Source organism: Furipterus horrens, unplaced genomic scaffold (genome assembly GCF_987537825.1).
Source record: "Furipterus horrens unplaced genomic scaffold, mFurHor1.1.pri manual_scaffold_3, whole genome shotgun sequence".
NCBI classification, from domain to species: Eukaryota; Metazoa; Chordata; class Mammalia; order Chiroptera; family Furipteridae; genus Furipterus; species Furipterus horrens.
The window spans coordinates 18,197,551-18,339,861 of record NW_028327173.1 but is presented as its reverse complement, the minus strand read 5'-3'; the positions used below and the strand labels follow the sequence as shown (position 1 = coordinate 18,339,861).

The window sequence follows — 142,311 nt, the reverse complement described above, 5'->3', positions numbered from 1 at the left end:
GGAGGCCCATACCTTTGAAACTCAGATGTTCTCTAAGTGCAAATGTCAAAATGGGGGGAGGAAAGGGTTTAAAACTTAGAGAAAACTGTATGCACTTACGGACTTTAAAATCCGAAAAACATAGTAAAAAGACAAAAAAAACCCAAAGCATTATGCTCTGAAATCACAACCAAAGCCAAAATAAAAGGGACATTTTTCACCTAAACTACCTAGAGGAATTTTTTTAGTATTTTTTTCCTTTTTTTTTTTTCCATTTTCCAGTTAAGTCCTATGTCTTTTGTGAAATTCCAATACTTAAACTGCAAGTCTGCAATCGTCTCTGAAGTCAATGAAATTAAGAAAAAAAGTCCTAATTCTCTTGAAGGTCATTTTTTTTTCCTCTTAGGATATGCAGATGCAACCGTTGCTGTAGTCTGTGCAGAACTGCCTTTTATTTTCCACGACCTTGACGTTCCTAAAGGTTAAAAATAAATTGAAATGGTTAGTTAAAACTTATCTGAATATGCTTAAGAATTAAAACTTCACAGAATAACTCAATTAAAACTTCGTTACTTGCGCTAGACAGAATATTCCCCACCAATAAAAATTGACTTTTACCTCTTTCCCAAAAAATATGAGCCTAAGAGAAGCAGCATATATAAGTATAGTATACTAAAAAAAGAAAGAAAAAAAAAAGGTTCTTAGAGTCATACCATTCTAGTTCCAGAACCTTAGACATATTTATAAGCCTAATTTCCTTTTTTTTTGTAAAGTGTGGATATGCATCTCTCAGAGCTGTGGGGGAATTAATGAGCTGGCATACAGAAAGCTTAGTCCGCATGAGGCAAGAAAACTATCCTCTTCCCCTAGACAGTGTAAAGTTCACTTTAGAGATGAATTTTGAAAACTGATTGCAATACTGAAGTTTTCCCTGAAAGAAATCTAACTGCTCATTTCTTTCTTTCTTTATAAAGATTTCATTTTTTTATTTTTAGAGAGAAAGGAAGAGAGGGAGAAAGAGAGAAACATTGATGTGTGAGAGAAACATCAATTCACTGCCTCTCGCACACCCCCAACTGGGGACCTGGACCACAACCCAGGCATGTGCCCTGGCTGGGAATCAAACTGGTGACCTTTTGATTTGCAGGCTGATGCTCCATCCACTGAGACATCAGCCAGGGCTTAACGCTCATTTCTTAAGAATCATTCTTATAAGCCTTTAATAAATCTATTCTAAACTGCTTTCCATGTCACACACTACTCATGTGTTAAAATTTTTAAAAATATGACTCAATCCACCTGCCTTTTAAAAGCAAAAGCCTTGATTGGTTAGGAGCACAGACCTGAACTTACACTTGATTCATAAATCTTACTTGGGTAGGGTCACTGGCTCCCTTTACACTATGCTAACTACGGTTCTAAAGTTAAATATAATTCCTACTAAAAAAAACAGCAACTAGCACTTCTGGGCTACCATGTTCTAGGCACTGTAGATAATAATGATCATCGTAACCACCCCCATGAAGACTATGTTATTCCTGCTTTAGAGGTAAGAAAACAAAAGCTCAGAAAAAGATACTTAACCAAGGTTACCTAAGAACTAAGATTCAAATCTAGGGCTTTACGGCTTTTTCTACACCATGTTATTACAAATATTTATGTTAAAGTCAAAGTCAACGAAGATAAGTGAGGCTTTGTGATGAATTGACTTCCCTAAACGAAACTGTTTCATAGATATAAAAACAGTAAATTATTCAGAAAGAGACATTCTCTTTCTTTGATGTCCCACTTCACAGGGATAAACTCACCAACACACCATGATCTGGAATATTGTTTTTTAAATAAATCATTTTGAAACTTCAAACTTAATAAAATATTTCAATAACTCATTCATACACTATCTCTGGAAATCAACCTCAATTCAAGAATTAGAAAAAATGTTCATTCATACATGAGAGAGAGCTCAATTTTTCAATTTACTGATTTTTAGAGAGTAAAGTGGTGGTAAATGGAAGGGGTTAGGGGAAGGGTAGAGACAGAGAGAGACAGAGGCAGAGAGTCGTTGCTCCACCTACCCATGCATTCACTGGATGATTCCTTTATGTGCCCCAACTGGGAATCAAATCTGCAAACCTTGTTGCATCAGGACAACGCTCCAACCAACCTGGCCAGGGCTCAAAAGTAATAACTTTCCTGGGCTACAGTACCACCCTTTTTTCCCCTGTTCTATGTGTTTGTCCAAAGTTTTGATAATATATTGTTAACAGAAAAATAACAATTTACAAAGATCTCTAGAGATGACCAAAGTCAAACTTTCAATAACACCTTTCTTCTCATATCAATTTTAAACTCATATACTTGGTTTTGTTGTTCACAGCTTGGAAGGACATCATTTATCTCACCTCTCTTCTATTAATGATCAAAATCTACCTATGGCTTCAAGAAATCTGGACTCTGGTGTGTTTCTTGATTAAATTTCATTCTTATGCTTTATTACTCTTCAAGCCAAGAACATCTGACCTTCTGTCCTTTTAGTGAAGTTCAAAACCCCTTCCCCTTCTTTGAGATTTTCTGAACCCCTGCAGCTTTCAATGTACTTCCAAATCTGCATCCACAATTAAAACTTAAATTGCATTGTCTTATTTCATGTAAAATTAGTCCCAGTTCAATCAAAAGCCTTTTGAAAGCAAAGAACAGGTCAACTAACTTCACTCACAAACTACTTATGAGATTAGCAATAAATAATAGGCTACAATCAACTTTTAAATAAAATTCTGGTTCTAATCACGCACACAAAAAAGGATGTTAACTAAACAATGTGGTAATAATTTCTCTCTCTATATATATACACACATATATATCAAATCATTATGCTGTATTCCTTAAATTAATACAATGTTATATATGTCAATTATATTTCAATAAAACTGGAAAAAAAATAGTTTGCCTAGTATCTCATATTTTAATGTACTATAACCCAGGAGTACAAATAAACTTATGTGCCCCGAATTGTACTGATAAAAAAGAAAACCTAGACTTTGCCAAATCTGTTTTTGCCTAAGAAACATGCTTATATTTTAAGTTCATTGGCTTGCTTAATAGCAGCCATTTAAAATACTTAAAAAGAAATTCAAAACAGCACTGTGTAATTGCACATACTACATCAACTCCTTTTTAAACAAAAATTTGTTCCTCTTTATGTGCTGCCAAGTCCACAACTATGTGTTCAATTTTGCCTCAAACATAAAACTACTTCTGAATTTTAACTATAGAATGATATAAAAAGGCAAGTATAACCTGTGCCCTAAGATAAACCTGTATGACAGAAGGTTCATTTTAAATTATGCAAGTTACATACAAATGGCATTAGCCGCCTTAATCTCGCTCAACATCAAGAAAACATCACATTGATACAATTCAGCGAGCTGACTAAACTGCTCTTCAAACCCTATATAGACTCAATATTCTCCTATACATTGGTACCTTCCACCCAGAGGAAGCACTTACGGCTTCTCTTTCGCATATCAGAATTGCCAGCATCACTGTTCTTGTACTTTCGGGCCACTATTAAGTAAGGATGATTTGAACACAAGCACCATGACAGCTGATCCTTTTTTTTTTTCAATTAAAGCTAACATTCAGTATCATTTTGTATTAGTTGCAGGTGTATAACATAGTGGTTATATAACCATATATTTTACAAAGTGTTCCCCCCTAATTATTCCCAGTTCCCACCTGGCACCATAAGGTTATTCCCTATGCTATACTTCCCATGACTACTTTGTAATTATCAATCTGTTCTACTTAATTCCTTTACCTTTTTCACCCGGTCTCCCAACCCCTTCTCCTCTCTGGCAATCATCAGTCTGTTCAATTTTGTTTTCATTTTATTTTGTTCTTTAGATTCCACATATAAGTGAAATCATATGCTAGTCTTTCTCTAACTTATTTCAGTTAGCATAGTTTCCTCTAGGATCATCCATGCTGGGACAGTCAATCCTATAACCAAGTCAGCTACTAAGTGGCTAATGTGTATGTGTTAGGTGTTAGCATACAGAGTGTGGATACCCTGCACAAAGGGATGATTTATTTGTCCTCCAGGACAGAGTGGGACAGCATGAGATTTCATCACACTACTCAGAACACGGGCATGCAATTTGAAACATGAATTTTTGTTTCTGGAATTTTTCATGTAATATTTTTGAACTGTAGCTGACTGCAGATAACTGAAACCGTGGAAAGCAAAACCACAGATGGGGGGACTACTGTACAGCTTTGATGTATACACAAAAGAATAAGTTTCTTTATTTAGAAATAATAAAGATAACATTCACCTTAGAGTATAAAGATATTTAAGCATTCACATATTATCTTGAAGTAAAATTTAGCACCAATTAAAAAACTATAAATGATTCATAAGATTTTAAACACTAGATTCATTTGTAAACATTATTTTCATTAAAAAAAAGCAAAGACTGGAAACAGGAATCAGTAGGACCTGCTTGAAGGGCCTCGCACTGCCCAAATCTGTGACAATATGAGCATTATATAACCTTAATGATAAATATACAACTATCACAGTAATATATGAAATAGGTAAGAATTAGCAAAGGATGCTAAAACTAAAGGGTGAAAATGTGATGAGGAATAAAGGATTTATATAATCTCAAACTATTTTCCTACTTGTTAAAAAAAATAGTAGTTTCACAGTGAAGAACCTGGTGAACCCCTTAACCAGGTGATCAAAGCTAACATTACCAGTAATGGCATAAACACATCTTATACCTCCCTAGTGTGATGCACTGAGCACAAGTCACTTATGTGTAGTATTCCTGCCAGATAAGCATATTCTGAATATACCAATGAGAAAATCTTAGACAAACTGAAGGACATTATGCAAAAATAAATAGCATACTCTTCAGAAATGTTAATGTCAAAAACAAAACAAAACAGGGCAGGGTGTGCGTATGTGTATAACCACTAAAAATTGAGAAACTAAAAAGACATGAAAAGATCCTGTACTGGAACCTGGACCACAAAAATAACTACTATAAAAAACATTATGTCTACCGGTAAAATATGAATAAGAGCTGTTGGTTCATCTTGTGTCAGTGCTACATTTCCTGACTTTGATAACTGCACTGTGGTTATTAAGTGCTATGTTCTTAGAAAGAACACAGCAAAATATTTAGGAGAAAAGGGCATAGTGTCTGGAACTTACTTTCAAATGGTTCAGAAAAAATTACACACACACCTCCAAAAAGCAAAAGTGGAAAACACTACTAAATCTGGATGAAGAGTATATGGGAATTCTTTGTACTATTCTTGAAATTTCTCTAAGTTTAAAGTTATTTCAAAATAAAGTTAATGAAATGGGGATAAAACAGTTTTCAATTAATTCTGCAAAAATTGGATGTATTAAAGTTACCTTAAAAAAAAAAAGGTTATCAACCCTGGCTGGGTAGCTCAGTTGGTTACAGCATCATCCCCAGAGGCCAAGGTTGACGGTTTGGTCCCCCAGTCAGGGCAAATACAAGAATCAACCAATGACTGCATAGCTGAGTGAAACAACAAATCAATATCAATGTTTCTCTCTCTCTCTCTTTAAAAATCAAAAAAATTTTAAAGACATAAAAGTTACCTTAAACAATTCATAAAACCTTGAAATTTGTTAATTCCTCAGACCTACACTAGAAGTCATAAAACAAGGATATTTTAGCAAAAAAATTAAAATCTGCCTAGTAATTATTCTTTACACATCTTTTAGAATGAGAAAAGAATACACAGAAGGTTCTAACACAAGGATCATTATTTTTAACCACTTTGGATATTAAAACCTCGTAGTTCCTATGAAAGGCTTCCCTTAGAGTAGATTTTCTTTCACAAAATTCCTATTACCACTGGGAACAATTCTACTAAATACTTTGACAATTTATGGTCAAAAGGCTTTATCTATAAGTCAGCTGTATTTATTGATGTTTCTAATCACCCAGTCCTACCATGGTAATATTTAATAAACAAAAAGCAGGAGGGTGGAGGAGGGGGTGAAGGGATGAACATGACGACGGATAGACAGTAAAGGGAAAAGAGCAGAACAACACATAAAAGCAAACTTGGATCATCAATGGGTCCAAGTCCCAGCCCGAACTGCCATAAGCACAACATAATCTGTGTCTGTCGGACACTCCAGCTTTTATACCTGAATGTGCTACTGACTCATCATTGTAGCAGGGGAAGCAGCATGGCAAGCTAGTCTCCCCCCAGTGTTGTCAATGTGGAGCCTGCATACCACTTTTTTAACCTCGTACTCCTAGAGCCATGTGCAAGACAGCTACAGTGAGATCCATAGTAGGAACAGGCCACAGTGGCCAGTCCAGGTTAAGCTTCTGCCACAGATTGGCTACTCACAGGTACAAAAAGGTAAGCATAAGATCTCCAAGCACAAACACAGAAATTAATTATAAAGTCCTAGTTAACCAAAAAAGAGCCCAAATGCTAATAAGAAGAGAAGATGTGTATGTTCCTAGGGCTTGAGGATACTGTGATGGCAATAAACAAAGAGGGGGAAATAGCAGAGCAAGATTTTACTGAATTCACACCCCATTCTAAAATTTCTAGGACACACAATCTGATCTTTAAATCAGTCCACAGTCTCAAAAAGAACAGTAGAGACTAAAGAGACAATCTTAAAAAATAAAGATGAATTTAAAGATACGAGAAACTATAAACAGAGGAAGAAGTTTCTAGCCCTCAATATCTGGTCCTTAGAGGTTAATACCCATACTATCCACTCATCCCACCTCCCCATTTTATATCTGTAATTATAAAATACAAAACTTCTATCTATAGAGGAAATACCCTACAAGCCACAAGGTGGCAATGTTACTCAAAAGTTTGTACATTTGAAATCTCCTAATACATACACAGTTGACCCTTGAACAGAGGGTTAGGAGAACCAACACCCGCCCCCATACAGTCTGTTGAAAATCAACACATAACTTATTAAAACATATTTATTTTTTTTTATTGATTTGAGAGAGAGAAACATTAGTTTGTTATTCCATTTATTTATACATTCACTGGTTGCTTCTTATGTGTCCTGACTGGGGATCAAACCCACAACCCTTGGCATATTCAATGTATAACTTTTGACTCCCCCAAAACTTTATAGCCTAGAGTCCACACATTTTTATATGTATTTTTCCTCTAGTTTAATAGCCTTTCTCATTTCTACTACCACTCCTCTTCCCTCCATTTTTAAGTGGGTCATGAAACACAACTAAGGCATATTTATATTTATTTTTGGGATATAATTTTATTAATTTTAAAATCTGCTGTTTATCCCCCTACCCCCAAATTAAACTTACTTATATGGCCCTCAGCTAATTTCTCCTATGTCCTCATGAACCCTGACAGAAAAGAATACAAATTTCAGTACCCCTAGCTAAAAAAATGAGAATGCTTAGATAGGCTAACATGAAAAAATGTGATTATATTAAAATCACTTTCAGAGCTTTATTTGCTTTCAATGGTCTATGGAATCAATATTTATAGTCTCTGATGCTGTAAACAAAAGTTAAATGAGTCAAATGGTATTAACGATTACTTATATATGGAACAAAAATATTTTCTATCAGTTCTCCAATTTAAAGCAGGGCTGTAAGTTTATTAAACGTATCTTCTTCTCATCCCCCTTTTGAATTTTTCTAGGTGCAGAAATGGACAACTAGTTGGAATGAAGTTCTGGGAACTGAAGCAGGCGCATCGATTTGAAGTAAATGCATTAACTAATAACCTTTCCTACAGTCAAATTTTTTCAAAACTGTTAATTAATAGTTGAACTCCTATATACATTTCATTCAAAGGGTCAGAAGTAAAAAGCCTGGATAATCCACTGTTTTCAGTACACCTGAATAATAAATCTGACTAGTAACAGAACAAAGGATAAGATAGATACAGATCCCTGACCAGTGTGGCTCACTTGGTTGGGCATCCTCCCGCAAATCAAAAGGTCACTAATTAGATTCCCAGTCAGGGCACATGCCTGGGTTGCAGGTTTGGCCCCGGGTTGGAGGCAACAGATAGATGTTTCTCTATCACATCAATGTTCCTCTCCCTCTCTTTCTCCCTTCCTTCCCTTCTCTCTAAAAACAAATAAAAAATGTTTTTAAAAAGATACGTTAACATTTTTCAGCTTAACTAAAAATCAGACACTAGTCCCAAGCCAACTAAAATGGTTTGACAGGTTTGACTATTCTCTGAATCACTCCTTTACTCTCCAGTAAGAACTACATTTAAACTAAAACTAATTTCACAATAAAACCAATTTCTTAAAACATTCCAGAATAAAATTAAACAAATAAAATTTTTAATAGCTTGTCAAATCCCCCCTACTCCCAGCATGAATATATTCTGCATTTGTGCCCGGTTAAGTTTATTCTAAGGGCTGGACCCAAAAATGAAAAACCAGTAGCACAATTAAGTGCCAGGCCAAAAGTTATCGAAGAATTTGATGACTGATGACATACAAAATCTAGAAGTTCTCAAACTTTAAACACAAATGGATCACCTATAAGCCAACAGAATGTGAATTCCAAGACCTCACCTCCAAAGATGCTCATTCATTCAACAGGTGAGAGAGGACAAGCATCTGCAGAGTAAGTACACCCCGATGATATTGTACAAACTGAGTAACTTCTCTTCAGTCACTTCTAATCATGTAAGAAATACTTAGGGAACTTACTAAATAAAATTTCTAGTGTAGTACGTCTGGGGGCAGAGCCCAGTTATCAGTATTTTTATAAATACTTTTCAGATGACTCAAAGTTTTAAATCATTACCATTTTTTTAAGTATATACTCTGAAGTGGTCCTGGCTGGTTTGGCTCAGTGGATTGAGCGTCGGCCTGCGAGCTAAGTGTCGCTGGTTCGATCGTCCAGTCAGGGCACATCAGAGAAGGAAAACTCTGACTCCAAAAAACCTCCGCTGCCTTGTGGCATACCTCTTCAGGGGAAAGGCTAAGGGAGTAAACCCCGACAGAAAATCCGGAGCCGGAGTCCCTAAGGCGGTTTGACGTTGTAGTCAACACCGGCAACTCCTGCGGCGCACCTGAAGCCAAGCTGTATTGACTCCGTCTTTCCCTTGGACCCTTCAGCTGCCAAGAGAGGGGGGGTCTGCTGCATGGGCAACAGCAGACCCTCCATATCACCCTGCCCAGGCTCTGCAGCTTCAGCTTCACTGGAGAGGACACTCCAGCGTCATCGCAAGATGTCGATTCAACATGGGAGGAGACAGATACCGTGTCACTCCTGAGTCGGACTGCACAACCATTCTCGGCGGTGCAGATAGACTCTTAAGAAGCTACACCATCGTCTCTCGAGATGGACGGCTGCCGATACGATACGATACTCTGAAGCACTCCACCTGTTCCCCTCCCCATCCTTTTGCAGGCTTATGGACTACAAGTAAAGTAACATGCCAAAAATGACTGAATTACTCAAGACCTTGTCTGGGTTCCAGTTCTAGCTCTGCCACTGAAGTGAGACAATCTTGTCGTTTGTGTAAAAATGAAAGTGGGGTAGACTAAATCCTTCCCACTCAGTTTGATAACATTATCCATAACCATTTGAGCTCTTACTTATTCCTGCTGCCTTAACAGCAACTTTCATAAGCTTAGGTAGAGTAGATCCAATTCACTCCATTTTGATGCTCATGATGAGGGACTTGGATTAACCCCGAGTGCTCAATTAATTATGCTCTCCTCATATATCCACAAATAGGTGACTGGCTACTGGCATCAGCAGGTAATAGAACATTGTTAACTACTGTAAATAATAAATGTGAAGATGCAGCAAGTTTTAAGAACAAAAAAAAAGTTTTGAGACAAAACAAATTCCAGCTCTTCTACAACCAATGTCTTGAAAAAGTTATTCCTTTTTGAATATCTTTATATTATATTCCTTTCTGAATAACCCTAATCTGTTATTCATACCATAGTTCTTATTCCTCAGTCCCTACCTACAAAATGAAAATAATCTGAACTATTCTACAGAATTGATAAGGGATTAACGATATGAAAAATGCCTAATATACAGATATCAAAAATAGCTAAATATGGGTAAATACCTGAATAAGGAGAAAAAGCAGTGCTCCCTTCGGCAGCCCATATACTAAAATTGGAACGATACAGAGAAGATTAGCATGGCTCCTGCGCAAGGATGACACGCAAATTCGTGAAGCGTTCCATATTTAAAAAAAAAAAAGAAAAAGCAGGATAAAATATCTATACAATATAACTGTATAAACCACTTGCGTAGGTAAAGATAAAAAAATGCGAAAATTTGCAGAGAAATTATGATTTTTCTTTCATTTTCTACACTTTAAAAAATGTGGTTATATTTTACAATGAATAACAAGTGCAAGGATAAAATTTGGAAATACAGAATTTATAGAGTGCAAATAAATTTTTTACATGGAAACACTTTAAAAGTTTTATGTGCTATCCATACCTATTACCAAAGTTCAAACAAAACCAAAAGCTTATGTAAGTCTACCTTTTCTAAATGGCTTCATGATTACACAAGTGATACAGCCAAATGTTTATTTTACCTCGACATATGTAGAGGAGTGCTAATTACCTTATAAGAACCACCAGATATTACAATTGCAGTTAAGTGCAGATGCAGTAGAAAGAAGAGCAACTACCTGCCTCTTCCTTTTCCCCTCCATATCCAATAGCTCAAACTTGAGTTAGCCATTTTCTTCATCTTTTCACTATCTTTTCTTATCCATCCTTCCAGACTCAACTCAAACTTAAACCCAGTCTTTCATAAAAATGTTTTGATTCAATCCTAACTGGTTTTGCTATTCTTCCCCTGCACTTAGGTCTCATACTGTAAAATTAGCACGATATAATCTCACAATTTGGTATCTTCTCCCTATGACTAACTGGACTTAAAGCAGTTCAATGAAGAATGGTTTATTCATCAAGGGACAAAAACCATCAGGGCACTATTTATTAAGCTTGTTGTTATACCTAGAAGAATTTGGTCCAGGGGAGGTGGCAGCAACATGCAAATTCAAACTGTATTACCTGCATCTGTGGAGCAAGGCAGATGAAATAATCTGAGCTAACTACCATACTCAAGAGCCTTTCTCCTTGCTCACATAAAGACTTGCAGGATTTAATGGTTAAGAGATCATTTCTGTTCTTAATTAAGGGAACAACTTTTTCTCCTCTACGTGAAACTCTGAGCAGCTACAGGTAAGAAGAGTCCTTTGTCATACTGTTCCTTAAACTAGAGCAAAGCCAATGTTATAGCCTCCCCATCTCCTATAAGATCTGTTTTCCTCACCCCTCCTTCCTCCAGACTAAGTAAACCAACACACTTACATGAGATGCTGAAGCTGCAGAATCCTTACATTTTTTTCAACTTCAAAACAGATTTCCCACCCCTACTTCCATCCACCATTCCTGTATTTTAAAAAACTTATGTCATCCAAAAAGTTCCAAATTATTCTTCATAGGGAGATGCTTGGGGGAATCTTCCAGGGGGAAAAGGAGGCTAAGCATATACAGTCAACCATTCACTGGATTCTGAGTAAGGTTTTGTGTGGGTGGGGTGGGGAGAGGGGGAATTCCACTGCTGAAGTTTGAAGACTGTTAGAGAACTAATCTTTACTTCTGGTATGTAAGCAGAATGCCTAGCATCTGAATAACTTTTGGTTTAAACTATTCAGAGTAGATACTAAATAATTCTAGAGTTACTAACTAACCCCCATCTCGAAATATTTAAGTGTGGAAAAACAGCAGTCCCCTCTGGATCAATCTTTAACCATTATCAAAAACAAAATACTGCCATTTTTAATACCTAATTGTATTTCAGACATTTTTATATGGTCTAATTTACCAAAATAGCCCATACTAACTAAATAAAAGTTGGTCTTCCTAAATCTCTTTAAGGCTTGGAACAGACAGCTTGAAAGACTATGGGTAGGGATAGGCTTTAAAACAATAATAGAAACAACAAATGCTGAGGCGAGTGAAGACTAAAATCTTCAAACACCTAAAAACAAAGTCCTCTCATGTTACTTTTATTCAACAGATAGCCACTGGCATTTGCAGTCATCATCTGCTGGCTCTCCAGTCTGAATCAATTGATTATACCGCACCACTGCTTGAACTTCTATTCAAAATACAACCTTTTCATTATTCTTTCTTGTTTTATTTTGGTTTTTTAAATTGAATTTATTGGGGTGACATTGGTTAATAAAATTATATAGGTTTCAGGTATACAATTCTATACTACATCTGTGTATTGTATTGTGTGTTCACCACCCAAGTCTCCTTCCATCACCATTTATCCCTTCTTTACCCTCTTCTACCTCTTTCTCTCTGAAGCTCAGACTACTCCATCTTAAACTCTTTCACTTGCTCCCTCCTAAACCCCCCTTTAAATTTTGTGATTCCTAGGAGCTCTTTCCTTGGCCCTCTTCTCTCACGACATGTTGGCTCTATAACCACACTGCAGAAGTAGGAACACCAGCTCTGCTTTCTTAGTTCGTGTGACTTTGCAAAGTTATTTACTCTTTTCTGTGTTTCAGAGTCTTTATCTGTAAAGCTGAGATAGTTGCATCTACCTACCAATGATATGAGAAGTGAAAAGTTACATATGTAAAGTATTCAGGATAGCTGTATGCTAAAAGATGTACAAAGTGCTCAATAATTATAGCCATTATTTTTATTACCGATATTCTTGAATAATCTTAAACTCTTCCATGTCTTTTCCTATATACTGAGGGCTGAAAACTCCCAAAATTCTATCAACAATCATTCCTGAGCCCAGATCTTAATATCACCATACTGCCCGCAGGCACCTCAAACATTATTTCCAAAAGCAAACAAATTTCCAATCCTAACCTGATGGCTCATCCCGTATTATTTAATATTTTTAAAATAAGATTCGGGAACTAGATCTACCACAGTTCTTCAAATCCAACTCCCCCATCTTCATTACCTTGGTTCAGGCCCTCATTGTCTTTCTCCCAGACTATTAAAAAAGCTTCTCATTCGAACTTCAGGCCACTTAACACCTATATCTCTTCATTTAATATGTAGATGAATTCAGGTAAATTGCTAACCTGAATTTCCATTCCCCTACCTGTAAATACGGGATATCACCTCCCAGAATTGGTGTGAGGATTGAAGTAAGACTATGCAAGGACCTAACAAAGACAATGCCAGGTTAATTATTTCATCCCTCTTATCCTCCAAACTGTCACTCCACGTTAACTACCTTCCCTCTACAATCCAACTAACACAAAAAGTCTAGGATAAAATCCAAAGTCCTTTATATACTGGGCCCAACCAACCTGGTTCAGCTTTATGACTTACCATTCTTTTCCACATTAAACTTCTCATTATTCTGAAAACATAACCTAACCATTCACAAGACCATGTTTTTGAACACGCTGTCTCCTCTTCCTAGAATGCCCTTCTCACTTTTCTATCTTGCACAGTCCATATATCACACAGTGGTCCATGCCTTTGGGGCTAGATAAGACTCTGGCACTCCAGGTGTGGTTCTAGCACATTTCTTTTTTTCTTTTTTTTAAAGACAACAGTGAAAAAACGAAGATGTGTCAGAACTTCGCTGGTTCATCAATGATGTGAGCAACTTCTTTGCTAAGCTGGATGCTTTCCAATTTCCTTAAATTTTCGTTTTTCAAAAAATATCAGATCTAGTCAAGGAACTGATATAAATGACCCATGGACATGGACGATAGGGTGGGGATTGACTTGGGGGTGGGGTGCAGGGGAGAGCAATGGGGAAAAGATGGGACAACTGTAATAGAAAACCAATTAAAAAAAAGATGGGACAACTGTAATAGAAAACCAATTAAAAAAATGGAAGAAAAAAAATTAAAAAGAAAAAATATATATCAGAGCTAAAGACACGGCATACTTTAATCTGCATCAATATTTTCTCCATCACTGTAAGTCTAGATAATCAACAAAAATCAAGTCCTGATTTGCATATAGCATTTGACAATTTCCATGGTGTAAATAACATGGCTGATTTCAAATACCAATGTGGTTATCACTGAATGTGGGGCTGAGAAAATATGTGCAACAGCAGTTTTATATATTGTATTGAATATATGTAAATTACCTCAAGAGTAATAAATCTGAGTATTTATTATGGTTTAATGGTAATAATAATAGTATTTTAAGTTTATGTAGTTTAATTGTAATTTATATTGCAAATAACTTATAATGTAATTTAATGTAACATCTTTTAATACAATGTACTTAATGTTAAGTTTATGTAATTTGTTTCATAATGACCATGTTTAACAACTAGCTTGCTAATTTTTAAAAAATTATTATTTGTTAATTGATTCCAGAGAGCAGGGAAGGGACGAAGAAAGAGGAGAGAAACATCAATATGAGAGAGACCTATCTGTTGCCTCTTGCACATGCCCCAACTGGGGACCGAACCTGAAACCCAAGCATGTGCCCTGACTGAGAATCAGACCCACAAGTGACCTTTCAGTTTGCAGGACAATGCCCAACCGAGACACACTGACCAGGGCAGAAAGAAACATCAATGTGAGAGAGAAACAGGTTGCCTCCCTTTCGTGACTCAACCAGAGATCAAACCTGCAACCTAGGCATATGCCCTGACTGCAGATGGAACCCACAACCTTTCTGGTGTCCGGGATGATGTTCCAACCAAGCCTAAAATTCTTAAAAGCTAAACAGCTAGCCCACAATTAGCCAGCTTCAGCACATCATCTGACTTCCACTGAAATTCCAACTCCATCACTTATTAGCTCTGAGACCTTGTATAATAGATAACTCTTTGAGCCTGCTTCCTCATCTGAAATATAAGAATGATATATTAGATGAGATAGCTAAACTTTAATGTGCACTATGTGCAAAGCACTTATTACATCCAAGCACTGTGCTATCATTTGAAGGATCATTCTATTTTTTTTTTTTTAATTTTTTAATTTTGGTTTTTCAATTACAGTTGTCCCCTTTTCCCCCAATTTCTCTCCCCCACCCAACCCACCCGATCATTCTATTTTGACATGATTCAAATGTTATTTCCTCCACAAAGCCTTTCTTAATTTCCCAAAATTTATCACTCTTCTCCAGAAAGCCAAAACATTTCTTCATTCTCTAGTATAGCTCTTATCCTGTATTTTATTCATTCTGTTGTCCTAACAAGACTGTCTGGTCCTAAAGCAAAGACAGTGCCTTGTTTATTTGTTCTAATCCAGCAATTAACAAAAAACTTGTTGAAGGATACAAAAAAGAGACATGGAAGGTGGAAGAGGGCAAAGGGGGAAAAATTGGGACAACTGTAAAAGAATAACAATAAAAAATTTTAAAAATTAAAATTAAAATAAAAAGGACATGGTTCATAAAGATCCAAATTGAGTGTCATCTATTCTCTAGACCTCCTTTAAGGAGGCTGAAGGCATTTTATCAGCCACAAAGCAAGGAAAGTGATGAGTAATACAAATAGAATTCCCTCAACCCTTCTGGCAGAGAGACAAGTAAATTTATCTGTGACAGAAGTAGACAGAGACAGCCCTAGAATTTTACAAAAAGTTCAGGTTTGTCATCCCAATTTAAACAAGATGTCCACTAACTAGTTGTGAAGAGGTGATTTAAAACAACAGTGGAGTAGGGAAATGCTAAATGGAAGGAAACAATACCCATGGTTATTTATTTCCTAAGAACTTAATAAGAAAACAATATAATTGCCAAAAGTGATGTTTTCTTCCTCTCTGACTTTTGTATCACTAAAACTTGGCTATTTTTAAATATTTTCTAAAAGTAAAAAATTGAGCCAGGGTGATTACTTCAAATGTTTCTCAGCAAGGAGCAAAACAACCAAATTAAAGGGTTAGGAAGGGGGAAATGGCTGTGAGAAAAAGAAAAATATACTTCCTTATAAAGAAAGACATTACTTGTGCTAACACTATAGAAAACTGGCTTTTTAAAAAAGAAAACATTTCTCTTCAATAATCACATTTAAGTTCCTTTAATAGGTCTTTAGTACATTCTAAGTAACAATTTTTTTCAATAATACACAGTAAATATATTTAAAAAAATAACTACCCACATACCTAATCAGAGCTAAGATTCACTGGGAATCCACCAGTGCTTTCTGTGATCCATACCCTCTAGCCCTCAGTCCTTTTTTTAAAAAATATATAATTAGTATTTGGTCAGAAATTATAGAACAGAAACAATGACTTTCCCAAAGACCCATTTAGTGGCATCAACTCCTTCTCTATGAAATCTCAAATGTTATCTTGGGCCAGCCAACCCTCTCTCTATCCTTGGTTTCTCTGACCTAGATTAACCCACGTATGAATCTTCCCTACAAGATATCTAATAAAAGATCTTTTAGTCTCTTCTTGAAACCCTCCTGTGACCAAGAACTCCGTTTTTAGAAAGTTCTCCCTTTTATTTACAAAAATCTTCCCTATAACCTCTATTCATTGGTTCTAGTGCCATCTTTGGTATAGAGGAAGCTATCAGTTTTAAAATCATTTGATAACAGCTATTATGTTCCCCTCTAAATTACCTCTTGTAAGCTAAACATTCTGCCAAACAAATAAGGGACATTATGATGAGAAATGACATATAGGAAACATATTATGGGAAGAAGTGAGATGTATTCAGTAATGATATCTACTATTACCATACACTGACTGGTACTCCTTTACTTCTAATAAGCTTCCCCATCACCTTCCATGCAAGGTTCTCATCAAGAAGCTCCTCCATACTGATTAAAGTTAGACTTTACTCCTCGTTCTTTTAAGCTCTAATAATTTTTTATATTATTATTTATTTTCAGAGAGAAGGGAAGAGAGACAGAGAGAGAGGGAGAAAAACATGATTAGGTTGCCTTTTGCACATGCCCAGACCTGGGACTGACCCCACAACCCAGGCATATGCCCTGCATGTGCCCTGCATGTGCCCTGACCGGGAATCGAATCAGCGACCTTTGGCTTTGTGGGACAACGCCCAACCAACTGAACAACACCCGTCAGGGCTAAGCTCTAATCTTTTTGAAAACCAACTTTGTATCTGTTGAAGTAGATTCCCTCTGTATCAAACTAATTGCATACACAATTCATTCAACTCCCTTTTACTAATCTAATCTTCCAACTTCCTTCTTGGGAAACTCATTCCACAAATACCAATTAACTTTTCTTGAACTATACAGAAATGCCTATAGTTATTATATATACAGTGTCACAGAATGTGTTCTGATCCTATATTCACTCTTTCCAAAACACCCGTCTTAATTTCTATACATCTTCTAAGGTTCAACTCAGAGATCACTTCTTCTAGGATTCTTCTATGACCAATCTACCCACATCCCAGGCTGGGTTAGGCAATCTTTAAGCTTCCAAACTGGCACCCTGTGCATACCTTGAGAAAATATTTTATTTTATTCTATCACTAATGTAAGGCTCCTTCATAGACACTAGAGAAACTCATCGTCTGGCACACAGTAAAATTGTTCAAAGAAAAAATGAGGCCCTGGCCGAGTAGCTCAGTTGGTTAGAGCATCATCATCCTGATACGCCAAGGGTGCAGGTTCGGTTCCCGGTCATACAAGAAACTAATGAATGCCTCAGTGAATGGAACAAATTGATGTCTCGCTCTCCTCCACTTCCTCTCTAAAAATCAATCAATAAATAAAATAAAAATAAAATTATAATAAAAAAAAGATGTAAAGCTTCATCTCAATTCTTAAACATCATAATAAAATATAAGCATATTCGAACACACTCCAAATCACCATTTTTAGGTATTCTGCTTGAAAACTTTAGAGCAGTGGTTCTCAACCTTCCTAATGCTGCGATTCTTTAATACAGTTCCTCATGTTTTGGTTACCCCCAACCATAAAATTATTTTTGTTGCTACTTCATAACTGTAATTTTGTTACTGTTACGAATCATAATGTAAATATCTGATATGCAGGATGTATTTTCATTGTTACAAATTGAACATAATTAAAGCATAGTGATTAATCACAAAAACAATATGTAATTATATATGTGTTTTCTGATGGTCTTAGGCGACCCCTGTGAAAGGGTCGTTCGACCCCCAAAGGGGTTGCGACCTACAGGCTGAGAATTGCTGCTTTAGAGGTTTTTATGAAATCCTGCTGTTCTCACCAAATAGCAAGGAATTACTTTTTAGAATACACACCTTAAGCCCTGGTCAGTGTGGCTCAGTGGGTTGGAATGTCCTTCTGTACACCAAAAGGTTGTGGGTTTGAACCCCCATCAGGGCACATACCTAAATTGCAGGTTCAACCCCTGGTCGGGGTGCATATGGGAGGCAACCAATCGATGTTTCTCTCTCTCCCCTCCCCCTTCCTCTCTAAATCAATAAACGTTTTACACACACACACACACACACACACACACACACACACCCTTGAGCTATTGTCACTAATCACAGCTCTAGATCTGTCTTTCTAGCTTTCCAGTTATTCAAAACAATTATGTACCTAAGTGCCTAACTAATATTGAGCTAGGCTTTAAGAGAATTATGCAGTTCCTAGTCCCCTCTACTATTATTTCTACCGATAGGTAAAAGGCTAGAAATTTAAGACAAAAACTAAACCAGCTATTACAAGGTTTATAAAAAGCTTTATCACTAATGCAGAACTATTCCAAACAATGCCAGAATATTCCAAAGTTGAGACAAAGGGAGTTAACTCATTGTTGTCTTCATCACAGAAAGAAAAAGGCTCATACGGCAATATATAGCACAGCCAAACTTTCAAAAAGCATACATCTTTTGACTCAGTAGTAACACTAAAGGACAGATGTGAATCGATATTTGTATCAAAGAATGTTCACGGCAATGTTATTTTAGCTGGAAAAAAAATTTAGGCTGACATATTCAACAATTAGGCATTGATAAATTACAATGTATCTATGATAGAATACTATGAAGCCATCAAAAGTGATGTCAGTGAAAATATTTAACAATTAGGGAATGGTTCTAAGCAAATGCAGGTTACAAATTGTATGTGAAGTATACCACAAATCTATGTTTCCATAAGTTTCAAGCCAGATAGCTCCAATGCTTGAAGGTTCTATAATACTGAATTATATCATGTGATAGAACATGTCAGTAATAATGCTAGGCGAAAATAGTTGTAATTCTGCTTCAGTGTGTTCTGCCAAGATACATGCCGGATCTCAAAACTTTGGAACAGCTCTGACATCATTTTCAGGGTGAAGTTTAAGTATTTCCGTATGTACTGAGTTACCATGCCCAACTGGCATGAAGATTTTTTTTGCAATCTTATAAATACAAAGGCACACACACAAACACGCAACCTAAGGACGTCTATCTACTGCCTCAATAAGCTATCAGTCCCATTCTTATAAAACTTGTTTTCTCTTGGAAGCCTAATAAACAGTGGAAGGAGTTTACAGTCACTTATGTAAGGATATTAAGGATAACACTGGGCAACAGAGGAGTAAGGTAATACTGACTGAAATGGTAACTGAGTTTAGAAGTAATCACAGAGACCTTCGTGAAAGCCCAGCAAGCTCTTCTTACAGAAGGCAAACTGAAAAGTAATCTGACAAAAGTATAACTGACAGGTTTTTTTTCCTTTGGTAGTTTGTTCACCCGCCTGAGAACAATTAAAATACTCAAAGGTCTTTATGGAATTGTTTTAAGAAAGATCCATCAGTTAATAAAGACTATAAATATTATTACACCCACCTTATGAAAACATAAGCCTGATCAATTCCAAAATATGAATCTTACACCTACTTAATGAAGTTTAATTATCATGAACTAAACCATTCAAGTGATTTTAATAGATACTTGATTAAAACTTTACACAAACAGTACTCAAATTTGCTACTTCATTTTTAAACGCTTCCCCACAATTCTAACACATAATACCGGTTTATCTTAGCATCTACAATGTGCATTCCTAAAAACATTCCCACCTCTTCCTTTCTGCTCTTAATCACAAGATGTAAGACAGACTTTGCAGATGAAAGAATGCATATTGATAACATGACAGATTATCTAGCACCTGGACGCCCCTCATACACATTAAAAATCTGCCATGCCACTACATGGTACCTAAAAATGTCATGTCCTCCTTCCGTGTACCTCCAGTAACAGGAGCCTGTAAAGACATCTTTAGTCTTTCAGATGTCTGGCAAAAATAACCAGTAAACTATCTTTTTCTACAAGATTATGGAAGATTTTTAAGTTAAACTGTTAAACTTTAGGGAAGAAAGGAATTTAAGGGATTAAAAAGGAGAGTTTTTGATGGCCAACTTTTCTGTAATCTGGCTCTCTATTCCCAATACTTTTAGCATCATTGACAAGTCTATCTCCATTTATTTGTCTGTACACACTCGAATATAAGACTGCAACCATCCTACTTTAGTTGAACAACTATGCACCTCTGGTCCTGCGTTATGGAGGTGAAAAATCTACCGAAGACTCTCCTCCCACTGCTCAAAGGAGTAAGTTTTTACAGAGACGTAACATATGTCTCAGATCCTAGATCAAATATATTAATCCCTATGAATTTATAACAAATTTAACGCAAATATATTTACATTGTTAGGTTGTTTTTGCTTTTTACTTATTGGGGTGACATTGGTTAATAAAATTATACAGGTTTTAGGCGTACAATTCTATAAAGCATCTTCTGTATCTTGTATTGTGTTTATCGCCCCAAGTCAAGTCTCCTCACACTGCAATTTAACCCCCCATACCCTCTTGTACCGCCCACCCCATTTTTTTTTAATATTCTGATTTATTTATTGTCTTTTCTATTAGTTGTCCCACTTTTTCCCTCATTGCTCCCCCCAGCACCCAGCCCACACCCAGTTTTGATTTTTACTTTACATTTGAGGCAAACCACTCAGGATTCTCTCAACAATTTACTTTTTTTTTTGTAACTTCCTCCTTGCCCATAATCCTTCTACCTACTTCCTACATTTAAATATGTCTAAGTCCTAGATAAATTATGATCTGCCCCAACCAGTATTTTGTCATTCTCCTATAGTCCTAAAGTTTACATTCACTCAATACACAAGGATAAAGCATCACTAACTCTCAAATAAATTCAAGTCTACTCAAGATTCCCACTCGTTACAAAGGAAACAAGAGACTCTTCAGGAATACAACAAAATATTAAGAGCAAGAAGTCAGCCTTTTCTAATGATCCATTTTTCAAGTTCTTTTTTAATAATTTATTTATTTTTATTTTTAGAGAGAGGGGAAAGGAGACATAGAGAGGGAGAGAAACATCACTGTGGTTGCCTCTTACTCGCACCCCCAGCTGGAGACCTGGCGTGCAACCTAGTCATGTGTCCTGACTGGGAATCGAACCAGCGACACTTGGCTCACAGGCCGATGCTCAATCCACTGAGCCACAGCAGCCAGAGCCATTTTTCAAGTTTTATATACTAAAGATTTTACTTTTCCAATGGGAAAAAGGTTTTGAAAAAAAGCAAATATAGTAAGGATAGGAGTAAGAAAGTAAGTTCTTAAAAACAGCCTCTTAATGTTGCCAGTTGTCAGAAGGCAGGCTAAAAGATGATGTCAGGGCTTGGAGACACACCAACTCTTGGAAAAAAACCACAGTACCCATTAGGCCAAAAGTTAATTCCAAGAGAACGTGTATCTTTTTCTCTGCCTTATTACAACCTCAGTCTTTTCCTCCTTTAATTTCCATGGTTTTATCACTTCAATCAATCCCTTTCCATTTCTTTCACTCATTCTTCACCTCTTTTTGCATCATGCAAATTCATTTTCTCTACATTGTTTTCCTTTAAGCCTACATTTGTGTCCTCCAGTAATGTTCCACACTCCTTCACACTAAGATTCATAAAGTAAGGTCAATCACAGTCCCATAAAGGACTGAACTATTATGTGATACTTGTGTTATTTACAGAGCTTTCATTATTCAATATAATACCTCTCCTGTACTCCCTAGTGCCTTCCCCCATCCCTAAGAATCTTAAGAACGGTTGGCTGGTTACCTTTTTAACACTTTCTTCTTCCTCTTGGCGTTTCTCATAGTGTGAGAAATCATCAAAAATGGAAGTGGTGTGCTTGTAGCTGGCTATGATTTTCAACACCTGCTTAGCCTTTTCCAGAGGCACTTCCTGAGTGTCCCTGGAGTTGGTCACTGGTTTATTCTCGTTGTTCTCTAGGCGAATGTGTCGCAGCTGGCTATTGGGAACGTCCTTCACAAAAATCCACCTGACATCAAAACGACCCTTCCATTTGTCCTGGGACCATACACCTGCACATGTGTTGTAGTCCACAGCAGATTTCATTTCTGCAACGCCACAGAAGTGTCCACTGCCGTTGACACTGAATAGTAAGTAAACGGGGCCTTTCCCGTTCATGGAGCGATAAGCAGCATCCAGTCTCTTGTTACCATGCTCTGTGCTGCACCAGATATTATACTTAATGGAACGGTGGATATCGTCCTCAGAGTAGCTCTTAATGATGAAAACCCGGCCATGTTTCAGATTCCAGTCAAAATCCTTGGGGTTATAGTTATTTATGGACCGTAGCTTCTCCAACACTGGGTGAGGTTCTGAAGGAGCAGATCCAGATCCAGCCTGAGACTGTCCTACTCCATTGCCATCCACCCCATTATGACCAAACCCACTGCCACGGTTCCGAGGTGCTACCCAGCGGGTTGGCTGAGCTGCCTGCTGCTGGACTGAGAGCTGGGCAGGCTGTGGTGGAGGTGGAGGCAATGGCTGTGTCTGTTGCCCTACTGATGCCTGAGCCACTGGTGGGCTGGTGTTAGCCTGCTGACCTACAGGCTGAGGCGACCCCTGGGTTGGCTGCTGACCTATATTCTGAACCAAAGCCTGTGAGGGGGCTTTTGCCACAGGACCCTTGTTATCCCAAGTTCCAATATCCATGTTATGCTTTATTGGAGGTGGTGGAAGACTTGACCCTGCAATGCCATTCTTGGTCTTCAACTTAGGTTGCTGTTTAGCAGGCTTGCTAGCTATATCAGCCCAAGATGCTGGTTTTGGAGGAGCAATGGTAGCTGGAGGCAAACTGTTAGAAGCCACGATGTTACTAGTAATGGACCCACTACCAACAGCAGAGCCTACAACTTTTGGAACACTGCTTGCAACTTCTGTGCTACCCAACTTCAGTGCTGCCATCCCTTGGTCTATAGTATTCATGCCTGGAGCTTTATTGAGGGTCTCACTGGCAAAAGCTGACTGTCCATCAATCATGGCTCCACCTAAGGAGCTAGGTGCATAAGCATAATTGCTACTGTATCCAGAGCTCTGAGTAGACTGTCCCTGAGAACTGTTATTTCCCCAAGCTGAGAAGTCAATACCACTGGGAAAGAAATTAAAACCATGCTGACCAAGAAATGGAGTGCTACCAAGGGCTCCTGGTTGTCCAAACATTGCATCTGGTAGGAAGTGAGGCTCTCCGTTGCTCAGTTGTCCATAAGATGTTAGATAGGGCATCGCTGTGTCACCCCCTGTAGACCAAGCAGCTTCACCCAAAGAATAGGAGAAGCCAATGGAGGGACTGTAGTAACTGGGTAAGTAGGAATCTGACATGGCAGTATATGCATTATTCTGTGGAATAAAAAAAAAGGGCAAATCAAAACGACACACAAAAATAAATAAAACAATCAGGACATTTCTTCTCCCAATTATTCAAACAATTCAAATATTTCATCCATTACCATAAAAAGGAGAGTGACCATTTCAAATGGTCTTGTCCCATAAACTTGCTTATATTTTAAGAAATTTCTGTTTAATAATTGTAATGTTTAAACATTTTGTTTAACTTACACATAATTAATATGGGTCCTAACTTTAGCACAATTCAGACAATGGAAAAATCCAGTATCTCAACAACAGTTAAGTCTTGCTTTGTAAGTGTTGAGATGATGCTTTTATTAAAACCATTACCTTTGGATTTGAGAGGGAATTTTGGCAAAACAAAGGAGTGTTCACAAGTTTACTATCAAAACCACACTATAACAGATACAACGATAAAACAACACAAAAGAAACTGGTAATTTCAAATTCTATCCCAAAACTCTGTGCAGCCATTTCTTAACCATAAACTAAAAAGCAAAGTTCTACCACTATATTTAAAGAGCATAGTGTCTGTGTGCAAAGAAAAGCTTAGCCGTGGCTGGTGTGGTTCAGTAGATTGAGCACCATCCTGTGAACCAAAAGGTCCCTGGTTCGATTCCCAGTCAAGGCACATGCCTGGGTTGTGGGCCAGGTCCCTGGTTGGGGGTATGTGAGAGAGAGAGATAGCCAACTGATATTTTTCTCTCACATCAATGTTTCTCTCCCTCTCTTTCTGCCTCCCTTCCCCTCTCTCTGAAAATACTTAAAAAATCTTTTAAAAAAATATGGTATAGTTTTATGTATGTTCATAAATCTTTGCTATGTTAAAACATCAGTGCATGAATTTATTTTCAATTATCAAAGTATAAAAATACGTAATTTAAAGACATTTTGGTATGTGTCAAATAAATTTGATTACGCAAAAAAACAAAAACAAAAAGCAAGGCTCACTACATCTAGTTTACAGTGGTAGCCTCTTGGCAAACCATCTGGGAACATCAACAGATGTCACTATTTAATTATAACCTGGAAAGAAAATATACAGTAGCTTCCAGAGGATTTAAAACTGAAACAAATGTTGCTACCTGTTCTGCTTCTCCTATAAAACAAATGGCTGTAAGCTAAAATGCACAACTAACTTTTCCATTAAAAACAGGAGTATAATTCTAAAGACACCACAAAGTACACTACTTTTAAAAAAGGAATTGTTGTAAAAAGTAACAACCAGAAATATAAACTCATATGCAACTAGTCTTCACGTAAGAAAGGAGATTACACAGCAAAAACCTCAATCATTCCTGATGTTACTTTAGTTTGTGCTGATTTTTAAATAAATCCTACAGCACACTGAATACTCCTTTAAGTGAGAAGCTAAAGATATATAAAATTGGTCTCTATAGATGTAAATACAGCTCAACTGAAAAGAGTACTTTACCCTAACTTTAACTTCAGAATAGCTCTGGTATATTAATTAACTAATCAAAATATAGTTTCATTCTCAAGAGACTTAGATAACCACCATTATCTCAGGCCTTAAGTTTGTATTATCAAAGCTAAGAGTACTCCCTACTTCTCCCTAGTCACTAAAACACATCTTTTTAAGATTAATGTTTCAATAAATAATAATAATTATTACAGTAGTCCCTCTATATCACGGTTCAATTATCACGGCCTCACTGGATCACGGGATTTTAAAAAATATTATATTTAATTATTTATTGTGGATTTTTCGCTATATTGTGGGATTTTGCGGTAGGTACTGTATACGTATGTCGTTCAAGTTATGTAGGTTTAAGAGTGTAGAATATGTTTAAGAACATAAGTAGTGTTTATAAAAGTGTGGAAAAGGTTAATAAAGGAGTGGGAAAGGTTAATAAGGGACTGGGAACGGTTTATAAGTGTGTGGGAAGGGGTTATAAAGCCTTAAAATATATATATAATAAAATAAATGTAAGGTTCCTACTTTGCACATTTTCACCTATTGCGGGGGAGGGGGAGTCTAGAATGTAATATCTGCCATAAGTGAGGGAATACTGTAAATGTTTCCACTAATGTGATTTGATAAAACGGTTGTGCTTTTCTCTGCCTATTTGAATTTTCCTTTAAAAAAACTGTCTTTCCACACATAGACTTCTCTTAAAGTTAAGGGTATTTCTTGAAGATAGTATTAATACTTTCACAAACCCAAATCCATTATGTATAAAAACTTCAATCTATAATGACTGCATTAAGCCTGAAGGATTACTCAAGTGTAAGATGATGCAAAACTGATTAAAAAGCAGATGAATTACTGTGGAAGTTAAAACTGCAATGGACAAAGATTCTCAGGTTGTCTATTCAATCAGATTTCTATTTTCCCCAATATTTTTAAAACAGACAATTAAGCTTTAGCTTACTTAAGAAAAAAACAAATGCACATAATATATCACAGGTTATGCCATTATACAGCTAAATGCTACACCTGAACTGGGGCAGGTTCCCACATGCCCCTGAGCTCAAAAATGTCAATTACACAATGATTCACAAGAACTACCTAGAATTATATTTCCAAATGCTCCAACTATCCCTTTTATAATGATTATGTAAGCAAACTACTTCAATAGCAGGAACCTATGAATAGTCCGTTCCTCTACTTCCTTCCCTACTTTTCCTGATGAACTGGTTGTTTTTTGCAAAAACATTTTCCCAATCATGAACTGGTTGTTTTCTGCAAAAACATTTTCCCAATCACTTGCTTAAGTGATTTCTATATATTCAATGCAGAAAATTTTACATAAAAGAACTTAAAAGTTTTATATAAGAATTACATCCCATGGACATATGCTAATGTATCAGGGTATTCTAGCCTATTATACCTATCATTCGGCATCTACTCAGAATTTATATAAATGTTGCATAAGCTTCTTCTTTTAGGATATTTTGGTTGAGCTACTGCCTATTTTCCTTTTGGTTTATTAGTCTGGGAGTTATATTTACTACAGCTTTGTTACTATAGCTTTGTGACCATGTCTTTGGGACAGAAGATATTTATATGAAAGATCTGCCACATGAAAGAAGTTTCTATATGCACAAGTCATTGACCTGTCAACAACTATCTTCACATTAGAAGATAATTACATTGCAAAAACCTCAATCATTCTTGACCTTAATTTGTGCTAAACAGTATTTTATCCTCTTTCAACTCCATTTTGTAAGTCCTATAGCTCCCTTACATGAGAATCCAAAAGTATATACAAAGTTGGTTTCTCTAAATGTAGAAACACTACATTTATCTAACTCCAAAATAGTTCTACTCTAACACCCTACTAACTTTAGTGACCAGAGAAGAGGAAGAATACCTAGTTCCACAGCACCGAATGAAGTTAAAATGACTGTTTAATTAGTTTTTTTCCCTCACATATGAATCCAATTTTCAGGAAAGAAAATGGTTTTGGGGATGAAAATTCAGAATATTTTAACACTGGAAAGGATTAAGTTTTGCACTGTATATTCTTGGTAAGTAGGAAGAATTACTCAAACAGGTGTTAACATTAGTACACTGTAAAATGTCATCAGAACTACTCCCGGAGTACAATATGTTTGCTGACAGATGGGAGTCTTAAGAGCCTACAACATTTGCAACAACTTTTTGTAACACACTGACTACTAGTAAAAAAGTCACCCCTGAAAATGACTTTTTCATAATGAAGAGAAAGAACTGCATACACCCTTTGATCAAGCATATAAATGGTTAACTACTCACGGGTCTCGCCTGTGGACTCAAATAAGGTTCAAAATCATCATCGTTTAATCCATCCTTTTGATGTACAGATCCATTTTGTACTAAAGGAAAAAATTAACGTTAGGAGTGTCTCAATCATACACTCTCCCTCCCCAATTAATCAAATATATCCTAACCAGAGCAATTAAGTTTGAATTTCAAAAGGATAAGGATAGGAGTGAATGTTGAGCAGTATTTGTCAGTAAAAATGTCTCCCTCCACCCAGGGCAAATTGATCTCAAAAGGTCATTTCATTGGCTCCTCTAGATTTCAATGCCCTCCCGCTCTCGCCACCAACCCCGGTCACATGTGAGTACTTCCAGAGTGTGATCCACGAGGATGAAAAACAAAGGCCTTCTAAGACCTACAGGAAACTAAGGACCTGAGACATTTCAAAACCGAATCCACCCCCACCCTTAATGAATTACTCCTTGTTCGCGAAAAAGCTGACCGCCAGCTGCAAGAGCGCCGAAAGGGTCAAATACTTAAGTGCGAGGCACCTGCGAACCAAGGGCTTCCCAAAGATCCGCGCCTTTGGGCGCTTCCCGGAGACCCCGCCCCCACTACTCGGCGCCCCCCCCCCTCCCGGGCCAGCGCCACCGGCGGAGCTGGGCTCACCTTTGTTTCCTTGACCTTTTGGTCTCTGCGGGCGCAGGGAACGTCGCCGAGCAGCAAGTTGTCCGAGAAGAAATGGGAAAGGGAAGACAAATTAAAGCCGGGCCCGAGAAGGGAATAAAGGAGCAGGCCCGAGGTAGGCGTCAGGAACGGGAGTGAGAGGGGGAGGCTGTGAACGGGAGGCGGGGAGAAGCGCTAGGCCGGCGCGGCTCGCGGAGAAAACGCGGGGGACGCGCCAGGAGCAACGCGAGGGGACCAAGGCTACAAGGAAGGGGAAGGGAACAAGTGAAACAAACGAGGCCCGCTGAGGAGGAGAGCCAGAGCGGGCGTTGGGCGCCGAGGACCGGGGAAAAGCGGGAAGAGCGGGCTGAGGGCGAGGCGCAGGGCGCGGCCGGCCTGAGAGGCCCGAAACCCGGCCCGCCAGAGGCGCCGCCTCAGCTCGGCCCGACCGGGGGCGGCGGGCCCGGGCCTAGTCGGGCAGCCTCTCTCCTCACACAATGGCCGAGGCATGCGGGCCGGGCCTGTACCTGCTCCAAGAGGCTGCTGGCCGACATGGCTCTTGGATCCTCACAGGTAGCGACGGCGGCGGACTCTCTTCAGAGTGTCGGCGGCGACGGATGAGCTCCGGCGGCGGGAGCAGGCGGCGCGACGGCGGCTTTTGTCCCTGACACTCGGGGGCCTCGGCGGACGCAGCGGAGACACAGCGCGCGGCTCGGGCTCCGGCTCCGACTCAGCGACGCTCTAGCCCGAAAGCTCAACGCCCGTCTCTATGCCTTTACGCGCGCGCCCACCCCTAGCAGCTGAAATAAGAGCGCCGAGCGGCGGAGGCGGACGGCGAGCGCGGCGCGACGCTGACTCTCACATTCACTCGCCCACGCGGAAGGGGCCCGGCGCAAAGCACCTAGAAAAGGACGAGGCGGGGCCGCGGCGCCCTCTGGCGGGCTGGAGGAGCGGAAGCGCCTCGCACGCTCCCCGCCCCCACCGCCCCGGGGTTGGGGCCTAGGAAGGTGGGAACGGCTGGGTCTCGCCACGAGGTTTTTAACTAACACCTGGAGAGAGTAATTGTAGCTTGAGAAAATCCACAAAAACCAGTTTTTCAGTGAGGAAGAGACTCCCGAAGCCTGAGAGACGTCTCCTTAAAATAAACCTGCTTCCCAGATGCAGGTGGCAGCCTACCCCCATCTGGGGAGGAACTCGAAAAGGGTCACAGAGCCCCCAGGGAAACTTTCTGGGGGCCCTGCCTCAGAAAGACACCCCTTCCCCAGGTGCCCGGTTATCCTCCTCTGTTGGCAGACTGCAAAAACAAAAAACAAAAAAAGTGCCCAGGGAACAAAAACATCCACAAAAATTTGGTCCTTTGCAAAAGATAGTCACCCTTTGGCATTGCAGGGAGGAGAATCTACAATTTTTTAGGTTAATCACTGGCCCCCGTAATAATGTTAAACTATGACCTTTATATCCAAGAAAGACACACTCACATGTCTACACAAAAATTTTCATGTACTTTCAACGAGTCCAAAGAATATAAGTCTATGGACTTCAAAAGGAAATGTCCTTATCTGAAGAAGAAAGGAAATTAATGCTACTTGAATACCTGCTCTATGTTAGATTTTGTTAGGTGCTTTCAAAGCCTTATTAAAGACCTTCAGCATCTTCAAAATAGCTATTGGTCTCTACATTTTACAACTGGGGAAACAATTTAAGTACTGTGTCCAAGGTCACAAAGCTATTAAATAGATGAATCTGACACACGCACACGCATGCACTCACACAACATAATAGTGTCCCTCTGCCCCCAAGAGAAAACCTGTTTTCAACAACCAGAATCCAGAGGCAATCAAAGGATGGGCAAAAGCGTTTTTAATCAGAGGCAAACCTAATTCATGCAGGGATATTTGATCCTAAGACAGCTCATCTCCTAATAGCTTTTGGTATTGCAAATAGTAAACAGATAAATAATGCACTATTAAGTGTCAACCTGATACCATCCACTCCCTGGATACAGGAGACTTTGGTGGACTCAGTAGTAAAATAAATGGTAACACAACTTACTGGATTTGGCATCATAATTATGTGTCGAGTGCTCAATTCATTTTTTTCTTCCCATAATCGCATTTATGGTTGTAATGAATAAGGTCAGTCAGCAAATGTGGTTGACTTCTGGAAAAGACAGTAAAATGTCAAGTAACAGACCATAGATCCCACCAAAGGAATAAAAGAAACCTAGTAAGCCTTCTTTAGAGATAGTCAGCCAGGCCCTGGCCAGGTGTCTCTTTTGATTACAGCGTTGTCCCATGCACCAAAAAGGTGCAGGTTCGATTCCCAGTCAGAGCACATATCTACATTGTAGGTTCGATCCCCAGCCAGTACGGGAGGCAACTGATCAATGTTTCTTTCTCCCCTCCTCTCGCTCTAAAAATCAATAAATATATCCTTAGGTGAGAATTAATAATAATCTTAAAAGATATTCAGCCAGTTAATCTCATGCCCCAGATTTATGTACAAACTATAAACAGTTGCCTGCACTTACCCTAGAAAGCAGCATGGTATGGTAAAAGAAGGATTGACCAGGAGTTATAACCTGGGAGGGGGAGGGACTAAATGCTGGCCTTTCCACCAGATTTGCAATATTAAGTAAATTACAAAACCTGTTATTTGATAAAAGGGAAAGGGGGTTAATAATATATTCTTAAAAGGCTTGTTGTGAAGATAAAGTTTGTTTTTATTGTTGTTTTTTTTAAGACATTAAATAGCCCCAGATGGCTAGCTTGGTTGAAGTGTTGTCCCAATACATAAAGTTTCTAGGGTTTCATCCCTGGTCAGGCCAAATACAAGAAGCAACCAAGGAATGCATAAATAAATGGAACAACAAATTAATACCTCTCTCTCTCTCTCTCAAATCAATAAATAAATATTTAAAATAAATAATAAAAAAGAAAGACATTAAAGCAAGTCCAGTACATTGTAGATTCCTTCCCTATACTTCCATTAAGGCATGATAGTGAAAATTACTTCCCTACAATGATGAAATTTTGATTAGTTCCTCTGGGATTACTTTCTGTCATCTGGGAGTTGCTGCTATTCTTGGAGGGAAGGGTAATCTCTAAACCTGAATTTTAGTTCACCAGATTGGCTTTAATAGGCCCCTGAACAGAACACAAAAGACAGTGACTAAATAGTCACTGGAAAGAGGGAGAGGAAGTCTAGAGTGTGGAGTATCATATGACAGACCCTTCAAAGTCTGAGAAAACAAAACTGTACTAGTAATAGGTCTGTGTTCTAGTTTCAGCTCTGCAACTGGGTAGATAAAGCATTCAATCCCTCTTTTAACTAGTATTTGTTGAGGGATAGGCAATGTGCTGGACAAACGTTCTGAAGAGTTTACCTTCCCTTGAAGCTTAGAAACTTGTCAGGGAAACCAACTGTAAGCAAATAGTTATTTAATTACAGTGTGCAAAGCCCAATTAAAAAGCGCAGAGGGACCTGGCCTGGGGCATGTGGGCAGAAAACAAATTTTTCCCTGAGGTAGTGACCTTCAGCTAAAGCCTGAAGAATAGGAAGAGGGATGAGGGAAGGGAGAGACAGAACAATAGGTGCAAAGGCCCCAAGCAGGGAAAGAGCTTGGCACTGGTGAGGAGGTAAAAGAAAGCCAGCATGATTGGCACGTACTGAGAGAGAGCATGGCACCAGATAAGACTGGAGAATTGGGCAGAAAGGAGAAAAATAGGAACCTCAGATGTTAGTTACAAACAATGATCAGCTAGTAAAGGGTTAATAGGAGCATAGCATTCTCAGATTTATGACTTAAGATGTTCTTAATTCGTTAACTCAGTAGTGTGGAAAATAGATTTAGGGAGAAAAGAGAAAATTAGGGATTAGAAAAGTATTGCAGTAAGTCAAGGCAAAAGGTAATGGTCTAATGTAGCGGCAATGACAACAGTGAGAAATTGACATTTCAGGAGGTAAAATGAGAGGTTGTAGTGATTCATTGATTGATTGGTAAGGGGGAGGGCACTAAAAAAGAAGCAGTATCAAGGATGATGCCTGGTTTGATTTCAGCAATTAAGTGGATGAGGTGCCATTTTCTAATATGGGGAAAACTGGAGGAGATTTGTAGGGGTGGAGAAAAAGTATGAATTTATCTTTGGCCCTGACTGGTGTGGCTCAGTGGTTTGGGCATTGTGGTTCCTGGTCAGGATACATGCGGGGGTTGCAGGCCAGGTCCTCAGATGGGGGACATGCATACAAGAGACAATGGATCAATGTGTCTCTCACATATTAATGTTTCTCTCCCTCTCGGTCTCCCTCCTTTCTCTCTCACTCTAAAAATATATAAATAATGGCACTGGCGGGTGTGGCTCAGTGGATTGAGTGCTGGCCTGTGAACTGAAAGGTCGCTGGTTTGATTCCTAGTCAGGGCACATGCTTGGGTTGTAGGCCAGGTCCTCAGTTGGGGGCATGCAAGAGGCAACCAATCGATATTACTCTCCCATGTAGATTTTTCTCTCCCTCTCTTTCTCCCTCTCTTCCTCTCTCTTTAAAAATAAATAAATAAATAAAATTTTCAAGTTAAATGTGTGGATTTAACTAGCTTTATTGAATGTTAAAAGGCAATGTGGAAATCCCGAGATAAGTTAATGATAGGCTTTTTTTAAAGTGCAGATGTATGGCCAGGTAATTCAGTTGGTTAGAGCATCACCTCACTACACCAAGGTTGTAGGTTTGATCCCCAGTCAGGGCACATACAGGGAGCAATCAATGAATGCATAAATAAGTGAAACAACAAATCAATATTTCTTTCTCTATCTCTCCCTCCCTCCTTTCCTCTCTCTAAAATAAATAAATAAAAATTTAAATATATAACATGCAGATGTGTTTTATGAATCACTGAATGGAGGTGTGAAAAGAGAAACATGAGAACAAGCTAAAGGAAGAAAAGACAGCTGGGCTAGGTGGCCTAGGAATGCACAGCTGTGTATATCCAAGAGCAGCTGTTACAGACATCAATGGCAGAAAAGAATAAGGACCAAGAAAGAGCCAGCACTAAAGGGAACTTGAAGATTCAACTCAGAGTCTAAGAGGTGAGAGCAGAATTTTTTAGCAGTCCTTCAGGAAATGAAAAAGGTAATGATAATGTAATGACTTTCTCATAAAGCTAAACTTATTAAATGTAGAGGACTGTTCTTTATTCTGAGATTATTTCTCTCCTACCTTTTTCATGTAAAAATGCCCTTTCTTACCCTGGCCAGGAAGTTCATTTGGTTAGAGCATTGTCCTGATATGCCAAGGTTGCGAGTCTGATCTCCAGTGAGGTCACATACAAGAATCAATCAATGAATGCATAAGTAATGCAACAACAAATCAACATTTCTCTCTCTCGCTCTCTCTCTCTTGCTCTCTCTCTCAAATCAATATATTTTTTTTAAATGCCCTTTTTCAAATGATGCTAATAAGAGTTGGCCATTAAAAATATATATATCCTTACCCTGGCAGGTGTGGCTCAGTGGATTGATCACCAGCCTGCAAACCAAAGGGTCGCTGGTTTGATTCCCAGTCAGGGCACATGCCTGGGTTGTGGGCCAGGTTTTAGGTGGGGGCACACAAGAGGCAACCACATATTCATGTTTCTCTCCCTCTCTTTCTCCATTTCTTCCCCTCTCTCTAAAATAAATAAAATATTTTTTAAAAGAAAAAATATATCCTTATTTGCTAAAATATAATGTTGGGAACCTCATGTTGGTTACTAAAACTTGAGGGGGGCATCTCTTTTATTAATACATGGAGTCTAAAAGTCCAAGTAGCATTGTGCTAAGGAACAATTCACATTATAGTCTCAATCTATGAAAATAGGCTGGAGAGCTCTTGCTGGTGTGGCTCAGTGGGTAGAGCATCAGCCTGCAAACCAAAAGGTCGCTGTTTTGATTCCCAGTCAAGGCGCATGCCTGGGTTGTGGGCCAGGTCCCCATTTGGGGGCATGCGAGAGGCAACCAATTGATGTATCTCTCACATACATGGATGTTTCTCTCATTCCCTTTCTCCCTCCCTTCCCCTCTCTCTAAAAATAAATTTAAAAAACATTTTTAAAAAGAGAGAAAATAGGCGAGAGAGAAAAATGAAGCATAAACAAGATTTCTGGAAATAGTGCCAAGGGGAAGTGCAGTTAGGGAGTCCTGGAAAGACTGGTGCAATTTTAATCTGTGCTAAGAAAAAATAGTTAAACCAATGAATGTGTCTAAACTATTTGTGACAATTTATACAGATAAATTCTTCCCTTTTGGTCATGCGGTAGTAGCTACAGAGAATATAAGTAAAGCAAGAATATGAGAGGTCATGTCCAATTTTCTCAGAATGTCTCAGTCAATGAGAGTGTTAACATAGCGGCTCTAAGGCATAGCTGTTCCATTTTTGTTCCTGGAGCTGGAGAATGTTTGCTTTTTGCTCAGTTGGCAAAGGCTTTATAATACTATCAATGTTCTATGGAGTGGGTTCCCTATGTAACAACTGGCACATGGGGTTGGGCTTAGCAAAGAAATTAAGGAGTTCTGCTCTTCCAGAAAGTAGCCAGAAGTGACTTCTGAAAAAGCGTTGCTATTCAATTGACCCAGAAAACCTCACAAAATCATGCAAATCAAGAGGTTCAAATCTCTGTGTTCATTTTAAGAACACTTGTGAAACTGCCCAAGTGATCAAGGGTATGCATATTCAAAAAGCCACCAAGTAGAAGGCTGTCACTTTACAGAAGAAATGTGTGCCGTTCTGTTGTTACAGTAGTGGAGTTAGTAGGTGTACCCAGGCCACATAGTGGGACTGGACACAGGGTAGGTTGCCCAAGGAGAGTGCTGAATTTTTGAATTTTTGCTGCACATGCTTAAATGTGCAGAGAGTAAGGCCCTGTTCGGGTAGCTCCATTTGTTAGCATGTCGTCCCAAACACACCAAGATCACGTCAATCCCCAGTCAGGGCACATATAAGAATCAACTAATGAGCATGTGGAACAACAAATCAGTCTCTCTCTCTCTCTCTCTCTCTCATTAATAATTTTTTTTTTAATGCCGAGAGTAACGCTGAACTTAAGGATTAAGATGTAAATTCTCTGATCATTGAGCACACCCAGGTGAACAAAGCTCCCAAGATGCAGCACAGAAGTTACAGAGCTCATGGGAGGATTAACCCACACATGAGCTCTCCCTGCCACACTGAGATGATCCTTACTAAAAAAAGAGATTGTTCCTAAACCAAAAGAGGAAGTTGCATAGAAGAAAAAGTTATCCCAGAAGAAACTGAAGAAACAAAAACTTAAAATAAATTTAGCATAAAATAAATACACTTATTTAACATAAAATAAATACTAGTAAAAGTAAAAGCAGGAAAAAAGAAAAGAAATGAAGGGGTTCTAATCAGGGACACTGACATCAGCATTATCTCAAAAAGGGCCATTAACAAAGTGATAAATCAGTACTTCCTGTGACAGGTAGACAGATGATCTAGGTTCTCAAATCCTTCATCAGGTAAGTGGGCTTTCCCAAGCTCCAGTACTCCCTCCCCAGTACTCCTGCAAGATGGTGAACAGGACTTCCTGCCCATCAGATAGCAAAATCTGATCAGCTTCCACTGCCCCTGATCTCCAAAATTCCAACTAATTGTATCGTGATCTAAGCCCAGTCCTAAAACTAAAAATTTTAAGATGCTAGAAGTTGAATGTAAAGAAAACAACTAAACATGTTATCAAATAAAACATCATCATTATAAAATGATTTTTTGAAGGGTTCCTTTTAGATATTAAGCTTCTCTCGTACATTAAAGACTAATTTGTTGGGTACACTGTGCTTCAAATGTTTCTATTATGTAGAGTAGAAGATAAATATATTAGTTTCCTCATTGTAAAATGAAGTAAATAATGCTCCCCACCACACAGAATTGTTGTGAGGATCAAATGGATTAATATATGTAAAGTGCTTAGAACAGTGCTTGTTTGGTACATAGTTTCCCTTCAATAAGTATTGGTTGTTGTCATTGTTATTTTATTATTATTATTACTATTACATTAAACATCTATGAAGCTCTACCACATGCCAGACTCTGTTCTAGGGACTCTAGAAAAAGCAGTGACTAAGAAATAAGAAAGGTCCCTGTTCTCATGGCACTTCCATTCTAGTTGGGGGAGAAAAAATAAATGTGTGTCAAGTGATAAGTAAAATGGAGAAAAGTAAAGCAGGGTAAAGGAAAATAGGAAGCGTGGTGCAGGGGACAGTGGTCATTTTTTTATAGTGTGGGTGGTCAGGAAAGTTCTCTCTGACGAAGTAACATGTGAACAGAGACTTGAAGGAAGTGAGGAAATAAGCTTTGCAGTTATCTTGCGAAAGAGCGTCTAAATTTTTAAAAATTTAGAGATTACTAAAATTTTTTTTTTAAAGCTACTAAAATAAGTAGGCCTAGGTTTGTAATACATAATACAGAGGGACAGGGTCTGTAGAGAAGCTATACCCCACCTAAGATAGGCCTGATTCCAGTCAAGTGTTGCAATGAGGAAATGTGAACCCAGTGTTATCAGATCTTGCTTTTTTTTCTTTTCTCTCTTTTTCTGTTTTTTAAATCCTCACCCAAAGATATGTGTATTGATTTTTAAAAAGAGAGAGAAAGAGAGAGAGAGAAACATAGACGTGAGAGAGATAGATGTGAAAGAGAAACATCAATTGGTTGCCTCCCATACCTGCCCTGACCAAGGATCAAACCCACACCTCTTTGGTATATGGGACAACACTCCAATCAACTGAGCCACCTAGCCAGGATTTAATTTCTATTTATTGATTTTACAGGGAGAGGAAGTGAGTGGGAGAGAAATATTGATTTGCTGTTTCCTTAGTTCCGTATTTATTTTCTTGTATGCACCCTGACTGGGTATTGAACCTACAACCCTGGCATATTGGGACGACCCTCTAACCAACTGAGCTACCTGTCCAGGGCCTCTGTGTGTGTGTTTAAACTGTAGCTTGTGTTTTTCATGTGAATTGTCCTAATGTTTGAAACTCGATGTAGGCATAAATGCATATATATATATATGTTAATCAAAAGACATGTGCAAGAGCCCTGGCAAGGGTCACTCAATTGGTTGGAGCATCGTTCCATACACCAAAGGGTTGTGGGTTCGATTCCTGGTTAGGCCACACACTTAGGTTCAATCTCCAGTCAGGGTACAAGGCAACAGATAGGTGTTTCTCTCTCACATTGATGTTTCTCTTCCTCTCTCTCTAAAATCTCTAAACATATCCTTGGATGAGGATTAAAAAAAAAAAAGACATGTGTAAGAATGTTTTATAGCAGCCCCGAACAGGAAACTACCACCCAAGTGTCCATCATTAGAATAGACCAGCTGTCCCTGGCTGGGTAGCTCAGTTGGTTAGAGCTTCATCTGGATGCGCCAAGGTTTTAGGTTGAATCCTGGATCAGGGCACATACAAGAATTAACCAATGAATGCATCAATTGGTAGAACAAACTGATGTTTCTCTCTCCCCCCCCCCCATCCCCTCTAAAATAAAAAAATAAAAGAATGAATCAGTTGTGGCATAGTAACAGTTTGTATGCAGTAATGAGAAGGAACCAATGACAATTTCATATTATGGGTGAATCTCATAATATAATGTTGAGTGAAAAAAAGGAAGTCACAAAAGAGTTCAAAAACAGGTAAAACTAATTGATGGTGTTAGAGAACTAGATAGTTGTTACCCTGGCTGGGTGAGGTGCTGGTAATTTTTTTTTTCTTGAGCTAGAAGTGATTTTATGGGTGTGTTCAGTTTATTAAATTTATCAAATTGTACAGTGACTTGTGACTTTCCTGTATGCAGTTATACTTCAATAAAAAGTTAAACGAACAAAAATATAAGCCAAAGTAAGTCTTCAGGATGAGTCAGGACAGTGGAATTCTAGTTTGTTCTATAATACATAAATTTCTTTAGAGAAAACATGAGAGAAGTTTACAAAAAAAACTTATACTTTGAAATGCAGATAACCTGCCCCTCCCTCCCCATGTATGCTTTCCTTAGAGAGAAGCTCCTACAAAGCCTAACAAGAAACTTTGTCTTCTGGGTCATTACCCAACCTCACACTTACTTGTATATGTAATTCAATACAATTGTTCATTCTTGTCCTCAAACTAGAAAAATAAATCCATATATACCACATTACAAGTCATAACTATCAGTGAAGGTACCGAATTGGAAACCATACAGGCAGGAGGAGAACCTCAAATCAATTTCAAAGTAGGGTCTGGTCTACTTTAGGTTGAGAGCACACCAGATGTCTTTAGGCTGAAAGGTTCATAAGTCATAGCAGAAATTTATAGTAGTTGTGAAGAGGTAGAAATATACTGGGCTTAAAAAATTTATCCAGGCCCTGGTCGGGTAGCTCAGTTGGTTAGAGTGCCATCCTGATATGCCTAGGTTGTGGGTTTGATCTCTGGTCAGGGCATATACAATACAAGAAGCAACAAATGAATGCATAAATAAATGGAACAACAGGACCTGCTTGGAGGAATGGCACTGCTGGATGAGGATTAGACTTCCAGTCAAGATGAAGGCATAGGTAATCATGCCTCGCCTTCTTGCACAACTACAGCAAAAATTACAACTAGACAACAAAACAAGTATCACCCAGAAACATCAGAAAATCAAGTGTATGGAAGTCTGACAACCAAGGATTTAGAGAAGCCACATTCATCCAGATGAGTGTACTATTCTACAATAGGCCACACTACTAAGACAGGGATTTGAAGCAGCTCTATCTAATACACAGAAACAAACACAGGAGGCTGCCAAAATGAGGAGACAAAGAAATATGGCCCAAATGAAAGAACAGAACAAAACTCCAGAAATAGAACTAAACAAAATAGAGATAAGCAACCTATCAGATGCAGAGTTCAAAACACTGGTTATCAGGATGCTCAACGAACTCATGGGGTATTTCAACAGCATAAAAAAGACCCATGCAGAAATGAAGGTTACGTTAAGTGAAATAAAGAAAAATCCAACTATTGTAACAATATAATCAATAAAGAAAAGCTGGGGAAAAAAGAAAAACATTTATCAGGTTAACATTCTAAAAAAAAAAATACAATGAAATTAAGTTTATTTACAGTTTACATTTTACTATCTTTCAGTCCAATAAAAATGACATTTTAATATAAAAAAAAAAGAAAGAAAAAGAAAAATCCACAGGGAACCAACAGTGGAAGGGATAAAGCCAAGGATCAAATCAATGATTTGGAACACACAAGGAAGAAATAAACATTCAATCAGAACAGCAAGAAGAAAAAAAGAATTAAAAAAAAAAAGAGGATAGGCTAAGGAGCCTCTTTGACATCTTCAAATGTACCAACATCTGAATCCTAGGAGTGCCAAAAGGAGAAGAGGAAGAGCAAGAAATTGAAAATTTATTTGAAAAAAAAATGAGAAAACTTCCCTAATTTGGTGAAGGAAATAGACATACAAGTCCAGGAAGCACAGAGTCCCAAACAAGTTGGACCCAGAGAGGACCACACCAAGACACATCATAATTAAAGTGCCAAAGATTAAAGATAGAGAATCTTCTTTCTTTTTTAGAAATATGGTTTTACTGAATTGAGTCTTTCCTCTTTTTATTTCTGAGTTTAAAATTTTTTTTATTTATTTACTTTTAGAGAGAGGGGAAAGGCGGGAGAAAGAAAGGGAGAGAAATATTGATGCGTGAGAGAAACATCAGTTGGTTGCCTCTCACAAGCTCCCAACCAGAGATCTGGCCCACAACCCAGGCATGTGCCCTGACTGGGAAAAAAACCAGTGACATTTAGGCTCGCAGGCCAGTGCTCAATCCACTGAGCCACACCAACCAAGGCTAAAGAGAAAATCTTAAAAGCAGCAAGAGAAAAGTGGATAGCTACCTGCAAAGGAGTTCCCATAAGACTATTAGCTGATTTCTCAAAAGAAACTTTGCAGTCTAGAAGGGAATGGTAAGAAGTATTCGAAGTGATGAAAAGCAAGGACCTACAACCTAGATTACTCCATCCAGCAAAGCTATCATTTAGAATTGAAGAGCAGATAAAGTGCTTCCCAAGCAAGGCAGAACTAAAGGTGTACATCATCACCAAGCAATTATTATATGAAATATTAAAGGGAATTATATAAGAAAAACAAGATCAAAACTGTGCACATTAAATGGCAAAAAATTCACATCAACAATTGGATCTAAAATCAAACTAAGCAAACAAGCAAAACAGAAGCAGAATCATAAATACGGAGATCATTTGGAGGGTTATCATTTGGGAAGAGGAAGAGGAAGGACGGGGGAAAAGGTGCAGTGACTAAGAAGTAAAAAATGGGCCCTAGCTAGTGTGGGTAAGTGGGTTGAGTGCCAGCCTGTGAACCTAACAGTCACTGATTCGATTCTTGATCAGGGCACATGCCTGGGTTGTTGGCCAGGTCTCCAATCAGGGGAGTGCAAGAGGCAACAGATCAATGTTCCTCTTGCATGTCAATGTTTCTCTTCTTCTCTTTCTCCTTTCCTTCCTCTCTCTCTAATAAATAAGTCTTAAAAAAAAGAAGAAAAAAAAAGCAGTAAAAAATGGTAAGCACAGAAATAGGCAGGGGAAGTTAAAAACAGTATATGAAATGCAGTAGCCAAAGAACTTATATACATGACCCATGGACATGAACTAAGGGGAGGGATTGCTGGAGTGAATGGGGGTACCGGGGGGAGGGGGGCAAAGGGGGAAAAATTGGGACATCTATAATAGCATAATCAATAAAATATATTTGTAGCCCTGGCTGGTATGGCTCAGTGGATTAAGCACCAGCCTGCCAACCAAATGGTCACCGGTTCGATTGCCAGTCAGGGCACATGCCTGGGTTACAGGCCAGATCTTCAGTTGGGGGCATGCGAGAGGCAACCACACATTGATGTTTCTCTCCCTTTCTCCTCTCTAAAAATTAAAAATTAAAAAAAATATATATTTTTTAAATGTAAAAAAGTGTAACAACAAATTGATGTTTCTCTCTCTGCAAAATCAAGGAAGAAAGGAAGGAAGGGAGAGAAGGAGGGAGAGAGGGAGGAAGGAAGAAAGGAAATTTAACCAGGAAATAGACATGTCTCAGCCTGGGTCACCAACCATAGGTAGAAAATCAATCAGGTATAAAAGACAAGTTTTAGAATCTATAAACCTTCAGTCACAGCACATAAACATCCCAAAGGTGCTTCAACTCAGCTGATTGATAAGTTAAGAAGGCTGTTTTAGGCAGTAAAGGCAACTGTCTCTGGATATATGCTGAGTTTGTGTCCTTGGGGTGCCATGAGAAATGATTATCTTGAGTTGAAAAGAGTTATTGTGACATGGAAGAATTTGGGAGCCAAATGTGATTTGGTTAGGGAAATAGGAGTATAGATAAGGAAGTTGGAGGAAAGTAGAGTCTTCAAGAGGAAGTCAAATTGCATAGCTCAGGACAAGAAAAGATGTTCCGGGATTGAGCAGGAAACCTGGAAAGGTGTCAGTTAGGGCTGTCTAAGAAGAGAAATTCCAGGGGCAAAGACAGTCCAAATCTAGCAGAACTGATCCTGTGCAGTCCCTTGCCTAGTGCAACAAACTCAGTGGTTATTGTAGTCCATTGCAGACTGCACAAGAATTTCCCAGGGAGGAGATACCCTAAGTGTGAGGGAACTGTACTAGGTAAGTTATTTGAAAATGCAGGGGCAGGCCTAGCATCTGAGTTTTTTCTCAGAAAGGACTATTTCTTCAGGAGTATGGCCCAAAGTGAATCACAACCTCATGCCTATTTTCAGAATTCAACTTTTCCTTTATCCTTCCTACTTCCTTGACCTGGACCAGTTATAACTCAATGGACTACTAATCCCATAGTTCATGCTTGATTTTGCCATTTTATAATCAAATGTAACCAATACCAATACTTCCTACCATACAAACTTACCTTTAGTGCCTTTTATGAAAATGGGATAAAATGCCACCACTAGAGTATCATATCAACTGAACAGAATATTAATTTCCAAGGGAATTGATTCTCTTTCCCTAATGTGGACAAACGTGTAAAAAAAAAAAGAAAAAACTGCAGTGAAGTAGCTTTGAACCCTAAAGTATTATCCATATTTTACTTCAGGAAAACTGGGAGTGTTTTGTTTTGTAGGGGTGGAGGGCAGGGAAGGACCCTGAAATGGAGAAAAGAACGAAGTACAGGCTGAACATGGACTTGGCCAAGATGAGACAGTTGTACAGCTAACTCTGAGGTCTTTGTAGATTCCACGTGACAGGAAGGTTTTGGGCATTTACCTTCCACCAGCTAAACTCCAGTCCTGCACTGGATTCATTTGATTGAAATTCAGAGAAGCTGACTCATGACTTGGCTTTCTGCAGTAGGGTACTCTTAGGAGAAACTGCCCGCGCTGCTGACGCTGCCTGGCTCTGGAGGCAAAAGCAGCAAGATTAAGGATTTTTTTCCTCTTGTATAAATAAACCCAACTACTTGAAAATGTAATACAAAAAAAAAAACCCAAAAGCCTAACCAAAAATGGTCTCTCCTAAATCAGCTTAAGGTCACAGCTCCAGGAGGTACTCCCGTATTTGCTGAACCCTGCCCCCAAACTGGGTTAGGTGCTAGATCCTTTGTCTCCCCCCACCCCCAATTTATTGAGTTGTTGATTTTAGAGAAACATTTTTGTTTTTCTACTTATTTATGCATTCATTGTTTGATTCTTATATGTGCCCTGACCAGGGCTGAAACCACAACCGTGGCATATCAGGACGATGTTCTAACCAGTTGAGCAACCCGACCAGGGCCCTTTGTTTTCTTAGCTCCCAGCCAAGAGCTCTGTCACTGTATTTATTCCAATATGATGATCTGTTTCAGTATCTCACTAGAAGAGGGCTTAATCTTTTTGTGCCTTCAGTAGTCTACTGAAACCTATGGACCAATTCTCAGAATAAGGCTTTCCAGTGCATAGAATAAAATACATAGGATTACAAAGGAAACCACTTATATTGAAATATAAATTCCAGACAGCCTCTAGAGTAAGAACTTTTTGAGTGCAGGGATTGTGTTTTCACCTCTGTACTGCCAGTGCCTAGCACAAAGCCTGGCACATAGATCATACTTAGAAATGTTTATTGAATAAATGAACAGAAAGATAGGTGGCTACTGCCAAGTCAGCCTGAAGAATGATTCACTGCAAATGCTTGTGCACAGACGAATGGCTTGCATATGTCTCACCCCATCTGAGATCATCTAGACCACACATGTAAGGGAACCACCCCCCCAACTCAACAATGGGTGCCACAGCATCTAGCAATAATGACAGGCTATTGGAAAACCAGGAAAACAATGAAGCTTGTGTATTTCCACCAGCTGGAATATCCAGAAAGTAAAAGTAAACAGCCTCTGTCCTTAGGAGGAGATCTCTTGACTTTGGAAGCATGATGCTCATACTACATTAAAACAACAGCTCTGGTGGAGGGAAGAAAGGAACCTGAGCTAGCATGTAGGTACTCTCCTCCTCTGTTCTGAATTGGGCCTCTTGTCTCTGGGAAAGAGAAAAGTGTCCCTAAACACCACATTAGGAATGATATGCCTTTCTAGCTTCAAGTAACTATTTTATTCTTAGACAGAAATATTGGCTTTGTTTATGTACCAACAGGAAACCTAAAGTAACAAGAAATAAAAGCCACTTTCCTCACTAAAGATATATAAAGGGCCAAAGGTTTGTTCTAAGCTGATCACTACATCTATTAAATATTTTGAAAAGAAAAATAAAACCCCAGACGATTTTAAAACAGAAAACCACAACTGTATGGGGTTCAGAAATCTCACCCTTAAGGCTTTTATGATCGACCCTCCTGAATTAGAGGGCTTCTCCAGCTATATACAGCCATCTGAGGGAAAGCAGAACTGTTTTCACTTGCTTGACAACAGGGTTTCCAACATCTGTTGGAAGAAACATGGCTTCAGGTGGGTGACTTCTTTAAAAAAAAAAAGGAAACTACAGGTCAAAGTTTTGCTTTTAATTTAAAAACAAAAAACAAAAAAACTCCCACTCCTAAGGTGTGTGCTTTCTTTTTGACCTATTCTTCCTTTAAACTGTCTGCAGTTTCCCTATGTTTTCCTAGTGCAGTAAACAATGAAACCAAAAGAAATAAAAACCAGGGTCCACTCTTGCCCCAAACACTGAAGATGGTCAAAGAGAAGGAATCACAGCACAGAAAATGGCCCAGCTCTAAATATATAAACAACATAAAGAAAGAAAATAAGATACACCCCACCCCACCCCAAAGACATTATTGTTGACATTCCTGGTATATTTCCTATAATATAATGTTTCAGACAATGCTTCTTTTCCAGGGAGTCCAGCTCGCTCAGGAGGAGACATCCACTTGGTGCCTCAGGACAGGCAGGGGGTATTGAGTCTTCCTGCCAGGCTATGGTTTTTTTGAGCTCAATCTCACAGAAACATCTGTGGTATAAATGAGTCTAAAAGGGGATGAAGCCAGGCACCTGTCACTGTTCTCCAAATCAGCCAAAAAGCTGAAAAGCATGGGATCCAGGAGAGAGATGCCATTAACAGTTGAGGGATGGAGGGTAGAACAAGAGGAAGCACCAAATGAGTGGCTGCTTTTGGTTCCAAAGCCAAATAAGGGCCCCACCAAAAAGGGCAGCTGGTCTGGATGAGGAACTCCCCTACTCCTGGAGTCATGCAATAAAAATGATGGCCTTGGAGGCCCAACTGCCAAAACACCCACAGTCCAAGAGCAATTTACACCACATCACACAGTTCGCAAACGAACGGACTGATCCTAGTTTAGAAAGGTAAGTGCTTTGACAAAGTTGGGGGCAAGGTGTGCTTGAATCCCAAAGCACAGCTGTGACACCTCTGGATTTGTATTTATCCTGATGCTACTTGCTCCATGGCAATGTACCCTTCCACTTATCGGTGGCCTCTCCTCAAAATAGCACCCATAGTGGTAACCCTCAGAGATATCAAGAGATAGCAGTTGCACTTCGGGAAATACGATAATTTCTTTGCCCCATCCTGGCCAAAGCACTTCCCTTTTTAAGCTGCTGCTCCAAGCAACAGAGTTCCCCTTCAAGCAGAGTTCAACTTCCTTTTGTTTCAGAGTTTTTCACTGGCCTCTGAAGGCCCATTCCAGGATACAAAATAAACTATCCTTCTGTATCCATGTGTGAGTGGGTTGCCTTCCAGTATCAGGTCTGTGTTCCAGAGTTTGGTCAATGCATCTTTACAAGAATAAAACCACACGCATACACAGGTAGACTAGCCTGGAAAGGGCTTTCAGGGTAGGGTTTCTGGTTATCTTGATGCCTCCCCCAAAAGAAGTAACTTTCTTGGTGTAAGAGGATGAGGACACTGAGTGACCTACTCTCAACTTCTGGAAGGCAGCTTGTTTTTGTCCATTTTTTCAATGAGAGGGTGGGAGGTACTCAACATTTTCAGTTACAGCAACAAGATTTTGTTTTTTTAAAAAAAGGACCCTATGTGGAAATGAGTGGGACAATGATAAAAGTAAACAAATACTTAAAATTTAAAACCAAAATGTTATCTCCTGGCCCCGATATCCCCAGTTAATCCTCTAAGACCACAATTTCCACATTGTGAACTTGATGCTGATGTTCTTCCATCTCAGCCACAACTTTCTCCTCAGTCCTCAGCTCTGTCTCCAAAATGACTGCTTTGCCTTCAGTATCCTCAGCCTCTGGGTCTGGGGCTGGGTCAATCTCAATGATGGTCTGCCCATCCTCTGAGGTGCTCTCAACAGCCTGGATTGCAGAGGTCAGGCCAGACTCCATGGCCACCAACTCCACAGGGCTCACCATGGTGGTCATATTGCCCAGGGTACTCCCATCCTGCATGGCAGTAGAGCTTAGCAGTGCCAAGCTAGATGAAGGGTGGATGGTCACTGTGTCTGGTGAGCTGCTCTTGGCAGAGGAGACCACTGTGGCATAGCGGAAGAGCTGAGGGCCAGAAGGCAGTGTGTGGACAGTCACAGGACTGGAGCCCTGGCTGAGGGTGGCCACTGGAATATTGCCCATGGAAAATGACTGACCCACTGGGGTGATGGTGATAGGTGAGATGACTGTGAACTGAGGCTGCTGGACAGGAGGAGAAGGGCTCAGGACGGTGGTGGAGGCCGGCCGCTGGAGCCGGGGCCTTTTTGGAGGCTTAGGAGTGCTCACAGGCATCAATACCACATTTTGAACAGTCTGGGATTTCAGCCTTTGATCCTGAGCTTGCTTCTTCTGCTCTTCCAATTGGCGTTCTAAGTCTATGGGAAAAAAAAAGAAAAGAAAGACTGTGTGGAGGGAACTATAATCTTGGGAACAGTAAAACAGGAAGGAGGAGACCTGGGGCCTTGTTCCAGTCTTGCCACGATATAGTCTCAGGAAAGTCACTTCATTGTTTTTCAGAAGAAACTAGACCAAATGATTTTTTTTTAAGTCCTCACCTGAGGACATGCTCACTGATCTTAGAGAGAGGGGAACAGAGGGAGAGAAAGAGAAAGAGAGGGAGAGAAATATCTATGTGTGAGAGAAACATTTATCTCATATGCGCCCCAACCAAGACCGAATCTGCAACCTAGGCATATGCCCTGACCAGGAATCAAACCTGCAGCCCTTTGATTTATGGGACCAACCAACTGAGTCACACCAGCCAGGAATTTTTGAAAAGTTAAATCAGGGACTATTATAAATGCCCAATGTTGGTGAGTTCAAACTGGTGAGATAGTTCGGTATAATCTTCTTGGAAATTTGAAAATAACTCATAGAAATCCATTTAAAAAATTATCAATACTATTTAACGTCAAGCTTAGTCCTGGGAAGTAGTTTAAAAAGACATAAGAGAAAAAGTTAGACCCTGGCTGGTAGCTCAGTTGATTAGAGCATTGTCCCCATATGCCAGTCAGGGTACATATAAGAATCAACCAATGAATACATACATAAGTGGAACAACAAATTGATGTTTCTCTCTCCCTCTCCCCTTCCTCTTCCTCTGTTTCTCTCTCTCTCTCAATCTCTCTCAAATCAATTTTAAAAAAGGTATCAACCAATGAATGCACAAATAAGTGGAATAATAAACCGTTTTCTTTCTCTCTCATCTACTGCCCCGTCTCCCTCCCTCTCTCTCTCCCCCCTTTCTCTCTTTCTAAAATAAATAAATAAATAATTTAAAAAATTATATTCATAGAAGTCCAATGCCACAAAATAAGCTACTAAAGTTTGAAATTTTAAATGTTTAACCCTGGCTGGTGTGGCTTGGTGGGTTGAGTATTGGTCTGTGAACTGAGAGGTTGCTGGTTCGGTTCCCAGTCAGGGCACATGCCTGGGTTGTAGACCAGGTCCCCAGCTGGAGACATGTGAGAGGCAACCAACTGATGTGTCTCTCACAAACTGATGCTCCTCTCCTTCCCTCTTCCTCTTTCTAAAAATAAATAAATAAATAAACTAAAAAAAAAAAAGAAAAGTTAAATGTCTAGGTAGGAGAATGTCTAGATGAAGTACTATCTAGAAACTTAGAAAAATATTATGTCATAGTAAAAAATCAGAAAAACAAAACTTTATGTATACTATGATTAAAACTATCTAAAAAATAACATGAACAAGGAACCAGAAGCCTACCATCCTAACAAAAACTATTTATCAGATGGTGTAAAGTTTCAAGGTAAAAGATAGTACTGGATTAGGAATAAGAAGACAGAGTTCTACTTTGGGCTTCACCTTTGTGGCCCTAGGCAAATAATTTATTCTCTCTGTCCCTCTACTGGGTTATCAATAAAATAGGTATAATAGCCTATAACAATATTCTTAGGAGGATCAAATGGCAAAGGCTATCTCTGATAGTACTTAGTAAACTGAGTTTAAAATATAAACTGGGTATAAAAAATAAATAAATAAATAAAATATAAACTGGGTATAAAAATAACTTTAAAACAACTTAAACTGTTCTTCTCTTACCAAATATCTTTCTTTCCTTTGGGCTTTATGACTGACTATAAAACGTTCTATTGGGATGGCCAAAAAGTTCATTTGTTTTTTTCCATAAGATGGCTCTAGTAGCACTTAGTTGTCTTTAACTTCATTCAAAACAATTTTGTTAGACTATTGTAAACAGCTGTCATATCGGTATGTATGAAAAAAAACTTATCAAAATTAGTGAATTTTTGTGTAGCCATTTTAATACTGAAGATGGAAGAAAATACACAACATTTTCGGCATATTAGGCTTTATTATTTCAAGAAAAGTGAAAACACAACTGAAACACACAAAAAGATTTGTGCAGTGTATGGAGAAGGTGCTGTGACTGATTAAACGTGTCAAAAGTGGTTTGTGAAGTTTCGTACTGGAGACAATGCTCTTTGGACAATGCTCCATGGTGCGGTAGACCAGTTGAAGTTGATAGTCATCTAATTGAAACATTAATTGCTGGCATACTCACACTATCCAAATCAATACAGTTATCAGTGAAAATGAAAAACATGTCTTTTATTTTATGGAAAAAATCATACGGACTTTTTGGCCAACCCAATACATCATTCATATGCTGATGACCATCCATACCTCTGACCTGTTTTGAATCCTTTGCCTGCTTTACCTCCTTCAAAAGCCTCTCCTGATTCTTTACAGATATAAGTGATAACTCCCTTTGTTCTTCCATCATACCTGCTATGTGCCTGTCACAAAACTGATCACTTTTTGCACTTACTGTATTTCTATGTTTGCCTGCCCTTGAGTTCCTTGAAGGCCCTCAATATTCAACACCGTAATTCTAAAACCTAGTTTGGAGACCAGCACCAAGTAGTTGATGAAAAGAGTTCAATTATCCCTGTGCTCATAATTTATTACCACAAATAATGGAGAATATGCTAAATGCATATCTGTCAAAAGATTCAGTAGTCGTCGTCGGCAGCCGTCCGTCTCGAGAGACGATGGTGTAGCTTCTTAAGAGTATCTGCACCGCCGAGAATGGCTGTGCAGTCTGACTCGGGAGTGACACGGTATCTGTCTCCTCCCGTGTTGAATCGACATCTTGCGATGACGCTGGAGTGTCCTCTCCAGTGAAGCTGAAGCTACAGAGCCTGGGCAGGGTGATATGGAGGGTCTGCTGTTGCCCATGCAGCAGACCCCCCCTCTCTTCGCAGCTGAAGGGTCCAAGGGAAAGACGGAGTCAATACAGCTTGGTTTCAGGTGCGCCGCAGGAGTTGCCGGTGTTGACTACAACGTCAAACCGCCTTAGGGACTCCGGCTCCGGATTTTCTGTCGGGGTTTACTCCCTTAGCCTTTCCCCTGAAGAGGTATGCCACAAGGCAGCGGAGGTTTTTTGGAGTCAGAGTTTTCCTTCTCTGATGTGCCCTGGCTGGAAGATCGAACCAGCGACACTTAGCTCGCAGGCCGACGCTCAATCCACTGAGCCAAACCAGCCAGGACTCAAAGATTCAGTAGTAATAATGTGAAAAAGACAAAGGCCAATTTGTTTTTTCAGCCGTCAGTATTTCTGGATTAATGGAGCATTCTAGCAGACATCCTAATTCTCCAAAAGATATAGAAGGACTACTGTGATAATGGCTTCTTTCTATTTTCCCTGGTGCCTCATCTGTTTCCCACCTGGGGCTTTGTATAAGGAAAAAGCCAAATATGATACTATGTGAATTGAAAGAAAGAAAAAGAAAGAGAAAGAGAGGGAATTGGGGTGTGGGGGGGAAAGAAGAAAAGAAAGAAGCGAGCCAGTTCCAACAGAATTCAACAAAGAAATGGCAAGACTTGATAATATTAGTACATCATCTAAGAAGAGGCATAAATTATACACACCTGTCAGAGTATAGAGAAACTGCTCTTCTCCCTGCTCTATTTGGCTCCTTCTGTTGTCCAAAACCTTCTTAACTGTGTCCATCAGGCCAAATGTATGTGCCACATTGTTGAGAACAGCAGCATCTATTTAAAACAAAAGACATGTCTGTCGAGTTAAAACATAAAGGTTCCATCAACTCCTTGTTGTGCTACATATAAATATGGAACAATTAGAAAGTGATGGGACTATTCTAACTGCACTTAAAAATGATTTTAACAAAGATTGATCACATGTATAACTAATTTTGATTTAATTATTATAACTATATTAATATATTTTTTAAAATATATACTCATTCATATATGAGTGAGAGAGAATTACTTTCCTGGCACATTGATAAAGTCAAAAATTACCTGTAGAAAAATCATGACCAGACCTGAGTTGAAAACCCAGTTATAAACTTTGGACAAGTAACTTAACTTTTATGAGCCCTAGTTTACTAATCTGGAAAATGGGGATAATAATATATATCCCTCAGTGTTTTCATGAGGGTAACAGGATCTGCCTACCTACAGTTGCTAGTGTTTTATAAATGACTTGATATTGTTAGATTAATGCACTTACCTGTCACCTGGAAGGGAGCCTGGACGAGCCGCTGCTGAACCCCCCTGAGTAGCTCCTCTATTTCCTTCTGTATATTGCATACAACCTCTTCCATCAGCCCTACATCAGCTATTCCTTTCCAGAACATCAAAGTGTCCTCTGGTATAAGAGATAAGAGAAGGTAAACAAGGGGTGCTACATATACTTAGGCACATCAGTAAGTTCAAAATTATTTCAACTCAAAAGGATTCTTTGTTGGGCCATTTCTGGGAAGAGGGAAGAAGCTTTTGGAATATTAGCTGCCTCCCTAAGTTGGCAACTAATTATTTGGCCTCTTTAGCAAACCAGGGACTTGGAATAATTGCCTCAATTTGTCATGGCTCTGGCTATAAGGAACAGGTAGATACGTTCCTTTAATAAATATATTGAATTAAATATTAAATATTATTTAAATAATCTAAATTTAAAAGTAATGAAGATATTAAATTAAAGATATATTTTTAAAATAAAGATATACTCGCCCTTATCATATACTTAAAAAAAAAGTTAAACTGTTGAACAGGCAGTGTTATAAGCTCCCTGAAGTCAGAGACTACGTCTTTTCATTTACCTGTCTAGCATCTAGCAATAGTACCAACAAAAAATAGGCAGCAATAAATATTTTTTAAATGAATAAATGAATGGAGGATGATGTGAAGCCTCCCCTGGTCCCCTCTAAGTGAATCATCATTAATCACCATCTTCTGCACCACCTGCTACGTAATTTTTTCTTCTACCACCTTGTAGCTTGGTTTATCTAATAAATGTTACCAAACTTGGAGGCAGTATGAGGGGATGAAAAGCAGGGACTACAGAGTCAAACTCTAATTCAGCTCTAATACTTATAGGTTGTGTGACTGGTATTAGGCAAGATGCTGAACCTTTCTGAATCTCAATTTCTTCGTGTGTAAAATGTGACTTTACAGGGCTGTTGCGTGGATTAAAGTAAGAGGTTTACAGCTATAATGAATATTAATATACACGACAAAACCCAGCAAACGTAATTAAGAGCTCTTTTGTGTCCATAATTATAATAGTGATAAGGTCACATAATCCTGCAAGATGTCTGAGCCCCAGAGAAAAGTACCTGAAATTTCCTCTGAGTCTTTCTTCACTCCCTCCTCTGTGGCCATGGTGACAGCAGCAGTGAGAGCTGAGTTCCATTCCAGCCCTGCTTCTTCCATGCTCTCTTCTGAGATGGCAATCTGTGTGATGTTACCTAAAAGCAATCCATTAGAGGTAAGGCTAGTGAATTTTATGAAAAAGTCATAGCTATCCTCTGTCTCATATTCACAGCCAAAGAGACCCTGTTATTTTATTTAACATTCTGGCTTTTTCCTGAAGATCCCTATATCAAAAACTAGAATCCTAGGAAAGCCAGGGTGAACATTGGATTTTCTAAAGAAAACCTGCCTTGCAGAAGAAAATGTTTTCTTCTTACTCTGAATAGAAAGTGCAAGGTAACTTATAAAATCGCAAAAGAGCAATCTGCTTTCTGAGCAGGTATGTTTTTGAAAGAGACTAAAGGTGGGCATAACTGCCAGGCTGCCTGGCCCCAGATTCAGTGAGGATGAGAAGGACCAGAAATAATTTAAGAGAAAAGTATGGTACTTAGCCAAGAGGCCTACTAAATACAGGCTTATTTGATACTAACCATCTAGACTATCTGAAGATGCTATAACTTATTTATCAGCCTATATAAGAGAAAGCAAGAGATATAAGACCCAAAAAAATCAGATAAGGAGACCACAGATAGCAGATTCACAAAGGAGAAAACTTTTGCTGTCAATTGTAAACAAAGAGAATTGAAACTGTTTGAGACAGAAATCAAGACAAGTGTGAACTCTACAAGCTGGAGGATATCAATAATCAAGCAAAGATGTAATATCAATATGAGTAATCAATTAAGTAAAGGAATTTTAGCCAAATAGAAAGTTAAGTAATTTCACAGCATTTTTCTCTTTTCAAGTGAAAGAATCATATCAACAAAAATTCAAACTGCCACATATATTATACTTTCCTGGAAGGAACTTAGGTTCCAAGAGATTTGGCTTCTACTCACCCAGTCATTACTCACAGAATATTAGGTATGACCCAAAGAAACCTTAAGAAGCATTTTGAAAGCACAGTGCTTCCCTTGTATCCTTTAGTATTCTTGCTACTCTGTCAGGCATATTTATAAGTTTTCTGGAAGTAGTGACACATATTCTATCTAAGAATCTTAGCTGTACTAAGTTTCCAGCTGGACTAACTGAATCCTTAATAATCTCACATGGCTGTATCTTAACAATACTGAACTTAAGTGTCTGCCCATCCTGTCTCATTTGTGAGGAAGCCTCAGCTTGGCTATCTGGAACCCTTCCAGGCATAGTTCTTTGATCCTTATAGCAGAGTCCCCAGAGTCCAACTCAGCCAAAAATAAATTGTCTTTGATATATCTCAGTTTATCAATTAAAAACCATTCACCATTCTAATCCAACTTCCTGATTTGACCACTAGTAGAGCAAAGGATTTTCAAAACAATCTAATTTCAAAAATATAACAAGTGATACCCTACCAAGATAACTGAATAAGCATTATAAGTACTAAACTACCTGTCTAATGTTTACCATGCATTGCAAGAAAGATATAAGGAAGGTGGCCAATAGGAATCGTTTGAGAGAAAACAAGATCTGTTTCTAAAGCATGGAATCGCACCCATGGTTACTATATCTTTCAGGAACATCAACACTCATAAGAATTGAAATTAAGAAATACAAAGGCGAAATGAAGGGAAGGTGCTACTGAAAAACACGATGGGTTTTCAGGTGGTTTCCTACCCCCTACCATCGGCCGAAGTGGGTGTCTGCACCACACTTGTCTGCTGTCCTGGCACTGGAGCTCTTGCACTGCTGATAAGAAGATCAAACTTGGTGCTTCTGCAGGTATTGGAGCAAACCTTGTCATGTTGGTAAAAATCAATCTGTCCAGAGTCCATCATTTTCCTGCACAAAGGGAGACAAGAAGTACCAGTTCAGCCTGCACTTCATCTAGAGGGAACTAGGCCTCAGGGACAAATAGAGACAAGTTGCTGAGTCTACCCTGTAGATTAGTGAAACCTAATAGTATTAAGTCATTAGGTTGCAAAAATTCTAATTGAGACTATAAAATTTTCATTGGTCCTGCCCACATTTACAAGTACTCCTCTTCCCTTCTTAGTCTACTCATTAATTCTCTCTCTCTCTTTTTTAAAGATTTTATTTATTTGTTTTTAGAGAGACAGGAAGGGAGGGAGAAAGGGAGAAAAACATTGATGAATGAGAGAAACATCAATTGGTTGCCTCTCCCACACCAACAACCTTTCATTTCACAGGCCAGCACAGCACTCAGTCCACTGAACCGCACCAGCCAGGGCATGAATACTCTCTTTTATATCCCGTTACTACTAAGCTTTAGTTATATACTCCTGACAATAGCTTAGTTTCCCCACAGAATCTCACTGAAACCAAACCCAAAAGGAGGAATAAAAAACCTACCTCATATCCCAGAACAACTGAGAAATGCTACAAAGGAATTAGAATTTTGTGATGGGATTCTGATTTGTTAGTATTCCTAGACCAGCAAGATCTGTTGTCACTTTTGGAGACATAAAACTTCAACATGTTACTTTCCTTAAAAAATAATTGAGCCCTGGTTGGTGTGGCTCAGTGGATTGAGCACTGGCCTGTGAACCAAAAGGTTATGGGTTCGATTCCCAGTCAGGGCACATGCCTGGATTGCGGGTTTGGTCCCTGATTGGGGTATGTATATACAAAAGGCAACCCACCAATGTTTCTCTCTCACATCCATGTTTTTCTCCCTCACTTTCTCCTTCCCTTTCCCTCTAAAAAAAAAAAAGTAAAAAAAAAAATTATCAATAGGTGAGTGCTCAAGGAATGAGCACTAATGTTAATCAACTAATGTTAATTTTCAGAGGGAAAAAATTACAATAGTAAACTTGTTCCATAAAAAGAGGGAGTTAGGGACATATGTTCTGAATTTTATTTCTGTGCTATAGTGATGGCAGGATTGTATTTACTGTGTGTCATTAGTACTTAGTAAAAGCACCCTTCTCCTTTTACCAGATTATCCCAGGGTTTGTCAGTCAGCCTACACTTCTCTGTGGCTATCATGCTTCCTCAGCACCAGACTTAGTTCTGCCTATGCTTGGTGATCTCAAGCAGGACTGTCATCTACTCGAGTATCTCTGCCTGGAGAGAATCCTACCCAATATCCTAACATCAGAAAAATTTGCCTAAAAGCAGGTTGCAATTACAGTGCTTCATTTTGTGGAAGTACTGCCATTATCCTGCTGAAAGAAAATCTTGTGTTGATCACTTTTTATTTTGCCTTCATGAGGGTGAAAATCATGATGGACTGAAAAGGACAAAAAAAAAAGAAAAAAAGAAAAATTTGCCTAGATGCTGGGAAGAGTGAAGTTAATTCACTCTTAGAGTTTTTTAAAGAAAAAGTTAATGAAGGTCAGTAATACATGGATTTCTTAAGCTAATCCTTCAGACAGAATAAAAATTTCAGATTTAAGAGAAAAGACTGAATTCTCTGTGTTCTACCATGATTAAGTGCCCCAAAGTCAGTTGAAAGGTATGTTCTTAGTATTAGAGCTCACCTAAGCATAATACCGCCCAAACGAATGGCTCTCTTCCAGTCCTTTAGGGTGGATTTGCCAGCCAGATGAACAAAATGCTTGGGGCTGATCAACTGATCATTGAACTAAAGTAAAAAGAAAAGTCCAAAATAATCCAATGTCAACTTAAGCAGGCCAGAAAAAAACAAAGAGATAACACTACTTGTTACGTACAAAAAAATACCCAGATGACATCTTAAATCATAGCCTTGTATATTATCTAGCCTCTTGACCTATTGTGCCAGAGAAGATGATCCTTCTCTGAGCACAGTACCCTATCCTGGTACAAAGCTACAGATGATATGGGGAAAATCAAAGATCAATATACTAATTAGCATTTAAAATCCATTTATGCTCTGAATCAGGTGGTTGGATCCAATGTTACAAAGGTTATTTAAATAAACTAAACTAATCTGTTCAGCCTTAATGATAAGATTCAGGATGTGGTAGAAGGAATAAGTACAGTAAGAACCAATAGCACTGTAGAGCATCAAAACTTTATAAGCTTTAATGATTCTAGGATGATGTCACTGATGGTGACTACTATCTATGGATGTGGCTGTGACTAACAAGGGAACATATATGATTATTTGTACTTTAATATATGAGGTTCTGAAATATTGAATAACTTGCTCAAGGTTACCCACCTAATCAGTAATAGACAGGGACTCCATTCATTCATTCAACAAATATTTATTGATAAATACACCAAGTACCATTCTAAGTGCTGGAGATACATTGGTGAACAAGACGGACAGGTTCTTAGCTCTCATTGAACTTGTGTTCTGGTGGGACTTGAATCCAGGTCAGTTTCACTCCTAAATTGTTTTTTTCTACTATGATGCAATTAGGACTATAGCCACAAAATTAAAAATATTGATACATGGAAGAAAGAGAAGAGGCACTGAAACCATGCCCTTTGAAAACAAGGAGCCCCAAATAGGTTCCAGCGAGGAGAAAAGGCAATTACCTTGACACACTTCACATTTATTCCTGGACATACAAACTTCTTCCAGAGAAGAATGGCTTTGCTCTCCCCACAAGTTATGGGGTAAGCAATTTCCATATCATCATTTGCTTCTATAGTGCTTGCATCTGAAAATGAAAAAAAAAAAAAAAACACCAGTTATTTATCGAACACTCTTCCCCAAAGCTTAATTCAAAATCTTTAGTCTCCTGGTTCCTCTCAAGGGCTAACAGTTTACACTGGCTGGTATTGTTTAGAAATCCTCTAGAAGAAGTCAGGCACGACAGCTCTCTTGCTGAACTCCCACTACGCACCAGACACCGTGCTTTATGTTTTGATGTGCTTAATCTTATTTCATTCTTGCAACAGTCCTAGGAAGCAGTGATTATTTTCTATGTTTTACATGTTGTATGTGAGACCCCAAAAGGTAAAGTGACTTTCCCAAGGACACACAGCTAAGTGGGAAAGTAGGCTTCAAACTCAGGTTTCTGTAATTTCAAAGTTTCTTTCCACTGACTGTCTTCCAGTGAACACCTCATTGGTCTTCATCAATAATCGACCTTGAGGCTCCAATTTTTTTGTGGGATTTTTATAGATAAAAAAATTTGAAAAATCGACCTTGAGAATAATCGACCTTGAGGCTCCAATTTTTTTGTGGAATTTTTATAGATAAAAAACTTTTTCAACAACCCTAGCAAACTGATGTTAAACAATCAACTGAGAGCCCTGGCACCTTAGTCAGTGGTGTCTCTAAATATGCTACCATCAAACTGATGGCTGCGGCATTGATAGGGCACACTAAGTAGGGTGAAAAAAACACAAAGGCAAGAAATCCCAACTAAGGAAGCTAAAGTCAAATGTTCTAGAACAACAAAAAGACTTACCAATCCCTTCTTCAATTTTGTGTATTGTGTGCGTTTCTACTGCCACAACTGCCGTGTTGTTCTCGGACCCAGCTTCATAAATCCTGTTGTAAAAGTGTCCATCGATAAACAAACTATATAAATCATGAAAAAATTAATATTCACAGCAGGGGGTTAAGAAATTCCTTTTAATCTATCTCAAAAGGAATAAAATAAATATACTTCACAACTGTATGTTAGTGCTTTGACTAGTTCCCCATTATTTGTAAACTCCAAGCTTCCTAAAACTACTTAGCAGACACTACCATGGTAATGAATTAACAACTTTCCTCACCTCAAGGCAAAGTTCCTCTTGCTACTGTATTTTACATCAGACTTCTTCCTCCATAACTTTAAAAGCTCATAACATAAAGTATTGCTTCAAGTATAAGATTAAGTCATATTATAGAATTATCTTAACAAGACTAAAAAGTAATACTGCTGGAAAATTCAAGACAAGATGCAATTGTTGACCAGAGAAGTTGATGACCCTTGTTGGAATTTAGATGCTAAAGCACTTCTAAGCAATTTAGCATGTTTTTATTTTTTACTTTTTAATCCTCACCCATGGATATGCTCATTTTAGAAAAAGAGGGAGAAAGAGTGAGTGAGAGAGAGAGAGAGAGAGAGAGGGAGAGAGAGAAACCATCCATGTGAAAGAGAAACAACAATTGGCCGCCTTCCACATACACCCTGACCAGGGACTGAACCTGCAACCCAGGTATGTGCCTTGAGTGGGAATCAAACCTGCAACCCTTTGGGTGTATGGGACAACACCCCAACCAACTAAGCTACCCAGCCACGGCAAGCACTTTAGTATTTAAAAAAAATTTTTTTTTTAATTTATTGACTCTAGAGAGAGAGAGGAAAGGAAGAGAGAGAGAGAAAGAGAGAGAGAGAGAGAGAGAGAGAGAGAGAGAGAGAGAGAGAGAGAGAGAGAGAGAGAGAGAGAGACATCAATGTGAGAGAAACATTAATCAGCTGCCTCCCATAAGTACCCCAACCGGGGATTGAACCCACAACCCAAGCATGTGCCCTGACAAGGAATTGAACCCGCAGTCCTTCAGTTTACGGAATGATGCTCCAACCAACTGAGCCACACCAGCCAGAGCTTTAGTATTTTTTTAAATCTTTTATACAAATTTTTCAGTTACAGTTGACATACATTATGATATAGCATTATTTTTGTTTTTTTTTAAAGTATATTTTATTGATTATGTTGCTACAGTAATTCCATTTCTTTCCCCTTTGCTCCACTCTGCCCAGTAACCCCCTTCCCTCCAGCAATCCCACCCCCCTTATTTCATGTCCATGGGTCTGGCGTATAAGTTCTTTGGCTTCACCCTTTCCTATATTATTCTTAACATGCCCCTGTCTATTTTGTACCAACCAATTATGCTTTTTAGTCCCTGCACCATTTCCCTATTTCTCCCCCTCCCCTCTCTCAGCTGATAACCCTCCAAATGATCCCCATACCTATGATTCAGTTCCTATTCTGGTTTGCTTAGTTGGATTTTGTTCTTATTTTTTAGATTCAGTTGTTGATAGTTGTGAGTTTGTTGTCATTTTAGTGTTCATAGTTTTGATCTTCTTTTCATAAGTAAGTCACTCTGCCATTTCACATAATAATGGCTTGGTGATGATGAGCTCCTTTAGCTTCACCTTGTCTGGGAAGCAATTCATCTGCCCTTCCATTCCAAATGATAGCTTTTCTGGATTGAGTAATCTTGGTTGTATGTTGCTTTTCATCACATTGAATACTGCTTACCTGTCCCTTCCTGCCTGCAAAGTGTCCTCTGAGAAATAAGCTGATAGTCCTATAGGCAGCCCCCTGTAGGCAACTCTCCACCTCTCTTGCTGCCCACAGGCCTCTGTCTTTATCTTTCATCTTTGGCATCTCAGTCATGATGCGTCCTGGTGTGGTCTCCTCTGGGTCCAGCTCACCCAGGCCCCTGTGCTTCCTGGACCTTTATGTCCATCTCTTCACAAAATTTGGGAAGTTTTCCTAATTTTTTTTCAATTCTTGCTTCCTCATTCTGCACTAGCTGACTGTTTTTTTCTTCCTTATGTTCCAAATCATCAATTTGAACCCCTGTTTCCTTCCCTTCACCATTGGTTTTGTGCGGATTTTCCTGTTTCATTTAGCATAGCCTTCACATCTTCTCTTATGCGTTTGCCGTACTCAAACATATCTGTCAAGCCTGTGAGCATCTTTATCACCAGTGTTTTGAATTCTGCATCTGTTAGGCTGGCTATCTCCTTGTCACAAAACAGACATATCTATTTATTGCACATATGATATAGCATTTTTTAAGGCTATAACCAAACCTTTGACATGAGCAGAGCCTACTAAAAAGTTACGTGATAGACTATGCCCAAAGTAGCTAGCAGTAACTAGAGGTACCACTTAGGGAAAGTGCCTTTCTAAAATGTTTCTACCTTCTAAGAAATGGGCTCAGATAACCCAACATGATAGATACAGTGATGTCCTTTAATTCCTATAGTAAGCCTCATGTGTAGATTACTGCATCTTATTTGACAGTGCTACCTGAATAATCTCCTTTGCATCAGTGAGTGTCCACCCCCATAGTAACACCTCTAGCACAGACCTCCCTTTTGAATTTCACACCATGACAGTTAACTGCTTAATGAATAAAGATATCTGGATGCCCCATAGGACTTTGTCCAATTCATTATGTCTAAAATAATGACATATTTTAGACATATGTCTTTCTTATCTCCCTTTCTTACATCCCAAACTGTTCTTCTTACCTTTCTTACCTCCCAAACTACTCTTCTTCCTATACTCCCCATCCTTGTTGATGGCACTGCCCAAAACACTGAGGCCAAAGAAGCCTGGGAATTACAATAGACCCCCAACCTTGGTGTATTGAGATGATGCTTGAACTGTGTGTTACATGGCCAGGGCCTATTTCTTGCCTTTTGGATACAATCTTTACCAATATAGTCCCAACAATTCATACATGTTCTTTGATTATTTCGTTCCTTCATATTTGAACCTGAAGCCAATTAGGCTACTTGTCACTGAGGCTCAAGACTGATACCTGATGATTTCCATCTTTGTCTCAAGTGTATTAAACTTATGAGACCCAGCCCTGGCCGGTAGCTAAGTTGGTTAGAGTGTCATCCTAATATGCCAAAGTTGCAGTTTAGATCCCTGATCAGGGCACATACAAGAATCAACCAACAGCCTGGCTGGTGTGGCTGAGTGTATTGAGTGCCAGCCTGTGAACCAAAAGGTCGCCAGTTCGATTCCCAGTCAGGGAGAACGCCTGGGTTGTAAGTCAGGTCTCCAGCTGGGGGTGTGTGAGAGGCAACTGATGAATGCTTCTCTCCCTGTCTCCCTTGGTTCCTCTCTAAAAATAAATAAATAAAATCTTTAAAAAACAAGAATCAAACAATAAATGCATAAAAAATGGAACAAATTAATGTCTCTCTCTCTCCTCCCCCTCTCTCTAAAAATAAATAAATAAAATAAAATAAACTTATGAGACCTGTACTTCACTAGTATCAGAGTTTTTGTTCCTCATGCATTTTTATAAAATGAGGCTAAAGTGCAATAAAATATTAAAATAATTAAAAACAATTAGAGAAATCAACTGAGCACCAACTGGCAGGCATCTCAAAATGTAGTACCTCAAAATGTTCATTCACGAGCTCATATACTAAATTCAGTGTAAACAGTGAATTAGAGAGTCAATATATGTTGTATAAACATGCCTATCTCTGATCAAGCAATGAGAGGTTTCCAGAAAAGGCAATATCATTTGGAAAATAAGAGACAGGCAAAGCAAAACAAAAACAGGTGGAACTAAATATCCAAAAGAATTCATTCTCTAAGCAACCGAGAAGCGTTTTCTCTCTTTGCTAGGGATAAGACAAGGGACAATCGGTGCACTTTTTTAAAAAATTTTTATAATTTATTTGAGCCAAATTGACAACATTCTGGGGAGCAAGATCTCAAAAGCTCCCTGGAGCACTTTGGAAAGATAGAATATATGACTCAATAAGAAAAATTAAGCTGGCAACAACTGAAGGACCTACTCTTTAATTCTTCTTCATGTACCCAAGGGTAACAGCTACAAGTATGTGTGTGTATAACACACGAAATTCCCACACAAGTGAATTTGGAAAAGCATGTAAAATCTTTTGCTGCCAATAAAAATTTAATTCACTCTATCAACTCTAGTCTGGATTTATCATATATCACCTTTCTCTTATAGATTAGAACATTTCTTCATGCTTAACAATATTCAGAAATGCCAGCAAACTATGGTTATATTTTTAAAACTAAAAAGTCCTTATCTTACAAATACATACTAATGTCTGGGATTTGCTTCAAAAAAATTCAGGAGTAGGTGGATGTAGAGATGAAATAAGATTGGCCATGTGTTGATAATTTTTGAAGGTGGGTGATGGATATTTACATTATAATATTTTATTTTTGCACAAATTTGAAATTTTCTATATTAAAATGTTTTTTAAATTACCAAGAAAAATTGACTGTGTTTTTCCAGAAGTGTTTAGACAAGGTACATTATTTAATAAATTGCAACTGGATTATACGTTTGCCCAAGAACATTTCTAATCATATGAAGATTCTTTCATACATTCCCCAACGATAAAATAACTACCCCTCCTTTCTCTTTGTAGATGCAATTCTTACTTAACCTTCAAGACCACAGACCATTTTTTAAAACTTATCTCTTTTTTCAAATTCATAGTGGTCCCCTGAATTGAAAGCACTTCCTAACCATGTCATTCAGCACTTGTTAGATTTTGCCATGTAAGTGATCTCTTTATATATATATATATGTGTATATATACATATATATATATATATTCAGTTTACACAGCTAGACTGTTAGTTCTGTGATAGTGGGAACCATGTGCTATATTTCTTCCAACACCTTTATAATACATTGTATAATAGTAGGTAGTTAATATACATTTTTTGATAGACTAATGTTGATAATTTGTCCACCCATGACAGTCCAGAGAGCTTCTTGTAGGAATACTTTTATAGTTACCTTGACTAATTTCCTCTAACTACACTGTCTTTTGGTAAACATGTACCAAGACCCTGTGCTAAACAGTGTGGAGAAATAAAATGAGAGAGCCATGTAAGTTACCCTCAAGAAGCTCACAGTGAAGAAGAGGGGGAGAGACAAAGAAATTGCTAATTGTTGTAATAAGTGTTGAAATGACAAATACAGCACTCAACACATTATTATAGAGATGAAAACTTGGCCAGCTCGGAGATTAATGTTGAATGTTCCATTGTGATAAGCAACCATAAGGTAATAATTTCCCCTCTTTTAAACCTCCCAAAATTTTCAGAATATTCAAATCTTTAGTCACTTACCCTTGTTGCACAGGCTGTAACTGCAAAATCACTTGGGTTTTAGTATCTTCAGGGTTCTCCCCTTCGTTTCCTTCAGTGGGTACCACAACCACATCCCCCACTGGGACACTCACTTCTGCATTAGCCATCTTTCACATGAAGTCAGATAGCTGAAGCTGCTGTCAGAAACAAGAAGCACCAGTAACTTCGTTTGGTTTGAAAAGATGGCAACCATAGAAAAAGAACACCAAGATAATAACTACTGAATCCAAGGGCACCCTGGAGATCATGGTCCTCTGAAAAGGATGGGAACGGGAGATGGAACTAACACAGGCTCTGATCGTTCCAGAAATGCCTCAGTACTCACTTGCTATTGTAGGTTTTCTTAGTATGAGTGATCCATCCAATGTTGTGCTATACCAGCCCTAAAAACCAGCTGTGCATGTTACTTCCCAACTCCAAGTTTAGTGACATCAGTCGCTAGCTTGAAATCAGTGATGCTGGGCCCTGACTGGTATGGCTCAGTGGATTGAGCACCAGCCTGCAAGCTGAAGGGCTGATGGTTCAATCCCCAGTCAGGGCACATGCCTAGGCTGTGGGCTGGGTCCTCAGTTGGGGGCATGTGAGGGGCAGCCGATGGGATGTTTCTCTCCCTCTTTCTCCCTCTCTTCTTCTCTCTCCCTTCCCCTCTCTTCTAAAAAATAAATAAAATCTTTTTTAAAAAATCAGTGATGCTGGGAGTATATACACCACAGAAATTGGCAAGCACTACAAATCAAGGAATTTTTTTCCCTAGAGAGCTGGTTTATAACATACCACTGGTTTCATCCCAAAGAGTAAGCTCCTAGAAAGTAGGAATCTATTTTCTCTGCAACTAGCCATTACATCTCATCAACTGCTGTCCTTTGTGAGTACTTAATAAGTATCTGCTGACTAACTGAACTCAGCTGACTGGGAAGAAAAAGGTGACTTGCACTGTGTAGTTGTTTAATAAATACTGAATCCAACTGTATGACCTCTAGAACTTCTTAATACCTTTCTGCCTCAGTCTGAATGGATAAAAATGACCTCATCTGACCTCTCCCTTGCAGAGCTGTTGAGGAAACCAGCGTCCAGCATCACATGCTCCTCAACTCTAAAGTAACTCAGAGCATTGTCTCAGTCTTGATGAAAACTCAGAGGGCCACAGGATATTCTGCAGGGTTAGTCTTCACAGTTGAAAAGGAAGGACAGTCACTGAAGAGAGTAAAAATAAGAGCACTATATTTACTTAGATATGTATGTGAAAATGACTAGGCCTATGCTGAACAGATTCAAGTCTGAATATGTAACCGGTAGTCAGATGACCGAAACTGTATCTCAGCTCTGCCACAGCACTCGTTTGCCTGTAAAACACACATTTAAGCATAGTGCTCAGCCTCCCTATTTGGCCCCAAATACTTTTCGAGTCTTCTCTGTAACTATAATGCCCCAAGAATCCTAAACTCCAACCACACCAACCACCCACTGTGTTATGAACATATAATATGTGCTTTCAGGTTTCCATACTTTGTTATTCCTTAAGCCAAAAACTCCTTTCTTTCTCATCTCCTTCCTTCAGGCTCAATTCAAAGCCCACTCTTCCACGTAGCCATTGCCAAACCATTTACCATTTTCTTTTCTGCGGTACCCCAATACTTGGTTTGTAGCTGTCCTCCAGTGTTTATCATACTGTATCCTGTATTACAGTTAATTGAACAAATATCTATCCTCATTACTACACTGTACTCTCTGTCAGGACAAATGGTGCTTATTCAAAAATCTTTTTGTCTGTCACAGACCTGCTCATCATAGGCACTGATGCAGGTTAGGTCAATCAATTTTTGTATTTGACCTACTTAAAATTCCTCTTATCTGACTTATACTTCTGGCCTTTATGATTTCTCACAAACTCTATACCTGAATTTTGTACCTTCTATATCCAGGTCTCTTAAAATAGAGTGTAGACACCTCAGACGGAACTCATGTTCCCTCTCAAACCTGCTACTGCTTCCTGCCTCAACAAATGGCACTAGCCTCCACCCATTCTAGCAAGCCAGAAATGAAGTTGGTTTTTTTTTTTTTAGATTTTGTTTTTATAGAGATGGTAAGGAAGGGAGAGAAGGACAGGAACATCAATGTGAGAAACATCAATTGGTTGCCTCTCGTATAAGCGCCACCCAGGGACCAAACCTGCAACTCAGGCATGTGCCCTGACCAGGAATCCAACAGGCAACCTCTCACTTTGGGATGATGCCCAACCAACGGAGCCACACCAGTCTATACAGAAGTTACTTTTGACTCCCTTCTTCTCTCTCTAAAGCCAATCAACTACCAAGTCCTATCCATTTTATCTCCTATATATCTCCCTTATTTTAAAGATTTGTATTTATTTATTTTTAGAGTACTTAATAAGTATCTTCTGACTAACTGAACTCAGCTGACTGGGAAGAAAAAGATGACTTGCACTGTGTAGTTGTTTAATAAATACTGAATCCAACTGTATGACCTCTAGAACTTCTTAATACCTTTCTGCCTCAGTCTGAATGGATAAAAATGACCTCATCTGATCTCTCCCTTGCAGAGCTGTTGAGGAAACCAGCGTCCAGCACCACATGCTCCTCAACTCTAAAGTAACTCAGAGCATTGTCTCAGTCTTGATGAAAACTCAGAGGGCCACAGGATATTCTGCAGGGTTAGTCTTCACAGTTGAAAAGAGAGGGGAAGGGAGGGAGAAAGAGAGGAAGAGAAACATTGATGTGTGAGATACATCTATCGGTTAGCTCTCACATGCCCCCAATTGGGACCTGGCCTACAACCCAGGCATGTGCCCTGACTGGGAATCCAACCAGTGACCTTTTGGTTTGCAGGCCAGCACTCAATCCACTGAGCCACAGCCACCAGGGTTATATGTCACATATGTCACTTTTAACCATCTCCCATTCTCCATCTGTGCTGCCACCACCATATTCTGAGTCACCACACTGTTACCTGGATTTTTCCAGGTGTGTCTCCTTAGCATCCTAAACTCTGGTCTTGCTCACCAATTCATTATCTACAGAGCAAAGTGATCTTAAGGCCACAAGCCATTTCCCTGTTTAAAAATCCTTCAGTGGATTCCCTTTGCTGTTAGAATAACATGCAAACACCTTAAAATGGCTTACAAAATCCTCCAAATCTGTCCCCTGCCCATCCCGCTACCCTCATTTCTCATAGTTCTTCCTCTCACAACGTGGGGTCCTATCATTGAATTTTTCCCAATTTCTCAAACATACCACATTTTCTCACCTGAGCCTTCACACTTGTTTCCTCTACCTGAAATTTTCTTTTTCTTCCTATTTGGCTAGTCACTGCTAAATTTGTGTGAGTTACTTAAAAGATCACTTCCTTGGGGAGGCTTTTGGTGACTTCCTTGACTAGATTTGAGTTTGTGCCATTGCTCCCTCAGTGCCTGCAGCACCCATAGTGTCAGCCTCTCCTCCCAGACAACATCCTGGGAAAGTAAGGACTGCTTTTCTTTTTCAACAGCTTCCCTGTGCCTAGCTTACTTCCCAGGACACAGGAGTATAATAGTTTTCAAATATCAGACTTCTATCTATCTAAAACTTTCTATGGGAATCTGGCACATAGAGGTATGTAATAAATTTTTGTGTAATGAATGATTCAACTTACTCTAAAAGACTTCTAGAATTTTCTACATTTCTAACTTAGGGGATATAAATTTGCTTAGGTAGCTAGGCTAAGCTGCCTGGCTTACTGCCCATAAGTATGGCTAGTTCAACAAATATTTACTAAGTTTCTACTCGATATCAGGCAGCATTAGGCTCCTTGGATATGAAAAGGGACAGTATCTGTTCTTAAAGAACTACAGAATGAGGCATGACATTGTCACATACTAGAGGGAAAAAGTAATTGCAAGATAAAACACACAATTCAAACTTCTGTAAATTAAAGGTTTAAGCTTAAAAAAGAAAAGAAGATAATCAATGGACTGGTTTGGCTGGTTTCTGGCAGTAGAACCAAAAAAATTAAGTCCTGAGTCCAGAAAACAGAAAAAGCCAAAAAGGGGTATGATGAAGCATATACATACCATCAAGTCCTTGAATATTCAATTGAACCAATAGTTATCTTCAAAGTTTAAACTATAGAAATGTAGGATAAATTAAAATAATCAAAGCTAAATTTGTGGGACACGTTTATTGTCAAGCACTATTGTTACTATTATATAATGAATTTAAAAGATGTAATAGCTGCCCTGACTTGTGTGGGCATCACCTGCAAACTGAAAGGTGACTGATTTGATTCCCAGTCAGGGCACATACCTGGGTTGTGGGCCAGGTCCCTGTTTAGGGGTTTGGGGGTTTGCAAGAGGCAACCTATCCATGTTTCTTTCACACATGGATGTTTCTCTCCCTCCCTTCCCCTTCTCTAAAAATAAATAAAATCTTTTAAAAGAGATAGAATACCTTAGCATGTATCAAACTTATGGAATTTATTATCCAAAAAAGGGGGTTTAAGTATTTAAAAATTAATAGTTTAGGTGAATTAATGGGTTAGAGAAGCAGACTTAGGAATGGTTCTAGTTTCAACCTTCTACTCTATGGTTGAGTCCTCTCTAGAACACTCTGAACAAGCAGCTAGCTAACAACTTGATTAATACTTTCCTCAATAGAAATTCATTTTATTCCTTACCCCTCCTACACCTTGGCACCCAAGAGGAATGTTCTGGTTGCTTTTTTAACTGAGAGTGTATCAAAGAGGATAATTATAATTATCCACAATATGTCTCTCAGTGTCAGAGACACAGGTCTGATTCAATCAACATGAAGAATGCCATGTTAACATTCTTTAGAGAGGCCAGTTTGGGTTGAATCTCCTACTACCCTAAGTACCGTATTCCTACTAAGTAACCCGAAACCACTTCTTCAGACTACACTGGCTAACTGCAAGGTCATCTGTTTGAGCTCAGTGTAAACTGAAAAGTGGCTCTGTTTATATCAACAAAAACTCCTGAGGCAAGAGAGTTAGTTGATCCTTTGGGTATTTTATGGAAAGGGCCTTCATTGTGGAATCACACAACATTCCTTGTAATTTTAGGGGGATAGCCATAAAAAATGTCAAATTTATATAAAAAGTTTAAATAATTTTGTAGTTTTCAGGGCCAAAAAAAAAAGACACCTTGAAAGCAAACTCATGACTGCTTACATAGACTATTGGAAAACTAAAGAAATGATATCTGACCTACTCTGGATTAAATTCACCTTTTGGTCCTAAAAACTAATGTTTAAAACATAGCAAAGTATAAGCGTGTCACATGATCACAGGGATAGGATAGTTGATAGCTGATAAGGAATAATAGAAACACCAGATATCCTGCCCCAGCCTGGTAACTCAGTTGGCTGGAGCATTGTCCCAATACATGAGGTTGTGGGGATGGTCAGAGCTCAGATGAGTCAACCAATGAATGCCTGAATAAGTGAAAGAAAAAAAAAGATGTTTCTCTCCCTACCTTCCTCTCTCACAAATAAATTTTTTAAAAAACCAAATATCCTGCCCTGGTTGGTGTGGCTCTGTGGATTGAGTGCCGACCTGGGAACCAAAAGGTCTCCAATTCAATTCCCAGTCAGGGCATGTGCCTGGGTTGTGAGCCAAGTTCCCAGCTGGGGGCATACGAGAGGCAACATAACGACGCCTCTCTCACACATCCATGTTTCTCTTCCTCTCTTTCTCCCTCCCTTCTCTCTAAAAATAAATAAATAAATATTTTTAAAAAAAGATATCCTGAAATTTTCTAACCCCAAAATGCATTTGTATATTGCACACTGTAATTTTTTAGACTGTGTAGTCTATTCTTAACAAATTTCCAAGTTAAAACTTGAGTCCAAAACGCCTTGATTTTTTTTCCTTTTTTATTCCTTCTCATGTATTTAGTAGGTGATCCAGAGTGCTACCAGATGTAATTGAAGCCAACACGAAGGCTACACAGGACCACTGCGAGGGAAGTAGCCAGAGCAAAGGAAGTTCAGGGTAAGTCACTATTGGAGATCATTAGGCAGAAGTTTGGGGAAACAATAGGATAAAAGCAGTCTTTGAAGAATCATCCTCCTCGAACCTAGGGGCCTTCTGCTTAGGACAAGACCAAAACAGTGCCCAAATTAACACAAGGAAGTTGTGTGGAAGTAAGCTATTGGATATATTTGTTGAAGTAAATATAAGTGGTTAAAGAAATACTCATCAAGTCAGTAGACACTAAATACACATAAGTGATAAAAGGCTAACAAATTAGGGGATTGTCCAAACATTTAATGAAGAAATCCCCCCAAAAGCACTTTAGTAACCATCAGCAGACCCAAGAGGTGTGGGGAGGGGAGAACCCCTCTGTGAAGACTAGAATTATCTTCCAGGTTAAGGAAAAAGAGACCCCAGTCAAAGCCCCTTTTGTATCTGCTACATCATCTTGAGAGGGTAATTCAGGCTTCCCTGGGTCAAGGTTTGACGCCCCTTAATCTGGTGGGTTACTCCCCAGGACGCCTCAGGTCCTATTCTGCCCTCGTCTAGCCCCTCAATCAGAAGACACCTGGTCAACTCCCCCTGCTACTTCCAGAGTCAGGGTAAGTAATCTGAGCTGCTTCCCCTCAAATATCTTCTCTCAGGTCCTCGGACACTTGGGTTTCCCCACGCTGATACACGAGATTACCTCCCTCTCTACCTTTATGTCAGGAAGTATTCACAATTTCTCATTTCCTCACAGATTTGGACCTCTCTTACAACTTCAGGAGCCCCTGAGGTGTGTTCCCACCGCCCCCTCATCTATGGGAAGGCAGGGGCCTGCTTGCTTTCCTTGGAGATTTTCTTCCTTGTCCCCTGCTCCCACCACCCAGCCCTGTCACCACGCCTTTGGAAAAGCTCCTGCCTCTTTTCCCTGGACTGAATGACAGAGGCCTCTAACGCACCCCTCAGGTGAAGCCTGGACCCTCCTTTCCTCAGCAGAACCCACTCTGCCCTTGCTCTCCCGCCAAGGCTCCGAGGGTCTCCTCCCAGGTCGGCATCCAGGCTTCCCTCACCTTTCGCCCCCTCCCGTACCGCCCGCCCAACCCAGCACGACCCAGGCCTCGCCCCGGCTCTTCATCGAAGGGCCTGGTGCTACCCAGACCCCGTCTCTGGGGATACCCCAGGATCCCTGGACCCTCGCCAGGGTCCTGGACGCCCGGGCCTCCTCAGTCCGGAATCGCTCCTGCCCCTCCTGGTCCCTCGGCCGAGGACTTCCGGGCCCCTCGATCCGGGGGCGCCGGGGGCCCCCAGTGCCTGGCTCGCTGGCCCCCGCCGCCCTCGGCCGGGGGCCGAGGCCGAGTGGCGCGGCCGGCCGCGCTGGGGGCGGCCCGGCTGCTCGGGCGGACCCAGCGGCAGCGTCCCCCCACCCCCCCGCGGCGCCGCGACGTCCGCTCGCTCCCCGGCGGCGGCGGCGGCACGCACAGGGCGTGGGGAGGCGCCCGCGGAGGCAGCAGCCCCCCGCCCCCTGTGCGCCCGCCCGCCCTCGCCGGCCGCCGCGCGGCCCCCGCGCCCGCCCCCCCGCCCCCACCCCACCCCGCGCCCGCGCCCGCGCGCCCACCCCTCCCCCTCCTCACCGTCTCCGTCGGGCGGGCGGGCGGCGAGCGGCCAGGGCGGGCGGGCGACAGAGCATGCGCAGAGGCCGCCACGGCTGGTACCGCCACCGCCGCCGCCAGGCCGGACTTCAACACTTCCGGCCGCCGCTGCTGGCGAGCTGGCGCCTTAAAGGGGACGCGTCCTTATTGCCGACCCCGCGGAGGATGAACTTCAGCCGGAAGGATTTGAGTGAACCTTTAGCCGAGCAGAGGGTCTTCTGCTCTGGGATGTTAGTGTTGGGAAGGATGCTAGGGATCGTAATAACTCTTCTCCCTTTATTTCATGGATGAGGAAATGAAGCCTTAATTAAAGAATCACATCATCCACAATCGGGGGCAAAGGCAGGTCTCTCGCCTCCTCTGGAGGACTCTGCCCCCTTTAAATTCCAAATCCTGTTTTCTAAAGCTTGCATTTTATTAGACCTCCAGAAGTCATGAGCCAACTATCAATTTGGAATCAGATCTGGTGGAGTATAGAGCAGTAGCTGGTCACGAGTCCGTGAGCGAGCTGCTTACATTCTCTGACCCGTGCATGTTTGCTAAGCTTTCCTGGTCATGAGGTTCTAGGTTCAAGTGTTAACTTCTTTGTGGGAGTTATTTAACAGCTCTAAACCTTTATTTCACGTCAGGCGTAAGGCTGTGAGTTTTAAAAGAGATGATACGTGAAAAGTGATCAGGAAAACGGGGGCCAGTAATAGTAGATAGCAAGCAGTAAGACCTTTCTATACCGCTGGGTCTTAGGGAAGATAACTTCTGTCTCATAATCCTCATGGAACCTCTACTAAGTGGCAGCTTTTCATTCTGTTACAGATAACCTGGAAGCCAAAAGAAGTTAACATCCCTCAAGGTCATATAACCTTTAAGTGGCGCAAAGAGGATTTATATTTAGGCGCTTTGATTCTCCTGAATCCATATTTATAACCCCTAAGATGGTTGCTGTCCTTACTAAGAACAAATGAGGTGGTGGTGTGTAGACACTTTTCTTGTGGGGGGAGGAAAATTGCTTCCCCATTTTGCCTCCTGTGAATCATATCTCTGCTCTCTCTTTTCCCTCTGTCCTGAGGTGACAGGGAGTTTTACAAGTTCTTGATTCAAGGACAAGTGAGGCAGCCCTGGAGTAAACAACAGAACTGAATAGAGACGGGGTGGAAGGGCGGGGTGGGGGTTGTTAGACGAGCTGGATTCTAGGCTTGGCTTTAGTAGCTGTGGATATCTTGGCCAAGGCACACATCCCTGAAGCCTTGATTTCTTCATCTGTAAAACAGAAGCTTTTCCCACTGTGCTCACCTCTAAGGGCTGTTTCCAGGATCAGATGAGGAGGCTTAGTACCCATGTTAGTGTTTGTTATGATCAAGGACTTAACACATTAGCAAATGATTCTGAATATAATGAGGCCTAGTCATGACGACTCTTGACCCATGTGAACTGTTCCTAAAGGAGCCATTTATATCTTTTGATTATGCATCAAACACTCATTGGACATTTACCCATAACCTGTCCCTGCCTTTCATAAGCTCTTAGACCATCTTCTACAGAGACAGAATTGTAAACCTATAGGATAGTACTGTGTGATAGGTGTTATCCTAGAGCTATAAACAAAGGGGGGTTTAAGTCCTCTCTGACTGCACTGCTAACACCCAGCCCCAGCCCTCAGGACTTGCCTGGACCCCTGCGGTAGTTTCCCAGTACTCAGCAACCCTATCCGCCTCACCCCCAAATGCTATTCACCTTAGGCACCTAGAGTAATCTCTTAAAGAGATAAAGTTAAAAGTGACTTCCCTATTAGAAACCCTTTAGTAGCCTCCCATTGCACTTAGAATAAAACCCAAACTCCCCTCTAGAGCCCCATGCATAATCTTCCTACCCTCCTCTGCCCCCCAACTCACTGCATTCCCTGACTCCCCACTGAAAGCAGGGTCCCCAGCCACATTCTTCTCTATCATTGCTACCCCTGGTTCATCAGGGCACCTGTTAAGTTCATTTGGGAGACAATTGCAGGGCAAAGACCACATCTGTGAGAACTCGGCTCCCACGCCCTAGTTTCTTTCAACCCCCCTGCTTTCCTTCATAGGCATTCCCAGCCACTGCGGGATTTGAAATCCCCTAGAAGATTTATTTACCTATTTTGTGTATTTGTTATTTATCCCACACAGTATTTGGAGCAGAATTTTGTGCACGGCTAATGTTTGTTGATCGAATGAATGAGTGAATGATCAGAAAAATTATAAGATATGGACTAGAGAGGAGAAAGACCAGGAAGAGAAAGATGTGGGGAAACTACTATGATCATCCAGGCAAGAGAGAGAAAGGGCCTCGTGCAGGGCAGAGCCAGAACACATCAGCAGTGTTGATGTGCTCTAGACACAGTTCTAAATGGGAAGCAACCGATATTAGTGACCAACCAAATGTGGGGGATGAGAATGAGAGAGGGACAAGGATGACCCCCAGTGAAGGAACAAAGCAGGAAGAGTTGGTTGGGGATTGAGGGAAAGTAGGAAGGTGAGTCCCTTGGACTTGTTCAAGTCTGAGGTGTTTGAGGGACATCCAAATGAAAGTGTTCAGAAGGAAGTTGGGTTGACTTGTACCCAGCAAGAGGCCAGCGCTGGAATTTGGGATGGAACCACAGAGGGCAAGAGTAGATGAGGCCATCCAAGAAGAGTGTAGAGAGAAGGGGCTAGAGGCCCAAACTTGGAGAACATTAAACTTTGAGGAACCTGCAGGGACCAACCAAAAGTGGTCAGAAAGGTTAGGTCCCTGAAGAGAGTAGAGGGAGGAAACCCAGAGAGCAGTCAGGAGCTTCCAGAAGGAAAGGATGCTACCAACGATGTCAGATATTGTAAAGATCTGACAAGGAAAAAACAAGCTACTGGATTTGGCAACAAGGATCATTCGTGATCTTTACAGGGTGGGATGACCTCTGAGGTTGGGGAGGAAGCCAGATTGTAATGGATGATGTAATAAATGGGAAGGGAAGTGGCAGAAACAGCAAATGGAGACTGTTCTTTAAATTTTTTTTTTGATAGTAAGGAAGAACTAAGACACAGCAATAAGATGATTATTTTAAGAGGAGAAAAAGTCATGTGAGGGCTTTCCTTTTTAATTTTTTTCCATTTAATTGTTTTTCCCATTAATTACATGTTGACTGTAGAAAATTATAAAGTGCATAGAAGGGTGGAGAAGCAGACATAAAAAACCACATTTACTTAACATCTGGCACATTTCCTTTCAATATTTTTCCTATGGATTTTTTTCCTTTACCTGGATGAATTATCTTTTTTTAAAAGATTTTATTTATTTATTTTTAGAGAGAGAGGGCCTCGGCTGTTTTGGCTCAGTGGATGGAGAGAGAGGAAAGGAGGGAGAAAAGGAGGGAGAGAAACATCAATGCATGGTTGCCTCTTGAGCACCCCCAACTGGGGACCTGGCCTGCAACCCAGGCATGTGTCCTGACTGAGAATTGAACTGTCAACCTTTCTTTCTCTCTTTCTCTCTCTCTCTCCCTTTCTTTCTTTCTCCTTCTTTCTTCCTTTCTCTTTCTTTCTTTCTCTTTCTCTCTTTCTCTCTCTTTCTTTCTCTTTCTCTCTCTCTCCTTCTCTCCTTCTTTCTTTTCTTTATTTCTTTCCTTTCTACAGTTGAATGCCCAGTCTGGTTCTATCTTCCCCTCTAGCATTCTTGGGATATCTCAGCAAATTTTGTTTGGAAGATAATTCTGTTCATTTTGGGTGAATAAAAAACCTGAACAGTGGAAGGGCCAGCTGGGCATAAGCCCACAGTGGCTGCAGTCAGTTTGGAAATAGCAGGGAAACTGAAGGGTAGTGATGCCCAGGTCTGCTGAAAGCTTGCTAGCTGCCAGGCATTGCTCTAAGCACTTTAGATTTATACAACATCCCAGGTCCTGTTATTAACCCAGTTTAACATGAGAGGTTAAGAACTTTCCCAAGTTTATGCATCATTTATTGGCTTGGATGGATTTGAACATAGGCAGTTGCACTTAGAGCCCAAGCTCCTGATGACCCCTCCACTGTGGATCTTCTATCCCTGACTACACGTGGAATCACTTGGGGAGATTCTATAAAACACCTATACCAGGGTTCCACCCCAGATGAATTCAGGTGGGATCTCTGAGGGTAGAGCCCAGACATGAATATTTTCTAAACTGACCTGCCCTGGCTGGTGTAGCTCAGTGAATTAAGCACCTGCCTGCGAACCAAAGGGTCACTGGTTTGATTCCCTGTCAGGGCACATGCCTGGGTTGCAGGCCAGGTCCCCAGCTGGGGGGGGGGGGGCGCTCAAGAAACAACCATGCATTGATGTTTCTCTCCTTCTCTGTCTCCCTCCCTTCCCCTCTCTCTAAACATAAATAAAATCTTTAAAATGTTTAAATCTCTTCCAAATGCCTTTGGAATAAAATTTAAAAACTTTTAAAAAAATGTCCCTAGATGACTCTGATGGCCAGCCAGGTGCAAGAACCGTGGCTCTGCTGGTTCTTGAGCATATTTATTCCATGCTAAGTGATAGCAACAGCAGCAACAACAATAATGGCTAACACTTACTGGGTGCCATGCCATTTTAAATGCTTTATATTAACTTATTTATTTCCCACAAGGTAGGTACTAGTAGTGTTCCCATCTTACATAGAGGAAAACTGAGCTTACACAGTTGGTAAGTGGTTGAGCCAGTACTATGACCCAACCACTCTGATTTTTTCATTGGATTAAAGGGAAAAGAAATTAGCATTGCTTGAGACCTCTGTGTCTGCCACTAGGAACTCTCCTGTAGCTGAAATTCCAAGTAGGGAATTTGTTCTCCAGGCAGGGAGTGCTATCCCCATTTTCCAGAAGAGGCAAGGCCGGTTCAGTGAAATTAAGTGGCACCTCCTGGGTTACATGGCTGAGAAGCCACAGAGCTGCCACTCCCAATGGGTCTGTCCACAGTCCAGGCTCTGGGCCAGGTGAAACTTCCTTTTCTAGGGTGCCACCTCCTGCCCATTCCAGAGTTTGAAACTCTAGTGCTGCCAGGCCCAGGCCTTGTGTGAAATCTGCAACAGTCCTGTTGGGGTCTGATCAGTCCAGCTGGAGGAGCAGCAGCTCCTCTTCCAGCCTGCCATAGCTTTCCCAGGACGTTGGCCCAGTGTGGCCAGACCATCCAATTTGGAAGAGGAGGAAGAAATCCTGAGTTTTTTTTTTTTTTTTTTTGATATCTCTGAATTTGTAAATATTGATAATCAATTAAAAAAAAAAAAAACTTCAAACATCTCTGGGCTCTACATTATCCAACTGTGAAGAAGTGTGGCCTATGGGTTCCCAGGTGGCAGCCCCTGGTCTCTCCTACCAGGCATCTGCTTCTAACTTGGAACAGTGTTGTCAGCTCCTTGGCCAGCCACTGACTCTGCAAACTCAACATGTCCACAACTGAATTCATAATTTCTACCCCTGACTTTTCTTAGATTGCCCCCCACCCCCACCACTAAACCTGCTTCTCCTCTTGTCTCCTTCACCTCTCACCACTCAGCCATCTCCCAGGACTCCTCTAATACCACCTCCTCTCTGAATTCCCCCTTGTTCGGAACCACCATCATCACCTGCCTCTCTGTTATGTTACAGCCAAAATTTCCTAATTGGTCTCCCCACTTCCTGTCATGCTGCCTTCTAGTCTTCTTCTTTTTCTTCTTCTTCTTTTTATAGAATTTATTCAGGTGACACTGGTTAACAAAATTATACAGGTTTCAGGTGCACAATTTCACAACACATCATCTGTACACTGTATTGTGTGTTCACCACTCCACAGTCTTCATTCTTAATTCCTCCAAAGGCCTCCTTTCTCCTTAGAATTAATCTTGGATTCCTTATTGTAGTCTACAAGACCCTACATGAGCTGGTGCTGGGATCTTCTCTTGACTCCTTTTCTTTCTGTCACTCTCCCACAGCCTCTCTAGGCCTCTCCAGTTTTCTTCCAAAAACACACATTTCATGGCCTTTGCCCTTGCCATTTCCCCATGGAATCCTGGGAGCACGTACAAAACCTATTTTATTCACAGCAGGACTACAGCCCCTAAACATTGCCTGGTATATAGAGAGCAATCAAGAAATATTTGTTTATTAAGAACCGCCTGCACGAGTGGGTCTACCTCCCCACCCTCCACAGCCTACCCCACCTTCTGCCATCACATTCTCAGGAGCCAGAAGCCACTAACAGATGGAGAGTGAATCAGAAAAGAAGGCAAAGAGAAAAGGAAGAAGTTCTGCCTGTGGGTGCAAGGGGAAAAGTCTGGAATCTAGATACAGTCCAGTGAATCCACTTCCTCCCCAGCACCAGCTCTATCCTTACACACTGTGCGCCACCAGTGCCAAAATAAGAATCTGGCTTTCTGGTTTTGGAGTCAAAGAGGACACAACTCAATTTCTGCCAGCTCTGTGACCTTGGATCAGTCTCTGTCTCAGCCTCAGTTTCTTCATCTGTAAAAGTGTAATGATACCTCACTCACAAGGGGTTGTGAAGAGTAAATGAGAACTTAGAATACACGAAAGGACTTAGAATAACTTCTGGAATGTAGTAAGCACTCAAGAAATGCCAGCTGGAGGCCCTAACCTGGTAGTTCAGTTAGTTAGACTATCAGCTGGATACGTCAAGGTTGCCTGTTCAATCTCTGGTCAGGGCACATACAAGAAACAACCAATGAATGCATAAATGAGTGGAATAACAAATCAGTGTTTCTCTTCCCCTCTCTTTCTCTTTCTCCCTTCCTTCCTTTCTCCCTCTAAAAATCAATCAATAAATAAATTTAAAATCATTTGATGTCAGTCAGGGTCTATTTCTGGACTCCCTATTCTATTCCAGTAGTCTATATGTCTGTATTTATACCACTACCACACTGTTTTACTTACTGTAGCTTTCTAGTAAGTTTTGAAATCAGGAAGAATATTCTTGCAACTTTGTTCTTTTTCAAGAGTGTTTTGGCTATTCAGGGTTTTTTGAGATTCAATTTTAGAATGAGTTTTTCTATTTCTGTAAAATAAATGTTTAAGGATTTTTATAGGGATTGCACTGAATCCACTGATCACTTTGGCTAGTATTGACATCTTAATAAAACTGAGTCTTTCAACTAATGAACATGGAACGTCTTCCCATTTATTTGTGTCTTCTTTCTTTCAGCAATGTTTTATAGTTTTCAGTATATAAGTTACACTCCTCCTCAGGTAAGTTTCACCTCCTCAGTTAAATTTATTCCTAAGTATATTACCCTTTGTGATATTACTGTAAGTGGAATTTTCTTAAATTCCTTTTTGGATTGTAAGTGTACAGAAACATAGTTTTTGTGTGGTCATCATTTCCTGTCTGTGGTCACTAATCCCGATATCCCAAATGTGGACCAATAAGGGAGCTCACTGGCCAGGTTTGGTGGTTTTAAGAGAGGAGCCATGCTTATCTGGCCATCTGAAGGGTGGAAACTTCCTCTTATCCTCTGACAAACTGACACCCTCTTCCCTCTACCCTTCAAAATGCCAAAGCTTTATGGCCTCTCAAAATCCATCTCCCTGAACCACCTCCCCTCCTCTCACCCACCTGCAGGAAACCCATCCTGTTGGGAGTCTATGATCTTATTAGAAAAAGTTTCATTTTAGTTTCAGAAGGTTCTGCTTCTTCCTTACAAGTGGTAGAAGCTTAGACTACCTTTAAAATAGGAAGATTATTCTTTTCCTACTTAGGAGAGTACAATCATCTCTAGAATGGACAGGAGCAGGCTATCTCATTTACTCTTATTCGTATATCCAAGGACATGTAGGTGCTTAATAAATAGTAGCCAATATAATTGTATATGCACAAGTACTTCATAAATTGTGAAGTGCTCTACAAATATGGACTGAGTGCCTACTATGTGTCAGGTACTACACTGGATACCAAGGATGCAAATGGTATACAAGATGTAGACAGGTTCCTTGACTTCACATAGGTGACATTCTGCAAATATAAATATTGAACAATTAAGTTTACAACTAATTCATTAATAATGATTTTGATGTTTTACATGTGGTATGAAAGAGCATTAACAGTGTGAGGAGCCAAGCTAGTGAGGGATGGAGAGGTTAAGGAGGGCCTACCCGAGGAAGTGATATCTGAACTGAGCTATGGAGAATGAGGAGTCAGCCACTTCGGGAGAGAGGAATGAGGAAGATGCTGTTGAGAAAGCATTTCCAGGCAGAGGAGGGAACTTCCTGGAGGCCCTGAGGCAAGATGAGTAGTAGCTTCAAAGATACAGAGAGAAGACTAGTGTGGCTGGAGCCCTGAGAAGAAAGATGGTAGTGGATCCATTGAGACCAATAGGATGTTAACTCAAGCTAGTTAGGAGCTATTGAAGGGTTTTAAATGAGGGAGTCATTGACATGATCAGCTAACACACAGAAGTGCATCATGCAAGAAATCCGCTAAGGTCAAGTTCCTAAATTAGAGCATTTACTCCATAAATTGGTTTTATATTCTCAGGCTCCTGGCTGGGTGAACTTTTCTCCTTCCAGCTCTTGATATTTTTAATTTTTCTGCTCTTGATTTTTTAAAAAATGCTTTATTAAAGTATAATTTATATATTATAAAATTCACCCATTTGAAGTATACATCTCTCATGGTAATCTAGTTTTAGAACATTTCCTTTGCCTGCAAAAGATCCCTCATGCCCATTTGTAGTCAATCCTGCTCCCACCTCCAGCCGCAGGCAACCGCTAATCCTACTTTCTGTCTCTATAGATACACGGTTTCTGGACATTTCCTATAAAAGTGATCATACAGCCCTGGCTGATGTGGCTCAGTGGATTGAGCGCCAGCCTGCAAACCAAAGGGTCACTGGTTCAATTCCCAGTCAGGGCACATGCCTGGGTTGCAGGATAGGTCCACAGCTGGGGGCATGTGAGAGGCAACCACACATTGATATTTCTCTCCCTCTCTTTCTCCCTCCCTTCCCCTCTCTCTAAAAATAAAATAAAATCTTTTTCTTTTTTTTTAAAGAAGTGCAGGAAATCTCTAAATAAACACCGGACTTTTCATAGCTTCTCTCTATACACCACCCTTGCTATTCTGGTCTCTCTGAATGGAACAAGCCTAAGTAAGTATTACTGGTTCAAAGTACATGTTCCCAATGCTTCAAAGGCCAATATTCAAAATGTCAGAGTTTGGAGTAAAGAAAAGTTTACTGATTGAGAAGGTGCCAGTTCAGGAAGATGGGGGAGGGGGGGCCTTAGGGCTTCTTTCTCAAATCCATCTTAAGAGAGCACAGAATTCAGGCTTCTTTTATGTCAAGAGGAGGGAGGACAGGTGGAACAAGAGGTATGTGAATACCCCAGACATCTAGGTACCTACAGGTATCCAAGAAAGAGCCGGAAATTTCTAAATTTCATTGTTCCCAGTCAGTTGTCCTCTGCTAATCTGAGTCCAGTCTTGAGCCTCCTACAAATCTTTGCCAAAAGCTCAAGCCTTAAGCAGAATTTCTATAACAATTAGTATATCTGTAGCAGGAGCTGTTTGCCTGAAGGCCAGCGGGAAAATACAGCCTACAATTAAGATAGAGTCAGAAGGAGCAAGCATTTCACTTTGTTACATAAGTTTTCCCTTCAGATACAACTGCTGTTTTCTCCTGATAGGGCCCACCTGGCTTGGCATCCCTGCATCCCACACCTTCTACTTCCAGCCACTAGCCGGCGCTGCTGAGCCAGGCCCTGCTTCCCTGGTTCCAGCAGACTGGAGTCTCCCTTAACTCCTGGTCCCCGACAAGTACTAGCAGTGTCTGAAAGAACAGATTTCCATCAAGACCAACATCCCTTTGATCCTTCATAGGAGGCAGGACTGACTGGAATGAAATAAAACTGGCAGGAATAAAGGTGTTGTAGAAACATGTGCCTGATCTATAAAGAAATTCTGTTCCAAATCATATATATTATACAAACGGACACTGTTTCTAGTGAGTGACTTATTTTCATCAGCGTTTTTATTTTGTTTTCTTACATGTTTACAATTTTGAATTTCTCCTATTTGGGTGAAAGAAATAATTTTGATTATATCAGCTCAATTCAACCTGTAAAAAGGATGTTAAGTTGTGAGTAAAACATGCAAATAAAGAGAAATATTCTATATTTTAAAAAGTAAGAGAATACTATTTCATGACGATTATCATGAAATCCAAATTCCAAGCCCTGGCCAGGTAGTCAGTTTGTTAGAGCCTCATTCCAATACTCCAAAGTTGTAGGTTTAATCCCCAGTCAGTTCACATATAAAAATCAACCAATGGATGCATAAATAAGTTGAACACAGGTTAGTGTTTTCCCCTCTCCCCCTTCATCTCTCTCTCTCAAATCAATAAATACAAATATGAAAAATAAGGAAAGAACAAATTTCAGTGTTCATAAATTAAGCAGTAGTAGTTGTTTTGTTGTTTAGAGAGAGGGAAAGGGAAGAAGAGAGGGAGAGAAACATCAGTGTGTGGTTGCCTCTCACACACCCCCAAATGGGGACCTGACCCATAACCCAGGCATGTGCCCTGAATGGGAATTGAACTGGGGATCCTTTGGCCAGCACTCAATCCACTGAGCCACACCAGTCAGGGCCATAAATAAAGTTTTATTGGAACACAGCTATGCACAGTTGTTTATATATCATCTTCTGTTGCTTTGAAACAGAGTTGAATGCCTAGCAAAGATGGTATGGCCATAAAACCTAAAATATATATATATACACTATCTGGCCTTTTACATAAGTTTGCTGATACCTGCTGTAGTTAATTTTTCATTTCTTCTGCTTTGTGAAAAGCACTGCAAGGAACAAGCCAGCCTCAGTGGAGTCCTTTGGCTTCCCTGTGTCCCGCCAAGTGGATGGTCTCACTCTGGCCATCTTGGCTTTTCTTTGACTGTAGCACATTCTCCACCCTCAAGGCTTTGCCTTTACTTAAACAGCCCTTCCCTCCCACTTTGCCTGGTTGTCTTCTATTTGTTCTTTAGGTTTTAGCTTCAAAGTCTTTGCCTCGGGAAAGTTTTCCCAGACTTCCCACTCCCAGCCCAATTCAATGCTGTCTTCCCTTTGTCTTTTCCTTCACTAAACTTAAGCATTGTGAAGTTAGGCACTGGGTTTACTGGTGTACAGTATACCTTTACTGTTAGAATGAATGCACTCTTACCGCTAAATACCTTAAAGATACACACTTAGGAGATGGAATTTCTGTTGAATTGCTGTCCAGAAAGGTTGTTGCTACCAGCAGTAAGAGTGCTACTTAACTGGTGTTTTTAACTACTGCCTCTATATTTTTAAAGGACAAAAGTTATAGAAAAACATCAACTCAGCTTCCGGAAGAGATTTGTGTGCCTGTAAAAAAGGAAAAACATTTTCAAGAGTCCAGTATTCACACGATGATTGGAAATACTCATCCTCGTTGCGCAAAATACCAGCCCCTCCCCTCCGCGATAAACCTCGGGGTTAACCCACTTAGCTTTTATCTTAACTCCTTTATTCTTAATCCCCGTCTTCAAAAAAACACTGGGACATAAAGTACTGACTTAAAAAAGGAACACAACACGAAACAACCTACTAGTAGAGAAAAATAAAATTTCTTTTTTTTAAGTACTTATCACGGGCGCCAGGACCAACGATCACTAGCTGCCCCGATAGCAAAAAATTATGCTTCCGAAATCTCTTGATGTCGATTCCGCACGTAGAGCAATCAAGCTGCTCTACGTGTGCCACTCACGACAGAAGCCCTTTTTGCCTCACGAGAACCCAAAGCAGGGAGGCATCCTTGGCGAGCACCTATTTTAGTATAAGTGAATAAAAATGTGTATACATGTTCCCATCCCATGCTCTGGAAATTGAGGAAATTTTAAGACCTCCTGAACTAGAGGGAAACTATTACAATGACACTATTATTTGTCTTTTGATGTTTATTTATAAGCAAAGGCACAAATGTAAGTTGATATGCAAATAGCGCAGTGCTTGCTGGGAAGGTGCCGGCGAGTGCTGCCGAAAGGGCAGAAAAGAACGATTGCGAGAAGGAATCAAGCTTTCTATGCTGCAATGGGCCGGGGCCGCTCCTGTCGTCCGCTTTGTGGGAAAACCTCCTTCTCGGGGGCGTGTGGGTACCTATTTGCGGAAACTCGAATCCCACCCTATTAAAATTGACAATGCACTAACTTGTGCCACTCCTTGAAGCCTCCCCGGCACTCCAGCACTGGAGGCATAGATCATTGTAAAAGCAAAAAACGAAGCTGCCCAGCCTTCACCATCGCAACAGATTAGCGGAATGTGTGTGTGTTCATAAAGTGGAATGCTATCTGCTGCACTTTCAAGGATTGAGTTAGACATCAAAAAACACTGATAAGAGAGCAGAATAGGGTACAGCATGATACCATTAACAAAGGACTTGGAATGATTGAAGTAGAACTTCATCAACAGGTATAAAAAGAGTGAAAAGGTGTTGAATAGGGTACCGCACGACACCGTTAATGTAATAAAAGAGCATACACGTGTGTACATAAGACCCAATGTTATATATTTTCTATAGCCCCATATTTATATGTATTAACTTAAAAAAAAAAAAAAAAAAAAAAAAAGGTCCGGGCTGGTGTGGCTCAGTGGATTGAGTGCCGGCCTGCGAACTGAAAGGTCCTCGGTGGGATTCCCAGTCAGGGCACAAGCCGGGGTTGTGGGCTAGGTCCCCAGATGGAGGCGTGCGTGAGGCAACCAGTCCGTTTCCCTCTCTCTCTCCTTTCCCGTCTCCAAAAATAAATGAAATCTTTAAAAAACTAAAAATAAAAAGATCTGGAAGCACACACATCAGTGATTATCCCTGAGAAGAAAAGAGGAGATCAGAATGGGGGCCATGACAGAGGACTTTAGACTGCCTGTAATGTTATAATTTTTAAAAAGCATAATGAATTATTGTTGTGCAATTTAAAACATTTTTAAAATATAGTCCTTGCTCTATTTTCCCCACATATTTCATTTCTTAAAATTAGGTTTACTTAAGTATAATTTACATACAATAAGCTCATCTTTTTTATCATACAGTTCTGCACAGACATTTGTTTGTTACCACAATCAATCAAAATATCAAACATTTAGCCCTGACTGGTGTGGCTCAGCTGGTTGGGCATGGTCCCACAAAGCGAAAAGTCACAGGTTCAATTCTCAGTAAGGGCACATGCCTTGGTTGCAGATTTGGTCCCTTGATGTTTCTCACTTTTTCTTTCTCCCTACCTTACCCTCTCTCTAAAAATAAGTAAACAAAATCTTCTTAAAAAGTCAAACATTTATATCATCCCCAAAAGTTCCTTTGACCCCCTTTCTAGCCACTCCCTCCTCCTATTCCCAATCCTGATACCCACTGCTCTTCTCTGGCCCTGTAGTTTTGCCTTTTCCAGAATGGCATAAAAATGGAATAATGCAAAGAATGAAATCTTACCATTTGCAACAACATGGATGGACCTAGAGAGTATAATGCTAAAGGAAACAAGTCAGGGAAAGACAAATAACATATGATTTCACTTATATGTGGAATCTAAAAAACAAAATAAATGAACAAACAAAACAAACAAACTCATACATTCAGAGAACAGATGGTTGCCAGAGGACAGGAGGGTTAGGGGACTGAGTGAAAAAGGTGAAGGTATTAAGAGGTGCAAATTGGCAGTTACAAAATAGTCACAGGGATGGAAAGTACAGCACAGGGAAGGAATATAGGCAATAATATTGTAATAACTATGTGTGGTGTCAGGTGGGTACCAGGCTTACAGAGAGGGATCACTTTGTTAGTTTTATAAATGTCTAACCACTACACTGTACACCTGAAACTAATATAATACTGAATGTCAACTGTAATAGAAAACAAAATTTTTAATGGAATCCTTCACGTGTTTCATTTTAAATATGAAAACAATAGGTATGTGCTAACTGTAAAGAAATCTAAACAGTATAGAACTGTAAGAATGCTTTCCCCAAACTACTAACAGTTTAGTGTTTATCTTGCCAGACTATTTTCTATGTACATATACATTATACAATTTTTTTTTTTAAATAAAAAATATAGCCCTGGCTGGAGCGGCTCCGTGGATTGCATACTGGCCTGCAAATTGAAGGGTTGCTGGTTCCACTCCCAGCTAGGGCATGTGCCTGGGTTGTGGGCCAGGTCCCCAGTTGGGGGTGTGTAAGAGGCAACTGATCTAGGCTTCTTCCACATTGATGTTTCTCTTCCTCTCTTTCTCCATCCCTTCCTCTCTCTCTAAAAATAAATAAATAAAATCTTTTAAAAATAAATAAGGTCCTTGCATTGCAAAAATAAGATAAAAAACAGGAAAAAATAAAAAAAGAAAAAAAAAGAAAACAAAAAGATAAAAAACAGGATAAAAAAGAAAAATTAAAATAACTTAAAAATTAAATTAAAATTAAAATAATAAAATAAAAATATAGCCTTCGCTGGTGTGGCTCAGTTGGTTGCAGCATCATCTTGTAAACAGAAAGGCTGTGGGGTCAATTCCCAATCAGGGCACGTGCCTAGGTGCGGGCTCAGTCCCCAGTCAGGGCCTGTACAATGTTTATCTCTCACATGGATGTTTCTCCCCCTCTCTCTAAAATCAATAAGCAAGTCCTTGGGTGAAGATTAAATACAGATGTGTATATATATATATATATATAGGCTGTTAGGCATTTTACTTTTCTTAATAATATGTGGCAGTCCCTGACCTCTGCAAAGTAGAAGCTGCAAGAGGAGTCATTTAAACAGCTTACACTGTAATAGGAAACAGATATGTAGTATAAACTGGTTGAAGCCTAGATACTTGCACTGTCAATCATCTGATAAGAACTCCACCAGTCATCTCCTAAAAAAATCATTTGACCCCTCCTCAGCCCTCCAATGCCTTTCCATTGCACAATAAGTAAAAATTCTATGTCCCCACTATAGCCTACAAGGTCCTGCCTGAGCTGACCCCTACATGCCTGTCCAACTTCACTGCCTGCCACTCTCCCCATCACCTATTAAGTTCCAGCAATCCGGGCCATCTCGGTCCTTGAATAAGTGGGCCCTCCATCACATTTTAAGATAAATCTAGTTTATTCTGTTATTCTTTTCTTTTACACTTTTGTGTACTTGCTAGTAGTCTGTTTCCCACTTGAGATTGTAAACTCTCTAAGGGAGAATATTGTCTCTTATCTACTAATAGATACCCAGCCCCTAGCAAAAAGCTTGGTGCACAACGAGCAATCTATTTGTTGAATGAATGTACATTTAAACTAGGTCTTAAAAAGATGGAGTGCAAAAATAAAAAATGGTGTGCCAGACAATTGGGAGAGTGAAGACAGCAGTGGCAGGGAACTGACTAGGAAGATGGGGGGTGAAGGGGAGTAGGTGGAGTTAGAAGAGGGTAGAAGGGGGATAAATGTTAACGGAAAAAATAAATTAAAAAAAAGGACAAAAAAAATAAAGAATAGAAAAGAAAAAATAAAGACTAGGAAGATGGTTTGGAGCCTAATGGTGAAGAGGCCTCCATTACATGAATTTGGATTGACAATACAAGGGTGGATTGGGAATTTGATGGGATGAGGATGGGAAGATATAACGACTAGGGGGGCAAGTTGCTGTGCTAATCCAGGTGGGCAGTTACAGTCACTTGCTTTGGTCTGCCAGCCCTTTTTGCATTCCTTTATGTTTCATAATCTTAGTGTGGGGCCCTGGGTTCCAGAAGAGACATACGCTGGAACTGGGTCTTGTTTACTTACCTAGCGTCTGGTAAATGCAGCAGTTCTCACCAAGTATTTTATGGACGAAATAACAGGAAGAATCAGTGTAATGGTTAGAGGGCAAGTTCAAGGTTTGGAGTGAGAATTCTAAGTTCAAGTTGAGACTAAGACCTTGCTTTATCGCTCACAGGTGTCCTTTAAACCACAAAATGATTTATCGGAGGTGAGGGGCTTGGCCAAGTTCCTGAGATAGTAATTGCTCAATTATTATTATTAATTGCCAATTCACAGGCACAACCGGTCTCTCTTGTCCCTAGGTTCTTGTGCTGCCAACTTTACTGTTGGTTCCAACAGGACACGTATGGGGTGAAGCTGTCCAAGGTGATTATATCCGTCCTGCTATCACGACAAAGGCACAACCAAAAATGGCGACCAATTACCGGTCAGAGTAGCGAAAGCCGTCACAGGCGGAGTCGGGATGAAACAGCTAGGGCAGAATTCGTAAAGCTCCGGTAGCAGGCACTGAGCTCGCCCATGTTTCTAGTCAACCCCAAGCAGGAAAAAAAACTCCACCCCAAGAGCTCCGCAACAGCCCAGCACAACGACCACGTGTCGGAAAGCAATCTGCGCCTGCGTAACTAAGGCGCGCGCCCGCCGGCCGGAAGAGCCGCGCGTTTCCGGGTTGGAGGCGGGGAGCGGTGCCGGAAGGACTCGGGGAGGGCCGAGCAGTCTGACCGGCTGCCGAGACGATCGCTTCTCTGGGGCAGTCTCTGCATATCATGGGGAGATAGACCTGCTGCCTGTGAGTCTTGGGCCCTGGCAGTTGAGGAAAAAGAGCGGGAGGAGGGAGTCAGGACCCAGACCCACAGTGGGTCAGTGTTTGAAGAGGCAGATTATTGAGATAGGACTGCGAGGAATCAGGCTCTTGGGACGGGACTGGGGCTCGGGGTTCGGAGAAGACGCGGCTGTGGGGACCCGGGCTCCAGACGGGACGTAGGGAACGGGAACAGATGTGAGTTCTGGCACCTGAGAGAAAGCGGTCTGAGAGGGACAGGATTGTGAGGACCTGCGCTCCTAAGAGGAGAGCGGTCGGAACGGAACGGGGCATGTAGGCACCGGCTCCTGAAAGGTAAAAGCGGAGCTGTGAGGACTTGGGCTCCTAGGAGGCAGAAGTGGGACAGTGAAGACCCGGGCTGCTAAGGATTAAGAAACAGCAGAAAAAGACTTAGATTCTTGAGGGACAGAAACAGTAAGAGAACATTTGGGTTTGGGAGGAACAGGAGCGGGCAGTGAAGGCGGGCTTCTATGGGGACAGGATCGGGGCTTGGAGACTCCGAAATACCTGAAGCAGCAGGGCTGTGAGGATCCGTACACCTAAGAGCAGAGAGTATCAGGGGCCATGGCTGGGAGATCAGCCTCTAAGGGAAAGGGAGAGAGTCTGGAAAAATATAATGATCCATTATTTTTTCTCATATTCTCTGAACCCAGTGGCAAAAGATGTATTCAAGAGAAGACAACTCTTTCGCTCTGCCTACTTGGCTTTTGGCAGGCTTTTCTTGTTTCAGTTACTTAATCTAGGAAGGCCACATGCATTATTCTTACAAAACTGATGTGAAGTTGAAGCAGTTTGAACTCAGTTATATACTTGACAAGTGCTTTAAATTCCATTCCACTCAACTCTGATTGAGTACAGATCTCTACATCTCATGTAAAAGAATGTCAGAGATGGAATGGCCTGAAAGGAATCTTTTTAAAATTCCTATTTTATGTGTAAAGAGGGCTTAGGACCACAGTGAAGCAATGTTGATTAGATCCTGATTTTGGTGCAGTACTCTGCTGTACGTAGCAAATAGGAGATGCTTGGTTAATATCCCTTGAAAACATGCTTCTTTCTAGAATCTGCTCTAACTTCAAACCTGAGGGAATTTTTACAGATTCTACTGCTTTATTTTTAGTCTTACTACTGTATTCACATTGATACAGTGACTGTCACTACCAGCTAAGAAACTTTTAAATGAAGCCCTTCTCCCTCCCTCCAAAAAAAAAAGATGTAGTAAGCCATTTAAAAAGTTGCAGATAAGTAAGCTGTATCCTGTATTTTTAACATAAGCATTCACTGGAGATGGCTGCTTTTAGATAGGGTTGGCAGAGAGACTTGGACCAGTCACTTCTCTTCTTCAATAATATCTTGTACTGACACCTACTCAGGCTAACCAGGCACCATCATAAGCATTTCCAAGTATTTTTTAAATTTTATTGACTTTATTGGGGTGACCTTGGTTAACAAAATTATGTAGTTTTCAGGTGTACAATTCTATAATACATCATCTATATTTTGTACTGTGTGTTCATCACCCCGAGTATTAGATCTTAGATAACTTACTTACCACTTACAGCCCCGCAAATTAGATATTGTTAGTCCCATTGTACAGATAAGGAGATTGGTTCAGAGATTAAGTACCTTGTCTGAAATCACATGGTATTAAGTAGCCCAGCCCTCGTCAAACCCAGTTATGTGTTTGATTAAATTCTTTTCTACTTTTCTGTATGGATTCCCCTTTATGTTTGTTTGCCCATCAGCAAAACAGAAGTAGTTTTACAAAGCATATCATTGATTGAACTCACCCCTCCTCAAGACTGAGTGTCAAGTACTATAACTTACTAGGGTACTTATGTAGTGTGGTATTTGAGGAGAACTAAATTCCTATTTTTAAATCTTTATTATTATTTTTCTTTTTAAATTTGTTTTTTTAAAGAAGCATAAATATTCAAGATAGAAAAAACAAAAAACAAACCAGGACCTGAATAGAACTCTAGGAGTCCAAGAAAGGCCAGTTTGCAACAAGGACTTAAATTAGATTAACTTTACAATTGTAACATGAACTAGATGATTGAGGAAATAGGGATAACTTAATTGAAACTATTTTTTTCCAATGAGTTACCCTATGCTATTTGTAAATGCCTATACTGTATACAAGTGATCAAAACTTACACCAAATTATGAGGTTAATAAGCATGCTTATGCCACCTTTTCAGATTACTTAATGGTTCAATGATCATTTATTATTGGATTAATATTCTCACCTTCATTTTCAAAATTTCACTCATTTGTGGCTCTAGCGCTCACTGAATTATTATTATAGGATTTCAATATACCTAATCAGAAAATCATTGTGTTAGAGCAGAAATGAACATGGAACATACTACTTTTGACTCGAGGTCATTGTGGAAAGCTCCAAAATACATTGGAGATAACACGTCAGCTGTGCTTATAGTCTGCACTGCGAAACTGGTGTGTCAGAAGCAGGAAACAAACTTTGAACTCTGTACATATCGGTTTAATTTAAAATCTTACCCTAATTGTTAGAGCTGGAATTGACTTTAGAATTTTCCTGGTCCCCTGTCGAATCACTGGTCATAGGGAACTCACTTAACTCAGTGGCAAAAGTAGGATGGTACCCAGCGCCCTGAGTTGGATCTTCTCTTATCAGTCTGCTGACCATTTGCCACTCCTGTTTTATTTCAATCCACTTTTTTTCTAATGTCTATAGTCATGAGAATGGTTATAGGATGCCACCAACACATATCTGAACAGGTGAAACCTTTTAGTTTAAGCACACTCATGTTTATAACTTAACATTTAGAAGAGGAGAGGGTATGTATTAGCAAACATTTAAGACATGTTCTTTGTGCTTACTGTGTACCACATACTTTTTAAGTGCTTTAGATACATAAACTTTGTGAATTGCCACAACAATCCCATGAGATATACTTTATGATTAACTCCATTTTACAGATGAGGAAATTGAGGCATAAAGAGATTAGGTAACTCGCTGAAGGACATATAATTAATAAGTGGCAGGATTGGTACTTGAACTCAGACACTGTCACCAGAGTCCATGCCCTTGACCACTGTATTGTACTACTTTTGTAGTAACTCAAAACCACCTAAACAGGATCAAACTAGTCCAAAAACTAGTGGAGAAAACCCGTATTACTCTTACTATCAAGTCTCACAGACTGCAATTGATTCTTTTTGGGTCATTTAGGCTGGGAAATGAAGCCAGCGAGCAGATAAACAATCAGGTAGAAAACCTGGCCATTAAGCCAAATCATGCACCACAGTGATAGGGCTTTTATGCCATCAGGCTGATAGTCCCCTTGTCTCCATATTTTGTGTAAATAGTAAATTCCTAAACTTTTCAAAGGTAAAAGGGTGTTAAAGGCAATCTGATCTTCTCTTATTTTCTTCATTAAAAAAAAAATCTGTTAATGGAACAGATGTTCAGAGAAGCCCATGTCTTATAACTATTGCAAGATTTCCACTGGTTTCCTACCTTCTGAAAAATCAGATCCTTTTAATACAATAATAGCATTGCAACTGGATTTCGGTTTGAGGAACAAAGTTGCTAAAAGCTAAAGCAGGTCTTGTCATCCTCAGCCTTTCAACCACAGTTTAAGTGTGATGGGTTGAGGGGAGAGAGAATATACTTGGCTATTTAATTAAACTTGCAGTCATACTATACAGATTATTGGGATATGCGCTTTCTGGACTTTGTGAATCCCATCATAGCACATGATTTCCACATAGTAGGTGCTAGTCAGGGCTTACTATTGTAATTGTTTTCTCGAACTGTCCCATAATTAATACTTCTGTTTTTATACAGCAGCACATCCCTATCTTTTGCCATTTTAAGGATGTAAGAATTAGAAATTTGAGTGGCCCAAAGCAACCGTGCTACATAACATAATGGAATTCATGTTATTTACGATCACTTCATTCCATTGTGCTTGGTCAGACCCATCCACAATAGGGCTTGATGAAAGTTGTCAATAAACAGGTCATTTGAACGGAGAGTCACTAACCATTCTGATCAAGTTGTGGTATTTTGTTTTTTACATTTACACACCATAAAATTCTCCTTTTGGGGTGTGTGGATCCATGAGTTGTAACAAGTGCGTATGAGGGGGGACCCCCCCAAAAAACCGGAATTATCTCCTGGCACGCAGGCCCCTTGTAGAACAGGCTTCCTCTGCTAGGTGAGTGTTCTAGGAACCCCTCTGCCTCAGTGTACCAGCTGGTGTTGTGAGAGGCTGCATTTGGCTTCAGTAAATTTTTTTTGAAGACTCATCCCGTTTCCCCTTTTCATGATGGGTATTTACAAGTGCACCCACTCAAATGGCGCTGAGCATTGAGCAGTTTTTGACCAAAAACAGCATGACCTTCATGCCCCCCCACCTCATTCACCTTATCTTGCACTGAGCGACTTTTTGTTTCCCGGGATGAAAAAAGTCCTCAAGGGAAATGTTTTGCCAGTGTGGAAGAGGTGAAACAAAAAACAGCAGAAGCACTAAAAAGCATCAAAACCAATGAGTCAAAACTGGTTTGAGCAGTTAAAAAGTCTCGATAGGTGTGTCGCATCAAATGGAGAGTACTTTGAAGGTGACTGAAGTTTAAACATATAAGAATAAACACACAATTTTTTATAAGCAAATTTCAGGGGTTTTTTGGGTCCCCCTCGTACTGTCATGTAAGCACTGTAACACTCAGATTACCTAACAGTTCCACCACCTGAAAAGTTTCCCTCATACTGCCCTTTTGTAGACAAACCCTCCCCCACCCAAACCCCTGACAGCTGATCTGTTCTCCATTCACGTAGCTTTGCCTTTTCCAGAGTGTCATATAAATGGAATCATACAGTAAGTACCCTTTTGAGTAGCAGAACACATTTGAGATTATCCATGCCGTTGCATGTATCAGTAGTTCTTCCTTTCTATTGCTGAATTGTAGTCCATTGTATAGGTAAACCTAGTTTGTTTATCCATTCACTAGGTGAAGGACATCTGTCTGGATTGTTTCCAGTTTTTGGAAATTATAAATAATGTTACTATGAACATTTAACATACCTATTTTTATGTAAATATAAGTTTTCATTTCTCTAGGGTAAATACTTGAGAGTGGGAGTACTGGGTCATATAAATATACATTTAACTTCATAAGAAACTGCCAAACTTTTCCAGAGAGATTGCATCATTTTACATTCACATCAGAAATGTATGCCTATTTGAGTTGCTCCATATCCTCTCCAGTACTTTTTTTATTTTTTTTAAATTTTAGCTATTCTAATAGGGATTTAGTGGTGTCTCATTGTGGTTTTAATTTGCATTTTCCTAATGACTAATGAATATGAGCATCATTTCATGTGCTTATTTTCCATCTTTATATCTTGTTTGGTGAAGGCTCTCTTCACATCTTTTGCTTAATTTTTAATAATTTTTTTCTTTTATTTTAAAAAAATAAATTTATTTATTGATTTTTAGAGAGAGAGAGAAAGGAGGGGTGAGAGACAGAAACATCAGTTTGTTGTTCCACATATTTATGCATTCATTGGTTGATTCTTGTATGTTCCCTGACTTGGAATCAAACCTGCAACCTTGGCATATTGGAAACGTGCTCTGCCCAACTGAGTTACCCAGCCAGGGCAGGTTTTTGTTTTCTTATTGTTGAATTTTAAGAGTTCTTTGTATATCCTGGATACAACTTATTTGTCAGATATGTGATTTGTAAATATTTTCTCTTAGTCTCTGACTTATCTTTTTTTATTTTCCTTTGCAGAGCAGAGGTTTTTACATTTTGGGTTAAGTCCACTTAATCAATTTCTTTCCTTTGTGGATTGTGCTTTTGGTGTTGTATTTAAGAACTCTGCCTGACCCAAAGTAATGAAAATTTCCCCCTAAGTTTTCTAAGAAAAGTTTTTTGTTTTTTTAAAGTATATTTTATTGATTATGTTGTTACAGTACTCCCAATTTTTTTCCCCCTTTGTTCCCCTCTGTCCAGTACCCTCCTTCCCTCCAGCAATCCCACCCCCCCTTAGTTCATGTCCATGGGTCGTGCATATAAGTTCTTTGGCTTCACCCTTTCCTATATTATTCTTAACATCCCCCTGTCTATTTCGTACCAACCGATTATGCTTCTGCACCATTATGGTCTCTGCACCATTTCCCCATTTCTCCCCCTCCCGCCCCCGCCAGCTGATACCCTCCAAATGATCCCCATACCTATGATTCTGATCCTATTCTGGTTTGCTTAGCTGGATTTTGTTTTTATTTTTTAGATTCAGTTGTTGATAGTTGTGAGTTTGTTGTCATTTTAGTGTTCATAGTTTTGATCTTCTTTTTCTTAAGTAAGTCCCTTGGACATTTCATGTAATAATGGCTTGGTGATGCCCTTCCATTCCAAATGATAGCTTTGCTGGATAGAGTAATCCTGGTTGCAGGTTGCCTTTCATCCCATTGAATAATGCTTGCCAGTCCCTTCCTGTCTGCAAAGTGTCCTCTGAGAAATCAGCTGATAGTCCTATAGGCAGCCCCCTGTAGGCAACTCTCCGCCTATCTCTTGCTGCCCCCAGGACTCTGTCTTTATCTTTCACCTTTGGCATCTAAGTCACGATGCGTCCTGGTGTGGTCCCCTCTGGGTCCAGCTCACCCAGGACCCTCCATGCTTCCTGGACCTGTATGTCCATCTCCTTCGCAAAATTTGGGAAGTATTCCTCATTTTTTTCAATTCTTGCTTCCTCATTCTGCAGTGGTTGACTGTTTTTTTCTTCCTTATGTTCCAAATCATTGATTTGAACCCCGGTTTCCTTCCCTTCACCATTGGTTTTGTGTGAATTTTCCTTCATTTCACTTAGCAGAGACTTCACTTCTTCTCTTATGTGTTTGCCGTACTGAAGCATATCTGTCAAGCCTGGGAGCATCTTTATCACCGGTGTTTTGAATTCTGCATCTGTTAGGTTGGCTATCTCCTCGTCGCTTAGTTCTCCCACTGGAACCTTGATCTATTTCCCCTTTTGTGCCATACTTCTCTGTCTCCTCATTCTGACAGGCTCCTGTGTTTGCCTCCGTGTCCCAGGGAGAGCTGTCACTCCTGTTACGTTGTAAGTGGCGGAGCCTCAGGGATTCATCAGTAACGGGTGACCTGTTTCACCACGTTGTGGCCCTGTATGTCAGGGAGGGGTCCGAGAGGGAACAATGCCACCTTCCCAGCACTCGCCCCTTTTCCAGGCACCTCTCCCACTTCCACACCAGACTGGCGCCCCTCTAGCTGCTGCCCTGGCCTGTTCTTGGAGTGGGTGGGTCTGCGGACGTTCTCGGACCATAGGGGCCCTTTAAACAAGTGGACTCTGCTGAGATCCGCAGTTTCTGCCTCCACCTCAACCCCTACTGGTCTGCACAGTCAGAAGCAATGAGGCTTGATTTTCCCCGGTGCTGGGACCGTGAGCTGTGAGGTCCCGTCAGGAGCTGGGAATGCTCCCCAGGTGTCCCTCCTGACTTTTAAAAACGTGTGACTGCGCTTTCCGCTGGCCTGCCTCTCTGCTGCTACCACTGCCACTACCACACCATGTCCTCTCCGCCCCGGTTCCGCTTCTCCTACCTGTCTGGATGAGTATTTCTTCTTTATATTTTTGTTTACTGGACTTCCATGTAGTTTGATTTTCTGGAACTTCTGGTCGTTTCTAGTTTTGAGGTAGTTGTATTCCTTCTTAGTTGTAGAAGGAGACTCAGCGTGTCTATCTACACCTCCATCTTGGCCGGAAGTTTAAGAAAAGTTTTATACTTTTACATTCTTAAATCTATGATCAGTTTTGAATTTATTGTTGTAGAAAGTGTGAGATGTAGGTCAAGATTCACTTTTGTGGTTACCACTATATTTTTTGTTATAATTTAAAAACAGTTCAATACTATCTGTTTCTTCAGAGGAAACAAACGAAATAATAGTTTTAAAAATGTTTTTATAGGTAACATATGCAGATAGTACAGAATTTTGGTTATACAATAAAAGGTAAGTACAGTAGAAAACATGGGTATACAATGAAAAGTTAAGTCTCCTCCCATCTTGGTTTCTTAGACCACCAGATACTACCATTCTCCCACCTCCCAGGGCAACCACTGTTATTACTTTCTTATGTATCTTTCCAGGAATAATGTATGCATTTACAATTGTGTATCTGTGTGTTTTAATAAGTGATAGCAAACTATTCCCACGATTCTGTACCTTACATTTTCACTGAACAATGTTTCTTGGAGATCATTTCACGAGTTTTCTCTCATTTAAAAAAAATAGCTTTATTGGGATATCTTTCACATATATAATTCACCCATTTAAAGTGTACAGTTCATTGTTTTTTTGGTGCATTCAGGGTTGTGCAACCATCACTACAATCTAATTTTTGAGTATTTTTGTCCCTTCTTAAAAAAAAAAAATACACACACACACCATACTATTAGCAATCAATCTCTGTTCCTGTCCCCCACCTCCCAACCGCAAGCAAACACTAATCTACTTTGTGTCTTTACATACTAGTCTATTCTGGACATTTCATATAAATGGAATCATACAATATGTACTCTTTTTGGATTGGCTTTTGTTCCACATCATCTTCTAGAGGTTTATCCAAATTGTGTGTTTAGTTGTTTCTTTTTATTGCTAAGTAACACATGTATTCTGTGATATGATGTACTACAGTTCGTTTACCCGTTTACCTGTTAAGAGACATTTGAGCTGATTCCAGTTTTTGGCTTTTACAAATAAAGCTACTGTGAACATTCATGTATAAATTTTTGTGGGAACATAAGTTTTCATTTCTCTAGGATAAATGCCTAGGACGGCAATTGCTGGATCATATGGTAGTTGCATGTTTAGTATTTTTTCAAGTCAACTTTCTGATAGGTATATAGTTATATCTCATTGTAGTTTTAATTTGCCTTTCTTTAATGATTAATGATGTTGCACATCTTTTCGTGTATTTGTCATCTATATATCTTCTTTGGTGAAATGTCTGGTCATCTCTTTTGTCAACTTTTTAATTAAATTACCTTTTTTTAAAACTTGAATTTTGAGAGTTCTTTATATGTTCTAGGTCCTAGTTGGAAATATAGTTTGTAAATATTTCTCCCAGTCTGTAGCAGATAGTACCAAACCCTATACATACTTACTATGTTATTTCCTATACATACTTTCCCATGATAAAGTTTAATTTATAACGTAGGCATAGTAAAAGATTAACAACAACAATAATAAAACAGGACAATAATAATATAGAGTAATAAAAGTTATGTGAATGTGCTCACTCTCCCAAAATACCTTATTGTACTGTACTTACCTTCTTGTGATGGTGTGAAGGAGACTGTGATACAGTGCCTGTGTGATGAGAGGAAGTGAGGTAACTGGTGTGGGCACTGTGACACACACAGCATTAGGCTACTACAGGGGTGCCTTGAACATAAGCACTGTGTTACCCTAACAGTTGATCTGGTAACCCAGGTGGCTACCAAGCGACTAACTGCAGGTAGCATATACAGTGTGGATATGCTGGACAAAGGGATGATTCATGACCCAGGCACAAGTGAGTGGAGCAGCATGAGATTTCACCATGCTATGCGGGAGGGCGTGTAATTTAAAACTTATGGATTGCTTATGGAATTTTTCACTTAATGTTTTCAGACTGTGGTTAACTGAAACTGGCAAGTGGAACCTTGGGTGGGGGGGTGGCGATGTTGGACCACTGTATTTCTATGTTAACAGTCTTTTCCTATCCTGTTTCTTCCAGTGGTAGCATCTGTGAGCAAGGGAGAAAGCACAGACCATATGTGGTTTAAAAACAAACAAGGGATCTTGGTACTCCGCCGTTGTCCTTAGCCGGCTCTTGGCTAACAAGTTTCTCTTGGTCATTTAACCAGTGCAGTTAGTTGCTTTTATTAGGGTAAACCAGGGGAAGAGGTCATATTAGAAAGTTAGTGTATTGGGAAGGAACTCAACAATAGAGACAAGAGTAGAACAGATGCACTACTCATTCTGGTTGCTAAGCTTTACTTAGTTCTGAAAACCAGTGCCTTGATTTCTGCATGTTAATAATTCCACAATTTTGCCTGGCTGGTGTGGCTTGGTTTGTTGGAGCATCATCCCATGCACCGAAAGATCATGGGTTTGATTCCCAGTCAAGGCACATACCTAGGTTGTGGATTTGTCCCCAGTTGGGGTGCGTGCACAAGGCAATCAATCCATGTTTCTCTCTCACATCAATGTTTCTGTCTCTTTTACCTCTATTTCTCCCTTCCCCTCTCTCTCTCTCTGAAATCAGTATATATAATAAAAATAAAATAAAATTCCACAATTTTGACCAATTATGGTATTTTATATCCTGCCAGTCTATCCCTAACAATAGAATATTCACCCTATGGGAAGAGAGTCTATGTTATAATCATTAATTAATTTTAAAAGTTGTATATGAAATAGATGGAGATATTTTTCTTGGTGCCCAGTAGGGAGAAGGAGATACTCTTCTCCACATTCAGTTTGCCTGGATCCTGGTTGGCGAAGATGTGCCAGGCCGAGGAACTGAAATGGTTCTCTGGCAAGGGTGGTGCTTGATGCCAGTTGTTCATTTACAGGTAGCTTTTGAAAATGGCTGCTTCTCATTTCACCGGGCTCACAGCCGTTGCTGATGTAATTAAAGATCTAGACACTCAGATAGCTGTAAGTAAGCTCTTTGAGGCCACTGTGGGAGGAACTTGGTGAATGTGTGTCTGGTTTTTGTGACATCAAAGCTGATGTCGAATTTAAGCTCATGGCTCTAAAATGTAGCCATCTCAACTACTCCAGGCTAGGGACTTTGCATGTACTTAAAGATTGCTAACACTTAGAGAAAATTTGCTCTTGATGACAAAAAAGACTTTCACAGTCGCTAAAAATTGTGTTTTATTAGGTGTAGCCCTGACATAGAATTAAGCATGTTTTGAAATGTCAACGTGAACTAATCTGTTTTCTGAAGTTTTGTGATTGGGTTTTAAGTATGTGACCGTGCCATAATTTATTTGAATTTAACATTATTTGATGTTCAATGATAGTGCATGTAGTACTTAACCATGTATTCTATTTTTACAAAGTCTTCAAAAATGTCTTGCTCATTCTAGTTTATTTTTGTACATAAGGTTCCTTATTTCATTTATTTTCTTATTTCAATTTTGTGGACTATTTCATTTAGCTTTTGGAGAAGAGTTGGTTTCTAAATATCAGGTGAGAGCAATAAATATTCTTCATTTCCTCCATTTTCAGTGTGCAGGTATCATGTAGTTACTATCCCTGATATACTGAAGACCACATATAATTTTACTTTCAAAACATACCCTTTATTACAGGTACCTCTGGAGCTAATTTTCGTGTTTTCCTTCCACAGTTGATTGGCCTTGGTCCTCATACCTCCAGAAAGAAACAGGATCTCGATAAGCTCTATGAGCTGAAGTCCAAAGCTCGGCAGATTATGAACCAGTTTGGCCCCTCAGCCCTAATCAACCTCTCCAATTTCTCATCCATAAAACCGGAACCAGCCAGCACCCCTCCACAAGGCTCCATGGCCAATAGCACTACAGTGGTAAAGATACCAGGCACTCCTGGGTCAGGAGGGCGCCTCAGTCCTGAAAACAATCAGGTATCGTCCTTTTACTTTTGCTCTCTGTAGTCACCTCTTATCTGTTCTTTGAACCACTAATGCTTTGAGAGATGTCCATCTCAGATGCTACCTCTTTCCCTCAGTTGAAAAAGGTCTGTTTCCCTCCTTGGACCTCTGAACTTCTAAACTGAATTATCATGTGTAACATTTATCAATTTTTACTTGTAATATTTATATGTGTCTACATGCTTATATCCATATACACATTAATACATCTTACCTATGATAGGTTTTTATATATGTGCTATATAGTTGTTTGATAAAATAGTTAAATAAAATAGTAAAATAATTAATGGATTCAGTATTCATTATTTTTATAATAAAACTATTCTTGCCTTCAGTCTTTTCTCCTTCCAGTTCCTCCAGCTGCTGCCATTATTAATTTTCTGCAGTGATACTAAAATCTGCCCCCTTCTTTCTATTCTTAATCCTGAATCTGTCCTCCAGAGCCACAAGAAATAAGTATAATCTCTTGACTTGGGCCTCATAGGCTGGGTAGACTACGATGAGAGGACAGCATTTCAAGAGAATGGGAAGAGGGGCTAGCAAAGGTGAATGGGGAGGGTTGGGCAGATAGTCAGAAGACCAACCTGTGTTGAATGTGGAGTGTATTGGAGAACAGGAGGTAAAATTACATGGATAGGATTACAGCAAAACATACTGGGCCTATGCTAATCAGTTTCCTTTGGAAATTTTAGTCAAGAAAAAGTTTGCAAATATTTAATAGAGGATTAAGTAATATAATAAAAATAGTATGTTGTAGGAGGATTAACTTGGCAATAAAGGGACAGGAAAGGTAGGAAAGGGGTAGACTGGGAAGAAGACCAAGTCTAAGACTTACAATAAATTAAGACATGTGATGAAGGCTTGAATTAAGTGATAATGGTAGAATGGAAAAGAATGAATAGATCTGAGACATCGTTAACAAATGTTTATTTTGGAAAATATTCTTTTTGTTCCTTATTTCCAAGTTATACATGTTTATCACAGAAACTTTTGAAAAACAGAAGAATAAATAGCCAATAATTTTACTACCATCCCAAAATAACTATGAGTAGCATTTAAAAAAATATTTATTTATTTTTGGAGAGAGGGGAAGGGAGGGAGAAAGAGAGGGAGAGAAACATCAATGGGTTGCCTCTCGCATACCCCTAACTGGGGATCTGGCCTGCAACCCAGGCACATACCCTGACTGGGAATCGAACCAGCAACCTTTTGGATAGCAGGCTGGCACTCAATCCACTGAGCCACACCAGGGCTGATCATTTTCTTAATGGCACATACATGTGACATGACATTTCCTCTATGAAGAGAGATCATAGTTGTACATACTTATACAAAGATGAACACATGTTCCCTGCCCTCAGGGAGCTTTCAACCTATTAAGTCAGAAACAGGCAAGTTTATAAGTGTACATAATGATAGAAGGGTGCACAGGGTACAGTAGAGGCTGAAGGAGGAAGTGGTTGCTTTCACCTGGGTGGGCTAGAAAAAGCATCAGACAGGAGGCACCATGAGTCAAGCAGGTGGGAAGAGGGGTGGAAGAGCATGTCCAAAGGCAGCAGAGGCACTGTATGATTTGTGGTGGTCAGAAATTTTTAAATTATTTAATGTAAAGGGAAACTGAGGCACAGTAAGAAAAAGAGATGAGGCTGAAATATACTGCCTGACAGACGTTGGCCTCTTTTCCAGACTGCTCTTTCTGCCTTTCCCTAGGCTACGTCAGTCTTGAGAGTGTAGTTGTAGCAATACCATCAGGCAGGCCAGACTGTTAACTCTTTCGAAAGCAGAAACTGAAGCCAACAAATTGACAATCTTTCTTCATCATAGGCTAATGAGGTTTTTTTGTTTGTTTCCTTGATACTTGGTTGAAAAATCTTCTCCCAATTAACTTTAGGTATTGACCAAGAAGAAATTACAAGACTTAGTAAGAGAAGTGGATCCTAATGAGCAACTGGATGAAGACGTGGAAGAAGTAAGGTGGTTGGCTACCCCAGAGACTGGGTCCCTGAGAGCCGGAAAAGAATAGTGTTACGGCACAGACCTTAGAAGCAGACAGATCTGAATTTGCATCTTGGCCATGTCACTTAACAGCTTTGTAGCTATGGACGAATCACTTAAGCTTTCTGAGACTGCTTCCTCCTGTGTTGGTAGGGTATGACATCATTTATCTACAGGGTTATTGTAAGTGTCCCATGGAATACAGTAGTCCCTCTCTATATTGCGGTTCACTTATTGTGGCCTCACTGTATCGCGGGATTTTAAAAAATATTATATTTAATTATTTATCATGGATTTTTCGCTATATCGCGGGATTTTTCGGTACTATATACGTATGTTGTTAAAGTTACGTAGGTTTAAGAGTGTTGAATAAATGTAAGGTTCCTACTTCGCAGGGGTTCTGGAATGTAATACCCGCGATAAGTGAGGGAATACTGTAACTTAAACAGGTCACTTTATACCTAACAGCTGCTGCTACTTCTGCCCATCAAAAAGGGCATAGCCTGCTGCTCATAGGCAATCACTTCAAACAATTTTAGTTGTTTATACAATATTTCTCCATATTTCAAAATAATATACTTAAACAGATATTCTTTCTTTTTCCAAAGATTTTAGTTTGTTATTTTTAGAGAGAGGGGAAGGGAAGGCGAAAGAGAAGAACCATACAAATATTGTTCACCACTGAGCCAAGTCATGTCTTTGATTACTTGTGTAACTTATTTTCTTGAAGTTGATAATTGACTCATTTTTATTAGTTTTCTATGTGCCTTTTTTATTCTGCTTCCACTATCAGCTCTGTTATACACCTGTCAACATTGTTTTCCAAATGGAAAAATAATGTATTGGTTTGGGTCATCTACCGTCTCCCCGCCCCAAGGTTTCAATCCTAGAAAACTCCATCCTCTTGTGGTCTGATTAATCTTAGTCCACTTGCATAAATCCCTCCTGCGTCTTCCTTTGGCCTCTTTGGATCTTTTTTGTTTCCTAGGTTATATGTCCTGCTTTTATGTTAGTCCCTTTTTTTGTTAAAGCACTTTTCTAAAAAACTTCCCTCAGAAGGATAGATCAGAGGTAAATGTCTTAAAAAGTCTACATTCTAACCTCACACTTAATTTTTGGTTTGGCTATATTTGGAATTCTATTTTGGAAATTGGTTTTTTCTTTTTAGCTGTGAAGGGAATAGCTCTATTATCTTCTAAAAATCTTCTGTTAAGAAATCTTAAGCTATTCTGATCCTGATCCTATTGGGATCTTATTTTTTTCCTTTTCTGGATTTTCGTATAAGCATTAATATGTTTATTTTTTAAATTTGTTTTACTGAGTTTTTGGAGGTTTCTTTTATTCTAGAGATTTGTGTCCTTCAATTCTGGGATGATTTTGTATATTTTGTTTTGGTTTTGCCTTTGCTGAGGCATATATAACGATAGGGAAAGAAAATGCAGGTTATGAAAGCAGTATAACTCCATTGTTTTTGTTTTATTTTAACCAGAGGGAAAATATTTGTCCTTTTTGTGTAAGTTTGGTTTCTTTTTTGTTTTTTTTTTTTGGAGTAGCACCGTTATTAAGATACAATTCATGTACCACAAAATTCACCTATTTGAAATATACAATTTGGTGGTTTCTGGAATATTTAGAGTTGTGCAACTGTTAACGCAATTGATTTTAGAACATTTTCACCATCCTTAAACCCATACCCATTAGTAGTCACTCCCCATTTTTCCTCATTCCCCACAGCCCTAGGCAACTATATTTTCTGTCTTTATAGATTTGCCTATTCTGGATATTTCAAATATATGGAATCATAGTATTTGGTCTTGTGACCATCTTCTTTCACTTAGCATAATGTTTTATTTTGTTTTACGATTTTATTTAGAGAGAGGGGAAGGGAGGGAGAAAAAGAGGGAGAGAAACATCGATGGGAGATTGAAACATCGATTAGTTGCCTTTTGTACCATGCACCCTGACTGCGGACCAAACCATAACCCAGGCATGTGCCCTTGACCAGGATTCAAACCGGCAACCTTTAGCTTTGCAGGCTGATGTCCAACCAACTGAGCCACACCAGTCAGGGCCTTAGCATAATGTTTTTAGCTTCAGAATTCTAATTTTGCTCATCACTCAGTCCAGGACTAATTTGTAATGAAGTAGAAAGAACCCAGGATTTGGACTCAGAACCTTGAGGTTGAATCCTGGTTCCACTGCTTAGTAGTTGCATGGCCATGAGCAAGGTAGTCTCCTTGGGTCTTAGCATCCTCTACTGTAGAATGAGGATAAAATTCATGCCCCATTTTTTTTCCCACTGGATTATTATAAGAACTAGGTAAGATCATGAAAATAAAAATGCTGTAAGAGACTATGAGTGAGGAATAATAATGACTCACTTTTGTTTTCCCACCTAATTCAGAAGACAATATGGGGGTGAGGGATAGGGCTGGTTGATGCCTGCTGGGTAGAAAGTGCAGAAGGCTCATCCTCGGGAAGGTGTGATTTGCACTCCACCTGGTTAATGAGTTAATGTGTTTCTATTGCCATCATCACTCCTCCTCCTCACCTTAGGCTAAAGGCTGATTATAGGCCTTCTGATAGAAAGCGTGACTAAATATGTGGCTGTCCCAGTTACAGGCACCCACCTTGCCAATGACATGGTTACACCCCCATACTCTGTCTTCCCCAGATGCTGCTGCAGATTGCCGATGATTTTATCGAGAGTGTGGTGACGGCAGCCTGCCAGCTTGCTCGGCATCGCAAGTCCAGCACCCTGGAGGTGAAGGACGTCCAGCTGCACCTAGGTACGTGGTCTAGTTTCTCCCTGAGGTGCCTTCACTACTGCTCCTCCATGATGGTCTGGAACAGTGTAGTCAGAGGAACCTTCATGCCGGGATTTGACCTTCCGGCTCTGAAATTTGTGTGTTCCGAGGCATGGGGTTTGCCACTTTCTGACTGTGTCACCTTATCCTTCTTACTTAATTTCTCTTAGAGCCCATTTCCTCATTGATAAAGTAGAGATCATGATATCTTCCTGACATGGTAATTATGAGAAGTATGGATTTGGTTTGTAAAATGACTGGCGCAAGACCTGGCCCAAAGTAAGAGCTCAGTAAATGTAGCTACTGTATCTCCACCATTCAGATAATGGTGTTTCCCTTCCAGTTTTTGCCTTATTTATGTATGTTTCCCAAGAAAAGTTTAATAATGCAAATATCATTTTATATTCTGCTTTTCTATTTAATAGACACTAAATTAGAGCTTGGGTTTTCCTGGGAGATATCCATCTAATATTGATTAACCATAATCTCTTTGAAATGAATAAGCCCTCCTCTGCATTGGTTACAGTGTGATCAAAAGAAAGTAAACAGCTGTCCTGACTGGTGTGGCTCAGTGGGTTAAGATAATGTATATAGAATGGTTTGCGCAATGTTGCTTTGTACCAGGCATTTTACTATATGTCTTATTCACTAAATGATTGTTGTTGTTGTTATAGTAATATCATATGAACTATAAATACACACATTTTTAAATATATTGCTACACATCCTTAGATGTGTGCATTCATGCCTGGTAGCTATTCTTTTTTAAAGTGACTCTGCAAATCCATGTTTCGATCCATTTTGTGTCGATTGTAAAGTTTATTTCCCAAGAATAAAGTTAGTGCTAGTTTTAAGTAGTGACAGCAATACTATTAGCAGAAGACTTAAGACATTTTTGTTTTCAAAAAAATATTGGAACAGCTTTATATAGAATTATCCTAGAACCAAACATGAATCACTCATTTACCCAATATTTAATGTGCATAAGACACAAATTATAGCTATGAAACCACTTATATACGATTTGATTTGAGTAAGTGCCTGCCTGGGGCAACATAAATTTGCAAAACAAATGTTATCAGTACTTTTGGGAAGTGTGATAAAGAAGTCCCCTTGTAACTCTTTTTAATAGACACTCATTCTGTAAATAATCTTGTGTGAGTACAGTTGACCCTTGAATGGCACAGGTTTGAACTGTGTAGGTCCATTTATATGCGGATTTTTTTCAGTAACTACATACAGTACTGTTAATGTATTTTTTTCTTCCTTATGATTTTCTTAACATTTTCCTTTCTCTAGCTTACTTTATTGTGAGAATACAGTATATAATACATATAACATACAAAATTAGGTTAATAACTGTTTATGTTATCAATAACACTTCCAGTCAACAGTAAGCTATTACTAAAGTTTTGGGGAAGTCAAAAGTTATACGCAGCCCTGACCGGTGCGGCTCAGTTGGTTGGACATCATCCTGCAAAGCTACAGGTCGCCTGTTCGATTCCTGGTCAGGGCACATGCCTGGGTTGTGGGTTTAGTCCAAGGTCGGGGCATATAGGAAAGGCAACTGATTGATGTTTCTCTCTCACATCGATGTTTCTCTCCCTCTCTTTCCCCTCCCTTCCCCTCCCTCATATAAATAAATAAGGCTTTCAAAAAAAGTTATATGCAGATTTTTAATGGGGGGCTGTCGGTTTCTCTGAACCCCACATTTTCCAGAGTTCAACTGTACGTATTTGTTATATTGGGTATGCTGAACGTGTAGTACACCTTTATTTGTGGATTTAGGGAACCATGTAGTTATGCCAGTTACTGATGAGGTAAACAAAATCTCTGCCCTCTGGGAACTTCTGGTGACAGTCTTACCAGGGATAATTACAACCAGCAGCACAGGGACATGGAGCTGTGCGTGGATGCACCTGTATCTGTACCCACGTGTCTGCATTTATCCCAGGGTCTGGCGTTGCATTACGTCGTTGAATGCTCTCAAGCACCCTGTTAGGTGGGTGTCACTATTGTTACTGTCATGGAGAAGACGAAGAAACTGAGACCCAGCATCACACAGCCCCACAGTGAAGCAGGAGAGCTGGGACTGGCTCTCCACTCCAGAATGCTGGGATGCCTTTCTGTTCCTACTCTTCCTCTGGGTTTGGGAGGGGTTACTTTGAGCACAGGAGTAAGACAGCTGAAGAAACAAATCACTTTCCTTTTCTGTGGAGCTTCATGGAAACCTTAGGACTCAGCACCCTCAGCTTTGACTCCTTTACCTCTTTTGTCTCTGCAAGAAGGTCAGATGGTATCCGTGGAAACCTTGGAGGCTCGGCATGGGATTCCTACATTTGTTTTCCACAGACTCCCTCTGCAGGGTTCCTGTTACTAGCTGATTGCTTAGATTCACCCTCCCTAACCCTTGTCTGAGGATCACACTGCACCCTGACACTGCCTTCCCAGCCTCATCTCTGTGCTGCCATTTTCCTTGCAGAGCGCCAGTGGAACATGTGGATCCCGGGATTCGGCTCTGAAGAAATCCGACCCTACAAAAAAGCTTGCACCACAGAGGCTCACAAACAGGTGAGGAGCCATCAGAGCCCCAGGGCAGCCACAGAGGACCCCTTGAACTGTGCCTTGGAGGCGTGCACACAGCTACCATCACTGCGGTTTCCACTTCCCCTGCACAGCCCACTTCCCTCTGGACCAAAGGGCAGAGGCTGCGGGGCTCCATGGGAGATCAATCACATATTTCCGTGGTACTTGGCTGTCCCCACAGCGGGGTCTTATATGAATGGAACTCATCCCTGCCCATCTCCTTAATGAAGTCTTCCTTCATTGCTGGTAATCTGAGCACCACATACGGCCCTGTGACCGAGGACAGGTTAGGGGAAGCAGAAACGCGTTGCCCGTGTCGGGGAGGCAGCACTAGACTGCTCTGCCAGGTGTTCTGGCCTCTGTCTTAGCTTAACCTTTGTTCTCTGTCTCTCTTACCATGGAACTGAGTCAGTGTGGAAACCTAACACCACTCCTGTGGAGTAAGTTGTCACTGTCATTGGTCAGGCTGGTGGCAGTGGTGGCCTCTGTTGACAAGGCTGTTGTCTTTTCTGTCTTAATTTAACTGGCTACTCTGATTTGAAAAGTGAGTTTATTCTAAGCAATCTAAGGAAGTAAAGGGAAGGTAGACCTTGAGATTCAGACCTAGAAATAGGCACCCCTGCACATCTGTGTAATTAATAATCTTCTCTGTCACCTTCTGCTTTTAGCTTTTTTGCCATCCTGCTAGCCTAGAGCCATTTGTCTTTTGGGGAATGGAATGGATCCGCTGGCCTATCTAGACATCTCTGGGGCCCTGCAGATTGTCCTCAGTTTAGATGGAGCTTCTTGAGCTGGCCTATGCCTGCAGGTTCCCACAGGCTCCAGCCTATGATGTGGGCCATGCCACCTGCTAGCCACACGGGACATCCCAGAAAGTTCCTGACGCTAACCTGTGTTTGTTTATTTCTCTCTCCTTTCAGAGAATGGCATTGATCCGGAAAACAACCAAGAAATAACACATGGGAAGGTCAGGGAATGGACAACAATGTATTTGGAGATACTTGAGCTGAGACCTCAGCCATCTCATCCTTGGATTTTTTTTTTAATGCTTTACAGAGAAGCATATATTTTTTATTAACAGTGCAGCAATATCTATAATGACTGAGAGGATCTGCCAAAAGAATAAAGCCTCCTAGCCCCACTTTGGCCCCTTTTCCCTGCCGTCTCAAAGAGGAGCAGTGTATCTTCCAGAGAAGATTTTATTTGTGATTTATTATATAAGTGATTGAATATGGGACAAAGCAGTATGGTCTTGTTTGGTGAGACAGTATTAGCAGGATTTGTAGAGGTTTTTGTTTCCTTTTCTCTTCCCTTTTTCCCTGTACTTTGTAATGTCAGTGTTTATATGAATATGACTTTCATTTGCTTTTCCAGAATAAAGAAGTTATTAATCGAAAGACACAGGGTGCATGGCTTACAGCCTTTGAAATCCCAAAGGGAGTCGGGAGGAGTGGCAAAACTGGATGCGGCTCCCTAGGCAGCAGGTGGCAGCAATGTTACTCATTTCTGTGCCTGAGAAAAGACCCAGGTATTTTCCATGACTTGACTCCAAGGAAGGCTATACCATTCGTAGAAGTTTGAGTATAGTTTCTCTGCCATAGATTTGGGTAGGGTGACCTTCTCTCATGAGCCCAAACTGAAGAGGCATCCTGGTTCTGGCAAAGCCTTTGTTGACCTGTTCTTCCAGAATTCCTAGAGAAAGTTGTGTTTATCGTGGGCCTGAAGAAGGGATGGCAGTAGCCTTGGGGAAAGGCCTGTCTGCTCATAGTTGTTCGTATCTCTGATCCTAGTATTTTCACAATTGTGCAGAGGAAACCAAGGGTCATGACCTTCAGTGGCACCTGGTATCGTCCTGTCCTATGCCCAGCATAGCCCTCGTGGATCATGAAGGCTCCATGGGCTTCAGGAGGCATGATTGTTTTGCCTAGGGAGCGCCAGCATATCCACCTTCCCTGCTTTGGTTCTGTCTCCTGAGGTCGGCCTGCAGTGGGACCCTGCTTTTCACGCCCTCCCATTCAGTTTGGCCCTATGACCCCCTCTTCACAGCCTCATAGAGCTCTTGAATGAGCAGCTCAAAGCCTGTGCTGATGTTACTGTTGCTCTTGGCTGAGGTTTCAACATGGTGAGCACACAAAAAAGGGGGGCAGCCAGCTTCTCCCCTTCCTCCAGTGCCACCTGTCACTCAACCACCAGGTCACTCTTGTGACCTACCTCCAGGAAGAGGATGTTGAAGGGTTTCACTTTCTCCAGAACTTCCTGATGGCACTGGGTGACGCTCTCAAAGGATGTTCTGTTAGTGATATCGAACAACAGAAGGGGTCCTGCCAAGTCCTGATAGTAGGCGACAGTCACTGACCTCAGCAGCCAAGAAGAAATCCAGAATTAGTTTTGAATCCTCCATTGAGGACAGAAGGGATTGAGGGAATTTGGGCAGTTTAATGGAAAGAGGTGGAGTAGAGTGAAGAGACCTCAATTCTTGATCAGCTGTGTGATAGGTGAGTAGCTTATGAGACCTGTCCTATCTGCATATGGAAGATACTTGATCATTCAAGAATTTATGAGCTGGGCCTGGGCCTGCCAGTGGGGTTACCATGATGAATAAAAACACAGGGAGCCAGGGGCTGGGGAGACGGGAGTGGGACAACTGTAATAGAAAATAAATAAATTAAAAAGACAAAACAAAAGAAAAACAGCAAGCCCTGGCCAGGCAGCTCAGTTGGTTAGAGCATCGTCCTGATATGCCAGCGTTGCAGGTTCAATCCTGGTCACAGCACATAAAAAAATCAACAAATAAATGTATAAAATAAGTGGAACAATAAATCCTCTCTCTCAAATCAATAAATACATAATTAAAAAATAACACAGGGAGCAATTCTATGACTGGATAAATATAAAACTGCCTCTGTGACGGGCTGCAAAGGAGAGGTTTCTGGGGCCAGGGGGAGAGAGTCTGACCAGTTGAGCCATAGTCTGAGGGACCCAAGTGAGGCAGTGGGGATCTCTTTCGAGGAGAACTGCATGTCAACTTCGGCTAAGTCATGCAGTGCCTTGTAGGCCCCCCAAAAGAATGGGCTTTACCCAAAAAGTAACATGAGCCCTTGCCAGTGTGGCTCAGCGATCAGAGCATCCATCGTCCCCGTAACCAAAGGGTTGCAAGTTCAATTCCTGTTCAGGGCACATACCTGGGTTGCAGGTTTGTTCCCTGGTCTGGGCATGTTCAAGCCCCAGGCTGGGAGGCAACCAATCAATGTTTCTCTCTCCCATCAATAATTCTTTCCCTCTCCCTCTAAAAGCAATGAAAAAAATGTCCTTTATTTAAACAATAAAGTAATATGAACCATTAAAGGATTTTAAGCAGGAACATGACATGGTCAGATCTGCATTTTGAAAAGATCACTAGCCAGGCAGTGAAGAACAGATAGACTGGAGGAGGAAGAGAGAGGGAAACTAGAATCGAGACTCATGAGAAGGCCGCTGCCTGGATTGGCATGGTGGCAGTAAAGTGGGGAGAGGGGTAAGTTTGAAAAGTTGGTTATCCCTGGCTGGTGTGGCTAGGTGGGTTGCGCACCTGCCTGAGAATTGAAAGGTTGCTGGTTTGATTCCCAGTCAGGGCACATGCCTGTGTTGCGGGCCAGGTCCCCAGAGCAAGAGGCACAAACATCACATCAATGCGGGTCTCCCTCAGGTCCCCAGTGTGAGAGGTGTGTTTCCCTCTCTCTCCCTCCCATCCCCTCTCTCTAAAAATTAAAACGTTTGAAGTGGTAACCTCACAAACCTTGGTGACTGGGTGTAAAGGGTCCTCGGACGTGGAGTGTCCATCTCCGGTGCAGCTCAGCCCCCACCTGGGCACGAGGCCTGCTGTCTCACTAAGCTAAGGAACCTCACAGTGTTGCTGCGGGGTTGATAATAAGCAGCCAGGAAGAATAGCTCACAGTGTGTGAGCCCCTCCAGGTGGTAGGGGTTCATCACTGAATCCTCACAACAACCCTGTGAGACAGAAACTATTATTCTCCCCACCTGACAGATGGGAAATCCGCTGAACATGCCTGGAGGGAGGCAGCTGGGGACACTGGACCCTGCCTGGGGTGGGCTGAGCTTCCAGTTGGTTCTCCAATACTTGCCCAGGATTTTGAGAGGGAAAGATCAGTTTTGTTTTTTTTTCTTTTGCTCTTTTTCCAAGGATGTGGGACTTTGTTTTGAGCACCTGAAAGCCCAGTCCCTACCTCCATCCCCGGCATTAGCTGTTTCCCTACCTCCATCCCCAGCATTAGCTGTTTATCTCCCAAACAAACTCCAGCATGAGGAAACTCCTGGGCTACACACCAAGTTGAAGGTCACTCCCTGCTGCTCCATGTCATTCTAACGCTCAGATCTCCACTAAATTCCTAGAAAAAGTCCAGCTTATACTTGCTTCAGGGCTCTTCTATGTATTAGCTTTGTAACTTCTCTGGGCCTCAGTTTCTGTATCAGTAGAATGGAAAATTGAAGTACCTACCTTGTACAATACGTAAGAAGAACTCAGTCAGTGCTAGCAGCTGTTCCTTCTGCCCAGGTCTCTGCTCTTAGCTTGGCCTCTTCTCCAGATCCCAGCTCGAAGGTCATCTCGGGGCTCTCCTCACCCACCTCCTCCAAAGGTCCCCCGTCACTCTCAGTCCCGTCTCCTTTATCGGTGGTCTTTAAAGATTTTATTTACTTATTTATTTTTAGAGAGGGTGGAAGGGAGGGAGAGAGGGAGAGAACCATTGATGTGTGATGTGAGAGACACATCAACTTGTTGCCTCTAGCACGCCGCCAACTGTGGACCTGGCCTGCAACCCAGGCATGTGCCCTGCCCAGGAATCGAACCAGCAACCTTTCGGTTTGCAGGCCAGTGCTCAATCTGCTGAGCCACACCAGCCAGGATCTATGGTCGTTACAGCACTTACCACACCTATAAATAGTTTGATCCACTTATTTATTCGTTCTTCTGTCTTCTACTAGAATGTCAGCCCCAGGAGGACAATTTTGTAACTCCAGAGCCCAGAGAAGAGCAGTGGCTCATGTTTAAACATTTGACGAAGAAATAATAAGATGCTGTAAACCAAACAATTTCCCTCTCCTGGTCCAAGCTTTCCTATCTGTGAAAGGGGAGTAATAGTGCCAGCCTTGCAACAGTTGCCATAAGGATGAGCGAAAGATGTTTTTAAAGAGGAGGCAGGGAGAAGGCAGAGTGCAGGGAGACCCCATCTGGCCCAGCTGCCATGGGGAGGAAGCTAAGAAACTCACCTGATTGAGAACTTTCCAAGAACCCTAGGATGGAGGGATTATCAGTCACTTGTTACTGAGAAAGAATCTGAAGCTCAAAGGGGTGGAGTAACTGGGTCTAGGTCACAAAGTAAGTCAACAATCATTCTTTCTGCTGCCTGTGGCATCTGCCCATGCTCTCCCCATGGCCACTGGCACAATGACATCCTCAAGACACCCCCTCTGCACCTATTGAGATTCTTCCCAACATAAACATCATCTCCAGGAAGCCTGTGATTTCTCCAGGACATTCCCTGTTTAGGAGTTTCTGTTGCAAATTAGGTTCCCGGGGAGGCAGATTGAGAGCAGGTGGTGGTGACTGATTAGTGTGTGGATACTACTTACAGTTGACCCTTGAACAACTCCAGGGTTAGAGGTGCTGATCTCCCGCGCAGTAGAAAATCTGTGTGTAACTACACCTGCCCCCACTACACACACACACTCATCCACAGATTCACCCTTGAATAATATGAGTTTGAACTGAGTGGGTCAATTGGAAGAATCTGCATGTAAGCAGACCTGCACAGTTCAAATGGTTCAAAACTGTGCTGTTCAAGGGCCAACTGTACGTATTAGGGTATTATTGAGATCAATACCCACTTGGGGGAGGAAAGGAAGGAAGCAGGGTTGAGCAGAGGAGGGGAGGATTTAGCTGTGATTTAACAATAGTGGCTTCAATGGACCCCATATTAAGTGATAAAGCAGGGGCGTGACATTCAGACTTGTTCATAGTTGGGACAAGAAGGCCATGCCTTTGATTACTCTCCCCTCATTTAGATTGGCACTGGATGTGGGCTGCTCCTGAGGGGTGGGGCATTCCCAGAGAGAAGAGCTCCTCATCCCACAGCACTCCCAGCAGCTGGGATGGAGGTGAGGCGGAGGCTACAAGTTCTTCAGCCCTACCTCCCAGATCCAGATCCAGGCCTGGCCTTGGACCAGGAGCACAGGCAGCAACAACCACACCTTAATAACATGGTCAGACTCATCCAACCAAGCCTGAGGACTTAAGGAGACTCTGAGCCAGGCTCCCCCTGAAATTCCCAGCACCCACCCTCCCCTGTGCAGTGGCATGCAGACTCAGCGTCCCAGCGTCCCAGCGTCCCAGCCCAGGAATGCTGCTGGAAATAGCCACATCCCAGACAAGAGAAGAAAGTGGTGATGGCAGGTCAAGTCATTCAGTTCTCAGCATGTGGCAGGTTCTGGCTGAGCACATTCCATCCATTATCTCATTCATGCATCCCCCACCCCCTTGAGGGAGGGTGTTTTACGAGGAAATAGGCTCACAAACAGGAAGCTGCACACCTGCATCTAGACCTTACTAGTGGAAAGGAGCTGAGCTTTAAGACCCCCAAATCCAGGAGCTGTGATGGTGCCAGAATACTGTTTATATGAACCCTTAGGGTATGTTCTGCCATATGCACCCTGGAGAGACACTTTCTCCATCCCACCAGCACTTCTGAGGTTGGCACTGCTTTAACCCTTTCCCTCCCAGAGTCAACACTGGCATGGACCTGCATGCTGCTTCCTGCTGGGGATCCTAGGGATTTGAGTCTTGATGAGCCGAATGCCCCCCCAGTCCTCCAATTTGATGTCCCCCTGCTGCAGGGCTTGCTGGATGGCGTCAGCGAGTGTATCAAAGGCCAGGTCCACACTGCAGTTATTTTTGGTTGAGGTCTCCACGAAGGTCATGCCCAGGGAGGCAGCCAGCTCCTCCGCCTCCTGGGCCGAGACACAACGGGTGCTCTGCAGGTCACTCTTGTGGCCAACCAGCAGGAAGATTGCCTTGTCAGGGCCCTGAGTGGCCATGACCTCCTGGTGCCAGTGTGGAATGTGTTCAAAAGACTTCCTGTTTGTCACATCAAAAACCAGCAGGACACCCACCACATTCCCGTAAAAAGACCTGGTGATGCACCTGATGGGATTGGGGAGTAAATTGGAAGAGGATTATGTCTTCAAGACACTCCCAGAAGCAGAGCCTCCCCGGTGTCCACTGACTGCCTCCCTGTGTCCAATGCCCCCACTGTAGCTCACTTCACACTCCCTGGTGCTTCCGTTCCCAGATTCTGTTCTCTTCCAAAACACTGTGTGCTTCTCAGTGAAGGAGCAAGTTTGATTCATTCACATACTCTCCGGACCATTCCTCCGTTCCTGGAGGAGGCCAAGTATTTCCCCCATTGAAGGTTGGCCTCCCCACTCACTGTCTGGCAAATCCCTATGCATCCTTCAAGGCAAACACAAATCTCTCCTCCTTTCCCGTCTCCTTGACCTCCCCTCTGTGTCTGTGGGCTCCCTCAGGACCCACATCATTCATCCCTCCAGGTTTCAATGTCGGGTCTTTCCCGCCTTGTCCCCAAGGCCTGAATGTTCCTCTGGGGACAGTGGTGGGAGGGACGACCAGGTCTCAAGTATAGGGCTAAGGGGCTTGGCACACGCAGCTGATTTGTAGGTTGAATGACTCAAGAGTGAAGGACCCTAACGCAGGACAGGGACACCCAGACCTGTACTTGGGCCGCTGGGGTTGGCCCCTCTGAGGGATCACCACCGCCAGGTAGACAAGCACTGATCCCCGAAATGAGGTCCCTACTCATTTCTCCCCCTTCTCTTCCCTTTCCACCCACCTCGCATCCACAGCACCCTGCCCCACCCCGCACCTGAAACGCTCCTGGCCCGCGGTGTCCCAGAGCTGCAGCTTGACCCACGGCCCGGCTCGCAGCTGCAGTGCGCGGCTGTAGAACTCAACGCCCACCGTGGGCTCCGACTCGGGCTCCTGATCGGGCTCCGGGGTCCCGAGCGCGCCCTCCACGTAGCGCCGCAGCAGCGATGTCTTGCCCACAGCCGCGTCCCCGAGCAGCAGGATCCGAAACTGGTAGCAGCAGCCTCCCGCCTCCATGGCCCGAGTCCCGCAGCCAGTGTCCGACCCCGCCCTGCCCGGCAGCTGGGAAGGGTGGCGCTGCCCCCGCCCACCTCGCCGCTAGGCGACCCGTCACCGGCACGTGGGGGACTGAGGAATCTGGGGTGTTTTCAGCCCAGGGCCTGACCCCGAAGAAGCTGGCTGGTGGCAACACCTGGGCAAGTCACTTACTCTCTGAGCCTCAGTTTTCTTCTCTGTAAAATGAGGATAATAACTCTTACTTCACGGGATGAAGAATAAATTAAATGTCGGGAGGGGGACTGGAGAGGAACCATAACCAAACAGGACTGGCCTGAGACTAACAGTGCTGGAGCGGCCACGTCATTCATTCATCCGCTGGGATGGTTCCTCTCTCCAGCGGGACTCTCCTGTTAGTTGGGACCCTGTTGCTGGACCTGGAGACACCACTCTAGAAAGCTGATGGTTTACAGGTGCCCCTTTCCTGGAGCCCCGCTTACCCTGTTCAGGTTCAACGTTCAACAGCCCCCACTGCCCCCTCCTGCCTGCCTGTGCCTGCAGCAAGGCCCGGGGAGAGGATGGGACACAGTCTGGTACAAAAGGCAGAACAGACACAGACAACTGTGACTGCAGAGGGAGCGCGTTTGGCCTGTGGACTGGGCAGCTGACATTTATGAGGCCAGATAGTTCTTTATGCTTTGTGGGCAGCAACCCTTGAGAGGGTCAGTGTGCCCATTTTAGAGCTTTAGTGACTGAGATTCAGATGTGTGGCTTGTCTCAGGTCACAGAGCAGAGCTGAAATTCCCGTCTGGGTTTGCCTCCCTCTTTTTAAAACTTATTGATTTTATAGAGGGGAAGGGAGAGAGAGAGAAACATTGCTTTGTTGTTCCACTTATTTATGTGTTCATTGGTTGGTTCTTGTATGTGCCCTGACGGGGGGCCAAGACTGCAACCCTGACATATCAGGGTGATGCTCTAAGCAGCTGAGCTACCTGGCCAATGCTGTCTCACTCTTTATTACCCCCTTGATATGCCACAAAAAGGGGCTGCAAAGTATGTCCCAAGAGGGCCAGGACACAGTGGTCAGGTGCCACTTGGGTTAGAGACGAGGGTAAGGTAGGCACTTCTATTTCCAAAATCCACTCCACCCTTTCGAGTCTGGCCTTCTGGAAACCCAGGGCATCAAGGCTGGACTTCTGGCTAGTCCCAAGCAGGTGGATTTTTACCAGTTTCACTTGTTTCGGCAAACTGGTGTATGTGTGGGGTCCTCACTATTTCAACGATCACATCACACATTTCCTCTTCCCACAACCTTGTAAGTAGGTGTTATTCTGTCCATTTTTGCAGATGAGGAAACTGAGGCTCAGAGAAGTAAAATAACCATCTCAAGGTCGCTCAGCAAGGAAGACTGAGACTATCTTCCAAGTCTACCCAAGGCGAAGGCCACATTTGCTATCTTTGTTTCTGGCTGAAGAGGTTGGGCATCTGAGAAGGCCCAGGTTTTCTTCTAACTCTAAACAAATCAACAAGAAGCCACCTGCATGGTAGAGCCTGAAGGAACCTGGCGCTGTTTGCCCCTTCTTTCAGGAGAAGAGAAGCCTGACAATCTAGGAACCAAGAGGCACTGAAGGAGAGGTGTGTGTGTCAGAGGGATCCTCTCCACAGGCTCTGCCCAAATCAAGAGAACCTGCCCACTCCCTCCTGCCACGCCTGTTCCTCCATCAGGATGTTCTCCCCACCTCGCTCTGTTAGGCTGGAAAATATTTTTTGTGTCAAGTTCTTACAAATGCCCCCAGCCCCTTCTTTACCTACCACTGGTGCTCTGAGCTCCCGGCATGCTGAGCATCTTTCCCTTTCTCAACCCTCAGCCAGAACACTCCTCTTCACCTCTTCGGAGGGCTACTGCCTCCCATTAGATCCCTGCCCTCAGAAAGCCTCTCAGTGACTGGCCAATGAGGTCACATGCTCTTTTTGTCCGCTCTGAAGTCTGTCTCCCTCCTAGGCCTGAGTCCCTTCAGGGCAGGGACCGCAGTGGTATCCTCAGTGCTTGACACAAAGTAGAAACTCAGTAAATATGTATGGTTGAATGGATGAATCGAAGTGCATACATGCTATTCACTCACTCATTCATTCATTCAGATACCACAACATAGCAAGACTCGATGGGGTCCAGGCCAGAGAAGACCTCTTAGAGGAGGTGATGCTGAAACTGGGTCTCCAAGGACAATCGGAGCTGGGGAGGTCAGGGAGGAGGGGCTGCTGGGCAAAGGCAGAGAGGCATGAAATAGCTTGAAATGCAGTTTGAACCCAGCCTTCCCTTTATGGTCAGCACACATGGGCAGTGCACTGTCAGCATCAGGCTCCTTGAACTTCCTCCGCCAGACACTGTGGGTGGGGTCATGTGTCTGCCTCGGATTGCACCTGGCACTTGAATCTGGGTGTCAGCTGACCTATGTGCCCTGGGAGCAAGTCATCTCGTGCTACCCCTTCTGTTAAGTGAGGCAAATCATGGTGACCGCCTCACAGGGCAGTAGTTCTGGATGAGCTGTGTAACATTACAGGTAACGTTATGCACATTCACATTAGACCGTCTGGGTTTTAGTTCCAACTGCCGCTTACTAGCGATGTGGCCTGGGTCAAGTTTTACTCATTCAGTAATTTATTCACTTAGTAATTATTTCAGTAAGTGCTGGCTGTCTTATGTACTGGGCACTAATACAGCACCGAAAATAAAGACACATTCCTGTTTTGGGGGAGCTCACATTGTAATGGGGAAGACAAAATAAATATACACAATGTGATGACAGGGAGCAATAAGTACCATAAATAACAAGTAGGGCAGTGACTTGAAGGGTGGCAGGGTGCTATATCAAAATTGGGTGGTATGAGATAACATCTGAACAGAAACCCAGGGGAAGTGAGACAGTGAGGGAGTAATGCGCCTGTCTGTGAAATCCACGGAGGATAGTTCCTGGTAGGAAGAACAAGAGCAAAGGTCCTGATGTGGAAGCAGGCAAGGAGTAGTCCAAGAGCAGAGGCCGAGAAGAGGGAACAGAATGAAGGAGGAAGTAAGTGGTGGGTGAGGATGGCAGAGAAGAGGAGGAGGAGGCAAATCATAAGTGGCTTCAGAGGCCAGCCTGGGGACTTGAGCTTTTATTTCAAATGTGTTCAGAAGTCAGTGATTTGAGGGCAGGTGAATTACATCATCTAAATGCTTTCTTTGCTTACTTAAAACAAGTGTATTGGGTTATAATTGACACAATAAACTGCGCATATGAAAATGTACAATATAAGGAATTGAAACATAAGTGTACACCTATTAAACCATCACCACAATCAAAATAATATTAATCACCCCCAAAAGTTTCCCCATGCACTTTTTGAATTCTTCTCTACTGACCCCAACTATCAGGCAACTACTAATTTGCTTTCTGCCTCTAGAGAGTACTTTATATTTTCTTGAAGTTTATATATATGAAGTCATACGGTATGTAGTCTTTGTCTGGCTTCTTTCACTCAACAACATGAAGATTCATCCACTGATGCAAATATAAAGTTTGTTCCTTTTTATAACTGAGTAATATTCCAATGCATGAATATACCACAATTTGTTTAGCCCCTGTTGAAGGACATTTGGGTTATTTCCAGTCTGGGTATTACAAAAAAAATTGCTGGGAACATTTATATTCAAGTCTTTGTGTAGATGTGTGCTTTCATTTCTCTTGGGAAATAACTAGTAGTGCGATGATTGCATAATATGGTAGGTGCATGTTTTATGTTTTTAGAAACTGACAAACTGTTTTCCAAAGTTGGTTGTACTATTTTCCAATCCTGAACATTGTATGAGAGTTCCAGTTGCTCAACCTTCTCGACATGACTTAATATTGTCATTTAATTTTTAGCCATTCCAGCGAGTTTGTGGTGTTATCTTATTATAGTTGTAATTTGCATTTCCCTAATGACTGACAATGATGAGCACCATTCATGTGTTTATTTGCCATCTGTTTATCTTCTTTGTTCAGATATCTTTCAAATTTTGTGGCCATTTCAAAAACTGAGCACTGGCTGGTGTGGCTCAGCGGACTGAGTGTTGGCTTGCAAACCAAAAGGTTGCCAAATCGAGTCCCAGTCAGGCACATGCCTGGGTTACAGGCCAGGTCCCCAGTTGGGGGCGTGTGAGAGGCAACTGATTGATGTGTCTCTCACATGTTTCTCTCCCTCTTTTTCTCACTCCCTTCCCCTCTCTCTAAAAATAAATAAATAAATAAAATCTAAAAAATAAAAAATAAAAATGAAAACCTGAGTAGTTTGACTTTTTAGTGTTGCATTTTAAGCATTCTTTATGTTCTAGGTAGAAGTCCCTTGTTAGATTATATGTTTTCCAAATATTTTCTCCCAATTTTTCTCTTGCTTCTCATTTGAAGATCAAGAGTTTTAAATTTTGATGAAATGTAACTTAACAGTTCACTGTTGTACTGGAGGCCCCAGCCAGTACTGTAAGACTAGAAAAAGAAATAAAAAGCACCCAGATTGAGAAAGAAGAAGTAAACCTTTCTTTATTCATCGATATATAAAAAGTCCTAAGAAACTTACAAAAAATTGCTAGAGTTAATAAGTGAGTTTAACAAGGTTGCAGGATACCAGTCAATATGGAAAAATTAATTCTATATCTATATACTCACAATGACTATTTGGAATTTGAAATTGACAGGGATAATACCATTTACAATAGCATCAAAATATGAAAGACTTAGGGATAAATTTGACAAAAGGTATACAGTACAGGAGGTAAGACCTATACACTGAAAAGTACAAAACACTGTTGAAAGATAATCTAAAAAAATGGAAAGATATACACCATCCTCATGGATTAGAAGCCTCAATATCATTAAGATGTCAATTCTCCCCAAATTAATCCATAGATTCAACGCAATACCAACCAAATCCCAGTAGGCTTAAAAAAATAATTAGCTGATACTAAAATATATATATGGAATTGCAACGGCTCTGAAAAGCTAAAATAATTCTGAAAAAGTAGAACAAAGTTGGATGACTTATCCTACCCTATTTCAAGACTTATTAAAGTGCTACGATAATCAAGGCAGTGTAGTACTGAGTACAGAAACAGAGCTAAATATGTGGTCAACTGATTTTTAACAAAGGTGCCAAAGCAAGTAGATGGAAAAATAATCTTTTCCACAGATGAAGATGGAACAATTGGACGCCATATGCAATAAAATAAACCTTGACTCTTACCTCACACCATGTACAATATTAACTCAAAATGAATCACAGATCTAAAAGAGCTAAAACTATTAAAATTCTAGAAGAAAACATAAAAAACTTTAATGTCTTTGAATTAGGCAAAGATTTTATTTTATTATTTATCTTTGAAGATTTTACTTAAAAAAAGAATACAAAAAGCACAAACTACAGAAGAAAAAAATGTCAATATATTGGACTTTATCGAAATGAAAATTTTTTGCTCTTTCAACACTCTGGCTGGTGTGTTGAGACCACAGTGCAGGGATTAATGGCAGAATCAGGGAGACTCATTAGGAAACTACTGCTATCTTGTGGGTCAGCGAAAATGATAACATCGGTGGGGGTGGTAAAAACAGTGATTCCTGAGGCATCTTAAAGATGGAGAAAACAAGGGTGAAAAAGGTGAAGGGATTAAGCAAAACAAACACACACACACAAACCCTCATACATAACAGTATGGTGATTACCAGACGGAAAAGAGAGTGGGAGGGGGTAGAAGGGGATCTGAGGGGATAAATGGTGATGGAAGATTTGACTTGGGGTGGTGAACACGCAATACACTATACAGATGATACAGAATTGTACACCTGAAACCTATATAATTTTATTAATCAATGTCACCCCAATAAATTCAATGAAGAAAAAAACAACAACACAGGATTTGCTGATGTATTGAACATGAAATGTTAGAGAAAAGGAATCCAGGGTCATTCCAAGAATTTACTGAGAAAGGGAAGAGGAGGTTGGGAGGAGGCAAGGCTGTGTTCTGAGAACCCTATTTATTAAACATCCAAGTGTAGATGTCAAGGAAGCAGCAGGATATAGGGTCTGGAGCTCAGGAGAAAAGTGGAGTTGAAGACATGTTTGGAAGTCATCAGAAAGTTTCTTAACCTTTTAGTGTCGCCTTCCTCATAAAATAGGAAAAATATTAGTACTTACCTTTTAAAGTCCATGTACAGCCCTGGCTGGTGTGGCTCAGTGGACTGAGTGCTGACCTGTGAACCAAAGGATTGTCAGTTTGACTCCCAGTCATAGCATATGTCTGGGTTGTGGGCCAGGTCCCCAGTTGGGGGCATTCGAGAAGCAACCACACATTGGTTTTTCTCCCTCTCTTTTCCTGTCTCTAAAAATAAATAAATAAAATCTTTATTGAAAAAATAAAGTGCCTGTATGGATAAAAATTAATAAATAGATTAAGCACAGAACAGGTGCTTAAAATATTATTTATTTATTTTGAGAAAGAGAGAGACAGAGAGAAGGGGGAGAAACACTGACTTGTTGTTCCATACTTATGCACTCATTGGTTGCGTCTTGTATGTACCCTGACCCAAGATTCAACACGGAATCTTGGTGCAGCTGGAGAGTGCTCTAACCAGCTGAGCTACCTGGCCAGGGATAAACGCTTAATTCTTGACAGCTGCTTTTGTATATTGTACGCTTATTCATTCCACGGACAAAATATGCAAATGGCACAATGATTATGTGTGGTCCCTGGGCTGTACTCCCGGATTCGGATTCCAGTCCTTCACTTGCCTGTACATAGGGTGATTATGAAAAGTTCGCTTTGGTAATACAGCATAGTTTACTTAGAGCTCAGAAAAGGTACTTACCTCTTAGCGAGAGAGGCATGCTTTGAACAAATAACGCATTCATCTTATGAGCAATCAGTCGCCTCTTCCTAAGACGCCCTCCCAAGACTCCTCTACAAGACCTTACAAAGCCCTCCCCGAAACGCACTCATTCACTGCTCCCCACCAGGCCCACAGCGGTCTGACCAGACCCCTTTTCTCAGCTTTGAAAATCTTCCCAGACTAAACTAGAGGGCACGGAAATTTTGATTCATCTGTAGGACTGAGGAAAATGAGGTTTCTCGGCTACTAAACTCACACTTTACATGATTCTTCCACTCCTTGTGCGAAGGTTCCCGCCCGGCACGCACGTCTGGGAGTCTGACGCACCGCCCTGAGCCGGAAGGCGTAGAGACCGAAGGGACTACAACTCCCAGCGGTCCGTGCGGCGCTCAGTTCCAATCCTCGGGCGCGGCCGCGAGAGGTGGAGCGTATATATACTCCCGCCCGGCGCCGCGATTTCCTTTCTTCGGACCGACGCGTTTCTGGCTGTTTGGAGAAGAAGAGCGAGTGGTGCAGGTATTTGTGCCCGTCCTCTACCAACACACCCTCACCCCCATCACCGCCCTTACCCTTACCGCCATCGGCCCCACACTTGGCTTGGGCTGCCATCCGAGGCTGAAGGATGTTGAGTGTGGCTTGAAGAAGCCCGGCCTCCCCTTCCGCTAGGGCCGGGGTCCAGAGAGGCACGTGGGCCCGCATGCGCAGGCCGCGCCCCTCCCCCAATCCTGCGCTCGTGCAGCGCAGAGCTTGTTTGTGACGGGTAAGTAACGTCAGGCGGCCCGGTGCACAGCAACTCCAGACCTGAAGTAGCTTAATTTTGGGGGGTAGTGGGCCGCGTGTTGGTGTCAGCCAGACCCCGAATCTGAATCTATCTTTAACGCCCACAGCTACCTGCTGGGTGATCTTGGACAAGTGACTTGTCTTTAGTTATCTGGTTGCACGACACATGTTACGGAGATAATCCTGGTGAATATGAGGACCAGGATTTCTGGAGGATGGGTTGTAGGGTCATTCGGGTATTAAGTGGTAATTGGGACCTATAGGATGTCTGCAGGATTTAGGTGAGTTTTAGGGCTGAGCGGACGTTGGGGTGCCCTGTGGCCCTTATCGAAGCTGCTGCTGCTTCCACATAGCTGTTGCAGTCAAAAAGGAGCCCAGAGTGACAGTTTTCCTTGACGGTCGCCGTTCTGTTTGCTGTAACTGATCTGCAACATTTTGGGAAAAGACAGTTTTGAATACCTGCTGTTTCTCAAGTATAAACAGGTATTAAAATTGACGTGCTCCCATAGACCAGCAGAAATGTTGATAGGGTGGCAATATTCAACCAGTGTGCCACGAGAATTTTTAAAACATGTAATATCTGCCCTGGCTGTTGTGGCTCAGTGGATTGAGCACCAGCCTGTAAACTGAGAGGTTGCTGGTCTGATTCCCAGTCAGGGCATGTGCCTGGGTTGCAGGCAGTTCCTGTTGAGGCTACTGATGGATGTTCAGTGTATCTCTTGATGTAACACTCTCTATCTCTTCCTAGGCTCTCTAAAACTTAATGAAATCTTTTAAAAAATATTTTGTTAAAAACTTGCAATACCTGACTGTTTAGGCAGGGGCACTGACCTCTTTTCCCTTAGATGGTAAGTATAATGACAACAGCCAGTACAACAGCAGCCATCCAGTGTGAATGAATCAAAATCATACTTTTTTTTCTTTTTTGGTCACAGCAAAATACATTTTTGTGGGTGTGCTGCAGCATTTTAGTAATTACGTGCCACGAGGTGAAAAAGGTTGAAAATCACTGTAACGGGTCTTGCATGCAGCTTTTGAGAAAGCTTATTGAGGCCAGGATACTATGGAGGGACAGATGGCAGTGGGTTAGACATCTTTATAGGGAAACGCAGTGTCTTGGCAATGCTTTGGGTCATTGCCCTTGAAAGCTTAAGGCTTCAGTACCAGGATGAAAGACCAGTTAAACTTTTATGATGCTAAAGACCAAATAAGATCATTCACAACAGTTGTGTTCTCTTCTTAGGTGAAGATTGCTGGGTGGCTAAAATTGCATTCTGGTGAGTGAGGACTCGAATCATGACGGTGACGGACCCCACCCACCTCAGGGCATGGTAGGTTGCTTGTGGAGACTTAATTTGGGAGCTACCTGGTGATTCAGTACAGCATGTTTCCAAGGGCTGTGGCTGGTTGTAGCCACAGGATCTCCAACTGCATGCGAGAGCAACCTGGAGAGACTTTGACAGCACAGGTCAGCATAATACCTGCAGCTGCCACTCGCCTTTCCTATAATATCTCAGGACCCAGGCTTGGGAGCCTTCCACCTGAGTCCAGGTGTTTCCATCCATTTTCATGCAGATGGATATATTGGATCAACTTTGGTTTAGAGCTTCCACAATTTTTTTCCTGCAGGAAGCCTCCACGTTCCTTGGTAGTGTCTAGTACTGAAAAAGCTGAAGCCATGAGGATGGTGCTGTCCCTGTGCTTGAGAATAAGGTAAAGTTAGATGTTGAAGACAACCTGACCCTCCAGCTCCCTTTCCCATCGGATCTGAACACTGGTCTTGGTGGTCGTAAAAGGAGGAAAAGTAATACTGAAGCTGGCCTAACAGCTCTGTAGCATGTGGGCTAGTTTCAAACAAGGTTGAATTCTTTTTGAACTTGTTTCTTCCTCCCCTGTTAAATGAGATAAAGGGAAGAACTGTAGGAATCTATGGGCAGTTGGTATATTGATTGCCGACTATTTCTGTACTTGGAAGGAAGGGATATACATATCAGTGGCTTTCTTGCCTCGTGAGTGTCCTTTTTTTTTTTTTAGATCTGCTATGGATAACCTGTTACCATATATGAATGATCTACAGAGTTTGGTAAGTTGAATGATGGCCGGCCTGCCTGTGTGCTGTATTTGTTAGCTGCCAGAGAACAAAAATTAATGTTTACAGTATGATTTAGTCTATTAGGTTCACCCATCCTAAGGTCCAAGAGCACATTCTGCTGAGTAGAATGAGCAGAGGGGACAGCCCTGTACTTCGGGCAGCTCGGACTGGTGGCTGTGAATATGCTATGTAGTAGCTTGAGCTCCTGCTCCTTTGGGTAACCTTAAACCACGGGAGATAGATTTGGTAGAAACAAGTAGTACTATCTAGTTTGGAGTGTTTTATTTTAGGGTGACTGGTCTGGGATGAAACCTAATCTTAAGTGGACATCTATGGATGATAAATGCGGATATGGGACTGAGACCAGTTCTTAGGAAGTGCCTGGGTGGCATTGATTAATTCGGGCAGTACTAATACACTGGCTTATACTTCCTTTTCAGGAGATGCAGTATGGGACGAAGGAAGCTAAAGGACAAGTTTCTGAGGGAAAGACTGGCTGACTGTCCAGAACAGTTAGATCCAGGCCAGAACAGAGGCTAAATAACGCTAAATCGTCAGACCACCCCCCATGGTTTACAGCCTTTGCCCCCCCCACCCCTTATCTGGGATGGTCCGCTATCCATCCTGCCCTGCAGTGTGGAGGATTGCCTTAATAAACTCCTAATGTAATGAAGTTGTCATCCTTTTTCTTTGGGCTCAGTCCCAGGAAATTTCCCCCACAGGTAATTTTATGTGAAAACAAGTCATCTTGGTCATTTTGCAAGTGCTTGGTAGGTGCCCTATCTAAATACTTTGTAGACCCAAACTAAATCAGTCTCAATCTCTTGATTTGTAAAAGCCTGACCTTTCAGAAAGGACAATATGATCAGTTCTATAATTCGAATTAGATGTGGTTCTCCTTTGCTGAGCCTAAGATTAGATCTTTGACGGCTTTTGTGGTATAGACACTTAATTCAGTTGTAGCTCCCCTGCCAGTCCCTCCCCCACAAACAACTCTGGCACAAACCAAATTTGATGGAGATTTCTAGTATAGGCTCAGACTCTTGAGGAAGAGGGTTCTGGATACTGGAGATGGCAAAAAAAGGCCCTTCCTGATTTGTTAGGGAACGTGTGTGTTTGCAGTGCATCTTAGCTGGCTCCCATCACTGTATTACACACCCGGCTATGCAACCTTAGTCCCCAAGCTGGAACTAGTCTTGACTAGTGGCCAGACTTGAAAATGTTGGAGGGAAGGGAGTGCTTGAAGGGCAGATGGAAACTGCCCACCCTTTGACATACAGCAGGTGATCCATACATTCTGATCCCAGAGAGCCATAAAGACTTGGGTGCCTGTCATCTGAGAAGCGTCCCTGGCTATACTGATTCATATGGTTAGTAATTCTACTTTGGTTAAAACTGTCCTAATCTCTAGAAGTATCGATAACTACTAAAGGATTGTTCAAAAACAAACTGGAATCTTATTCAACCCCTCTTCAATAGTTAGTTCTTGGTTTGCAGACTCAAATGGCTCACTGCATCAGATGAAGGCAACAGTGTTGCAGTGAGAGTCATAATCTCAGGAACCTTGGTTATTAAAAAAATTCTTAAAGGCTTTATTTTTAGAGGGCAAGGGAGGGAAACATTGATGTGTGATCAGTTGCCTCTTGCACGCCCCCAACTGGGGACCTGGCTCCTGACCAGGAAACAAACCAGTGACCTTTGGGTTCGCAAGCTAGCGCTCAATCCACTGAGCCACACCAGCCAGGGCTTGATTATTAAAATCTTATAAAATGTTGCCAAAAAGGTAAAAGTTCTTGAGTTTTTGTTTTAAAGGAGTTTCTTCTCATACAGTCCATTCTGGCTGTCCTTTTGTCCTGGCTACATCATGGCAGGAATCTCTGAAGACACTGTGTCCAAGGGCTGCCAGTGACAATCCATCAGTGCGTCATACAGCTCCTCACTCTGCTCCATGAACTCCTTATTGGCCTCAGTCACATCCAGCTGTGGCATGGGGTCTGGAACAGAAACAAGGTGCATTTAGGGAGCACCAAGGGCAAAAGCACTCAGCAGCCGCAAGACCTCAAGAGACTTGGCTTCAGTTCCCTACCCAGGACTTCCTGTTTTCTAGGGCAAGTTCCCATTTGTGTCAGCATTCCCTCCTAACTCACAGGGCTCATACAACTGCCTTGCAGGGCTCCTGTGAGGATGAAAATGGGATAATAAACTGTGTAGTTAGTGTTCACATAACGGTGACTGTTACTCCACATTTATTGAAAGCTACACCTATACCTAGCCATCACATGCCCTGGATTTCCTGGTGTGGTTTTATCAGTTTTGGGCTTGAAAAATCTGATCCAAATTACTAAACCCAAAACACTATTCTTAAAAGAATATTAATTTAACACTGCCCTGCTTGGTATGGCTCAGTGGGATGGGTGTGTCCCCCAAACCCAAAGGTCGCAGGTTGATTCTCAACCAAGTCAGGGCACATGCCTGGGTTGTGGGCCAGGTCCCCAGTTGGGGACATATGAGGGGCAACCAATCTATATTTCTCTCCCTTTCTTTCTCCCTCCCGTCTCTCTAAATAAAATCTTTTTTAAAAAAGAGCATGAACCTTGGTTGCACACAATCTAAACCTCAAATTGCATGAATGTTGAATGAAAGTACAGTCAGTATGACTGCATTATATAAAGGCAAAAAACAGGCAAAACTAAACCATATTGTTTAGGGATACATACCTAAGTCATAAACTATACAGAGAAGGAAGAAAATGGTTACCATGAGAACTGACTAGGGGAGGGATGGCTTCTGGAGGCTGGCAATATTCTATTTGACCTGAATGCAGGTTTCACAGGCAAGTGCTTTATAATTACATGTTAAACTATACATTTGTTTTATGTACTTACCCATATATGTATTTCACAATAAAAGTTCAAAAAAACTATGATAACGTTTTATACTTTTAGTCTTGTGTTGGTTCAAAATGCACATACACAGACACACATCCATTCATAAAAACATTTTAAAACTAATGGGAAAATTAAAGACTTAAGTAAACAGAAAGACATCCCATGTACTTGGTAGACAATTTTAAGATGGCAAAACTCCCCAAATTGATCACATTCAATACAATTCCTATCAAAACTAGCTTTTTTTTTTTTTTTTTTGCAGAAAATGACCAGTTGCCCCATCAGGTGTGGCTCAGCGCCAGCGCCGGCCTGTGAACTGAAAGGTCGCCGGTTTGATTCCCAGTCAGGGCACATGCCTGGGTTGTGGGCCAGGTCCCCAGTTGGGGGCGAGCAAGAAGCAACTGATGTCCCCCCCCCCACTCTAAATAAAATATTTAAAAAAGAAAATGACAATCTGATCATAAAATTTATATGGAAATGCAAGGGATCCAGAATAGGCAAAACAATCTTTAAAAATTAGAACGAAATTCAAGAATTAACACTTCACTATATCAAAACTTACTGTAAAGCTACAGTAAGAGAGATTGGCAGTGGTCTGAGAACAGATCAATGACTAGGAAACAAACTTATACATTAATAGTAAACTGCTCTTCCACAAGGTTACCAAGACAATTCAATGGGTGTGTAACAGTCTTTTCAACAAATGGCACTGGGTTAACTAATTATACAGGGGTAGGGGCAAAAGTAGGTCTACAGTTGTGAGTACACAAAGTTAATTTATTAATTATTGTATTGTTTTCCATATGAATAACAACCTACTTTTGCTCCAGCCTATACTGTATATGGTGACTATGTTAACTACATTTATTGTGGTGATAATTTTGCAATATATACAAACATTAAATCATGTACAACTGAAACTAATACATTATGCAAGTATAACAATATATTATACAAATGTATGTCAATTATGCCTCAATTAAAAAAAAGTACCATTATCTGTTTAACAAATCCTCTATTGGATATTTACCTGTACTGATGATTACCATTGGGAATAAAATAAAGTAAAATTACTGATTCAAAGGATAACTTATAAAAGTATTATTTTAATTTGTATTTCATTATTAATAGTGTGATGGTTGAATTTTATGTGAACTTGGCTAGGCTGTGGCGCCCAGTTGTTTGGTCAACCACCAGCCTAGATGCTGCTCTAAAGGTATTTATCTGCAACCAGTGACTTTAAATAATGGAGACTATTATCCTCAATAATGAGGGCAGGCCTACTCAATCAACTGAAGGCCTTAAGGCCTTAAACTAGTTTCCCAAAGAAGATAATCTGCTACAATACTGCTGACATAGAAATCCTACTTAAGTTTACAACTCGCTGTTCCGCCTTCTACACGGATAGATATATCCAATTGGTTCTGTTTCTCTGGAGAACCTTGACTGACATAAGAGTATGTTTTAAATTTTTCTCATGGTTTATTAGCCATTTGTGTTTCTTTTGTAAATTACTTCCAGCTTTCTCACCTCCTCTTAAGACTCTGCTCTCATTCTCAAACCAGTCAGTGATGAATCTTTTCACATAAATACTATGCCCATTATGCACACACAGGGATATTTCTCTCTTTTGCAATTTTAAACTAAATTATGAGTTGGAGATTTGAGCATTTACAGAGACTCCAAGTGGAAAATGTTAACAGAAAGCAAGGCTAGGATGATTTCTCCATTCAATGTAGGTAACAGCTATGGGAACAGAGTAAAGGGCTCGACCAAGGGCAGGCCTTTGCATGTGCTGACTTCCAAGGACACATAAATAAAAGCACCCTTCCTGAATCTGAAGACCCTCTGGAAATGGCCTACTGAAGCCAAGAACTAGATGGAGAAGGGTAACAATCCCTTCTGTGCACCCCCTCCATTGTGTGGTTACATTAGGTTAAAATGGGAGGCCTTATAACTCAGTGGAAAAGAGCGCAAAGTCTGGGGCAAAACTGCAGAGGTGCCCAGACTGACTGACTCTTGCAATGATGCTGACCTTGAACAAGTAATTTAACTTCTCTACCTCAGTTTTTTATTCTATAAAAATCAGGATAATTGTGGGACTTACCTCAAAACTGTTGTGAAGGATAAATTAGTTAATACATGTAAAGTGCTTCTAGGGAGTGACTGGCTACCTTCCTCCACTATAAAGCTGCTTCCCCCTGGGCTCTCTGGGATCTGCACTCACACCTCTGGGTGACACACACACTTCTCCCTGTAATTATGTATGCACTGATTCTCATTAAAACGTAAGCTCCTCCAGCCCTGGCCCGGTAGCTCAGTTGGTTCAAGTATCAACCCGATACACCAAGGTCATGGATTCGATCCCTGGTCAGGGCACATATGAGAATCAATCACATGGATGTATAAATAAATGGAACAAATCAATGTTTCTCTAAAATTCAAATAAAAAAGTTTCTTCAGGCAGAATTCACCATGCATTCCTTCAGCATCTAGCTGAAGGCACAGTGCCAGACACAAAGCAGTCACTGCATAATGGCTGACAGCGGGAATGAGTGACGGACTCCCTTACCTTCCAATGCGTCATCTCCGACTTCTTCATATGTCTGTCAAGAGACCAAGAGGTGGGTGAGAAGGATGGTGAATTCCTGGCCCAAGACTAGGATGGCTTGTTTTTAACAAGAACTAGGTTGCTCTATCTTTCCCCATTTTCATTAACATCCTGGCCTTATCAATCCTATCCTGGAGAATGATCCATGTCTCTAAAGGATGACACTACCCAAGACAGCAGACTCGCCAAGTCACGGTTACCTGCATGGTGCTCTGCGTGTAGCCATACTGGGGATAACTGTAGCTGTAGCTGCCTGTGTTCTGGTCATAGCCCCACTGGGCATAGTAGTTCTGGTACTGCTGGTAATACTGGTTGTAGCTGTAACTGTACATCTGACTATATTCCACTGGCTTCACACGACTCCTTAAATGAAGAAAGAACCAAAGATAAGCAAACTGAGCAAACATGTCCATAACACTTATTAACCAAACAGGGACTGTTCTAAGTACTTTACACAGATAAACTTCATTTTAATCCCCACACAATCCTGTGCAATAAATACACATTAATCCTCTTTTACAGACGAGAAAACTGAGGTATAGAGAGGTTGCATAATTTGTCCAAGGTCGCACAGCTAATAAGTGATTCAGTCCAGGCAGGCAGGCTCCAGAGTCTATGCTTGAAAAACAGGAGCTTTCAAGGGTTAGGTTTGCCTCTCTTATCAAACCCTGCCAGTGCTGACCTCTCCTCAAGATCTTGGAGGCCTGCTTTTTTACCAGCCACAAAGGCTCCGGTAAACATGACCTGAAGAATCTGGATTTAGGATGACCCAAGAAGCGTTTTGAACTATAAAATATCTCATCACCTCTTCCACACAAAAAATGAAGTACCCCAGTACCCTTATTGGCATCACTGTAGTCACAGCTACTGTTTATGGAGTAGGTCCCCAGGAGCTGTGCCAATTACTTTCCATACATGGTCTCCTATTTTTAAGTCCTGCACAGCCCCATGACAGAGTGATTATGTATTATTCCCATTTACAATGAGAATACTGACTCTCTAAAAGGTGATTTACCCAAGACCACACCCACAACTGGAGCCACGTGTAACCCCAAGGCTCATGCTCCTAATACCACAGCATGACATACAGCACCTAGCCTGACAGACTCAAGACATGTTGCCCGCCTCCTACACCCTGAACTTGCCAATCAGGGCTGAGGCCCAGGGTCAGTTAAAAGCTTTCTTATCCTGATTGCACATCTGTCCCAACTGCTAACTAAAGACAATGTCAAGTCTGCAAAGGATCCATTGTTCTCAAAAAAAAAACAAACAAACAAAAAAAAAAAAACATGTGTGAGTAGGCTTTTGAAACAGGCCTGGGGTATGACTAGCAGTCCCAGCTGAGGAATCAAAGATAACTCAAGACATGACAGCGCTCCTCCAGAGTCATTGTACTCCGACATGCCAGAGTCTGGCCTAATGCACACTGAACACGCGCAGCTGGTTTATGAGGAGAATTTTCCCTAACAGTCATACTGTGTGGCACACATTACATCCTCATGATTGGTGGTGCATTCTATCTCCCAATGAAACCAAAGAGGAAACCAAGTCATAAGCAGGAGTTGAACTACCATAATCTGAATGTGCTCTTAAGTTTCTTGTAAGTTCAATGTCTGCTTGGTGAGCAGGACTCAGCCAGAGCAGTTAGACTCCACATCTGATGACCTCCTGACAGGGTGGCTAATGATGTCAAATAGCAAACTCCCTCTTCCTCCTAGAGCCAGGCTGAAAACTGGTAACATTTTGCCTCCGTGACTCCCCTTTCATGGATGCTCTCAAGGATGTCCACCCTGCTCCTGCCATGTCAGGTAACTGAAGGCATAGTCAGGGTCTGTACATTTCTGTTTTGTTTCTCCACACTCTGCTCTTACAACCTAGCTCTCAAAGGGAACTCTTATCTCCCTCAATTTCTAGTGCTTGAGAGCACTTCCCCAGAAACAGGCACCAAATATTGACAACATTCAAGGAAGAACTTGTAGATATAACAATATAACCCCTTTGCAGAAAGGACTTTGTTAGAATATACAATTAGAATAATTACCTGCAGCTGTTAAAAATATTATAATGACAATTGTGTAACTATATGGAAAAGTGAGCGTGTATACCGAGTAAATGGGGGAAAAGAGCACTGTTATTGTAAAATGAATAAAGAAACAAATCTACGGCATGGAAACTGACCCATATGTAGTGTGTGTATGTGTATGTACATCTATATATCATTAATAGCTATTGAGAAGCCTGGAAACAAACTCAGAAATTATAACTCGTCACTTTAGGGTAATGAAGAAATCTCTTTCTTAAAATAGTTTCTTTATTATTTTTATATATAAAATAGAGTTAGAAAAAAATAACACTTTGGGGAGGGGATCACTCAGGCTGATCTTCTATGCATTAAAAAGTTAAACCATAAAGAAACTCCAAATCTTTTGTCACTTTAGAAATCATGGCCATTTGAAGTTCTGCAGATGGACTTGTGGAGGGGTCCCCACCTCTTTGGGACCCAAGGTTTTGGATCCCTGTTTCTTCCCACTGCCTACGGGTTTTCGCTCTCGTTAGGCTTTAGGTAGAACTTTTCTGGTGATTGTTATCATTAAAGCCGCAGGAAGGAGCGAAGGAGTCATTGGGCAAAAGTCAAATGGGTGGAAAGCAGGATACAAAATTCTCTCGTGTTCTCAAAAAATGAAGGAAACACTAAATAGCTAAAGTAAAAGACGTCAAACCAAAAAAGAAAAAGAATGCAGACAGTCTTGTACTTTTGGCGCAGTTTCTGAGTCTTCAGGTTACTGACTTTTAGGTGGAGAGAGGTGAGCAGGGAAGTGTCTGTGGTGGGGACTGTCCTGTGCATCACAGGACATTTAGCAGCATCTCTGGCGTCTACTCATTAGATGCCAATAGCACATCCCCCTCACCCCAAGTTTTAACAACCAAAATTGTCTCCAGGCGTTGCCAAGGGCCTCTGATGGACAAAAAATGGCCCCTTGTTGAGAACTACTGCTTTGGCCAAAAGGTGCAAGATTCTATGGAGAGAAAAGTTGTCTTAACACCTGAGAAACCTGCTTGGAGCTGTTATCTGCCTAGCATGACAGGTACAGTAGTGATATATATTCTAATCTAGAGTGTTTGGACCATTAATTTTTAGCCATTTCCACAACATGGAACATTCACAGGTTTGTAGGTTTCACTGATATAAATAAGGCTAAAATTGGGTAGTATTTTTTTCCTCCTGCTCAATTCTTATTAATTCTCTGGATAAATGTCTAACAGCGGCACTACTGGGTAAGAGCAGGGACACTATGTATGTGTAGCCAAACTGCTATCAGCAATGTCTGAATGTGTCTGTCTCCCCTAGTTACAGCTGTCCCCCTCCATAAGCTTCTGGAGGGGCAGGGTTATGCTTATTCATCTCCAATACCCAGGAGGCAGCCTGGCTAATACCAGGCATTCTGCATTTGTGAGCTGAACTGAATCTCCCTGTAGCCTTCCATCCAGCATGTGGATGCTCTGATTATCAACAGACAGGTGAGAAGTGTCCAGGTGGCGGTCAGTCCAGAGGCCCCCCACCTTCTCTGCCGGCGCAGGACTCACGCTTTAGGGATTGCCACACTCAGCCGCACTGGTTTAGACCCCAGTCCTACTGCTCCCTGGCACTCTGTCAAGGCTCGCTTCTGTTCCAGTTCATCTGTGAATTTCACAAAACCATAGCCCCTGCAGGAAAAAATAAAAAACAAACCACACATGATATATAGATCACAAATGGGATAAAGCTAAAGTCTAAGAATGGGAAAAGGGCTGACAGGGACAAAAAGAGTTCATCAAACTGTGTGGGCAGGCGTGCCGCAGAGCCGTGCAAGACCCAAGCACTGGCAGGCCCTGAGATCTCTAGGAATCCCTGCTCTCAGTGCACCATTCTCTCTACACCTTCGCTGATAGGGCTTCTGCCCAAATAATAGCTTCCTCCCAATCTACTAGAAAATATTATCATTACGGTAACAGCAGTAGTAATTGTAAAAGTTTCTTCAGCAACTATGTACTGGGCACTGGGACTCAGTAGTCACAGGCAGACAAGCTTCCTGGTCTCCTGAACTCATATTCGACTTGGGGGAATAAATGAATGATAGCTAATATTTAATGAGCACTTCTTATTTCCCAGACACTGTGCTGAGCACTTTTTCCAGGGTTACCTCATTGAACGGTCCAACAATTTGACGTAGTATCCACATCTTAGTGAAGAGGGAATCAAAGCTCAGAGGGGTTTACTAATTTGCCTAAAGTCATAGCAGAAGCAGGATTCAAATCCAGGTCTGTCAGACTCCCAAAGAATGAGTTTTTTTTTGAAGTTTTTCCACTTTTGAAGTAACAATAATAAATAAAATAACAAACATCTGTAAAGCATTTCCTATTGCTTTATTTATATGACATCACTTCATCCTTATATCGCCCGTGAGCAGATACTATGAGTCAGTCCTGCTTCACACATGAGGAAATAGGGTCAGAGGTTCGGTAACTTGTCTCCTACACAATCCCTGGCCAGTACTGCAGCCGGGATTCAACCCAGGCAGCTGGGCTCCAGAACCTGTGCTCACGGCCTGTCTGTAACACCTCAATCGAAGAGGAAAACGCTGAAACTAACAGGGTGGGCATCAGTAACAGGTAAGGCCTTACTTAGACACGCCTGTCGGGTCCAAAACCACCTTGCCTCCCCGGCAGGAGGGGTAGACCTTGACGAAGAACTCGTACAGCATGCCATCATCCACATCTGGGGTCAGGTCCCCCACAAAGAGGGAGTACTCAGGGCTGAGAGGAGAGAATAAGATTCAGAGACAAGGCCTTTGTTCTGACGAGCTGTTGTGGCCCATTCCAGGTAAACCTGATCTAGGCCTTCTGTGGGGAGGAATGGCCCATCTGTTGGGTCCTTAATCAGGTCCTAATTTGTTTCACTCGGCAGTCCCGGCAGAAGAGGTATGGAAGTAGTCCTCTGATCCACCCAAGTCCTTCATCCACTGCACAAAGCCTGTCTGGCTTCAAGGAGTGCATGAGTGCAGATGGGGGTCAAGGTCAGAGGTACTCAAAACATAAAACTAGATGTTCTCTTGTCATTGCATATATATTTTTTAAATTATTATTATTTTATTTTTAAAGATTTTTATTTATTTACTTTTAGAGGGGAAAGGAGGGAGAAAGAGGGAGAGAAACATTAATGTGTAGTTGTCTCTCGCGCACACCCAATTGGGGACCTGGCCTGCGACCCAGGTATGTGCTCTGACCGGGAATTGAACCTGAGACCCTTTGGTTCACAGGCCAGTGCTCAGTCCACTGAGCCACACCAGCCAGGGCTCATTGCATATTTTTAATTTAAATGGTGAAAGACAGAGAGAAAGAGAGAGAGAGAGAGAGAGAGAGAGAGAGAGAGAGAGAGAGAGAGAGAGAGAGAGAGAGAGAGAGAGAATGAGAACTGAACTTTATCCACTAAAGACCTAAAACCTAGCTAAAACGCAATCCCCCAAGTTTTGGAACAGAGGTCATTAAGCTTTTTCTGTAAAGGGCCAGGGTACCTATCGTCTCTGTCGTTTTTTCTTTGTCTGTTTCCACTATCCTTTAAAAATTTAAAAACCACTTTTAGTCCATTTTTAGGTGATTCAAAGCAGGCCAGTTTGCCAACCTTTGATCTAAAATAATTCTTTAAAAACATTTTTTTTAAGTAAAAAAAAAGAACAAGCAAACTCATTATTATTTTCTTATTTCAAATATGATACATATTCCTTGTGTAAAATCAGAATACACAAAAGGAGAAAGAAAAATAAAATTATCAACTCAACCACTCGGAGGTAAGTGATGAAAACTTGATATATACTTTTTCCCTTTGCCTTCTTTTGAATTTACAAAAGTTAAATATGATGTTTTATTTCTAGCATTTTTCACTTTTAACAGCCAACATCTTGACATGTCAGTATTCTGCTATAGCATGACTCATTAATGGATATATTTTACTTCTATTAATAAATATATTGTAATTTAAACCACTTCTCTATTATTAAGATTATTTTGTTTTTCCCCAATTTTGGCCACTCTAAATGATATTTCAATTAACATCTTCAAGGCAAATCTTGCATACACCATGAATAAATTCTGAGAAGCAGAATTATAGGGTCAATGGGTACAAATCTTTTTAAAGCTTTTGATACATTGTTTTAAAGTTTTCAAAAGCAACCTGAAATGCTGAATCAAATTATATTGCTATAACAAGTCAATTATTATGGAATAAAACCTCAACGCTATGGGAAGTAATGGGGTAGAAGGCTAGAAAGAGACCAAATACAGAGAAGTCATGGGCTTCAACATGAAACATAATGGGAAGCTCCACTAACGGGGAATAGACAGGAGCTGTCCTTAAGGAGGGAGGCTAAGTGGAGCCAAATTCAACTCCTTATCCTCCTCGTTCGTGGTAACCTGCACAATGATGCATCTTTTTCTATTTAGACATTTCTTGGGGCTTGAAGCTTCCTTGGGGCTACACTGTACTTACCTGTTATCTGGTTGTTTCCCATAAGTAGCATAATTCAGTTTAAAACGCTTTGCCTGGAAATTTAAAAACAAACAAACTAAAACAGAGAAAGGTATTTTAAGAGTCAAAACAATATTTGAATAAAACTGAAATAAATTACCTTGGCCAAAACATCTCCCCCTCTCTAAGCCTCAGCTTTTTCTCCTGTTTAAAATGAGGGGGTTGCACAGATGACCGCTAAGGGCACCGCCAGCTCCATGGTTCTGAGCCCAGGTGGACTAGCGTGGTGCCGCTGTAAGCTAAGTAACTGTGGGAAGAGCAGAGTATAACTCTCTTGAAATGTGTCCTCACTATTGCCAGCCTGTTCCACTTTCTCAATCAGGCAAGAGGTGCAGTTTCAGGTCTTCCATTAAGGGAGGCAGTGGGTAGAGTGAAAAGAGCATGGATTTCAGGGTCAACAAATCTTTAGTTTGCATCCTGGTTTTGCCGCTTACTACCTATTTTGCCTTTGGCAAATTATTCCACTTTCCTAAGCTTCAGTTTCCCGGTCTGTCAAAGATAACAATGCCTACTCTTCAGGGTTGTTATAGAATTAAATAAAACAATATAGCCCTGGCCCTGGTTGGTGTGACTCCATGGATTGAGTGCTGGCCTGAGAACCAAAGGGTCGCCGGTTCGATTCCCAAGCTGGGCACATGCCTGGGTTGTAGGCCAGGTCTCCAGTTGGGGGCGCCAAGAGGCAACCACACATTGATGTTTCTCTCCTCTTTCTCCCTCCCTTGCCCTCTCCCTAAGAATAAGTTAGAATAATAATAATAATAATAATGTAGCCCTGGTAGGGTAGCTCAGTTGATTAGAGCATCATCCTCATAAAAAATAATATATAGTAGGGATTCAATAAATGATACTTATTGATAATAAATGGCAACATCATCATTATCTAAGTGTCCTTACTGGTGTGGCTCCTGGAAGGGGTTTCCCATTAATTTTATGCAAACACTTTTCAGCTGTGGCCAAATCTGCAAATTCTACAAAACAGTAGCCAGCTGGGATCCTGGAAAGAAATAAAACAGAGAAAGAGAATGGTTAAAGAGGCGGTTCCCAGATAAGAGACTGAGTCTTGGCCTGAAGGTAGGAAAAAATGTTTTTCTAATCAGAGTCTATGCTGTTTTTTTTCCCTGCCAAATTCCAGTTCAGAACTAACTTACAAATATAAGACTGTCAATCTGGGCCAGTCCCTGACGTAGTAAACATTTATGTACTGTTTTACCTATGAAGTACTTTTGCCTTTAATAAGACATTACAGGATATATTAGGTGTAGAATAAGTAAAACACAACCAAAAGGAAACAGACAAATCCAGAATATAGGACCAGAATCCAGAATGTAGGACCTTATGTAAGATAACTAGCTCTACCTCTTTAAAAAGTCAATGTTTATGAGAAAAGAAAAAGGTGGGCTTTTCTACACTAAAAGGAGAGAACACACTAAAGAACTAAATGCAATGCAGAATCTGATCTCTGATTGGATCCTAATTCATTAAAAAACAAACCAGCTCTGTCTGAGTAGTTCAGTCTGTTAGTTATACAGATGTCCGAAGGTTGCATGTTCAATCCCTGGTCAGGGCACATACAAGAATCAATCAACAAATGCATAAGTAAGTGGAACAACAAATCAATGTTTCTTTCTCCCTGTCTCTCTTTCTCTCTCCCCAAAAAATTAATACATTTTTAAAAATTTAAAAACAAAAAAGCTACAAAAGATAGGCTGGGACAATTATAAAAATTTAAATGTAAACTGGCCATTATATGGTATATCATTGTTAATTTTCTTACTGTGAGATAAGCACTGTGGTTAAGTAAGAGAATGTCCAGTTTTTAGCAATGTATGCTTAAATTTAAAAAGAAAGTGCCACAATGCCTGTAATTTCCTCTCATATGGTTCAGCAAAAAGAAATCACCTATCTATCTATATCCATCTTTCCAAAGATAGACTTAGGTAAATAGAGAAAATATGGCAACATGTTAACAATTGCTGAAATTAGGTGGTGGCTGTACTGTTAGTCTTTGTAGTTCTGTTTTAAATTTTTCATATCAAAACTTTTAAAAATCACCTCCACAGCCAGGCTCATACAGAGTAGGAGAACGTGGTTCCTATCCTCAAGAAACTTACAATCTAAAAAAAAAAAAAAAAAAAAAAAAAAAGAAACTTACAATCTAGACAAAGTAAATACATGGACCTACTTACTGGGAGATATCTATGAGATTTCTGGTGTTCTAATTTTGATAGTGTCACTAAAAGACATAAGAAGGATACGGCTATATCCTGTGACATCCCTTCCTACTATGAGATACTGAAAACTGTTAAATTTCTTAACATCAGCCTTAAAGCTATTACTAGTGAAAGAATCCAAACTTTTCTGGATATATTACTTTAGATCTTCAGTTAAAATAACCTTATAGACACAAAACCAAGAGGGTATGGGCAAGAGCAGTACCTGAGCCCACGGATCACAGAACAGAGTCTATGAGCTCCATAAATGTTTGGTGATAGGTGAAATGGTGGGCCAAATCTGTCTTGTGTGTGTTGCAATCTTAAGGCTCACAGATGTAAAGACCACCGCCTGTCAGAGCACCCGCTGTGGGCCAGGCACTGCGTCAGCCACTTCACTTGCACCACCTCATCTAACCCTCACATAACTCTGAGGCAAGTGAAAGAAAGCATCACACCTATTTAGATGAGAGGGCTGAGACTCAACAGGATTACACAATATGCCTTAGGGCACACAGCTGGTATGTGCCAAGGGTTGGATTCGAATTCAGGATAGTGTGACTACATCCTTTACCCAACATTTTATTATGAAAAATCCCAAACATAAAAACTGAAATAACTGTACAGCAAATACATATGCACAACCTACAATGAATATTTTTATACTATTTTTATTATTTTTTAAAGATTATTTATTTGTTTTTAGAGAGAGAGGGAGGGAGGAAGAAAGAGAGGGAGAGAAGCATACATGTGAGAGAGAAATATCAATCGCCTTTTTTAAGTGCCCTGAACCGGGACTGAACCTGCAACCCAGACATGTGCCCTGACCAGGAATTGAACTGGTGACCTTTCACTGTGTGGGATGACGCTGACCAACTGAGCCAACTGGTCAGAGTATTGTACTATTTTATCCAACTACCCATCCTTCTACCCATTTATTATCCTTCTTTTCTGATACATTTCAGAGTAAGTTGCAGGTATTGGTATACTTCCGTCAAGTACCTTAACATGAATATTGTTAACTAGAGTTCAATTATTGTTTACAGTTTCTTCTCTTTTGGTTTACATGCAATGAAATGCACAAATCTAAAGAGAGAGAAAAAACTCATGGGCATGGACAACACTGTGGGGATTGCCGGGGGGAGCTGGAGGTGACATTTTTGACATGTTTTTTGTTATTCTCACCTGAGGACATTTTTTCATTTGCTTTTTTAGAAAGAGAGAGGAAGGGAGAGAAACATCGATGCGAGAGAAGCACCGATTGGTTGCCTTTGTATGCACCCAGATGGGGGATGCGCACCGGGTCCAGGGATCAACCTGCAACCTAGGCATGTGCCCTGACTGGTAGTCGAACCCACAATCTTTAGGTTACTGCACAACACTCTCACCAATGAGCCACACCGGTCAGGGCTTTTTTGAATTTAAAAAATTGTGGTTAAATATCCATAACATAAAATTTATCATTTTAGCCATTTTTAAGTGTACATTTCTGCGGTATTAAGTACAACTTATGAAACCCCTGATGCATTTTTAAATTTTTTTTAAGTTTTGCTTTATTTTTCTTTTGACTGACTGCATTTTTTTTTTTTTTTTAAGGCACTATTCTCTATTGCAGCCCCTGCTGGTGTGGCTCAGTGGATTGAGTGCCGACCTATGAACTGAAAGGCTGTTGGTTTGATTCCCGGTCAGGGCACATGCCTGGGGTGCAGGCCAGGTCCCTGGTTGGGGGCATGCGAGAGGCAGCCAACTGATGTTTTTCTTTCACATTGATGTTTCGCTCTTCTTTCTCCCTCTCTTCCCTTCTCTCTGAAAATAAATTATTTTAAATATAAAATAAAATAAAGCACTATACTGCATATTATTTTTCCTTGGGTCTTATATTTTCCCTGGTCTTGGTTTTTAAATTTACACTGATTTATTTTATACAATTATTTTTTTAATTTAATCTTTATTGTATTTTTTTCCCATTACCATTTTAGTCCCCTTATACCTCCTCCCCCCTATTTTAGACAATTCTTGCAAAGTCTTTGCCAGATGAGGCAGCGTGTAAATGCAATGTGTCCATAAGTACCATAACAAACAGCAGAGTTTAGTAATCATGGGTAGAAAAGGATAGTTCCAAGTTTTATTTCAATAAAGATTAAAATGTGAGAGCTTAAGTCAGTGTTTAAAACCACAGAAATCATTACAGAATAACTTTTCATGCTAGGAGCTGATTATCTGGGATTTTCTGTCTACAGGAGCAAGAAAAATATTTAGGTCAGCATGATCCACCAGTCAGAAAATCAGTCCCTGGGTATTGGGGTTCTGAATACACAAAGTACCTGTCAACCAGTCAGAGTTGATCATACTTCATATCTCTCATCTAGATGTTCAATCGTTTGATGTTTTAGCAAGTTACTTTAGTAGAGTAACTGGCACAGTGTAGATGCTCAATAACTACTGTCAAATTGATAAAGGAATCCTCCCATTTCTAACTAGAAACCTAAAGAAAACTAACGCCCACAGAGAAAGAGGAAACTGGAGGCAATAGAGCACCACTATTTGAAAATATGTTTTGCATTGTTTTAACTATTTATTGTCTCATTTCCCCATTAGAATGTAGTAAACTCTATGAAAGGAGAGACTATGTTTGGCTTGTTTCATGGGGATCTAGAACACAAATACATAGTAGAGTCCCTATAAATAATTTTTTTAAATTTTATTAATTTTATTTTTTAGAGAGAAGGGAAGGGAGGGAGAAAGAAAGGGAGAGAAACATCTATTGTTTGCCTCTTGCTCGCCCCCAACTGGGGACCCTGCCCATAACCCAGGCACGTGACTGGGCATTGATCTGGTGACCTTTCATGTACAGGCAGGCACTCAATCCACTGAGCCACACCAGCCAGGGCATATAAATAAATTTATAAATAAATGGCATGAGAGTTAAAGCCACTCATGGCTTTGAGGGTAGAACTGAATTTGGGTCCTGGCTTGTCATCTAATAGCTGTATAACTTTAAGACAGTTACTAAATTTCTCTAATAACAGTACTTTTCTCAGAAGTTTTTGTGATTTTAAATGTTTATTACCTAAAAGATAACCTAATTATATTTACAGAGCAAATGACATGCAGCATTCTTCTAAGTGCTGAATATGAATTAACTCATATAATCCTCACTATAACTCCACCATTTTTATAGTCAAAGTGAAGTAGACAGAGTGGTTAAGCGACTTACCAAAGGTCACACATCAGGCATAGCTTTCAAACACAGGCTGGCTCGCCCCAGAATACATATGCTACACTTCCTCTCAATAAGCCCCCAAATGTCAGCTTTTACAACATTATAATCGCTATTACTAGGGGTGAGAAGCCCTCATTCACCTGAATGACACTGAATTAAAGGAGAACTGAGAAGATGAAAGAAGAGAACAGTACCCAGTGAGGCGGTTTCGGATAATTTTGACGCTCATCACGGTCTCCCCCATGGTGGCAAAGGCTCTGGAGATGAAGTTCTCATCCATGTAAGGCTCCAGCTGCATAAATACAAGAGCAGAGAGATTCAGGCCAGCAGGCAGGATCTGCAAGTCTGACTCCAGAGCCCGTTGCCCTCAGCGCAGGGTTGGCCACAGGCGCCCAAGGGTGAGGGGATGTAGCCAGGTTTTCATCTGCAGAGTAGTCTGAATCCTAGCTCCCGCCTTTCCAGTCCCTTGCATCCCCCCCCTTTGAACTTGCTTCCTTTAGGGATCCTCCCCTTGGATTTAGGAATCCCACCCCTCCAGTCTTAAAACCACAGAGCCCTTCAGAATCCTTGGAATTCCTCCCCGGCTCAGTCTCCAGTGAACCTCTCTTTGCCCTCCAGGAACCCACGCAGGGCCCCAGGAGCCCTGCCCCTCGGACTCAGCCCCTACCCGTGGATGCTCGGATCCGCTTCTGTGTCACCCAAAAGAACTCCCCTTCCCATTCACTTTCATCTCTTTGGCACTGGAGGATGCCCTTCCCTTCAGACCCTCCCTCCCTGCTGACACTAAGATTCCTCCTCGCTGGACGGCCCCTGTCACTCACGTCGCCCATCCACAGGCTGGCCGCCATGCCCCCAGCCGGACCTAGACTTAGCGGGCCGTGCCGCGCTGGCGCGCCAGTCCGCCCCCTCTGGACGCCCACGGAGCATGCGCCGACACCGCCTTCTGCGCACGCTCCGAAACTTGACGCCGAGGGCAGGGCCCCCTGCTGCGGCTCGGGGTTCTTCCGGCGACTGGGCTACTGGGAGGGACGCAGAGCTTCCGGATTGCTGCGGGGGAATTCTGATCCAGGCCTTCTGCATGGTGACTCGGTTACTGGCTTTCTCTGGTTTCTAACTTTATGTATTAAACACACATGCGTACATACAACATTACAAAAGTGATATACGCTCATTGTAAAAACTTGCAAATATAAACATTTTTTTAAAGGTGAAGGTTCCCCTTTGGGAGTCTGGGTG

The 142,311-nt window shown here is 41.0% G+C and overlaps 6 protein-coding genes and 7 non-coding genes across 24 annotated transcripts in view; 8 read left to right on the top strand and 5 right to left on the bottom strand.

Annotated features, from left to right (window-relative positions):
* The window catches only part of YTHDF2 (YTH N6-methyladenosine RNA binding protein F2), a 29,295-nt gene extending 398 nt beyond the window's left edge, over nt 1-28,897 (bottom strand). Inside the window, exons 1-5 of the mRNA XM_090268943.1 lie at nt 28,555-28,897; nt 28,031-28,055; nt 27,395-27,474; nt 22,057-23,643; nt 1-454 (exon numbers count right to left, since the gene is read on the bottom strand). The exon at nt 1-454 is cut by the window's left edge and continues 398 nt beyond it. Coding sequence (XP_090125069.1) covers nt 431-454; nt 22,057-23,643; nt 27,395-27,474; nt 28,031-28,055; nt 28,555-28,581 — 1,743 coding nt within the window. The 5' untranslated portion in view covers nt 28,582-28,897 and the 3' untranslated portion in view covers nt 1-430. The remainder of the gene's footprint in view (nt 455-22,056; nt 23,644-27,394; nt 27,475-28,030; nt 28,056-28,554) is intronic.
* LOC150014490 (U6 spliceosomal RNA) lies at nt 10,125-10,231 on the top strand. The gene has a single exon (XR_016510129.1). It is a non-coding gene; the product is annotated as a U6 spliceosomal RNA (small nuclear RNA).
* A 14,251-nt stretch (nt 28,898-43,148) lies between the features above and the next one.
* GMEB1 (glucocorticoid modulatory element binding protein 1) lies at nt 43,149-70,117 on the bottom strand. 7 transcript variants are annotated; one of them, XM_090268937.1, is made up of 10 exons: nt 70,036-70,117; nt 62,414-62,568; nt 57,010-57,122; nt 56,129-56,253; nt 55,141-55,244; nt 53,322-53,479; nt 51,583-51,714; nt 50,478-50,615; nt 49,874-49,996; nt 43,149-46,335 (listed from the first exon to the last, which is right to left on the bottom strand). In XM_090268937.1, the coding sequence occupies exons 2-10, from the start codon at nt 62,539-62,541 to the stop codon at nt 45,635-45,637; spliced, it is 1,722 nt and encodes a 573-aa protein (XP_090125063.1). In that variant the 5' UTR covers nt 62,542-62,568; nt 70,036-70,117; the 3' UTR covers nt 43,149-45,634. The 7 variants fall into 7 exon arrangements, with proteins under 7 accessions (XP_090125063.1, XP_090125062.1, XP_090125068.1 ...); XM_090268936.1 differs by having other exon boundaries at nt 62,414-62,571; nt 70,036-70,104; XM_090268942.1 differs by having other exon boundaries at nt 57,010-57,092; nt 62,414-62,571; nt 70,036-70,104.
* LOC150014488 (small nucleolar RNA SNORA69) lies at nt 54,772-54,905 on the top strand. The gene has a single exon (XR_016510392.1). It is a non-coding gene; the product is annotated as a small nucleolar RNA SNORA69 (small nucleolar RNA).
* Nucleotides 70,118-81,657: 11,540 nt separating the features above from the next.
* On the bottom strand, nt 81,658-81,791 carry LOC150014486 (U11 spliceosomal RNA). Its single transcript, XR_016510358.1, has one exon. It is a non-coding gene; the product is annotated as a U11 spliceosomal RNA (small nuclear RNA).
* Nucleotides 81,792-86,451: 4,660 nt separating this feature from the next.
* On the top strand, nt 86,452-107,058 carry TAF12 (TATA-box binding protein associated factor 12). Of its 2 annotated transcripts, XM_090268934.1 has the most exons (7): nt 86,452-86,560; nt 97,210-97,294; nt 97,995-98,246; nt 100,165-100,242; nt 102,943-103,057; nt 105,558-105,646; nt 106,582-107,058. In XM_090268934.1, exons 2-7 carry the CDS (start codon nt 97,223-97,225, stop codon nt 106,615-106,617), a joined length of 642 nt encoding a protein of 213 aa, XP_090125060.1. In that variant the 5' UTR covers nt 86,452-86,560; nt 97,210-97,222; the 3' UTR covers nt 106,618-107,058. The 2 variants fall into 2 exon arrangements, with proteins under 2 accessions (XP_090125060.1, XP_090125061.1); XM_090268935.1 differs by lacking the exon at nt 97,210-97,294.
* A 4,951-nt stretch (nt 107,059-112,009) lies between these two features.
* RAB42 (RAB42, member RAS oncogene family) lies at nt 112,010-113,842 on the bottom strand. Its single transcript, XM_090271518.1, has 2 exons — nt 113,596-113,842; nt 112,010-112,856 (listed from the first exon to the last, which is right to left on the bottom strand). Exons 1-2 carry the CDS (start codon nt 113,832-113,834, stop codon nt 112,439-112,441), a joined length of 657 nt encoding a protein of 218 aa, XP_090127644.1. The 5' UTR covers nt 113,835-113,842; the 3' UTR covers nt 112,010-112,438.
* Nucleotides 113,843-121,143: 7,301 nt separating this feature from the next.
* On the top strand, nt 121,144-127,068 carry LOC150014479 (uncharacterized). 4 transcript variants are annotated; one of them, XM_090268932.1, is made up of 6 exons: nt 121,163-121,225; nt 121,843-121,972; nt 122,733-122,820; nt 123,119-123,202; nt 123,524-123,572; nt 126,732-127,068. In XM_090268932.1, the coding sequence occupies exons 3-6, from the start codon at nt 122,786-122,788 to the stop codon at nt 126,987-126,989; spliced, it is 426 nt and encodes a 141-aa protein (XP_090125058.1). In that variant the 5' UTR covers nt 121,163-121,225; nt 121,843-121,972; nt 122,733-122,785; the 3' UTR covers nt 126,990-127,068. The 4 variants fall into 4 exon arrangements, with proteins under 4 accessions (XP_090125056.1, XP_090125059.1, XP_090125058.1 ...); XM_090268930.1 differs by lacking the exon at nt 121,843-121,972 and having other exon boundaries at nt 121,144-121,225; nt 126,732-127,066; XM_090268933.1 differs by lacking the exons at nt 121,843-121,972; nt 126,732-127,068 and adding an exon at nt 124,022-124,722 and having other exon boundaries at nt 121,144-121,225.
* LOC150014483 (small nucleolar RNA SNORA16B/SNORA16A family) lies at nt 121,806-121,940 on the top strand. The gene has a single exon (XR_016510275.1). It is a non-coding gene; the product is annotated as a small nucleolar RNA SNORA16B/SNORA16A family (small nucleolar RNA).
* LOC150014482 (small nucleolar RNA SNORA44) lies at nt 122,870-123,000 on the top strand. The gene has a single exon (XR_016510303.1). It is a non-coding gene; the product is annotated as a small nucleolar RNA SNORA44 (small nucleolar RNA).
* LOC150014481 (small nucleolar RNA SNORA61) lies at nt 123,230-123,349 on the top strand. The gene has a single exon (XR_016510326.1). It is a non-coding gene; the product is annotated as a small nucleolar RNA SNORA61 (small nucleolar RNA).
* Nucleotides 123,876-123,950, top strand: LOC150014480 (small nucleolar RNA SNORD99). Its single transcript, XR_016510233.1, has one exon. It is a non-coding gene; the product is annotated as a small nucleolar RNA SNORD99 (small nucleolar RNA).
* Nucleotides 125,150-142,009, bottom strand: TRNAU1AP (tRNA selenocysteine 1 associated protein 1). 2 transcript variants are annotated; one of them, XM_090268928.1, is made up of 9 exons: nt 141,897-142,009; nt 141,270-141,367; nt 136,537-136,636; nt 135,604-135,656; nt 133,743-133,874; nt 132,666-132,785; nt 129,281-129,443; nt 129,042-129,075; nt 125,150-125,575 (listed from the first exon to the last, which is right to left on the bottom strand). In XM_090268928.1, the coding sequence occupies exons 1-9, from the start codon at nt 141,921-141,923 to the stop codon at nt 125,439-125,441; spliced, it is 864 nt and encodes a 287-aa protein (XP_090125054.1). In that variant the 5' UTR covers nt 141,924-142,009; the 3' UTR covers nt 125,150-125,438. The 2 variants fall into 2 exon arrangements, with proteins under 2 accessions (XP_090125054.1, XP_090125055.1); XM_090268929.1 differs by lacking the exon at nt 141,897-142,009 and adding an exon at nt 141,743-141,886.
* Nucleotides 142,010-142,311: the final 302 nt, after the last annotated feature.

What these genes read in the sequence shown, in the direction of transcription:
- RAB42 (XM_090271518.1), bottom strand. Translation starts at nt 113,834, where the DNA reads ATGGAGGCGGGAGGCTGCTGCTACCAGTTTCGGATCCTGCTGCTCGGG. An exon ending in GCGGGCCAGGAGCGTTTCAG is followed by an intron (nt 112,857 to 113,595) that starts GTGCGGGGTGGG and finishes CAATCCCATCAG; the next exon opens with GTGCATCACCAGGTCTTTTT.
- LOC150014479 (XM_090268932.1), top strand. Translation starts at nt 122,786, where the DNA reads ATGACGGTGACGGACCCCACCCACCTCAGGGCATG. An exon ending in CCCACCCACCTCAGGGCATG is followed by an intron (nt 122,821 to 123,118) that starts GTAGGTTGCTTG and finishes TTTTTCCTGCAG; the next exon opens with GAAGCCTCCACGTTCCTTGG. An exon ending in TGAATGATCTACAGAGTTTG is followed by an intron (nt 123,573 to 126,731) that starts GTAAGTTGAATG and finishes TTTTTTTTGCAG; the next exon opens with AAAATGACCAGTTGCCCCAT.
- TRNAU1AP (XM_090268928.1), bottom strand. Translation starts at nt 141,923, where the DNA reads ATGGCGGCCAGCCTGTGGATGGGCGAC. An exon ending in CCAGCCTGTGGATGGGCGAC is followed by an intron (nt 141,368 to 141,896) that starts GTGAGTGACAGG and finishes GTATTTATGCAG; the next exon opens with CTGGAGCCTTACATGGATGA. An exon ending in ATCCGAAACCGCCTCACTGG is followed by an intron (nt 136,637 to 141,269) that starts GTACTGTTCTCT and finishes ATTTCTTTCCAG; the next exon opens with GATCCCAGCTGGCTACTGTT.
- TAF12 (XM_090268934.1), top strand. Translation starts at nt 97,223, where the DNA reads ATGGCTGCTTCTCATTTCACCGGGCTCACAGCCGTTGCTGATGTAATT. An exon ending in ATCTAGACACTCAGATAGCT is followed by an intron (nt 97,295 to 97,994) that starts GTAAGTAAGCTC and finishes TTCCTTCCACAG; the next exon opens with TTGATTGGCCTTGGTCCTCA. An exon ending in CCACAGAGGCTCACAAACAG is followed by an intron (nt 105,647 to 106,581) that starts GTGAGGAGCCAT and finishes CTCTCCTTTCAG; the next exon opens with AGAATGGCATTGATCCGGAA.
- GMEB1 (XM_090268937.1), bottom strand. Translation starts at nt 62,541, where the DNA reads ATGGCTAATGCAGAAGTGAGTGTCCCAGTGGGGGATGTGGTTGTGGTA. An exon ending in TAAATGTGAAGTGTGTCAAG is followed by an intron (nt 55,245 to 56,128) that starts GTAATTGCCTTT and finishes TTTTTACTTTAG; the next exon opens with TTCAATGATCAGTTGATCAG. An exon ending in TTGGGCGGTATTATGCTTAG is followed by an intron (nt 53,480 to 55,140) that starts GTGAGCTCTAAT and finishes CCCTTTGTGCAG; the next exon opens with GAAAATGATGGACTCTGGAC.